Below are 118,046 nucleotides of genomic sequence, written 5' to 3' on the forward strand. Positions count from 1 at the left end.
AGCCACCTACAGTCGACATGCAGAGTTGACTTTTCAGTAGGGTAGCCAACTATGCATTGCAAGACAAGAGGATTTGCATCACCAGAACAGGGTACACTGATCTCCATACGGTGATTTGGATATAATGGCTATAATTTAGATATAAATACAGTACACCTCACCATAATGAAGAAGAGACTTGGTGGCATGTGTGCCTGCTCAGTCTGTTGCCCAGGTGCTGCTAACTGTTGGTAGGCAACTTCATGCCTCTGTAAACCAAACTAGGACTGGACAGCCCTCAAACAGAGGACAGGGCTGTCTTCTGTAAGGGAAGGCACATGATCACCCTATTCATCAGATCCTACTTACACAGCCATTAGGTATTTTGTGGATAAGGAGGAAATGCTGGAGAAGCCTACATATGGTGCCCCTCAGACTATGCCAGGGATGTGGAACCAGGGGCTCTACAGATGTTGATGGACAACAGCTCCCATTAGCTTCAGCCAGCATGGCCAAGGATGATAGGAGTCGTAGTCCATTAACGTCTGGAGGATGGCAAATTCTTTAACCCTGGCATAAATAATTGTTTTCCTGAATAAAACAATGGGTATATGCTTACAGACAACTAGGAGAGGTTTTCTTCCAAGACCACTAGGAGAGACTCCCCCACCCCCCCAGGTGACTCAGAATGCAAAGCAGTAATGAACAGCCATCAACTTGCACAAGGCTTTCAGGAAAGATTGAGATGCTCCAGAAAATGAGACTTCATTAAAAGGTGCATCCTAAAAGCTAGATTCCAGTCATCTTGCTTACTTATTTACCTATAGAGCAATCCAGGCCTTGCTTGTTCCAGGCTGGAGGAGATTGGATTGGGCGGAGCTGTCCCTTGACTTGGCCCTGCCAATGTCCATTGGCCTTGTGCCACCTGTGGAGTGATGTGTGTCACTCTACTAGTGCAGAGCTCCCTCTTTTGACTGCCAACCCTCTGGGAACTCTAAGAGCATTCCAGCCAGAGTTAATGGTCCAGAGTCCACTGGCTGCATTCCACTGAAGCAATAAGGTTAAAGATGATGCAAGTTCCATATGACTATCTCAATGGGAACTTTCTAATGTGCACAGCAGCTCGCTGGCAAAGATTGATATTGTTATTAATCAGTATTATTATTCCATTCTTCTATTAAAATACCCAGAGTAGTGTACAAGTTATAATGAAGCCATATAATATAATAAGTAAAAATGCAAATACAACGGACAATTTCTAAAGCCAGTAGTAACAAGATGCACCCAAGGTTTGGAACAAAGCAAGAGTAAAATGTGCTATATATTAAAACTAGCAACATTCAAAGCCCATTGAAATAAAAACATAATCCGTTTCTTTCAGATTAGGAGGCGGATGTGCTGCCTGCTGCATCAATGAAGCTCCTGTGTGTTCAATTTCTGGCAAGAGAAATCGTCAGAGAACAGGGACAGAAAACCACAACGAGCAAGACGCACAGGTGGATAGTAGGACTTCAGGTTGTACAGCTCTGCCAGAAATGCTTACTCAGAAGTAAGCCTTACTGAGTTCAGTTGGATGTATTCCTTAGTAAGCAGGTTTAGGATGGCAGCCTTAACTGACTCAATTGCTGGATTTGTCAGCTGAAGTTGTGCAGCCTGGTCTTATGCCTTTTCAGCGGAGTTTACTCCTCAGTATATGTGTTTAGGATTGCAGCCATACATAGCCAAGTGGTTAATGAGCACAACTCATTAATCTGCAGGGCTAAGAATTAAGTACACACTTGTTTATTTTTTAAGCCTATTTTAGTTTCTGTAATAAATGAAGATGAAAGCATCAAAAATACAGTTAACATCTAATGCGTGACAGCTTTTCTATTAAATAATGGATTATCTCATACTTCCTTCAGTATCTCAAAAAGGTCTATAGTCTTTATTGAACTGTTGACAAGATGCACATTTATTGAAATGCAAGCAAGCAATTAGTCAATTAAAAGGAAGATAATTAATCAGCTAAAATGTTTTAAGAGCTCCACTGTTCAACAAGACTCATGGGTAGCAGGAAGTCAATATAGATATTTTCCTGTACCTTGTGCTTTTGTCTGCGGCATATGTATGCATATATATATATATATATATATGTATATGCATACATATCCTCCACATTCCGCTTTTGACCCTCATCCTAAAGGAATAATGGCCTCTGCTTTCTCTGGGCTTTGGTGCAAGCATGATGAAAATGCCTAGCCAAAGAGCAGCAAGAAACTGGCCCAGGAAGGCAGGGAGCGCGTGGCCTTGAAATACAGTAAGTTTTTAAAGGAAAGAAAAGGCTCCATTATTCTTGCATTAAAGTGTCTCTCTCCCCCCTTTTCTCCCTCACTCTGTCAGTCTCTCGCTCACTTGCTGACTCCCCCAGCCTCTCCGAAGACAGATCGCTCCCTTAATCACTCTGGAAAAGAACCCCAAGCCGATATAATATTATAATTAATTAATTCACTAAAAAGGTATTAAATTTCTTTTCCCCCCTGTGGATATTATCTGAATTCATTGACCTTTAGAAAAATCACCCTCTAATTGTAACCAGGTTCAAGTGCATTTCCAGCCTGTCCCTTTTACATTAATAATATCTTCCAGGACTCCGCTATGCTACTTAAATATTGTATAAATTTCAGTGCCCCCTTAAAAAGGAGAGAGAGAGAGAGACTTGAAATGAAAACTGTGAGAAATCTGAAATGGCTTATGAATGGGGGGTGGGGAAGAGACCTGGTGGATTCCAGTACAAACTGAGGTGATCTATATAATGAGAGAGTGGAATGAACCCCAAAATGCAGAACCACTGTTCTTCCATACTGTTGTCTAATGTGAATAGTAAGCTCCCAGTATACCTCCATTAATTATCTATTGTCCTCATGATGTTCCCCTCCAAATCACTGCCTTCCCACACTTCCCCCTCCCTCAATTCGGATTTTCTCATACCATCTCCTTTCGGAGTATCCCTGGTATGAAAAAATCCAGATTGAGGAAGGGCAGAGTGTAGGAAGGAAGTGGTTTGAAGGAGAATGTCATGTGGACAACACAGAATTAAAGAAGGTACATGAAGTTTACTATCCACATTAAACAACAGTAAGGAAGAGCCCTTAGATTCCTGGTGCCTATTTCTGGGAAGTTTGGTTTAGTTTTCCAATAACATGATGGAAAGATGGCTGAAAAGATGACACATATCTTGCGACTTCAAGACTTTCTACATGCCATCTATGGCCAAACTATAGGAAGGCATTAAAATGCTGAACATGACAATGGAAACCCTGTGGCTCTCGTGATCCCAGCACTAGAAAAGCCAGTAGATTATCTCTACGAAATCTAGTGCTGCTGGCATAAGAGTAGATCCTGACAATTGTATTGATCTAGCATAATGCAGAGCAGCTCATTCTGAGTTGGAGAGCTGGGCTGGTCCAGCATTTAGGAAACTATCATCTGACCTCACAAATGCACATTTAAGTGCCTGTGGAATACAAGCCAAGACATTTGGAATATCACCAACTTACAACCTTAGAGTTCTCATCAGTGCTAATGTTGAAACAGGCAGGAAGCAACTTCTGGAATATATAGGGAAGTAGGATCATATATTACTGAAACTGTGGCAATAATACTGGTTGCCAGGTAGTTTCAGGACCCAGTCCAAAGAGCTGCTTTTGACTTTTAAAGACCTTTGTGGCTTGGGAACTTGATATAGCAAACAGTCTCTCTTCATAAGAATCGCATCCTAGTATATTCATCAAAATTTCTTCCCCAAGCTGTAGGGAGGAGCAGGATCTCTTCAGTAGTAGCCCCAAGACGATGGAATGAGACAATGAACTGACTCAGGAGGGAGAGTAAAGTCTATCCACTTGGGCAGACTTTGGGAGTAAAAATGCCGTAATAGGGCGATAATATCTGTGGGGATGTAATATGCTGTTTTATTGTAATGTAGCATTTTAAAATAGTTTCAGTGCTTGGTTTTATGATCGTAGTGCTTGCTTTACTTATTTTAATGAGGTTAGAGACACCATGAACAGATGGAGAGGCAGGATAAAACATTTAAGTGAATAATCAACTCAATTTGGGTGGTCTCTAGTGGTTTCGCGTATATTTGAAAAAGCCTGCAAACACCCTGTTCCGCCACCCACCCCTTTTTGTTACTTTTTGTTATGTTTTGGGGTCACTTCTGGGTTCAGTACAATGCATGTATGTGCTGTCGCACACATACATTGCACCGAACCCAGAAGCTGTCGCACACCTATTGAAGGTACGTAAACAGGGGATTGCCTTTAAATATATAATAATGATAATTCCAGTGCTCACAGAGGTCATTGCATGGCCCTTGGGATTATAAGTCTACTTTCTTTCATTTGAGTAACCTCAAGCATTAAAATTAAAAAACCTGACTCCACTGCAACCTGCCAGGAAAGAGTGTACGTGGTGGCCTACGTACTCACACAACTGCTCTGGTGTGTGGTGGACCTTTTTAGTTTCTGAGAATGGGAGTGAGATAAGCAGGTTTCTCCTGAGGAATAATAGGTGCCACCACATTTTTATATATGTAGGCAGGGATTCCTGACTATTACAAACAGGCAAAGAACTGATAAGTATGGCCACCAAGTGATTGAGGATTGGCAGGCAATGTTCATATGAACCTACTTTTGAGCTGACCATCTCTACTCTTATTGACAGCACATCTCCAGACTGCTCCCTTGTTTGCTTTTAAGCAGAGATTATGGGGGGTTGGGACCTTCCGCATGCAAAGCTCATACGCGACATACTCCGTGGTTGAGCTGTGGCCCTCTCCTCTAAGTCTGTAATGACTTAAATGCAAAAGAAGAAATTATTTTAAAGGCAATAGTTATTTAGGGGTGGGAAGAAGGGACATAAATTCAGGCATTCGAGAGAACAAAAAGAAATTGAAAATAGTATTATATTTTCACCAATTCAACTCAGGATGTTTTAAAAAAAGTGGCAGGCAAATTGCTTGAGAATTACTAGAGTCTATTTTACCTGAACTAATGCTGCCAAAAGGAAATATCTGCCTCTGTCTTGAGACTTCTCATCCAGCCACCCTAATTTCTGGCCAAAGAAATCAAGATACACTATACACAACTGTCCTACTGGTAGAAAGAAAATCTTTTTATAGCAAAAAGGCTTCCACTTTCCTTAGGTTTAGAGGATAAACGAGCACACAGTCCATGTTATTTAATGCCAGTTGAAGTTCTCCCCCCTTCCCTTTTTTACATTTAAAAGTTACCTTTTCAGAACAAGTTGCCGAACATGGCATACAGGATAAAAGTGAAAATATCAGTGAAAGTGCTGAAACATCAAGGAGGTGGTCTGCTTTTCTTTTAATCCCACACAGCCCACAGCCATGTTGACACAACTGTCCTCTTCTTTCAGAGAAAGACCATAGCTTAGCATGTTCAGCACGCAAACATTCCCAGGTTCAATTCCCCAGAATCTTTGTATGGGGATGGCAATGTCCCATGTCTGAAATCCTGGAGGGCCACTGTTTGTTGCTGTAGACCAGGGTTACCCAAACTTGGGTCTCCAGCTGCTGTTTGGACTACTACGTCCATCATTAGCTAGCAGGACCAGTGGTCAGGGATGATGGGAATTGTAGTCCAAAAACAACTGAAGAATCTACTTTGGGGAATCCTGTCTGTAGACAATGCTGAGCTAAATGGACCAATGGTCTGACTTAGAATAATGCAGTTTGTTATATATTCCAGGTTGTTACTGTGATATGCTGGATACAGATTACTTTAAACATGAATTCCATGTCCAGGCCAGGATTTTGTACCTACTGTTTAGGAAGCTTTGTGAGGAGGAACTGAATGGGAGATTGAGATGACCCTTTCATCACCAATACAATGCAATTCAGCTGGGGTGAGTGGCCACACACTGTGGATTAGCCATTGGCAAAGGGGTGAAGGATATAAACTGGGAACACCGTCTATTAATTCAAATAATCCAGCCCATCGCAACAGCAAGGAGCACCACTGCCTTCACAGCCATGCTGCAGATACCAACCAAGACAGAAAGTGGCTACTGGTAAAAAATGCATCTACACTTTGACAGCTCCTTGGATTGGGCCTGCAGGGTTGGCTCAGGATCCAGATCTGTTGCCTCCTCCTTTATGATGGCTATCGCCAATAGTGATACATACTGCCAGTGGCCGCTTGTTGCTGACCATGCGTTGGGCAGGTGCATCAAGGCTCTCCTCAGTCTTAGAGCACCCCCAGTGGTGGAGGCCAACAGAGCTAAGGAGGGTACCCTGGTTCATCCAAACCCCCTTCAACATAGCAGACTGGGGGACTGGATTCCTCTGCCAAGTGTATGTTAGCACTGTGGATAGCAGTCATGTTGTCTTTGTGCTCCTGCAGTGACATGCATCCCAAACAAGCATTATATTGCAGCATTTCCCCAGCACTGCATCCCTTCTCCTTGGAATCTGAGATCTGAGCCAGCCAAGTCTTTCCCCAACGACACAATAGATATGTCTGATGAGTCACAACTTTTGGTGTCTCCTGTTCTGATGCTCTTTAATGACTTGTGGCATTGGTCTCTGCTTGGAATCTCTCTCTTTCCAGTTGCATTTAAACTGTCTGAAAGGACCCCATCAGCAAATGCCTTTAAAAGCCAGTGATGGAAAATCAGCATGCCAAATGCACACTTGGCCTTGCTCCCCCAAAGCCAAAGGTTGTCACCTGAGAGAATCCAGCCCTTTTCCTCTTTGGACACAGCTCTGGTTTGGAGAGACATCAGATATTTATGGGTTCTTCACATTTCTCTCTCTTTTATTACCCAATGAGATTTACATGAAAATACCTTTTTTTTCCCCTGTCTTAAAAGCTGATCTGGCCTTACTGCATATCCCCACCTCAAGCTGCAGTCTCCATTGTGTGATCTCAGCTGTTTCCACAACAGTTTTGCAGATGAAACTAACAGAGAATTAGGCATTTCAGGTAGGGCAGGAGGAGGTGGAATAAATAGCGCAAGGACTTTTCCTTACCCAGAAAGAAAAGGAACAACCTAGTAATCTGGAAAAGCACTTTTCACAAGATGTTTGAGCATTTTATAGAGCTGAATCATAAGGAGCAGAACAGGGAATGGGGGGGGGGGACATGGGGTACCACCTGTCCTTTTTGCTCTGCCATCGCCCCCTCTCCCACTTCCATGCCAAAGGCACTGACAGAATCTGAAAAACTAGAGGGGAAACAGAGAGCAAACTCCATCTCCCACCCCCCAGCAATCCTCCACCCACAATCCCTTCTTCAACTGCACCATGACATGAAAGAAGAAACTCTCCACCAATTATTATGAAGCACAAGAAGAATTCTTTAAAATAAGATGAAATCCCCCTCCCCCAGTCCTTTCACCCTTTCCAGCACCTCCCCATCCCACTCACTTTACAAGCCTTCTTTCTCACTTTTGAGTAAATGAGGATTGGCTTCAAATCCAAAACATTAGAATTAACACATAGCTTTTATTTAGCCACATTTGCTCACCAAACTGCAAGATCAATGTTGCACTGGAAACTTTTTTGAAATATTCCTCCTGCAATTTATCTATCTGTCCACTGAAGCAGAAGCCTTTTCTAGCCTTCTTTGCAGGAACCTTGTGCAACAGTTGCTGATTTGCAGTGGGAAATAAAAGGGTTTCATCTAACCTACTCTCTTAGAGGCATAAGTATCTAGAACACTCCTGCTGGCATTACCTTCCTTGAGTAAAACAGGGTTCTTTATCCTACCACACAATTACTGGACATATGTGCATTTCATCAGCATCCCTCAATTCTTTCCCCCTTAAAACAGCTTGTTTCAGGGCTGATCCAATGCATTGTACTATGTGAAGTGGGGCAGGGGTCATGCCAAAGGCCCGCACTAATTTAGAACCCTGATCCATTTAATCCCAGTACAGTGGTACCTCTGGTTACAAACCTAATTTGTTCCAGAGGTCCATTCTTAACCTGAGGTACCACTTTAGCTAATGGGGCCTCCCACTGCCGCCACGTCGCCAGCACACGATTTCTGTTCTCATCCTGGGGCAAAGTTCTTAACCTGAGGTACTACTTCCAGGTTAGCAGAGTCTGTAACCTGAAGTGTTTGTAACTTGAAGTGTTTGTAACCCGAGGTCCCACTGTACTATATTGTATATTCTGGCCAGTACTGTATATTTTTCTATAATAGTGCAAGCCAGTACTTCAACTATCCTTTCCCCATTAGACAAACCATGGACTGAGCTTAGAATACAGGGGCTGGGAAACCAACCCCCCCCCCCAAAAAAAACCCCCAAACAATATGAATCATCTTGTGGCACTATAGCATTAAAGTATTCCTAAAAGAAAAGCAAGTAAGGTGGAAAACTTCACAATAGTGGCATCAATCAGCTCTTTGGAACTGAAGCTGCTTTCTTTTATCTCCCGGGTCAAAACCCACCCAGAAATTCTCCTGTGGAAGCATTCATTCCAGAGGTGTGGGTTTCCAGTAGCCTTTGACCCACATCACTAAATAAGTGAAGGCAAAATTCCCAATTGTTTCGTTCTGACCAGCTTTTGAAAATTATTAGCCGTTCACATTTTGCAATTGAAATTCATATAATTAGGAGTTTCGTGTCCAGATTGTCACTAATGCAAATCCACTAAATCTGTCAGATACAAATGTCTCAACAACCATTCAGTTCAGCTCTAATAGCAGTGGCATAGTTAAAAATCAATCAAGGCACTATGAGTCCTCAGTGAATTATTTCCAGTAACTATCTGGCTCTCTCTTGTGGTCATGTATGTTCCATACAAGCTTCCTCCTTAACACCTGCTTTCCTTGCAAGATGCAAGGAGGAGGATTATTCTCCCAAGAGGAAACAGTCTCGACATCTGTCCCTATCAATTTCCGTATCCTGTTGGAAGTGGCTCCTGCCAAAAAGGAGCAATCCTGTTTGGGACTGTGATGGCAGAGAGGCAACTGGAATTGTTTTCTGTGTTCGCTTATGAGAATAACCATTTCTTCCCTACTTGCAATTTCTGTGGGAAACAATCTGAGCTAAAGTGTCACTCTATCCTCAACAAACTTTGCCTGAGCCAAGCTGATCAGATATTTTATCTTGTTACACTTTGGAACTTACATCACAGGGATTCTACAAATGTAAACAGGTAAATGTGCCATAAGGACCAAACTGCACATCAAATACAAATATGTATAAGAATAGTCCAACAGGGTTTTTTTAAAATCAAAAAAGACATGTTAGGAGGATGTGTTAGAAGGTGGGGAAGGAGCAAGAGGAAAGGAAGCAGTTCATTATCTGCTGCTTCCTGTTCCATATACCCCACATTCGCTCACCCCCTCCATGGCATTTCAGATGTTTTTGTGTGTTATTTTCTTTCTTTTTTGATGGAGCTGATATTGCTGTATTGGTATGCATGTGAGCAACTGAGGACAATTTTCTCATTCAGAAGTAGCATACAAAGTCAATACCAATCGAACCTAATTCTAATTTGGAATACCATAAGGAGAAAAGTTGCTGGACGGGGGAACTGGAGTTGAGAAATGATTGGAGAAAAGAGAGCTAAATGCCCTCCTGGCAGCCACCCACATTCGTCTATTCCTAACTGCCCCCTTTCAAGGCAGCATTTCTGCCATTTTAAAAGGGCCTTTGGGCTACTCTTATACATGGTTGCATGCAGTTAATTTGGCACTCCTGCTTCTTTAAAGTGATGGAATACATATCAAGCAAAACAAAAGCTGTTAGTTACATGAAAGAGGACATGGAACAGGTAAGGGTACCAAAGCATGGAATCTGTCAAAGCAAGGATCCTCCCCCAAAGCCTACATTTTGAAGCCACAAGTATATTAACAAATGAACTTTCAGTCCATGTTACAAGAAGACATTCAGCATTATAAAGATTTGGCTTTGTCCATATACAGACTTAGATACCAGATATTGTGTAAAATGGGAGATTCGGAGCAAGGTATCGATAGAGGAACCTAACATTGCTTGTGATTGTATATCTAATTCACTAAACTATTAAAATCCATCTGTGTAGACTTGAGAGCACAAGCATACAGTATGGTTAGCAGGTGGTATTTGACATCTTGTGAGTTCACCTTGTCTTAAGGCAAGGCTCAGATAAGTGCTGAGAAGAGTGAGAACAGAAGGACATTTATTCCCATCCATAGTGGATGCCATAAACTGCAGAAGTACTGGAGATCTATTTTGGCAAACATCAGGTCCCCAAAGTTTCTTCCTGAATCATTTTGATGATTCACATGTCTTAAGATGCTCCGGAGAGGATATCATCTGCTTATAGTTGGCAGTTATCTATCTGAGTAATGGTTCATTTAACTACTGCACCTCAAGTTCCAAAGACCAGCTAAAATATAGGACCGGATCTTTACAGAAAGACACATTGACAAAATAGGAAATAGGGCCTTAAGACTTAGAAAAGCCCATCAAGCATATGTGGCAAAGGCTGTTGTTTCAAGAGGAAGGAGGGAGGGAGGGGAAACACATGCAGTATGTTGGAGAGAGAGGTTTGGGAGAGAGATTCCTACTCTCCGGTTAAGCACAATGGCAATCGCTCCAAGCACATTAAAACTTAGTTAGATTTTACATCTGCCCTCAACCACCTTTAAACAAATGTTTCCACAAAAAATACTTAGGCAAGAATAAATCACAGACACTTAGCTTTGCAAATATGTGAATACTTTACGCATAGAGTTTCTAGAAGTTACAGCAAACAAATCTCCATCCACTGGCAGTGAAGTGAAGATGAAAACAGGTTCCAAACAACTTAAAAAGGGATCATGTAATCTTTGGATTGGCAAAGATGCAGGCTTAAAAATCTCCTTTTAGAAAGATTCAATTCACTTGCAGGGAGCCATGACCTCCTGGCTTCTTACTTGTTCAAGGAAGCACAAAGCAAAAGTAAAAGAGAATGAGAATGAGGAAACAAAAGGCTATAGGGAACCTACTAGGTTCCACCTGCACTGCCAACCTGAGCTAAGGTTAACCCTTTCATGCGCATCAGTAACTGTATATTACAGCAAAGTGAACCCACTAAGCCTGCATATTACTATGCTACAGAAACACAAAAGTTGCGGCTTTGCATATGTAATATGCAAACACAAAAGTTGCGGCTTTGCATATGTAATATAGGGGAATTTCATGGAAGCCTTTATAGAAAAAGATGCTTTTGCTTCATGAGTGTAGCACAGTGTATGCACAGTCATCTATTGCTTGCTCCATTTTGCTGCTTTGATGGGTCTTTGGATTGGGTCCAGTCGCCCTGGTACAGTGTAGGGTAGCATGTGCAGCAGTAGATTTTCACACTCTAGTTAGAGGAGGAAGCAGAAGCTGGAATACTGCCATCATCACCTGTTAGTCTGGGCTATGCACCATTCCTATTACTGTACTGGGAACCATATGGCTGGAACCACCAACTTTGATAGCACTGGTCATCTTTTGAAGGGGATCATATTGGCAGTACCACAGTTGATATCACTGGCCACCTGACCAGTAGGTACACTCAAGGAGATACAGAGCAGTGCATGGGCACTTCGAAGCTATGTACACATATCTCAGAGTCATCTCAGAGAAACTATTAGCAATAACAAATTATTTCATTATCTGTGTTATTTAACAGGGGGAAACATTATTGCTAATAAATAGCTCAGACACCACACACACGACAACATTTAATTGAATAATCAATCAATGATGGAACTACTGAGATAGTTAATAGGTTACAAATATTCAATAGATTGAAAAATAGTTAATAAATGGTTAAAATGAACTGAGTTCCAGTTATAAAGGTCCACTGGAATAAGTTTAACATGATGGCTAGAATCCCTACCCCTTTGAATGTAGGAATTTCAGGGATGGCAGGTAAAGTGTCTGTCTAACATTCATGCTTCAGAAACCAATGTGGAAATTGAAAACACAACTATCCTTCAAAGATCCCCACTTGTCTGAGTTTTGTGGTTGTTTTTCAACCCCCAAAATGTATACAAAAATGTAAGGGAAGGTTTACACAAAAACACTTCTATTAAGTGAAAACAATGTACAAAAATGCATTGTCTTAAAGGAAAGTGCTTGCAAAAATGTGTATTATCAAGCTAAATTGCTTACAAAAATGTATTGATCTTTCTGTATAGTGCACTGTCAACAGTCATATATGGCAACATATCAACTGCTGCATATCAAATACTGAATCAAGTAAGATTGTTGGCAGAAATAGATATACTGTAAAATAGTAATTAAATATTTCAAAAATATTTGAGCACAGAGAATTAACTGGGAGACTGCCCCTACATTCTCATTTGCAAAGGAGATTCTGAGATTTTTCTATTTTTTATTTTTTTTAAGGAATCACAGTTTTAGCTCTAACACAAAACCATCCTCAACAAAGGATGTGTCGTGGCTTTAAACAAAATAACTAATTCTTCTCAGCATGTGAGTTTTCACAAAACCTAAAAAAACACCCATATATGGCTCAAAGGTAATTATTTTAATAGCACGAACAAGTCTTTTCACAAAGCAACAGTGTAAAGAGGAGGAAACTCGTGGAAGGAAATCTACGTCGCATCCAAGCTAAATTCTTTTTAAAATGGGGAAACAACCTTATTTTCAGTTTGGCCACTACCTAGCATAACAGGGCAGAGAGTTTCAGAACATTCTATAAAAAGCAAGTAATAATGATCTAAATGTTAACTTCACTGTTCTCTCTCTGGGGGATAAGGACACTGTGTTGGGGATCTTAATGTGCCGTATATGTGTGACAGACTCTGCAGGGAAGTTATTAAGAATTTCAACCCCAAGCAACCCCTTTTTGGCTTTTTATATCCCACTTAGGGCCTTGACACAAATTTCCTCCCTTCGGGTGGCTTGTATTCTGTAATCAACAGCCCTTTCCAAGCCCTGCCTTTTGTGGCAGCTGTTTAACGGAAGGAAACCCCTTTCGTTCTCTCTTTCTCCCTTCTGATCGCAAAGGGAAGTCTGCGCTGTTAGATTGGTCTTTTGCATTTCTGAGTTGGTTCTATTAATTGGAAGGAGGGTTAAGAATTTGCAAGGTCGTTTCAATCTACATCTGACCTTCAGAGTAATCCTCTATACCAACACCAGAGCATGTCATTAAAATGAGGCCCTCTACCATCTCCCAGCATTCTTTTATTCTCTCCTTGTGCACATTAATTGCTCATAAGTTGATTTGATCTCCCTATTCTGCAAGAAGTAAATTGGCCTCTTATTTCACCATTTTCATCCTGTTTTCTTAATTAGGCCCTTAAAAATCTCTAGGGCCTCAGCCAGGCCGCAGGCCTCATCCTGGGAATAAATTTTGATCTCCGCCTGATAAAGAGTGAGCAAACCCTGAGATTGAACAATGTCATTCTTCCCCTCCTCCCCTCCTTGCTATTCTCCTGACATGAAAAGGCTATCAGTTTTTCCTCTGTGTTAATATAGGAAATAATTCACACTTCAGGCGTTGTTCTCTATTTAGTGTTCACACTCCCCAGATAAATCAGGATGAGGGGTTTTTTTTCCTTAAGTGTCTGAACTCTCTCTTTTCACTCTCCTTTTCTTTTTAATAAAGTTTCCAAGATTAGTCTTGGTAATTTTTTACCCACATCCTGATGAGTCTATTTTAGGGGCTTTGTTGCAGCTGAACAATCTGAGATGTAGCTGCATCTTTTCATAGGAAACTGACACAGTTCCCTGGACATGGTTCGCCTCAGCACATGTGTGAAAGGGGCATTTCTAGAAACGAATGCCATCACTTTAAACTTTAGAACTGTGCTGAGTGTGGAGGAGCATGCAGATCAGCACACTGCTGGCATTACAATAGTGTTTAAACAACCCAAACCACCTTTTGAATAAAACAAAAATGCACACGGAAATAAAGAAGTTTTAATATGTTCCACAAATCCCAACAGATCTTCAGTGTGTTGCCATGAAACCAGAAAGATGGAAAATGTTCTTCCATTTCTGATATTTAACCTGGTCCTCACTAATTTAGTATAGCACATATATGAAGTTTGTCAGGGAATCCTTTGCAGAGCAGAGAATCTAACTCAGCTGTTTCCAAATTCCATGGGAGGCCAACTAGCCAATAACAGAACAGAATTCCAGGGACAGTCCTGGAATTACAAAAGCTATCCCGGCTTCTGATTTGAGCCAAGAATGTCCCTGTTTCCCTTGCCAGTGCCTCTGCTGCTGAGCTTGGGCAGGAGGAGCCAGTGCTTATTCTGAATGACGACAGTGGCGGCTGCGAAGGAGCATCCCGTTGCCTCTCCACAGCCACCCCTGCTTTACTCAAACTTTACTCAAACTTTTGCCAAGGTTTAAAACAGCCACCTTTCCCCTTCCAGTGCCTTTCTCGTCTCACTGTCCTGAAATTTCTCCCTCTTTATTTATCTCATGTAAAAGAGATAAAGAATGAGGAGCTCTCAAATATCGCATAGCACCTTCACACAATTCCCAGAGTGGCTTAACAACCAAGGTCTCTTCTCAGGGAATGCTGGGAGCCGTAGGCTCTGTACTGGGAATAGATGTTTCCTAACAACTCTCGGCAACCTTAACAAACCACAGTTCCCAGGATTCTTTGTCAGAAACCATGGATGTTTGAAGTGGTACAATGCTACTTTAAACATCTACTGCAGATGGGGGCCCAAAGCAATGACTTACGTACTTTACTTTTAAACTTCCCATGTCCTCAGTTCACCGTCCCCATTTGTGCCCTTCCAACACGATGCTATGAGTCAGAGGACTTGTGAGTGAGCCTAGGTAGCCTGTAACCATGACGACACCTTTTCAGCTGCAGACCTCTGATTAGCTGCCTGGCTCAGTAATTAAACCCTCAGGGAAGGTGGTAGGTACATTTCTGACACAAACAATTCAGATAGGAAACTACCTGAGGAGCCATGCATGTGTCGCATACCCTTCAGAGTGTGTGGGTCTTTGCTGAGGAGAGGGGTGAAGAGAAGGAGAAGATCAGTTTGGTTCAACAGCTGTACTTTTCTAGAAAAAATAGCTGTTGGTACTCACCATGAAGTTGTTAGAGTAAGTGCCACACTTTTTAACAACAACAGAAAAGAGGTGCAGATACTGTGTACCCCCTATAAGAAGAAGAAGGAAAGCACTGGCTGTGCTCTTACACCCCTTGGAATAACAGCCATTCTATAAAGGTATTAAAATAAACGGTTGAGCCCACTTTTTACATAATTTTGCAGCAGAACGGAGGTAGGTAACTTGTGGGCCTCCAGTTGTTGCTAGACTCCATCCCAGCATGGGAAGTTGTTGTGGGGGACAATACCCCATTGCAACCTCTCCACATTGCTTCTACCACAGACTACCCTCCACTGCAACTTCACCCCACCATTCCGCACACACACACACATTGCAAACCTACACAAAGAGGCAGGAAGATTTCTCTAGCAATACAGTAAGGAATGAACTTTCATAAGGCAATAAAGGGCAACGTGGGGTTGTCTGCTGTTCTCATCCTCCGCAAATTGAGACTGAAAAGGAAAGTGTACAGTGGTACCTCAGGTTAAGTACTTAATTCGTTCTGGAGGTCCGTTCTTAACCTGAAACTGTTCTTAACCTGAAGCACCACTTTAGCTAATGGGGCCTCCTGCTGCCGCCGCGCCGCCAGAGCACGATTTCTGTTCTCATCCTGAAGCAAAGTTCTTGACCTGAAGCACTATTTCTGGGTTAGCGGAGTGTGTAACCTGAAGCGTATGTAACCTGAAGCGTATGTAACCTGAGGTACCACTGTAACCACATGGAGGGTCTTCTGTAAGCAAGCATTTGTGACATTGCACAACATCACTATTACTTGCAGGTCACAATTGTTGCAATTAAGGCATTAGTGTCAGAATCAAGACTCTTGCTGTCATATTCCAGAACTAAATGAAGAGCCAATGCATATAGCATCCACTAGGTGGCTCCCTCTGCAAACACCGAAATCCTGGTAAAAGTTCGCTTCAAAATTTAAAACACATACATATTTACATACAACATTTTTTTCCAATTATTCCAGCTTTCCACCTCAGATGTGGGGCAGGTAAAGCTGTGACTGCAAAGGAGCAATCAGGAGTCTTGAAGTGCACTCTCACTTGTTCTTTGGCAAGTGGGGGCTTAAATTTGGCACCTTTTAATTCTGGTGCCAATCACAAGACTTGTGTGGATTGGTTAGGAAAACAGGCAATAGTGGTTAAAACTTCTAAAGTAGCTGCTGCCAAGACCCCACCCTGCACAGCCAAATCAATTACAAAGAGGATAATGAAGGAGTCTTTAGCCAGATCAGCCCTGCACTGAGAAGGGTCCTCAGTCAACTCTTTACTCAACAGCCACTTGAGCTGCCATCTCTGAGGCACGTGGAGTGATGTGATTAGCTTATGTTCTGACAAGACTGGCGATGAGACAGAGCACATCACATTAAGGGCAGTAGTAGCAAATGCCATGTGAGCAGAAGGCAGCTTATGAGGGGCCTCAGAAGAACTGCAGTGGAAGAGTCTGATGTTAAATCGACGTGTCTTTGGGACCTCATATGTTAAACTCAAGCTGGAAACACTGAGGATGTAGCTCTATGCTCAACTTACTGAACCTGTGACCATTTTCTTTTGCCAGGTTTGCACTTAGGGGGTGGGAGACTAATCATGAATTGCGCTTGTGAGTTTGCATCAACAGTTTGGCTGAGGACTTTTTTAAAGCAAGATTTTCCTGCCCTCCTATCCGAAGAGACCTCCCACCCCCTACATTGCTATGTTGGTTCCCTGCATATCAGCATGGAGGACCCCTACTTTACTAATAGGGGGAGTAACGGAGATATTCATTCCATCGCAGCAGAAATCTGTTTGATTAAAATGGCTCTCTACCCTTTTATACTAAAGGGAATACCCAGAGATGCCATTTAGAGAGTGGAAGGCTTCTCTTGCACTTCAAGCTAAGTGAGATTATTCCCCGGGGGAGCTATAGCTCTGATCATTAGAAGGGGGCAATTAATGCTCTTAAAACACACTTGGGTTGTTTGTTTACTTGCAATTTAATTGTCGGTATATCCTTAAGTGCACACTGAATGTTTCATCTCTCTCACTCACGCTGAAACCTTCTCCCCCCCCCCCCAAGGAAAACCTGATGAAAATGATGCCTTCTAGAATATCTATCACCCAAAACACATAGGAAATATAGTTGGCCAACTGCAATATTATGAGCTGGTGAGCTGGAAGGATGTATGTACTAGGTTAGGGGAATGATATCAAAAAAGAGACCTTCTGGTAAGTGAATGAGAAACGTCAACATTTATGTATTGTGGGCTTTGGTAGGAGTGGCACCTCAAACTCCACCTCCTCCATGCCCCACAGATGCAGGAGAAAATCATGTATTGATCTCCAGTGCCCAGTATTGCTGTTTCCTTACCCCACAGGGAAAGAGAGAAAGTATATAGATTTCTTCTGTACCTCAATGATCAGGGTTTTTCCAAGCGTTACTAGTTCCATAACCACTGAATGAACTGCCATTTCAACCACATTAAACAGGTGGCTCCGGTCTTTCGTTCCACTGTTTGGGGATGTATGTTGGGCTTCCCATTCGCCCCAGCAGAGCATGGTCAATGGCAATGGGTGATCAGAGTTGTAGTTCAGCAACTTCCGGAGGGCCAAAGGTTCCCTGCACCTGCACTTTATCATCACTGATGACAAGTGAATCCACTACTACTTCTGCAGGTCCCATTGGGTATGGTGTAATGGAAGCAGCCAATTGAGCCTTAGGACAGCCTGGATAAGTAGCTACCTTCCAGAGATACGGAGAAAAGCCACAAGGTCACCGGCAGAAGCAAGCAGAAGAATTTCATAGCATAGGTCCGAGATGAGATTCAGACTGGGACTTCCTGATCATAGCTCAGTCTCTTCACTATACTAGTTTTATGTCACCCTCCCTGTCTCCCTTTAGACAGTAAAGCTGCAGATAGCATGATTTTATTAAAGTCCAGAACATTTAGGTGCCTTACATCACAATCTTACATCAAATTTAAGTGCCTTACATCGCAATCTTTAGAAATGAAAGTCAGGAAGCCAACTGGTACTGCCAGATCTCAAACAGCGAGGTATTAACAAATATTGTCTTTTTCTTCCCCATTCTGACCCTTAAAACTACACATATTTAATGGGATTTGGGCTCAAATATTAAAATTGAATGGGGGGTGGGAAGCAATAGGAAATGTAGCACATAACCAGTTGGACTAACTGTACACAAAACAAATTTAAATCCCTCTTTCCACACTGCTTGCTATTCATGGGCGTGCATAGATAACTTGTCAGTTTCGCAGGCCATAAAGAAAGTATGACAAAGTTATGCTCATTTGTGCATGAAAGGTAAGCCAGAGATCTGTGCCAGACGGGAGTTTCAAAGCTCTGGGTCAGCCATGCCAACAGCACCACCTTGTGCTCTTAATCCTCAAGCACAATTTGTTTAAAGAGCATAAATCCATGTAAGTTTCCAGATTTGCAAGGGAAATGGTTTACCTGTAGCATCAAAGGTAGCATCACCTTGCAAATTGCTGTATATTGCAATTTTGTCCCACTCCGCCCTGAAAAGGCTTGAAGTTTTCCTCTCTGAAAGCTACATCTGGTGAAGTGGATGGAAAGTAGATCCCCGCGTCCCCAGTTTTTGTAATTAGTTTGTCTTTCCCGTTGTTTCTTCTGCGCTATTTTGAAGACAGTCTTTCTCAAAAGTCTTCACCCTCCCTAAACTACTGTACATTGAATGTGTCACTTCTATAATCACTATAGCGTGACTGTTCCTTCTGAAGTGCTTTAGTGTGCTCCCTTGTATCCCAAAAGAATCAGATGTCTCAATCAATTGTAAATAAATAAATTTTAATGATTTTTTTCCTCTGTTCCAGTCCATTATTTTATACATTTATTTATAAAACAGTAGTAACATTTCAGAATCAGAGCGTGGTGCATTTTTCTTTTTCTTTGTTTTATTAAAAACAACATTCTTTTAAAAATTTGTGACTACTTCTCAAAAAAGGCCAGCCCCTCACTTCTCACACTGGAAGAGATTTTGGTAAAGTACCTTTTATCTGTTCCAGTGGGGAGCCATATATAATATATACTTCATAGTTTATAATTAATCCTTGCTGTGTATACAATATACACAACTTCACCATATAAGTCAACAAAGCATGCTGTGCTATGGCATATACTAGCATGTAGAAACGAAGGTAAAGAGAACATATAAAAATCTTTGCCCCCAAAGTTTAAAGAAATGTGACCACTGATTTCAAGTACCTAGCATGAGACATCTCAATAGTCTAATATTTGAAAGAAAGGAACTTATGAGTACAATACTTTGTGAAAATCAGGTCCCTTTCAGTTGCTTGAGACTGATCTTATTTGCAAGCTGAGGCATCAAAAAAACTGCTAGATTATATTTTTTTTTGGGGGGGGGGGAGAAAACATTCTGACTTTTATCTCCAAATTCACATGTTTTTCAAAGCCTACTGGATCATGTTGAGTTGAAGATTACAAACAGATCAGACATTAAAGCTACAATCCTGTGCACACATACCTAGGAGCAAGCCTCAATGAGCTCAGTGGGATTTATCAATAAACAGGCATAGGGTTGCACTGTTAGATTGTGCAAGCCTATGCATACTTACTTGGAAGTATGTCCCATTGGACTTAAGGGGACTTACATCTGAGTAAACGGGCTCAGGATTGTGCTGTTAGACTGGGTTTGGGGTTTTTTTAAGCTCTAGTTTTGCAGATAACATGATTTTTCTGTCCCAGATAAGGAAGAAATACAAATATGCCATAGTTTAAAATCCTGAGAAGAAAAGAGGCTGAAAACCACAGGCTTTTTGAACAAATATTACATTCACATCCTATACCTATATCTTGTAAATCAAGCACACTGCATAATGCATGTAATAACCGCATTCTGTCTCTGCAGAAGCACTTCATGAACATGAGAGTTCTAACATGTAATATAATGAATTGAGAAAGAACCTTCCAATAAGTCATTTTCTCTATTCCTCCCCCACTCAGTCTTTTCCAGGTATCTGCACTATAACTGCTGCAGATCCTTCCAATATAGTCTTTGTACAAATGGAAGCTTTTTCTTAATACATATTATTACATGCTTAATACATTTACAATTGATTGTAAAGCACCAACCCAACCTTATGCTCTCCTTTTGCCTCCAGGGTTTCTAATATCACCTGCATTTTCAAAATTCCCCCTCAAACTCACAACATGCACTGAATGCTTGCATTCAAGTTGCCATACATTTTACTGCCGATAACACAGCTTGCATACCCATTGGCCTTTGGCAGGAGTTCACAATACTTCCTAGTCCAACAGTGTACAAACTGTGTCTCAAAGGGCCTACGTCTAATGCCCGCTATCCTTCCACAGACACTTGAAATAAACCAAGAGTTATGGAACCACCGTACATATGTTAGCAAAGAATGGAAAGTCTAGGCCAGTCTTCCCTAACCTGGTGTTTTGGACTACAACTCCCAGCAGCCCCAACTAGCACAGCCATGCTGGCTGGCTGGGAACTGGGATCCAAAACATCTGGAGAGCACCAGGTTAATGAAGGCTGCCCTAGGTTGTCATCCAGACCATCCTTGGTTCTACCAAATTCCTCTTTAGGAAATCTGCCGAATATATATATTATGATAAAAAATATTCCAACTTTGCAAAATGCACTATGGTGCAAAATCAAGTCCGATTGGTTTTGGTCTCACATGGCTGCATTTCTAGGTATGTTCTTCTGGATGACTAAATCAGTACTTGCTACATTAATTACCAAAGCAGCACAAGCCCTAGTCCAGCACCACTAGGCATTATCATCCATATCCCCCTTTATGGGCAAAGCAGGAGAAGTTGCCTTACTGTGGGGAATGATGTTTTTTTAAAAAATAGTGGGGTGGGGGTAGGGAAATGTGCTTGTTCCACTGCTAGACCTTTGAAGAAAAATACATTTAAACGGAGGAAAATAAAATAGCATTGCATTTGTAGGAAGAAGACAGAATTGTGTTGGTTGCAATTATGTCACAAAGTATCTTCCAAGATGTGTACCATGATACTAATGTAACCTTGTAAGGCTGTGGTTGCTGTGGGCAGAGGAAAGTGCATCTCCTACATCAGTGGTTGCCAATTGGTGGTCCACAGACCCCAGGGAGTCCACATAACCCATGCAGGGGTCTGTAGCACCATCCACATAACAAAAACTACCACAGAGATATTAAAAATTTCAAAGTAGGGGATCCATAGTATTTGGGTAATTGGGAACCACTGTCCTACATGATCTGTTGATGAAAATCTGCTCAGTTCTGATTCGCTGTTTTCTTGCCCAGATGTTCACATAGCCTTAAATCTTCTGTTCTTCTGACTGAGAAGCAACAGAAGTGAATTGGAAAACAATCAGATCAGTTTTAAATGGGTAACTGTGGCACTGCATGCGTTTACAGAAGGCGCTTTGTCACAAAAGGATTGCAATGTTTTCAGAATACAGATACCTCAGTGATACAAATGCTCATTGCTGTGGCACTGAAAACACTAAAACAAGCCCTGGGTGAACTTGGATCTGAGTTGTCTAAGTGGTTTTACCAAATTCCTCATTTTTGAAATATTCCAGTCTGCTGGAGGCAGATTCACATACTCCCCACCTGAATTTTGCTGCAGATAAAATTCAGCAGGTAGCTTGGAGAAAGAAGTACCACCTTCCCTCAACAGCGCATCTGCTGATTATGTGACTGCTGCATGGAATTTGCTTGCAAGCATGTCACATGCTTCTACTGGATAAGTGATGACTGACTAGTGATTTACTCTCCCTCCAAGCAGATACCAATTTGTGAATTTTTGGGTTTATTATTTTCACTCTTTGAAGGCTGTACAATCCCTTGCTGTACAGCTCCAGCAATTGAGTAGTCATCTAGCCATTTTTTTAAAAAGTAGCAAATCCCAGAAAGGCTACACACCATTATTTTGTTTAGCTGAGTTTTTAAAAAAATAATCTTTGGATGTTGTGTCCTTTCCCTCTCCTACATACGTCCCTCATTTCTAGAGTGTGCAGATGGAACATTGTAAGAAGGTGAGTGGGGAGGACTTGCAAGAGCATCATAAATAGCTAAATATACAGCTAGGACTTTGTTTGACCGATTGTGCAGAAAGACCCTACAAAACTACAGAAGCACAGGAGACTGAAGGCACTGCTTTGTCTGAAAGGAATCTGCTGATGGCTCTTTGGCAGATGGCTCATGGTTATGGAATTGAAATCTCTACCCAAAAAAAATTGGGTAGAGGGAGAAGCTGTTACCTGAAATGCTAAAGTTAGTTCCCTTTCGTTCGGGTTTTTCCTCAGTTGTTTAATAGAGGAAGTTGTCATATAACCAGGTCAGATACTTGGGTCCATCTAGCTCAAGTCTTGTCTGCTCTGACTAGCAGGAGGCTCTTCAAGTTCTCAAGCAGAGGTCTCTTGCATCACCTCCTACTTGACCCTTTTGGGATCTTTTGCATGTAGAGCACAAGCTCTTCCACTGAACCATGGGCTCTCTAAATATGTCAATAAGCATTCTGAGAAGTCAGAGCTTCCTTTCTCCATACATCCAAAATGAGAAGCAGATTCTAGATACCGTTAAGGCATGCACACTGCAAGTCCAAAAAGACTAGAGCAGACTTAAGAAGCTAAATGTAATAATCCGAACAGTATCACTTGACCCTTCTCCAGGCTCACAAACACAACATGTCCCTGTCCCCATGTGACTAGATTTTTCCACTTGCTTCTCCAAAATATCTCTATCACACACAGAGCAACTTAACCAAGGAAGTGAAATTCAGTTGGAGCCAAAGTCTCCTAACTTCACAGGCTTGGTGACACTAGAAGCTCATCCATGACTCCTTTTTCCCTGCCACTTTCCCCCAGGGAAAACCCATGATTTAGCACAGAATCAGAACAAACAGCAACCAGGACTTCCACAGATTGCTATTTGTTCCAATTTAGTGTTAAAGAGTGGGTTTTCCGAGGGAAAGGGATGAAGGCAAAAGTGCTCAGACCCATGCTTACAAGCCCTGTGGCAGCAATCTACCCTAAGGCCACTGAACATTGATCCATCTGTGATTACTTACATTCAAGCACCACCAAACATATTGCTCTTGCCAAAAACATCAGACCAAGTCTCTGTGCAACGTACACGTGAAGCAGCTCGCAGTGCAATAGAGGATTTTCATATGATGCAACATACAAGGTGCGAAGCAGTCAGAAAGGAGGTCTATGCTTCTTTTGAACTTCCTGAGTTACCAGTGGGGCTGAAGAAATGTAGAGCAGACAATTCAGCCACAGCTACCAGGGGCTGGTCAAGGACAGGTAATGTCAGGCACTAATGGGCTGGACCTGCAAAGCACCACAATTCCTAAGTGACTGGAAGGATTATTGAGCCCTGACCAAAATGCCCTGAGACATTGAAGCACTGATGGTAGGCATAAAATGTAGTTACTCTGAGACTTGCCCAAGACTGAGTGGAAGAGTGAGGTGCAGAGAACTTAGGCTGCAAAAAGAAACAGCTGGTGATCTTATCAGTCCTAGGAGATAGCAGTTGCCAAAAACTCAAATAAAGCTGTCAAGTAAACCAAGGCACACACCTTCAGAACTGATAGAATTTCTCATTCATACATTGTTTGACAATGGGGGGGGGGGAGAAGATTCCTTGCTGCAATGTCTCCATCTTAATTTGAATTGTATAAGAGGGTGTCCAGGATAGGAAATGCAAGGTCAGGAGAGTTGTGTATGCTTGGGGTGTTCCCCACCACGAATATAAGTCCATGTGCAAACTACCAACTTGTGTTAACCACTTAAAAGTAGCAGGCCACAAATAATAGCAGCTTTTCATGGAATTTTGATTTGCAGTTGTTACTGGAAATAGGCGCACCAAACATTTGCACATGTAGCGGGAGAGTGACACATACATTCCAAAATAAAGAGGCATAAGTGAATGTATGTATGTATTGTTATTATTATGATTAATTTGATTTCTTACTCGCCCTTTGCCATAAGGTCCCAGGGCAGGTTACAGCAATTTAAAAATACAATATTAAAATCAGTTTAAAACAAATGCGCTCAGAACCACACTAGAGTTTGCACTAGCTTAGCTGAAGAAGCTTAATCAAACTGGTGCAAAGGAAGATTCTTTGAGCTCCTTTCAGGGACAAGGAAGGCTTAGGGACACTGGATGGAATTTGAAAGGTTCTAAAAAAATGTATTCATTTGTAGCAAAGTTACTGATGTATGGCATCCAGCACGAAGGGGCCACAGATTGAGCTGCTGCCAGTTGATTGATGGGCTGTGGCCTCAGTCCTCAACTACCATACACATGGGTGGTGGTGGGAAAGCAAACATGCAGCTGGAGATACTTTGCAAGATTTTTTTGCTGCAGCTAGCAGTGGTTTTAAATGGAAAGACAGCTTACCCATTTTGCTAGGTGAATGATGGAAATAGTTTGAAATATATTGAGGTGCACACATGCACTCCATGTGGCTACCCAGGATGACAGTCAAAAAGATTAAAAATGGAGGATGGACACAAGCCAAAATTAGCCATCAACAGGCCGAGCTTTGGACAACTCAGACTAAAGGTCTAATCGAAATCTAATGGAGTGTGCATTTTGAAAGCCGTCAAAAAGTTAATTAAGGCTGCCATTATCCCACTTGGGCTTCTGACTTTAGCAAAAGCTCTGCAAGAGCAATCACATTATCCTTCCATCTCTCCAAAGAATTGATACAAAATCACTACCCATCACACCACACTGAGAAGTGGTAGCACCTCACTATCTTGCAGGGTCTACTGGATATCCCTGCCCTGTACAGTGGTACCTCTGGTTACGAACGGAATCCGTTCCGGAGGTCCGTTCACAACCGGAAACAGTTTTCAACCTGAGGCGTGCTTTCACTAATGGCGCCCCGGCAGGCGATTTCAGCTCGCATCCTGGGGCAAAGTTAGCAACCAGGAGCGGCTACTTCTGGACCTCATAACCAGAAGCGTTTGTGACCAGAGGTACCACTGTATAAGGAAAGGAGCCCCAATATGGGAGTCAGCATGACGACAGGAGTTTTATTTATTTAGCGAACTTATATCCCGCCTTCAAGAAAAAACAGTTTCTCATAAGGCGGTCGGTGGTTAAAAAGGAACGGGGGGCACAGTGAGGCTTAAGGGATGTGCTAGTCCTCAAGAAGAAAAAGAGATTAGCACCAAGCCTTGGTTAAAGCTGCTTCTCAAACAGGACAAGCTGCCACCCAGCCGTCAACACTAAAATCACATTGTTGCATAAATGCTCAAACTGGATCTGCAGGACACGTAGCATTAAAGGCACATGGCCCTGAGATACACCTGCAGGGATCTGAAAGGCCATAAAGGGGCCATAAGAAATCCATGATCATCCCGTGGTCACGGCAGAGGAGGCAAGGCTGCTTGGGGGTGGGGTGGGGTGTTTGGCAAATCAAGGCAGAAGAGAAACTTGGGGGTAACATTCCAAGAGCTGGGGTGAGCTTTGTGCGGAGCATTTCCTACCCCATGCGCGCACACAAACAGAATCTCTGTTCAGTCTCATATGCCCTTTGAGTAAGCCTGCAGGGATAAGGCAGAGGGACGAATCTTCAGAAAACAAACAATATTTTGACTCCAAGTCTTTTCTGCCTTAGAAGCTTCTCATCACAGCATATCTGTGTCCTCCATGCTGAAGCTGCTTCTGCGACTGCTAGCCTTTGAAGCCTCCGGGGACACGGCAGAGAACAAGGGGTCAGACGCCATGGGCAGCATGGTATCCTCCATCAGCATCAGGTCCAGCTCCTTCTTGGACAGGGAAGGGAAGGAGACATTTTGGCTGGGGTCCAGAGGGTCGTGGAAGCCTCTCGAGTTGTCGTCAAAGCTCAGGCCGTGAGTGAAGTCCAGCTGGTGGTAAGGGGACTGAGGAGGAGCAAAGTGAGGCTGGTGCTGCTGAGCCTCCTGCTCAGGATGGAGTGGCGGCTGCGGTGGCGGCTGGATCTCTGTTGTGTCCTCTTCTCCAGGGGTTTCTTGCTTCACAACTTGCTGAGCGAGTTCAGCCATGTTCAAGCCAGAAGGTGAAGCAGTTGGAAGGCCATGGACTCGGGCCTGCATCTCCAGCTCCTTTAGGACAAGGCACACAAACATGACAACAGTCCAACAGGTGAGCAAGCAACATGATCTCCACCCACCCACCCAAAGTTCCAATAGGCATTACTAATGGCAGTAATGCTTTCACGTGGGTGAAGGCCACAGTAAGAATCAGCTTTGCGGCCAAGGTTGAGAAGCTCTTTCATCTATTCCCTGAGCACAAGATTATGAGACCAGGCTACCAACTGGAACGGGGGTAGGGATGAGGAAAATGGTGGTTGCAGGAATGAATGGGTAAAAGGAAGGCAGTTGCTATATGCACGTAAGAGATTTAGGAGGTGTGAGCACAAGACACAAAGATGGGGACTCACCTGTATGCGGAGCCAGAGCTGCTTGTTTGCCATTTCCAGGTGCCGAGAATGATTCTCGAGATCTCGTGACCTTTGCAAGTCTTTCTGCATCCTCCTGATGTAATCAACAGAGGCTTTCAGGATTGTCCCTTTGTTCCAGCGCACATCCCTGGAAAAAGACATAGGAGCAGAATGTTAAGAGAATAAAAGGATGACTTCAGATTCAGGAAAGTTCTGGAGGCAATTATGCTCAGAGCATAATTAGTGTTGAAACACAAATGAAGGGGGGAAAGCTCAAACATTTGTGCCATTATACTAAGTTTTATCTGCCTTTAACAAATCTTTTCTTTAAGGCTTAAAGAAGTTTGGAATTTTAGCTGAGACAAAAGGTGTGTTGTGAATATTTGGGAGGCAGAAGTGAAAGTAGTGTTTTCAATGATTTCCCAGAAGGCTTTATTCCCGTTGCCTGTTTCAGAGCATAAGGTCCTTCGTGGCTCTTCAGGAGGCATTAGGATAATTGAACATTTGAGCACAACTTACAGGTCTCCAGCTTTGGGGATCAGCATTCCTAGTTCCTTAATGCGATCATTGATGTTGAACCTTCGTCTTCTTTCAACTAAGAGAAAAAGAAAAATAGTGGGAAAATGGAATATTTATTAAAGTATACAATAAAAAATGAACACAAAGGTGCCAAAATAAATGAATAAATATCATCTGATGAAAGAAATTATGAATCAATTAAGAACTGTATCTAATGTTGCCGTTCTACTCACTCAAGGGAGTTCAACTTATGCAGCAGAACTCCTCTCCCTTGTAGCACCCCCACACCCTCAGAATCTTTTCAACAGGTTTGGGGGACCCTCTGGAGTAGTTTTGGGAGGTATGTGGGGGAGAGGAGAAGGAAGTCTCATTGTGCAAGTGTAACACTGCCTGTGCAGCCTTGGATACAATCCTAAAGCTGCATATATTTGCATCCAAAAACACACACACTGTGACTGTGTGCATACACATTTGCAAGTATATGCAGTGTGCATAACAAAAAAAGCAGTTTTGGTGTAGCTGAAAGAAGGACATAATTAGAGACAGAGTTAGCCAATAGGATAGAAATAACTTGCAGTTCAGAATGCCTTTTTCTGGCTGGCTGTTTTAGCTAATGGATCCTCTGTATGTTTGGAGTTAATATGCTAAATGTTTTCATTTATACTCTGCTTGCATATTTTTAAATAAACCAATACAAATATTATTGTATTGGACACTGAGATCCAGCGCCGAGGGCCTTCTGGCGGTTCCCTCATTGCGAGAAGTAAGGTTACAGGGAACCAGGCAGAGGGCCTTCTCGGTAGTGGCTCCTGCCCTGTGGAACGCCCTCCCAGCAGATGTCAAAGCAATAAACAACTATTTTACTTTTAGAAGTCATCTGAAGGCAGCCCTCTTTAGGGAAGTTTTTAATGTTTGATGCTGTACTGTTTTTAATATTCAGTTGGAAGCCGCCCAGAGTGGCTGGGGAAACCCAGCCAGATGGGCGGGGTATAAATAATAAATTATTATTATTATTATTATTATTATTATACTACATATGTCCAGCAATTTCTCCTCCAAAAAAATCCAGGTAACACCATGACTAAAATGGTTATTCCCCAGATTGACTACATGGCTTTCTTTCTTTATCCCAAGAGCAGCAGCACCGAACTGATTATCTTCCATTCTTATAGCTAATTATATTAAAACAGGTGTCTGCTTTTGAAATGAAATGTAAGAAGAAATGCAAAGTTGCAGTTGCTGATTTCCTCCAGATCAAGGCAGCACAATTACATGAATCCATGCTTTAGCAGTGTTGGAAATAGCTGCCCACCTCCAAACCCCATGCCTTCTATGAACCACTCAGGTGATAAAAAAGGCTTGCTGGATACATGAACACCCTTTTGTTCCAAGTTGAATGGCTGACGGTGGAAGACTAAAACACAAAAAGTCCACATGAAGACAGACCCAGCTCTGTGCATATGCAACAGGTACAGAGTGTTCCTAACACCTCCACGTTCTGGAGTCCTTCTCTGCACCAAGACAGTCAGATACTTGCATTAACAAAGAAGTGAAATTTAAAGACTCCTGCAAGACAGTATTGCTTCTGAAAGAAGCCAGTACACACTGGGTTGCCACACTGCCCATGAAAGAGAGAGATTTATCATATCTTCTCTAGAAGGAATAAGGAGGAACAGAGCAGGGATCACTGAAGACAATTTGGGAAGACGTTCAGGCCACATGGTTTTAACCAAGCACCACTCACTCAGATTGTGATTGTCCTTCTTCTGGCGTTCCTTAGCCAATGCACGGTTCTCTGCATCTAGAGACAAAAGACCAAGCTGTCAAGCAAAGCAGTGGGTCAAGAGAAACAAGAGTGCTGTTGCACATGTGCATGCGCATATATGCTCACATGCGCACATGAAAAAAGACTTCCCAGTGACCTACACCCTGAGTCAAAGCTGGGGCTGGATATGGCCCCAACAAATCAATTCAGGCATGGATCCACGGATCATAAGCCCTGCCAAGTTACCCGTGAGCTCTCTCTTCTGCGTCAGATCTGCCGGGCAGGAGCTGCTGGTCATGCCCACCACAGATGGTGTCATCTGAAGATCGCTGCTATACACATTCATGTGGCTGCTGGACAATGGCAGCTGGAAAACAAAGGAAAGGAACAAAACACTTTTTAAAAAATTGCATAGGAATAACATACAACAGAATGGAAGGAGCAGAGAAATAGGATTCCAGCCAGATGCAAAGTATCATAGTAAAATCACAGTACTGTAGATTTGGGAAAAACCATGAGGGTCATCTAGTCCAACCCCCTGCAGTGGAGGAATAATTTGCCCAACGTGGGGCTCAAACCCATGACCTTGAGATCAAGAGTTTCATGCTCTACTGACTGAGCTCCTGGTTACAAAGTGGGGGGTGCCCTCCAGATGTTGTCAGACCACAGCTCCATGACCACTTTGGGATTTCTTGAAATATAAAGTGGTATACAGGTTAAATAAATAAATAAATTGGCCACGCTGGCTGGGACCTGGGAGTCCAACAACTTCTAGAGGGCATTGTTCTGGCGCCTTCTGATTTAGAGACAGCCAGTTTCATCCCAGTGATGTGCATCCAAGAAAACTATATTGACTGCCAGGGTTTAAAAAACATTTGAGACTCCACAGCCGCTAATGTTGTAGCAGGGTATGTTGCTGTCCAAACTAGCATCCCAATAGGCCCACAGCATGGACATAGTGCAGCTTATTTTCCCCCATTAGGATAGTTTTCATAGTTTGACCACCATTCATCCAGGAGATGATGATCTTGTAGCTTTCCTTCCTCCATCATTCCCTCCCTTTCTGACAACAAGAAGCAAAAAACCAGAGATACTCACAGTATTTGGCATATGAATTTCTGGATTAATGCACCCCACAGTAGTTGTCAGCTGCATTATGTCTTCAATGACGTCATCTATCTGGAAAGAAAAGTAGCCTTTGAGATATAAGAACCATTTCCTCTATCCTGTCAATACTGACTTTTTCACTAAAAATCCATGTACACAGACATGAGAAACACAACTGCAGATTTAATTGAGTCTTATAAAGGTTTGCTTCTTTCATGTGTTACTACAGCATCTCCTACCAAAAAAGAATGGAGATGAAAGTTCCCCCACAGTCAACATATTCCTTTATTACAGTTCCTACAGTGATAGAAAAACCTGACTTCCGTTTTGTCCCTTTTCTAAAACTTGAAGCTGCAAAACTAGGAGAATCATGTGGTGCAACTATATAGTGGAACCTTCTCAATTCAGTTTGCAGAAAGGGGAGGTGGTTGCAGGCTTGAATTCTCCCCCCACAACAAATGCTCCTACTTCCTATAATACTTCCTACTGTACAGTCCCAGGAAAAGTGCAACTGGATTCAGAATTATCTCCCAACCCTCCCAAAAGATCCGCCGTTCCCCAGGAATAGAAGACACTCACTCACCTCCCTTTCTGGGTTGGAGCCAATGTTGAGCATTGCCATTGGGCTGTTGGGGGTGCTGTTGCCGGCAGAGGAGGGCATGACATGGCTTGGCCTCACGCCAGGCGAGACAGAAGGAGGAGGCTTAGGAGACGGAGCGCTGAGCAGTGGAGCAAACTTGTTCCCATAGGTTTCAGACAGGAATTCTTGGACCTTCTTGTCTCGTGACCGTTGCAGGTGGTATGTGGTAGGGTTCTCCAGGAAGGACTGAACCTGAAAGCGTCCAGGAAAAAGGAGAGGAAAGAGGCAGAAGCAGAGGGCTGTCATATAAAAAGTAGCAGGAGATTTCAACTGAGCAGCTCTTCGGGAACAAAAATGCTTTATTTTCTTATATAGTATTGACTCCACATGACTATGGCTTGCCTGAACCCCTCCGCCCTCATTTTGAATCGTAACCATACTCAAAACTGTGTGTAATTGCAATTGTTCACATTTTCCTCTACCTCTGTCTATCCTTTTTGGAACCCCTCACAATCTCTTTCTCTCTTTTTAACCACACTGAACAATTTGGCATCGTCAGCAAACTTTACCTCACTGCTGAGCCCTAACTCTCTAGATCATCAGTGAACAAGTTCAACAGCACAGGTCCCATAATACTGATTCTTCTGGGACTCACTTTCTACAACCCTCCATTGGGAGATGTATTTCCACAGGCTGTGGCTCAACCAGGAGGAGCTCATCCTAAGATTTAAGCAGACAGGCTGGTCTGCATAGATTCAGGTCTTCTCGAGTTGTTCAGGGCTTTATACGCCAACAAAAGGATCTTAAAACTGGCCCAGTAGCAAATGGGCAGCCAGTGTCAATCTTTCAGCAGAGGTTTTGCAGGACTGCAATAGGCTGCTCCCATTAGCAGCCTAACAACCGCATTTTCTACAAGCTGCCCAACATAGAGCACACTACAAGAGCCCCGTTATCTGCACGTGGATCACTATGGCCGAGCTATCCCTGTCCATTACTTGTTGATTTGCAAACACAAGACATCCATCTATGCAATTTCCATAGCATAAATAGTGGCTTCCCCGCTAGGCATTGCCAAGGCTTTTATTTACTTGAGCTGTACCTTTAAGACTTCTCCCGGCACAGACGGTGGTGACTGGAAATGAACTGGTGTGTTGATGGCAGGGGTTGGAGCCATTGGCATCTGCTGCTGTTGCTGCATGTAATGCATCATTGCCTGCTGCTGCATGCGCTCCCGCTGCTCCTCTTGCTGGACTTGCTCTCGCATGAGCTGCATCCGCAAGCCAATTCGCGACGCCATGGCGGGTATTTTGGATCTATCAGCGTTTCCCACGGGACACTTAAAATCCTGAGAAGGAAAGTGGAAGGATTTAGGCACAAGCATTCAGCATCAAAAGAAGGCTATAAAATGTGGCCTTTGCCCTTATAGCAGAAATATGGCCATGGACAGCAAAAAATGCATCTGAATTTTACCAAGACTGAAAGTTGCTTAGCATAAGTGATTCTAATAGGTACAGCAGCAGCAAAATTCTTGGCTTGACTGTGTTAATGGACTTGAGCTTAGTGTGGACACTCTATGATCCCACGGTTGCTTTATGTATCTTTTCTAACATCTTTGGTCATCAATGCGAAGCTGACCAGAGCCAAATACGTAATTCTTTTTTCACTGAACTTCCTCAAATATCAAGTATAATGGCAATTAAAAGCTAGGCAATATAAGTGTGAGCTGAACTGCTATGTCAATTAAGAGTTTCTTGCAGAAGCTCAGATCATTCCAATATGTTTTTCTAGATCCTAGTTGCACATGAACTACAATCAAAAACTACAAAACGAGAGCAGAACAATAACATATTTTAAGTATAACAACATGAAGCACATTACTGTTTGTTTTGGGGTTTTGTTTTGCTTTTTACATGCACATTTGAATGAATGCTTGTATTCTATTACGTATTCAAATTTTATGGATTTTAGATGTTCGGGGTGGGGGGTGGGGAATACAGCCCTTGGCTGACATTCATGTGACTCTTGGTCTAATTTCACAAGGGTAGGACAAGCACATATGGACAGAAAGACACATTTAGGCTCTATATCAGACATAATTGCAAACAGTGACTATAATGTTTTTGTTCCATTAGGTGAAGTGAACTTGCAAAGAGGAGCAGGTGGTCATGTTTCTTTGGCTGTACTGGTCTCTCTCCTCCCCTCAATTTATATGATTCTTGGTGCCCCCCCCAAAAAAAAAACACACACCCCACAAATATTTCTTATTTTCACAATAGTTCCTTTTGTTACAGTTGCATTTTTATGGATCTTCTCAGTAGGCACCCACTGCATGTCTATTCAGGAGGCTTGTCCACACTTCCACTTGCCCTAACCCCTTCCTCCTGGGGAAATCCACTCTTTACTGCTGAATCAGAGCAAGCTGTGGGGCAAACAGAAAACTATTGGACCTGTGCTTTCCAGGCATGGGACAAGCGAAGTGTGTCGAGCCCAGAGTTAAGTCCAGCTGATTTCAATGGGACCTTCGCCTAGCAAAAAGAATACAGGTTTGCAGTGCCGCTTCAATAACAGCCACACAATTGCTCTTTCAAGATGTGTGTTAACAACCTAAACAAGAAATCACAGGCACTCCTGAAGTCAGGAACAAACTTTCCAGATCACCAGTGCTTTTCAAAGACTGGACTTGGTTCTTTGATGGCAAGTTAAATGGTTTACTTTAATTTCTTCTTCTTCTTCTTAAATTTATATAGCCATCTATCAATAAATAGCTTACAAGCAAAACAATGCTAAAAACAAAACACCATATCATAATTAAAATCAACAACAAGAAAAACAGCAGCTTCCCCACCAAAAAATTCTCATTAAAGCAGAGACAACGTAACACAGCCCTCATTTAAAATGTCTGAATGAGCTATAGCTATCTTTCATGAATTCTTGCTCTCCTTTCAAAAAACACAACCACAAAAACTGCTAACAAAATGGTGTTCCCAGTGTTGGCCTCCTCATTCACTCACTTAAAAAATAATAAGTTTAACATCAAAGTGAGTTAATGATCCCCTTTCCTTCTACATTAATCTTTGCCCTGTAATGGCCCGGAAAATGGAAACCCACTGCCCTCATTCAGATTTCTTATCATCTCCGGTCAGGTGACAAGAAGTGTATATTAAACTTTGCTGAATGAAGGCAGAGGTGGTTCCCCGAGTCCCTGGACTCCAAACATGAGAGACGGATGGAATTCAAGAGAGATAAGGGCCTTGTTTGCTCTGGCATGAGGATGAAATATGGTTCAGAGTATCACTACTTAGAGAACTGCAGTCCTGCCACTTCTTCCCATGTTAGGGATAATAGCGCCCAGCCTATGCCAGGATCACGAAAAGATGCTCAAGCTGCAAATAAAGAAAAACACCATAGATAAAACTGTACTGATCAGATGCAACCAATTTGCTGGAATATTTTGCTAGAGAAGTAAGGGATTAAGCACATTTTGATCAGCTAATAAGAATAATAATACAAGCACTTAGGAGAGGGCACATACTTGTTTGCTACTACCCAGGAGTGAGGACTAGATCTAAGGGGCTTAAGTTTATTGAGGATAGAGTTCAGTTGAGCAGTAAGGGAATTTCAACAATGGAACCAATTACCTAGAGGGGTGGTGGCCTCTCTGTTGTCCACTGCCCCCCACCTGCCAAAAATTCCATCAATCTCCCATCCAGCAAACTTGTCTCTCATATTCCAGTGGTCTCCAATATAGGTAGTAATTTTGACTGTCAAACCAGGACCATTTCAGGGGCAAATCAATTCTATCGAACAAAGCCCAGTGCGATGAATTTCATAGTACAGGTAGGAAGCAGAGGCAGGGAATCAGTGGCTTGGCCAAGGTCCACAGCAAATTGATGACTGGGGTGACATTTGAATATCCTTCTTAAATGGTGGCACCTAGAACTGGACACTATAATCCAGGTGTGGTCTGACCAATGCTACACTGGAAAAAATTGTATCTGAGATTATTTCCTGGAATAAGCAGCTGGTGTATCAGGCATGCAGGGCGCTTTTGATGGTTAAAAAAATAAATAAATTCATTTAGGTTTAACCCACCCTATGCCTTACTTAGGCTTAGGGAAGCTAGCAACCATATGTAAGCTCTTATAGCGAATATGCTTTCAGAGCAATTTTGCATGGCCTCCTCAGCACTTCAGAGGAAGAATCCAGCTGCCTTTTCAGATTCCTAAATATGTAAGCAGGAGTTTACACCCTGCTGGTTAAGCTTTTGTCCTCAAAGCGCCTCAGCTCTTTTACTAGCTGCCTTCTTCAGTCAGGGAGTGTGAAGAGCTTACAGGCCCTATCTGGGCATAGATAAAGTGATCATATTCCTTCTTGCTGTCATAACACAGGCAGTACATAACAACTGGCCCACGATGGTTAGCTTATTCATAGACTACAGGCACTCTGGCTCAGAAATCAGCTTAACCTCAAACAAACTGAAACAAGAACATTCCTTACACCGTAGGAATATATGTTCCAACTTGTGTGATAAGTCTCCCAAATTCATACTTGGGAAACTCTCCCAGGATCCTCCTTATGACCTCTCTAGCTTTTTCATTCTCTTCAGTATAGCACCCAGTATCTCTCGAAACACAGTGGGCGCTCAGGTTGCGAAAGTGATCCGTGTGGGGTGCATGTTCGCAACCCGCGTCTGCGCACGCACGGGTTGTGATTCTGCGCATGCCAAAAGCCGGAAGTAACCCGTTCTGGTACTTCCGGGTTTCGGCAGTCCGCAACCCAAAAAAACGCAACCTGAAGAAGCTGTAACCCGAGGTATGACTGTAATTGGGACAGACAAATGAGCCAAACACCATCTGAAAGAGAACATCTCAACACATCTCAGCCTTAAAATTAATACAGAATGCACTGATTCACTTAGGTTGAACCTATCCTATGTTCTAGGCTTGGGGAAGGTAACAACCATTTGCGTGTGTAAGATCTCAAGGTAAATATGCTTTCATCGCCAGCTTCAAGTCAATGCACAATGCATACAATTTTCTATGGTGCCACTTTTATGCATAAAACATGTAGATGACACATTATGCACATTCTGGTGCATAATCCCTGATCCCTCATACCCCTGCTTGACCACCAAGGCCATTGGGAGAGTCACTGTTTGTGGTCCTCCATGGCTTGGCTCATAGCCACAAGCAGCTGTGTGTTCAGTATTGTGGGCACCATGTTGTGCAACTCCTTTCCAGTTGAAGTAAGAGAGGCACTTAAAGGTAAAGGGACCCCTGACCATTAGGTCCAGTCGTGACTGACTCTGGGGTTGCGGCGCTCATCTCCCTTTATTGGCCGAGGGAGCCGGTGTACATCTTCTGGGTCATGTGGCCAGCATGACTAAGCCGCTTCTGGTGAACCAGAGCAGCGCACGGAAATGCCGTTTACCTTCCTGCAGGAGCGGTACCTATTTATCTACTTGCACTTTGACGTGCTTTTGAACTGCTAGGTTGGCAGGAACAGGGACCGAGCAACGGGAGCTCACTCCGTCATGGGGATTCGAACCCCCGACTTTCTGATCAGCAAGTCCTAGGCTCTGTGGTTTAACTCACAGTGCCACCTGCGTCCCGTAAGAAAGGCACTTACTGAAGACTTAAAATAAAATTTTAAAACCCTGCAAACTTTTTAATGGAATTAAAAACTTCCTGACATTACTGCATGGGTGGACTAGATTACCCTTGGGGTCCCTTCCAACTCTTTCATTTACAGGTTTAACTCATTTTTAATCCTATACACTTTTAATCCTATACATTTTTAATCTCCTGTACACTGAATAGAGACAGCTATGATGAAGCAGTATACAATGGCTAAAATGAATTGCTTTCAATAAATTAATAAACGCAAAACAAAGTGTTGTTTCTCCTTAGAACTCCATCAGCGGATTCTAAGCACACAGGACCTGCGGTCAGAGAAATGCAACCCTGTTCCACACTCCCTGTCAGAGTTATGTGAGGTTGGTGTGTTGTGATAGGATGCTGAGATTATGGTATAGATTGCTGTACTTCAGGCACTCTCCTGGTGAAGTGGCCTGAGAGATTATTGCTACAGGGGGAGGTGCCAGGTACTTGCAGGTCTTCAAGGAGTGTGTGGCAAAGGCAGGGCAGTGATGATACAGGCAAAGGGGGGCAGTGATTTATGGGGTTCTGTGCCACCCATGAGGCAGCAGCCAGGGCTGGAGGAAGGGAGAGAGTTTTAGTAGTTGGAGATGGGGGAGGAGGTGCAGGAAGTGGCAGAAGAAGAGGAAGAGACTGATCTTGAGAGAGGCCGGCTGGTAGAATCCCCTCTATCCCCTTCATCGCTGTCTCTAAGGTCCAGGAGAAAAACCCCTTTCTAACACTCAAGGCCTACCCAGAAAATAAAAGATACGCATGCTTCTTGCTTCAAAATAATTGCTTTCATCCAAATGCAAATCAACCAAAAGTCATATGACTGGTTGACTAAGATTTCTTCAAGCAGGTGACACGGGGCATTCTTTTGTTTTGAATATGATGCATCAGAACCGGCACTATCTTATAAGTGAAATTCCCTTTTGTGTAGGAAGTGAATGAAGAATGAATTCCTGTTCTCAGTTGCTATTGCCTATGGTCATTTTAAGTGCTCATATAAAAAGTAAATATTCCTTTTTTAAAATCGTTGCCCGTTGAATTGGGGGAAGCTTTTTAAATGCATCAAAAGATTATTAAAACTGATAAGTTTAATGGTTCATTAAATGTTAGAGCCCTAAGTGTTTCTTTCAGTTTCGAAATTCTTAACAATGTACAGCCTTCTAGTGTGTGTGTGTGTGTGTGTGTGTGTGTGTGTGTGTGTGTGTGTTTTAAGGAGTGTATTTTTATTTGTTTCAAGAAGTTCTAACCTGCTTTTCCTTATAAAGCACTTTCAAAGCAACTTGCAAAAAAGGACATGTGTGCATTACATTTTACGTATACTGCATGCAATTTCTATACAGGGCTAGTGCTCTATTGCAGGTGCATCAATACAGATCTATTGATGCTGTAATAGTGCATTAGTGGTGGATTTATTCTGCTTTAGATCCTTCTGCAAAGATTCTTCCATGCCACCACATTACTGTATTCCTATCTGGATGGGCTGTAGCACAATGAAAATGGGACAAGAAAGGCCCAGAACATGGGATGTCAGCAGAAAGCTATGGGATATGAAGCATCTCGTCCTCTGTCGTCCCCTTCTCCTTGTCCCCCTCCTCCTTGTGCCTACTTTTTCAATAAATATTATTGAAAGCGGGATCACATGTGAAGGCTCCAGTAGCATCATGACCAAAAATCATCATGTGTGCAATAAGAAGGACTGATGGACTTTGATGGACTTATTAACATTTAGTTTGCCAATTAATCTAAAATTGCATACTTTGTGATCCTGCTTTTCTGACTTGTTTGTAAGAGAGAGATGGGGGGAGCAGGCTTACCTGGCAATGGCAGCAGGAATGATAATTTGAGCACTGCTGGGCAGCTTAGTCTGCCCACCATTTTAATTTCTCACAGCGTCCTGGAGAAATGCCCAGCCTAGCACTGCTCAGAGTACCAGGGTTGTTTTTTACTGTTGTGTTAAACAGGTGTCAGCAAACCTTTTCAGCCGTGGGCCAGTCCACCGTCCCTCAGACCACGTGGTGGGCCGGACTATATTTTGAAAGAAAAAAATGAACAAATTCCTATGCCCCACAAATAACCCAGAGATGCATTTTAAATAGAAGCACACATTCTACTCATGTAAAAACATGCTGATTCCCGTACTGTCCGCAGGCTGGATTGGGAAGGCGACTGGGCCACAACGGACCCCTGGGCCTTAGGTTGCCTACCCCTGTGTTAAAGAGTGGTCTGCACCAAGTGTCAGTGGGTTCTGCTGGAGTACTGGGCCCCTAGCAGTTGCCCAAAGGTGCTGTAGGACACAGCCTGAAAGGCTTCCAGAATTTGAACCCATTCTTTACTCTGGTGTAGCTATACTGTGCATTCCAAACAAAACAACGACTGTATGGAGAAAGGATTACAAAATAGTAGACAGACATAGTTACAAACCTCTATATGCAGCTATGACATGTACTAGTAATATACCACTATGCAGATCCAATTCTTAAATCTGCCCTCAATAATAATCCCTTGACCAGCAAACACCTCAAAGACATGGAGTATGAATCAATCTGTTGCCTAGGTAAACTTTTCCCTTTACCCAGGATGCATACTAAGTCAGACCACTGCTCCATATACATCAATATAGTCTACACTAACTACATTGCAGCTGTCCAGGTTTTAAAGTGTTTCCCAGCCCTACGCATCCAGCTGGGCTTGAGTGCAGATGGAAGGAAGCTTTAACTGTGTCCATCACTTTGCTTAGGGCATTGGTGGCCATACTTGGCCCTCCAGCTGTTTTGGGACTACAATTCCCATCACCCCTGGCCACTGGCCCTGTTAGCTAGGGCCAGATGATTGGAGTTGTAGTCCAAAAACAGCTGGAAGGCCAAGTTTGGCCACCACTGGCTTAGGGAAATACCTTAATTTGCTTTATTTTTGAGGTAGCACATAAGGTTTCATGTACTACAGCTCAATTCATTAGGCACAAGAAGTATTATTCTCACCTGGGAGGAGGAGAAATGCATGCGCACACAAAGTTTAGAGGGGAAAGAAAATGCAAACAGAGCAGCCAAAAGGCCATGGAATGCAGAGGTACAGTCTGAGATTTCTATGCAAAACAACAGTGTATACAAGATAAGGGCGGGATATCTTGTGTACATTTCAGTTTTGCATGGAGATGTGAGAGCCTGTCTTTTGACATCTCAGTCTTTTGACCTCGACCTCTCTCTCAGTGTGTGTGTGTGTGTGTGTGTGTGTGTGTGTGTGTGTGTGCCAACTCAGTATAACATTTCATGTACTGGATGATAAAGTGGACTCTAGCTGGCCCATGGAAGTTTATGGCACAATCTTTCAAGCCACCACAAGCCCTTTTGTGCATACGACTTGTATGTTTATTCTTCTGGAATTAAATTATTGTTATATTCTCATGGACCACCTGAAAACATATCAGAAATTACACATGTAATAACCAGGTACAAGTAGAAAGGCAAGTCCCATGAACATTGCCTCCCTCAAATCCCTAAATCCAGAGATCAGCTGAAGCCCCGTTACCTCCTCCAAATTTGGATGAATTAGCAATTTAGAAGATATTCTTGGCTTCTTCAACCTTTCACTGGTTCTCAGCAATTTCTCTGCTTCCACTACTATGGGTCTCTTCCCCACTCTTTTTATCATAAAAGAAGACTCACCAAGGTCACAAAGCAGAGAATTCTATGCAGGTTTTCCCCCAAGGAAATTCCAGCACTCATCACCTCAGAATGAGAACTTCATCTAGAGCAATAGGGCAAGGCAAGCCTAAGCCCTGCATAAAAGACAGGGAGAATTGGAAACCAATAGGGTTTTAAAATAGCCCTGCTGGCTCTGCTTGGCTTCACCCTATGTAACGTTCATCAGCTTCTGCTTTCACTCTGACTCATTCACAGGATGGGCGGGGAAAGAGAGCAGGACGTCTGAAGGAAGGAGAATGTAAACCAGCAGTGAAGCCACATGGAACAGAAACACCTTATGCATGTCTGCTTGGAAGAAAGTCTCGCTCAGACTTCAATGCTAGTAGGCATGTTTAGACTTTTAGCCTAAGTCTGCAGTCTTATGCTCTTAATGAATTGAGGAGGATTTACTTTCTGTACTGCACAAGAATTGGGGATCACAGTGCACAACAGTTCACAGGGTTAGCCACTAGCCGAAGGGACATTTTGTAATGTATTCCACTTATAGAAGCAGGGCACAAGATTCTCAGAAATACCACTGGAGGAAATGTGCAGTCAGAATTATCCTACCCTTGAATTTAGATGGGCACAGAAGGGCAATCTTTCATTTAAGAAATTAAATAATTAAATGATTTTTTCTCCCTCTGCCGTCTTTAGATCGGGGGGGGGGGGGCAATTTCATACCATCAAAACAAATTTACACAGTCCACCTAGAGTTACCTGCAGATCATACAGAAACTTAGATGGATGTAGAGGGAAGGACAGTTACAGTGGTACCTCCGGTTACAAACTTAATTTGTTCTGGAGGTACGTTCTTAAGCCGAAACCGTTCTTAACATGAGGTGCACTTTCGCTAATGGTGCCTCCTGCTGCTGCCGCGCTCCAGCGCATGACTTCTGCTTGCATCCCGGGGCAAAGTTTGCAACCAGGAGCATCTACTTCCGGGATAGTGGAGCTCGTTACCAGAAGCATTCATAAGGAGGACGGTACGTGACACGAGGTTCCACTGTATTGTCAAAGAGTTACTTCAATAAAATTGTATGTATTTGTGCAACATTTCTCCAATGAAAATAGGGACATCCTACCATACCCTCCAACATTTCTCCTTTGAAAGTAGGGACATCTTAAGCAAAACCAGGACATTCCAGGATCAAATCAGAAACCAGGATGGCTTCTTTAATTCAGGGACGTCCCTGGAAAATAGGGAAATTGGAGGGTCTGCAGTGGGTTTTCCCGGAGAAAACAGTGGAACAAAAGAAAAACCTACCAGACCCATGCCTGAAAACCAAGAGACAAACAGAAGTGAGGATGAGCCCTCAGAGTTTGCTCTCCAAACCACATCTGGGCCTTGTGATTACTCACACAATTTACCAGGCCACAACAGTGTGCCATGAAAGAACCTAAAGTGTGCCTTGAAAAATTAAGCTTCACAAAAAGAAAGGAATGGGTTAAAGTGACACCTAAACATACACCCACACACAAGGGAAGAAGGAGTGGGCATTCGCTAACAGAATGACAAACCTTCACATCCTGATGTGAATCACCACAGAAACAGTTAGTGAAATGCCAGAGTACCAAGTTATAAGTACAAGGCCAGGGCTATGAGGCCTGTGGCCCTGCGCCCGCAGTCTCGGGGGACCCACTAGCATTATAGACCAACTTCCAAAATGTCATGTCCATGGCTGTTCTTACAGCAGTGTATTTGTTTCTGCTGTACAGTGGTACCTCAGGTTAAGAACTTAATTCGTTCCGGAGGCCCGTTCTTAACCTGAAACTGTTCTTAACCTGAGACACCACTTTAGCTAATGGGGCCTCCCGCTGCCGCCGTGCGATTTCTGTTCTCATCCTGAAGCAAAGTTCTTAACCTGAGGTACTATTTCTGGGGTTAGTGGAGTCTGTAACCTGAAGCGTCTGTAAGGTACCACTGTACCTTAATACATGCTCTCCTTTCTCATCACTGAGTGTCCAAATGCACAAAACGTTTGAGAGAGAGAAAATGTCAGCATTTTCCACTCAGAGCCCACTGAGTAGCTGAGTAGCATTCAAGACTCTTTTAAATAAATTATTTTATATTTAGTTTATAAAATATTTTGGGTTATGCACACACACACATGTAGGCCTCCCCTATGCAGATGTCCCAAGTATGGACACCTGAGGGACCAGTTAATTGTGTGACAATGGGTGGGCCAGCAGTGTGACTCCATAGCCTCTTGTACTATCCTGAGGAGACCCCTCCATGTAATAAACAGGTGAAGGGGGATTAAGAGTAATTTGCTTCAAGTGCAGAATATGATGATCCACTAATACTTGTAGCATTTCCCCACGTTTGTGTATAACATAATTTGCTTTACTGTGCATATGTGCACATATCATGTGTTTTTGAGTTCAGAATAGGCCCAGCTTTCACGTTACGGTAATCCATGGTAAGCAATAAACCATGGCTTACTGTGAACAAGCAGCATGTTAGTGCATAGTGCTCAATTGCTCCTGCTTTGAACGACCCTGCCTGGGCCTGGAACTAGAAGAAACAAACCATGAGGTTTGGGCTTATTGTTACTTGCATGTGAACCAATGCTAGTGATTTCTTTGTTCCAAGCAAAATACGAGCAGTAAGGCAACAGCAAACCTTAGCTTCTCACTCATGGTTTGTTGGGGAAGCAGCAAACCACAAGCACTGATTTGCGTGTAATGCCAAGCTTCATGGTTTGTTTCTTCCAGCTCCAGGAACAGTGGAGCAAATTGGTCGGCATGCACTAGTAAGTACTGCAGCTCATCATGGTAAGATACAAACCATGGTTTCCTCTAGAATGAAAACTAAGCCAAATGCTAAATGTATTTTTTCGCTCTATAAGATGCACTTTTCCCCTCCTAAAAAGTAAGGGGAAATGTGTGTGCATCTTATGAAGCGAATGCAGGCTGCGCAGCTATCACTGAAGCCAGAACAGCAAGAGGGAGAGCTGCGCAGCAATCCCTCTTGCTGTTCTGGCTTCAGGGATAGCCGTGCAACGGCTCTTCCACATTTGATTTAGAATATTTTTTTTCTTGTTTTCCTCCTCTAAAAACTAGTTGCATCTTATGGTTGGGTGAGTCTTATAGAGCGAAAAATACAGTAACTAGTGTGTTGTTGAAATTGATATTGTACTACTACTTACATCTCAGGAAGTGGAGCAGACTGACGATGCAAGTTCAAAACAAATAAATACTGTTTTTAGACTATCATTGATTTAAATTGCTTTTTGAATGTTTTAAATAGCAGTTTTGATTGCTACTTTTATCCGTGTATTCTTTTGTAAACTACTTTGTAGTTTGTTTGTTACAAATAAGTGGTACATAAATTTTATGAAATGAAATCAAAGGTTTGCATTCAAAAGAGGATGTGAAGTTTGCAAACTCCGATATTCTTCAGTAGACTCTAGCTTTTCCAGTTGGTGAGAGCCTCTTTAGTATCATGCAGAATTCAGTGCCTCAGCGCAATGCCTTGGAAAGTTTCAAAACAATTAGAAATGCCTGATGGGATGCCAGTCAACTATCCTGTTTAACATACCATTATTCATGAGCACGCAAAAATCAATACGACACCACAGAAGGTACTTTGATGAAGCAGCATAATAATCCTTAAATCGCTCACTGGCTTCCTTAGAATACTTATACAGGCATAACAGAAGTATGTGACTTAACTAACTGTGACATTTAATTGACTATTTATTTAGTGATTTGCATTCGAATATGAAGCTTTAAGCAATTACGACATTTTACTAGCAACTGCTCCCTCTTTCCCCCCTCATATATATCAAAAAACTAAACTGCTGGTAGTGGACTTGCCAGGATATTAAAAGGGTTTTACAGCCTATATTCCCACGCTTTCCCTGCTGGTTGCTTTTGTGACTTTTAAATTCTGCTGGGGGGATCTCTCTTGCTAGATAGTGTGTTTAGCCCTGAACTTTGGATCTAGGGATCCAGCCAATTATTTTGTTAATTTTGTTTATTTTTGCTAATTTCCTCCCACAAGTGATCTACAGTTGTACCTTAGAAGTCAAACGGAATCCATTCCGAAAGTCTGTTCGACTTCCAAAACATTCGGAAACCAAAGTGCGGCTTCTGATTGGTTGCAGGAAGCTCTTGCAGCCAATCGGAAGCCGTGGAAGCCCTGTTGGACGTTCTGCTTCCAAAGAACGTTTGCAAACCAGAACACTCACTTCCGGGCTTGCAGTGTTTGGGAGCCAAAATGTCAAAGTACCAAGGCATTCGGGATCCAAGGTACGACTGTATATCTTTATCTATATCATCTATAGATATAGACATAGACATATTTATAGCTATATATATTTTCTCCCTGCAACTGCATGGATGGATGCACCATTCTATGACTACTGGAGCTGGAAGAACCTATGCAGCACTAATCTCCGCCTCAATTTCTGTGCCAATATCTGGCCACTGGCATCATATAGGGAGGTAGTAAGGATGTACTGTCCTGGGTCCTGTGCAAGTCTGGGAAATACACATCATCTGAATGGCCTGAACTTCCCCACTGATAGCCACTTCAAAGTCCAATTCCATCAACAACAACAGAATTGGCATTGACTGGGATAACCACACTAATCATGGGTAAAGCTCTACTCATTTCCTAGATCTAACTAAGTTTGTGAATAGGTTGCCTGAATCTCATTGTAATCTGTGTTGGGGTCACAGAGGACCAGACAACAGAATCTAATACACCTGTCCTTGCCCATTCAGTCTCAGACCCTCTTGTGCTGAGCAGAAAACGACAGAAGGAGGCTTTTACCCACACTGAACACACTAGAAGCCACTGCAGAATCAGGAGTCCTGGCAGAAGCCACCTTCAGACCTTCCTATGCTCAACACAAGAAGGTCTGGAATACAGAAAGCAGTGCTGAGGTAGATGAGGACATTTGGCATGCACAGCCCTGTGTCCCCAACAGAGGTGGATATTTCCTGTTCGGACATAACACCTGAGCAGTGGTGCACAAAACATTCAGCTTGTGGCAAATGAAATAGAGCAGCCAAGTAGATATCAGTAAATGTGAAGATACCCAACCAATAGCTGGGCTGGGAACCAGAGGTGAATTTGCCCCAGGGACTTCAAGGTGAGAGAAACATGCCTTGCTTGTTCTGAACCCTTTGGCTCCAAACTGCCTCATGTGATCCACATGCCTCATAGAATATTTACCATATTTAAAATACCAGTAGCAAAGGGGACAAAATGATTGCTGTCTGTTTTACTATAGGCACAAGCCACCTCACAAAAGGATGCTAACAATTTGCCAAAGGCAACATCAGAAAGGCATAGAGAATACCATGGATGGTGGAGGAGGAACTGTCCTATTGACCAACCTTCCTTCTTCCAGAGCTGCTGCTCTTTTTGTATGCTTTTCAGGTGCCTGATGCTACCCCACTAAGATAGCATTGCACTGTAATGGGCTCAATTAATGATTCAGGCTCCAGTCCTTTTCAGCAAAAACTACCGAGAAGGAAGAAAAAGAGGAGGAGGTATGATATACTTGGGATGCTGTCCTTGGAGTCTGACTCAGATGTTTGAAATTCAAATGTTGAATGGAGGCCCAAATACTTTTCTGGGTGAAAATCCTCCTATCTATAAAGTGGTCAGTATGCAACCATGCAGCAGGAGCAGAATTCTACCCTCTTCCACTTTCTCATATTTCTTACTGAGCAGGAAGGAAACTTCTACTCACAATCACGGCTAGCAATTACCCACTCCCTACATGTCCACTGCTATAAGTTACTGCTTGACAAATGGTCACCAAATATTCACCCAATATGTATTGACTTCATAACCCCTTTCTTGCCATTCCGTAATACAGGCTAACATCTCCTCTCCCCCCAACACCTCCCATCCCAAATAGAAAGGTATGGCTTATTGAATGATGATCACAGAAAGACTTGTGGCAAAAGCAGAGGCTAAAGCACAGCTGCCCCAAATGCCAACCCACTACTCAAATCACTCTCATCTTTCCTTCCTTCCTGAGAACCTCATGTCCCAGAGCTATAGAAACTTTTGCAAACTCTTCTTGCTGTGGCTTAGACAGCACACCTGGTTTGGAGGAAACTGAGGCTGGGCCTCAACCCTCCTCCTAGCAAGAAAGGCTGTGATTACAATCAGGGCTTTATGACACCATGACCTCCAATGTTTGCCAGGCAAAAATTGGGTACACTTTATTTTAAGCTGGCTAAAAAAGTGGCTCATTTTTTTTTAAAATCTATCTACACCAGAACCCTCTTCTGTTGTAATTAAAGTCTTTAAAAGTAATAATAATAAAAGCTTAGTTTTTATTTGTCCCCCATGCTGCCCAATCAAGTCAGAAAAGAAGATAGCAGGAAGTTGGTACCATTGGCACTCCTTGAGGACGGCACAGAATACAAAACACAGATCTGCCCTTGATGAGTTGCTGAGCATCCTAGCCTTAGTAACTGGAGCTTCTGGCTAACAAAGAACTAGTGTGTGCCACACTGAGCTGCATACAAAAGGCAGCTTTGCAGAACTAGGCAAGGGTTAAGGCCAGGAATTTTGACAGCAGGGAAACCATTGCCCCTCCTCAGCTTTTAGCCAGTGTCAGCTATGCCAGAATGGGGATAAGCCAATTTGCATTGCCTTGGCCACTCCGACTAGTGTTGCAGTACAAGCCTCTGGCTTATTAGGCTTGTTTCATACCAAATGCCAAACTAGTCAAGAGTTACAATCCAGGCTCTCTTCTTTCCTAAATGCTGAGGATTTGGATCAGTTACATCAAATGTAGGAAAACTGTAGCACAACCCACAAACATTTCCATTCTCCTTTTGAGCACCTGTTACCAGCCTTCATAAATTCATTTGCCACACACATCCTTCCACAGGAATCATTCCGAAAGTATTCCTGTGGAGGCAGACAGTATACGAAAACCAGCCCTAAAGTTATGGACACCTGATACTTTGCTTTTGATCCTCCATAGGCCGGAGAGATGATACTAAAAAGGGACCCGCCCACCCTGCTTTGTGTTTTCTGAAGGAACTATACCTCTGGCTCCCTAGTCTGGTTTTTTGAGGAGCTTTTGATTGCAAACACTTGTAGTGCTAGTGAATTGGCCTTTATGTAGTGCCAAGTGGCTACTATGCAAATCCTGTCAGTTTCAGCTCTACGATGTAAAAAGTTTCATCTGCCAACTTTCTCTCCTTTACACAAGAGAGCCAGTGTAGTGTAGTAGTATCAAATCCCCACTCCACCCATGAGGCTCACTAGGTGACCTTTGGCCAGTCACTGGCTCTGAGTCTGACCTACCTCACAGGTTGTTGTGTAGATAAAATAGGCAGGAACCATGTGTGCTGTTTTGAGATGCCTGGGGGAAAGGTGGGGTGGGCAGGGTATGAGTAAAATAAAGTAAAGTAAAGTAAAATAATGTTGTTTATTATTTATTATATTTATGTGCCATCTTTCTTCTTAAAAGTACAATCAGATAAATAGGCACCGCTCCGGCGGGAAGGTAAATGGCGTTTCCGTGCACTGCTCTGGTTTGCCAGAAGCGACTTAGTCATGCTGGTCACATGACCCGGAAGCTGTACGCCGGCTCCCTTGGCCAGTAAAGTGAGATGAGTGCCGCAACCCCAGAGTCGGTCACGACTGGACCTAATGATCAGGGGTCCCTTTACCTTTACCTTCTTCTTAAAGGAGCCCAGGACAGTACACAATGTATTGAAAATATTACAACAATAAGAAAACATATAAAAAGATTCAAAACAGAAACAATACAAACACAGCAGCACAAACCTAGCACTGCTATATTGGAATTATTGAATTTATAGGCTTTGGACAAAATACGATGCCACAGTTAATCAAAAACAGAAGCAAACCCTTCTCAACGCCTCATGGCTGTGTCGATGGAAGAGAGGGGAGCACATGAGCCTGGGGAGATGCTGGTTTCATTTTAAGCACACTAAACCATGACCTATCATGACATCTGAATATAAACAGCATTGGTCTAAAAAAAAAAAAAAAGGCTTTCGATAAAAGGACGTTCTTGTCCCTTGCCTCAAAGAACCTGGAAGACAAAACGCACTCATTGGGCATGCCACAAAATATAAAGCTGGTTGTTACTCACCCAACTGTTAGATGGACGGGGCACCCACAATAGGGCCTCTTCCAATGACCTCAAGGATTGGGAAGGCACATATGGGATGGGAGGAAGCGTTTGTTCAGATGTCCCTTTGGTATGACTTTCTAGAATTCAAAAAAGGGAGAAAAGCATGGGAAAAACCAAGATCAGTAACTGGCAGGAAATTGTAGCATGTCTTCTTCTTTTTTTAAAAAAAAGCATCTATCCCAGTCATGAAAGCCTAGGTAATGTAGAAGAGAAGCTATAGCATTGCAAATTCATCCCAGCACATTCATTCCTAATCCCACCTATTATCCAAACCATTGTAATTTTTCAGGATTCATATCACTGGTCTTAGATACAAGGTTTTAAAAAGTCAAGATCAATTGTTATAATATAATGCCAGGCACAAAGCTGCTTGTCCCCATATGGCACTTAGCTTTGCAACCATCACTGAGAATGAATTTGTTGGATAGGTAGTAAACACAAGCATGGTACGCTAGAGGAGATTTTGTGGTTAGGGGAAATCCAGCAAGAGCAAGCCATGTATTAAAAACCCACAAATGCCACCATAACATTCTGCTGAGATTCAAGAAGTCATGAGTTTGTGATACCTGACTTGAAAGTTCACTTCCCACACTGTCACCAGAGGGAGTGGCTTCAGATGGCCAAATAAGGGAGCTGGCCTTTGGTAAAAAATGTCAGAAACATAGGAATTTGAGGTACATCAAGTCAGACCATTGGGTCCATCTGGTTCAGATCTGTCCATGCTAACTGGCAGCAAATCTCCAGGGTTCTAGGAAGGAGTCTTTCCCAGCCCTAGCTAGAGACACCAGGGACATTCTGAACGTAAAGAAAATGCTCTGCCCCTGACCTATTGCTCCTTCCCCTATCAGCTGTTTACCCATCTGCAGTTTCTCCTGTCTCTAAATTTCAGATGAGGGCATTTTAAAGCTGAACAAAAAGCTGCAATCATAGCCCAAGGAGAAACAGGATTGTTTCACAGTGCCACCCACAAGGAGGCTGAAACACCCAAACAGTTTTGCACACTGAAGAGTCCTTCACAGCTGTTCAAAGAGGGCACAAAGCGCAAGTGGGTGAACATCACTGTAGGTGTAAGCAGAGAATTCATGCTGGGCAGCATGTTGCACCAGAGCAGATGACACCGCCAGTTGCAAAGTGAGGAAGATTCAACCTGCCAGTCCAGGCAGTGCCTTAGATATGAGGAGTCGTTTTCATTCACAGTTCATAAATCTAGCAGCAGACTGTACCTCCCATTACTTTAGCTCAGTTGTACGCTCAGGTTAACGGTTGTGCTTGCTCAGGGGAGTTAATGATTAATGCAGTCAAGAGCCATCCCTCCTCAATATTTAGTAAAAAGTAAAGGGGGGGGGGTCCTTTAGTCATTTATACAGGATAACAAGGTACACATGTTCCTTTTTCCTATAGAGCATAGACTGCTAATTCCATCAGTTACTCCTATTTTGAACCTTTGGTGGGGGTGGGGGAAGGGGTGTCTGATGGCTGCAAAAAATATATTTACCAAGAGGGATAAAAACAAACTTCCAAGAGGCCAGCTACTATATATAGCACAGGCAAAACATCCAGGGGTAGGTTGGGTTACAGGTCCCTCACCCTACTCAAGAAGGAGGTGTTGCCAGTCTCCTAAAATCATTCTTCCTTGGGAGGTGATAGGAGACGGATTCTATTTCTAGTTATTGGCATGCCAGAATATATATATATATATAAAAACACAACATAACATCTACCTAAAATAAGGATTTGTACTTTAACTCTTCAAGAGACCTCAAAGAAATCCCCTCACCTCACATTATATACATTATGCCTATAAACACGCACAGAGAGACATCTTCAGGCCCAGCACTTTTTTTGTTATGACACAGGGCACCATGATATCTCGGATTATGCCGCCCATGACACCCATTTTATGCTGGTGCCCACAACACTTTTAACAAAATGCGAGTGTCAGCACCTCCTCATGTTTTTTTAAAAAAAACGAAAACCCACCACTGCTCAGGACTGGTGTGCAGACACTGTGGGGCCCTGCAAGGCGGAGAAGTTCTCTGTGCATATTATAGCCCTAACCCTGCAGAACGTAGTGCAGGCCAGGTAAGAACGTAGACCCTGCAGAATGACCTTCACAGCTCACAAAACTTTACAAGCCATGGCCCTGCACTTCCCACCAGCTGCTGGGGGTGTTAGTAGTATGGGGCAACAGGCAAAGTTAACTTAAGATTGTCAATCTCTTCCGCAACCGCAAGGTCCTACCAGCTGAGCCAAGTAAAGGGGAATGCAGCTGTGCATTCTGCCCTACCTTCAAGCTGGCAACACTGCTTGGCTCAGAGTTGGGGCTTAGCTCAGTGCTCAGCCAAGCTCCAAGTCAATCTGCAGAAGACAAACCTGCCTAGGATGCCATTGGGGGGCTGCCACAGCATCCCAAACAAGTGCTGTCCATATAAGCTGCACTCCATTGGGACCAACAGATGCTACCTGGTCACCATTGACCCATGACAGGACCTTCCCAGTGGCAGTTCCCCCATTGCTTGAATGTCCTCCCTGGTGAGGTACACCTGTCTTCCTCATTCACAATATCAAGGAGGAAGTGAAAAACATCATTCACCCAGGCATATGATGGCTGAAAAATACTTTTCCAGAAAACCATGAAATTAGATGTGGTGGTGTGTGTATGTTTTTAATTTCCTGTAAGATGCTCTTAATTGCTTTCCATTTTTTTAATAGGTTTTTGTTTCTAACTGTATCGCTTTACTACTGTGTATTGCTTTTCTACTTTCTTTGGGAAGAAGGGCAGGACAGATATTTAATAAATAAGAATAAGCAGCAGCAGCAACTGCAGGAAAACAAATCTCTGGGAAGGATTGCCCCAGAATGAGATACTAACCTGCCCCAAGTTCTCTTGTTTGCTAGTTCCATGGGGGCACCAGGAAAAGGGAAATAGTACAGTGGAATATGCAGTGTGAGCAGAGATCCCATGTGTGTGGTTCCCTCTACCAGCCTCTTTCTGCCCTTACATTTCTAGGCAAAATAAATTGTCATCTACTGAGCTTCCAGACAGGGACAGGTCAATTCCCAGGAAGGAAGGAGCATTACTAGCCTTATTAATCCAGTTAAGTGTTTCACAATGGCCAAAATGAGAGCTTGTGGTTTTTTTCAGCAGTGCAATAGGCATGTTGATTAAAAAAAAATTGATAAAGTAATTTAAGGCCTTGAGCAAGAGTGATAAAAGAAGTCTAGCGCAAAACCTCTGTATTAACTTAAAACAACTCCATGATGTACATGCTGTGATTTCTGTCCTGGGATACACTCAGCATTTACTGTGTGGATATCTTGAGAGAATGGGTGCTCTCATTGGTCAGAAAGAGCCTCAAAGCTGAGGTGCTATTGTCCCCTCCCACCACCACCACGGGATCCATACCCATCTTCCAGACCACTGGGAAGCTGACCATCCCCAGCGCCTGCTCCCAGGTAGACTGCTTTGGTTTTCACCCTGTTGGAGGTCTAGGATCAAAGTTGGTCAAGGTCAGGAATTTGCTATATTGGGGGGAGGGGCAGCAGATTGCAAGGGGTTGGCTGGGGTGCAAGGAACACTGGTCTGGGATCCCCAAGTCTAACAGTTAATTGGACACCCCAGTTTCCCCCTTTTCTGAGGCTGTAAGTGACCTATAAAAAGTGGGTGGTGGCAGGAACTACCAGATAGGAAAGCAGTGCTGTGGGGCCAGCTGTAGGGCCAGGAAAGGGACAAGAGAGACTTTCTTGAGCATCCCAGCTTTTCTGTACCCATCTCCTCCAAAGTCTGCAGCAATAAATGGAAATAGGTTCCTTTCCTTTGGGCAAGCTGTGCCCAGGTGAGGAGCAAATGGAAGTAGAGGTGTGGCAATAAGAGGCCACGCACTGAAATATAACAACATGCATGACAGACCACACACACACAATGTGGCTACAGATGCATAATAGGTTTTGGTTTTTTTACTTATCAGATTTTAGGTGGTATGGAAAAATACAGATTAAATGTAAAAAATAAAAAGGGAGTGAATTCTGAGGAGGACATTGTGTGGAAAAACAGCAACTTGTGGCCGTGAGCAGCATTAACTCTGCAATGAACTCCTGTCTGGAAGAACCCGTGGGTCAATAAGAAACAGTCAAACTTTTGCGCCTCCACCCAAGCCCCAAAACAAAAGAAACTCTGCAGAGCAATTGCTTCATCTCAGAGCCATGTCCCTGCTCCCTCCAGTTCCTGTGCTTAACATTTGACAGTGATGTTTTATGAATGGAAAAATCAATTTCACCGTCGAGTCCATTTCAAAAAGAAAAAGAAAAAAATTGCCAGCGCAAATGTCCCAGGAGGGGCCCAGTAATTATTGAATGCTCCAGGAGAAGGGAGGTAGAGGGGAAAGTTTCACCTTTGCCCTTTGTTTTGTGAAACATCTTCAACACATACACAAGTCTTCAGAAAAGGAAATAGAGGACAAAGAAGTATAAACAACGGAGTGTAGCTCCCCCCGCAGCCCTCTCAACAAGTCTTTCTTCTTGGGTTTTCTTTTCTAAGTGCCACTAAGAAGCAAGTGGAGAGCACTGCATCCTGGAAGGCAGCGTTCCCAAACTTCTGCCAAGACCAACACACACAGAGAGTGAGGCTAGCTGTGGTACTTTCAAAGGCAGCCTGCGCAAGCCCCACCAATCCTGCTGCACAGACTCAATCAAAAAGTGTAAATACTCCAGCTTTCCAAAGCAAGAAGGATGCCCAGGCAGAGGCTTGTGTGAAAAAATACTAGGCATGCCAGCCAGGTTCACGAGTGCCTTTGGCAAAAGGATGGGCTTTTTTTTCTTCTCGGGGCTTCCTCTGAGGTTGGCTTGGGATGCAGAAGTATATATAACTGGGAAAGTTTGCACTTTCTTGCAATAATGGCTTCCAGGCAATGAGGTATATGCACTCGGTTGTAGGATTACTTGTGCAGTACAAAAGTTTATATTTTGCGTAAAAAGAGGCAGGTGTGTTGTTTTTTTAAATGGAACAGTTCTCTTTTCTTTTACATGTGAAACTGTGGGCAGTCAAATGTTCAACTGTGACCTTGACTAAACTCAGTTGGGCTGCCAAACAACACCCTAATACTTGATATGCTGTGGACTTTATGGGTTACAGTTAAGAGTGAGGGAAAGTCTGATACAGTTAGGAGAACTGTGAGGCAAGGTCTTTCGACCAATCCCTCTCACTTTTATAACACCAGCCATTAACATCTGTTTAGTAGTTTATGCTCAGCAGGTTCTTAGTCATTCTGAGGCATGTAGCTGGCAAACAGGAGTAAGTAGAGAGGATATTTTAGCAGTGGATTTTTAATATTTTTTGTTTTTATGACACAGTAAAAATAAACCCTGAAGCTTTGTAACAGTGCACGGCATAAAGTTTAAGTGACAACAATACTGCTTGATGAATGGTTATTCCATTCTCTAGCAGCAATACTTCAGGGTAAAATGGAGCTATAAACACCATGGGAAACACAGCTAGCATATAAGCCAAGTCTGTGCCTCTCACATCTGGCCCGGCCAGGATACAGTTCCAAGTCAATGGCTTTCCCAACTGTTGACTATCACAATCCAAGACTCTTCTTACAGTTGCAAGTTTGAAGTACTCTTTTTCTTATTTGCACAAACACTCATGGGCATATGAATTCAGCACTGGGCAGTTCATGTGTAGAAGGTCATTGGACAACTCTAATGTGGCATAGTTTGTGGAAACAAAGAGCTTGCTTTGATCAGTTTGAAGAGCCAGACAAAACTACTCAAGCTTGCAATTTGAATTTAAGAATTTATTGAATTAAAATTAACACTCAAAATTTGAAATATAGCTTAGGTGAGGCATGCCTATCATACTTGCAAGCATGCCTGAAGTGCAGCAATCAGTGCACTTGACTAACTTGTTTTCTCACATCAACTGTGGCAGGATCTCAACTCTCATATTCTACTGTTCTCCTGAGTACATCGGACTAAACTAATTTAGGGCATTTTTAATTGGCACACATTCTCAACTTTCAAAAACAAGAGATTTAGCATCTTCCACACAGTCCAGAAAACAGTACACGCACTCCCATCTCTCCTGCAAAGAAGAGGAGAACTTCATGGAAGCTCCTTGAGAGCCATCACACAACTAACTCATGCACCATCAAGCTTATCAACAGCAAATATGGAAGGGTGCCGCCTTCCAATCTGATCTCTAATTCCAAATGCAGATGCACAGCACATTTGTTAATCCCAAAAGTTTTTACCTTAGTGATCAGTGCGCCAGGAAGAAGAGAGAAAGAAGGAGAGAATGTCACATTTCCCAAAGAAAGAAGGTGACCGGCTGCATCGCCTCGTAACCAAACAAGCTCTTTCTCTCCAGTTCTCACACAGCACCCGGCATTTCCTCATTTTTCAGGGTCTCGCTTTTAATTTAGTGCTCAGCAGCCGTAGGAAGAGGAAGTTGCAAAACTGCAAGGCTGCTTAGCTCATTCTTTTAAATATGACCAAGACATCACTGGTGGGGCTAAACAAACAACCTAAACACCACGAGTTGGGAGCTGCCAGTGCCAGCAAGTCTACGCTGCAACTCCCACAGAGTCTCAGCTCGGGGCACTCAATGAAAAGAGCCACATTTTCTCCTTCCCGTACTTGCGCCTACAACTTCAGCTGGGTTTGACATGCCTCCAGGAATAAGTAGGAGAACTTAAAAACTTTGCCATCACTCCCAAATGCTGCCAGTGCAGAGATGTGTGGGTGATTCTCCAGCAAACAGGAGGAGGAGCAGGAGGAGGTCTTCCTGTTCCACTTCAATCACTCAAAGCATCTGGGGCAGCGGAAACTAATTGCCTGGTTTCTTTGCCCCAGATCAGAGGCACCTCCCATACCTTCAAACCTTGCACTGATTTGTCCAGGTGTTAATATCAGCAGGGAAGGTTTTGCTGGCAGTGCCACCCTTTTCTGTGGTTTAAGGGTTGGCAGCATGTGAGAAGGTCTTTGTCGTGGCCCCCACATTATGGAATGACTTTCCCTCTGAGGTGTACTTTGTACCGTGTTTTTGATTATTGATCAAGACTAGGGATATAGTTTGCTGTTCCCTACCTGTTCATCTTTTGATCACATTATCATTACTCAAGCTTGGTCCACTGCAATTTGCGGTTTGTTAAATTTGTATAATCTCAACTCAGTATTGCGATTTGTGAAAATAATGTCATTGTTATAGAGGCATAACCACCTCTTATATAACGGATATCATGACGACAGGCCTGCCACCTTATTTACTTAAGGTGGGAAATAAAACAAAAGATTTTAAATTCAGGTAGGTAGAAGTGTGCATGCACACGAAAGCTTATACCAAGAACAAACTTAGTTTCCAAGTCTAAGTCTCTTAGTCTCTAAGTCTGGTCTCTAAGGTGCTACTGGACAATTTTTTAATTTATTTCAAAAGATTTGAAGTCATTATCCTTGTGTGAATGACACAGATCATAAGCAAGACATCCCCAATGGAGAAACAACCATTGTAATTCCACAACAAATCCAATAATCTCCCTCACTTTCCCTTTCTACTTGCAAAGCTGTGAACAGCCACATGCAGAAGAAAACGTGGTAATCTGCAAAATGCAAAAGAGACAGCAACAGTATTTTTAAAAAACTGACCAATATTTTGCATTATGGCAGAGAGACTGGAGGATACCACACACACACACACACACACACACACACACAGAGAGAGAGAGAGAGAGAGAGAGAGAGAGAGAGAGAGAGTTTGCAAAGCTTGCTTTATTTACTTTTCCCTGGGGAAAATAATTTACTTTGGCTATTACTGTATAAAAAGGTAAAGGACCCCTGACAGTTAACTCCAGTTGCAAACGACTCTGGGGTTGTGGCGCTCATCTCGCTTTACTGGCCGAGGGAGCTGGCGTTCAGCTTCCGGGTCATGTGGCCAGCATGACTAAGCCACTTCTGGTGAACCAGAGTAGCACACAGAAACCATTTACCTTCCTGCCGGAGCGGTACCTATTTATCTACTTGCACTTGACGAGCTTTCGAACTGCTAGGTTGGCAGGAGCTGGGACCGAACAACGGGAGCTCACCCCATCGCAGGGATTTGAACCACAGACCTTCTGATCGGCAAGCCCTAGGCTCTGTGGTTTAACCCACAGCACCACCCGCTAACAAGTTCAATTACTGCAAAGTTCTCCAACATCCCTAGTCAAGTCACACTCTTTATGCCCAGGCCTTTTGCTGAGTGGATATGTTCCTTCCTCCTGCATTTCTGTACATTGCTGTTTTGTGCTGCTGCTTCCTTATTCTGATATCGGTTGTTTTTTGTGTGGTTTCATTTTATTATTTTACACAGTATTTCTTTTAATTGTGGCATTTTTTGTAACCCGCCCTGGGACAATTTGGTGAAGGGAGAGATGTTAGTACACACAAAAAACCCAGCTGTGACTGAGAAACAGTCAGGATACATATGGAAATAACATTTTAAATCCACCACTACACATACAACTTTCCATTTTAGGATGTAAGCTGAGATTCTCACAGTTCAGTCAAAATTTCCCCTCACAACACTCCCCCAGAGATGGTAGATCCAGAGGTTTGAGCCAGGTATGCAGCTACACTCAAACTAACCCCCTCTTACACAAGAAACTCCAACTTTTCTGTGTTAACAATTACAGCACTAGATTTCCAGAGTTCCTAATGAGTTTGCATATAGCAAAGGCACAGCCATCTATGAAAACATCCCTTGGAATGGAAATAGAACTTGGATTTTTTAAAAAAGAACCTCTGGTCTTTGGTACCTGCCAAGTTCATTTGTACAAATGAGGGCTACTTCATAGGATATTTTTGTGCGCGCGCTCCTGAGACAAACTACAAAATGCACGTGTTGTGTATCAGTTCAAAGTATAGGGCACAAAAATTATTAAAACAGGAATATTGTCACCCCTTAAAATACACAGGAACCAGAATCTGACAATTTCCCTTTCACAGTTCATGTGCAGAATAAATGAAACAAGCAGTTTAATATGAATGAATGAATGGGGGGACTCAGGGGTACGCATATCCCTAAACATTTTGTGAATCTAAGTTTGGCCTTGTTGAGGGGCAGTATTTCAATATGAGTAGGAAAATGAGAGTACCCCTAAACATTTTTGGGGGGTTTCTTATGGGCCATCATGACTGATGAACAACACTAATAGTACAATCCTAAGCATGTATATAGTACGCAAAAAAACCCCTCAATTTCTCTTTAATTTTGCACTGTTATATACATATTGTTATAAAAGCCCATTGCCCACCCCTCTCTCTGCTAAGCAGTGGCAGGAGCGCGTGGGACCACAGGCACACACACAGGGTCTATGTCCCTTTGGAGAATGGAAGACATGGCGGAGACTGTCAAGCTTTAAGAAATATGGGCTTATTCACATAATTACACCTTCAGTCTGCATGGAGGGGGTCCAGATCTTACAGAATGGCCCAAAGCACTGCAGGCAGTCCTTCTTTCTCCCCCTTTCTTCTTCCCAGAAGCCCCTTGCCCTCCCCCAAAGCAGTTACCCTGGCAACCTTCCAGATCTCCAGTCTCTAGTCACACCTGGGGCTAGAAGTGCCATTGTCTTGTTCAGGACTCACAATGGCTCTCTTAAAGGCCCTAGTTTGGCTACCCAGGAATTCATTTGCATCTTACATTCTCCCTTTATATCACAAATAACCCCAAATCCTAGCATTTATTAATTGTAGTATTTAGGGGGATTCCCCCCCCCACAAGTTCTATAACAATATTTTACTGCTAGTTGGGCTCCTAATGGTTTTGAGGCAAATATTGCCCCAGACACTCACATTTGCAAAATCACCACTGTCTGCTACAGTGCTCATAAACATACTGACTCACTTATACCCAGAAGTCTCACATTCGGGCATGGTGTGGGAGGGAGGCGACATTCTGGGGAGGCAAGAGACAGGGGACTCCTGGCACTAACAGCTTATAAGTGCCAGGAGCCTTCGTGCTCACAACCAGAAATTCTAGGAAGCCCTGCTGCAAGAAGATAAGGCTCTTGTGTGAGAAGGCTTGCCCAGCTGGCTTCCAATGCCAGGGAGAAGCTCAGCACACTCCCTCTCTTGTAAGCTGTGAGCCACATCTTCCTCTTTGTGTTTGGGATTCAGAGAGAACCCCCAAGGCAGGCCTCCCACTGTGACATGTTCCTAGGGCCAGCTGAGGAGCCTATCTTTAGCTCCTCACTTATCAGAGGCTTTAAATAACCATGAAAAACATAGAAGGCTTCAGTTACTAAACACAGAACACAGTTCTGTGCAAGGAGGCTTCCCTGAAACCACTGAATTTGAACAGACTGGAGTAGGCCACGGCTCCTATTGGTTTTTACCAGTGCCAGACAGACCATAGGTATCTTGCACAGCCAATTATGTACCTGCTTATTTTAAAGAAAGGGTTTTTTATGTTGAAAGCGCAAGAGATACTGGCTATGAATCTACCAAGCCACACCTATACAGTGAGCCATGGGCTTTGCATATAATCTGCTCAATCAAGTTCTGCAAGATCCTCCAGGATCTGCCAGCCTGTGGTCAGGGTGCTGGCATTTCTTCAACCTGCTTTGACCCTAATGCATCCTAGAAGTGAGACGTCCTCAGGCTAATACTGTACTAACTCTAATGAAAGGCCAGGCAAGCACTCTCTTTCCATTCTCAAGTATGGCTATGACCCAAAGGCCTGGAACACCCAATTTTTGCATGGTGGTCCCTAAGGAAACAAACACAAACAATACCCCCCCCCGAGCCCTTGCTGAAAGGCAAAGCACCAAGTGGATTGCTAGTGACACTCAGGCTTTTCCCAGCCCTTGACAGGACTTGCTGAAAACTTCATCACAAGAAAGGAATCCCTCCATTTAGGATTTAGTCACAGCGGGCTGGTGCGCTCCTACGTGCTTAGCCAGACTAAATAGGCAGGGCAAGGAAAGAGGTGGGGACCAGCTCTGAGCAGCCTATTCCCTCCGTTCCAATCTATGGCTGTGACAGGTGCACACTTATGCAAAGAGCTATATTAGGTAAGGACTCTATGAGGCCAGGAAAGCTCTTGCAGAGAACATCGGGAAGAAAAACTGTGCAAATTGTACAGCACAAGTGTGAGACGTTGTACGCCCACAAACTCGTTACCAAGGAACTGTCAAAAGTAAGGTCACCATGAAACCCCATTAATTTCATTTTTAAAATTGCTCTGTCAGGGCACACAAACACCCCACGAACAAATGGTACTTACCACAACACTATGCTACCTCAAAACAAAAAAAAATTCCTTCCAGTAGCACCTTAAAGACCAACTAAGTTAGTTCTTGGTATGAGCTTTCGTGTGCATGCACACTTCTTCAGATACACTGAAACAGAAGTTGCCAGATCCTTCTATATAGTGAGAAGGTGGGGTATTACTCAGAAGGGTGGTGGGAATGGGTGATTGGCAGATAGCTGTGATGAGCCTGTTGACGACTCTTAACGACTGCAATAGGTCTTACAGGAAAAAGCAAGGGGTGAGAAAGTGAAAAATGGCTTTGTCATGTATAATGAGATAAGAATCCAATGTCTTTGTTCAGACCAGGTCTCTCCATGGTTTTAAGTTTGGTAATGAGTTGCAATTCAGCAGCTTCTCTTTCCAGTCTATTTCTGAAATTCCTTTGTAGTAAAACAGCTACTTTGAGATCTTGTATAGAATGTCCTGGGAGATTGAAGTGTTCTCCTACTGGTTTCTCTGTCTTGTGATTCTTGATGTCAGATTTATGTCCGTTTATTCTTTGGCGTAAGGTTTGGCCTGTTTGTACCTGTCGAAGCCCACACCTGAACAAGGAACCTGTTGCCACCCACCGTCCTCGCTGTTGTTGCCTGTTCAATTTCCCCCTCTAAGTGAACAATCAGTGTCAGAAGCAAGGAGGAGGAGAAACATCGCCGGCTTGCTTAAGCCCTTCCCTCTGGGTGGCTGGACAGTGTATGGATAGTGTAATGATGTAGTTCTGTCACCAGGTGGCACTGGACTTAGCTATATTTGGGTTTAGTTAGGCACCTTCTGTTGCTCTTCTGCCTTGGAGCCAAAAGAGAGACAATTAAATTATTGTCTCAGTTCCTGGCTGGGGTGTCTTCTTAAGCTTTCATTGATATGGTGTCAGAAGTCAACTTTTAAATTCACAAACTTCTAACAACACAAAGAAAATGGCACAGTTCCCTGCACCAGTGTGAACTTCAGCTTAATAATCCTGAAGGGAAAGAAAGATCTGCTTGCTTTCGCCTAAACACAAAGCACCACATGGAGGAAGTTAAAGCTTACATTAATGCTTTGCACACTTCTCTACCGGGATCTGAAGAGACTTCTTCAAATGCAGCTGCTCATGGAAATCCAGAACATCAAAAAGTCTTAAATTAAATCAGATCTGGATGGCCTAAGCATCTCAGCAATGCTTCTAAGTCGACTAGAAAGTACTTTGCTGCCTGTGCACAACTGAGTGAATTGGAAGGCCTCATAACAAAACAGAACTGTAACACTGAACCGCAATCTAGGAGGAAATAAATCTTCTTTATCACCGGGGAAATCAATATCTAACCAAATGCGACAAGCAAATCAAGCACACAGTATTGTGGCTGGTATTGGAAATGATAGAAAAAACAAAACCTTATCCTGTTAGTACTCCAGAAGAAATAAATCAAAACAATGGGAGGAACTTTTATCACACCCTTATCCGAAAGGCCTTGGAAAACTAGCAGTCAACCTGTGTGAACGGGAAGGTTGACACTATAGTGGTACCTCGGGCTAAGTACTTAATTCGTTCCAGAGGTCCGTTCTTAACCTGAAACTGTTCTTAACCTGAAGCACCACTTTAGCTAATGGGGCCTCCTGCTACCACCGGAGCACAATTTCTGTTCTCATCCTGAAGCAAAGTTCTTAACCCGAGGTACTATTTCTGGGTTAGCAGAGTCTGTAACCTGAAGCGTATGTAACCTGAAGCATATGTAACCTGAGGTACCACTGTATTTGGTTGTTGTAGACTACTATTCAAGGTGCATTGAGGTACGCTCTTTGCCTTGCAGTAACTGCCACAGCATTAGTGCACAACGGAAGAAAGACTTTTGTTCATTTTGGCATTCCAGATGAACTTGCATTTGAAACTCCAGTTTGTAGTAACAGAATTCCAGTCATTCCGGACGCCTTACAGCTTTTGCAGCATTGCCACTAGCCATCACTATCCTCAAGGAAACAGTGAGCAGAGACAGCAGTACAGATGGGAAAGAAAATCTTGAGACAGAATGACCTACATGTTGCTCTTTTAAGCTGCAGGTCAACACCACCACCAACAGCTTCTGGATGTAGCCCAGCAGAGCTGCTAATAGGAAAGCAGGACGCCCATTCGAACCCTAGATAAGAATCTTATTCCCAAGTGACCTGACCTGGAAAAAGTTGCTTCTTCATATTACAAAGCTATGAGAGGTTATGAGCCTTTATATAACCAGAGCAACTCCGTATGAGAGCTACTTCATTTGGAGCCTGGAGAGAAAGTTTATATACAAACTGATGAAGAAGAGACCAGCTCCTATGCAAGGGAGGTGGGATGAAACACCCAAATTATATTCTCCTGAGACTGAGCATGAATTACTTAATGGAAACAAACACCTTCTTCCTAACTCTGAGAGGTACAGTCACCAAATGCAGGGGTAGTCTGTCCCATTTCGCCATCTGAGGTGAAATGGGAAGTTGATGGACCCCACCCAAAGGTGACGCCCCCCCTCCCTGCTGAAGCCTCACTTCCTGGGTTCATGCAGCAGTGGCTTCCAGCAAGATGTTGCCAGAACTCAAGAGAAGAAACTGCTGCCACTGCCATTGCTACACAACCCCAGCAGCTGCTTCAGACTGCCTCCTGTGTGGGCAAGTGCTGACCAAATGCCACAAGCAGCACCTCAAAACCCAAGTTCACCTCCTGAGATTCTCCATCAAACACCTGGTACAACAGATAGCAATATTGTGTCTCGGATCATCACTCGCTCTACTTGTGTCATTCAGAATGCTTCTCAAGATTTAGAAATGAGCGGCTGAATATTTCAACTAACCGAAGTTTCACCTGTGGCTTTTTAATTGTTTCTTTAAACAAAAATCAGCATTGTTACATAGTTATATCACTAGGTAGCACTGAACTTAGTTGCATCTGGACAAAGTCAGGACTTTTGGGTGGTTGTTTTTCCCCCTGTTTTGCATCATTTAAGAGAGAGAATAAAGTTCTTGTCTAGCTTTCTGGTGGAGCGTCCTCCCAGCTTTCCATGACTAGCTGACTGGACTCAAAGGAAGACAGCATGCGGACAGATAGCAGCAACAGCACTGTGGAGGGTAAGTTCACTGAAAGCATCTTGCCGAAAACGAGGAGCCAATACTGCTTTAGGTCTGACTAATGTAGTTTAAAATACAAAACAAAAACCACCTTTATGCAACTTCAGAAACTCTTCTCCACATTTACTTGCCTGCTGAGGATAAGGGAGAGTGTTAAATTCATGTAAGACACTGGCTAGGCCTGTTGAGTCTCATAGTTGTATCACATGAACTGTGATCTGTGTGAAAGTGTGCCCTAGACCACACTCAGTGTTCTCTTGTGACTACACATTGCACAAGAAGATTGGCAGCAACAGGCAAACTGTCTATCACGGACATTTGCCTGATGCTGCTGATCTTCTCATTGAAGTTTCCTCCCAGCGCAACAGGGTCAGGTAGCTCCTAATTTTTAAACATTTGTGAGCACAACAGCAAGCTGTGAAGTTCTGCCCTTTCTGTTTTGACCAAGCTAATGGAGAGAAGACAGAGGCCCTTAGTCTCTGTGACAAGGACACACAGGCTCAAAAAGGAGAAGCGGCCCATTAATAGGCACTGCAGCAGCTCCACAGCCTCTGCAGATTGGAGAAGCGTTGCAAATAAGGGCAGGAGTTTGAATGGTAAGGCCAATGAGCAACTGAATCACCAGGACTGTTTTAGCTGCGGCATTTCAGCAACGTAGGCTGCTGTGTTGTTAACAAGCAGTTGGGTCAGAGGCCAAATGTTTTCCTTTCCATGCTTGAAATACCATAGTCAGAAGCAGCTCAGATATTCAGTACAGTGAAAACATTACCGCTCTGGGTGGGCGGCAGATCCTGAAAGATAAAGCCCCCAAAATGAAGTAGGAAGACCTATATGAGCAGCAGACCTCATTTTCCACCGTTGCATCTCCTAATGCTATGAAGTCAATAAAATCCCTGGCTACCTGAGACACAGACTCCTTGAAGCTTCTTCACCCCTTCCACACACAAACCTGTGATGTTTCAGGAGAATAAATGGTAAAAAAATAATAATACACCAAGTACATTGAGCATGGCTTTTGTCTAGAAAACTGCTGTGCAGGTACCATCTAAGCCAGGGGGTTTCAATTCTTTATGGAATCCGTTCCACATCGCCTTGTGCACTGAAGAACCTTGGCACATTATAGAGAATTCTAGTGCCTATTTTTGGCTTAGGATTGCCGACAGACAGGATTGCCTACCCAGTCCAGCTGAGCCACTTGCCAGATTTGTGTGCAAAAAAAGTCAGCCCTGTTTCCACTTAGCAGTCATGCTAAAAACTAATGCACATTAACATCTGTTCCACTGTCCCCAATTTGCCCAGGGTATCCAAGATTGCCCAAGTCCTGTAACATATTAATCACTCACTGTCCCCTCCCCCGAAAGCCCAAATTTTTGATCATGCTTAAAAACCAACAACAACTATATGCATGCACAGCCAAGCCAAAATCTAAGTAAACAAACTATTTCTCCTCTGCCCTCCTGCTGCAATAAAATCCCTGTGACACAAGGATGCACATGTGAAGGGGTGCATCACTTATAACCCAAGAAGGGGGAGTTACTCAGTGCTGCCACCAGCCAGGGAGAATTGGAGCAGTCGTGTGAGAGCAAGTGGTTTTCATTTCATTTTTTGCTGCAAGCAGATGAGCATATCTCAGCTAAACATCTTTCCCTGTTTCTCCTGCAGCCATGCCTCCTCCTCTGTGCAGGAAGAGACTGTTGACTGCCAGAAAAGGAAAACCAAGAAAGGCAGACTGAGGCTGAAAGCCCCTGAATGGAGGTAACGCAGCATGAGTGAGTGACAAGGAAGAGGTGGATTTGGGGAATCATAACCGGTTTGGTCGCACTGGGTGCAGAGCCTCGAGGGCGCTGCAGGAGAAGCCACAACAATGATGTAGAATGGAAGGTGAGAGGTGAGAGGCGACATTTGAGACCCCAAGGTTCACCGCTGGACAAGGTTGCTGCTTCTAGTTCCGTTTGGTATAGGATGGCCATGGGCAGTCTCCAAGTAATTCTTTCAGTCAGCACAAGGATTTCTGCTTGTACAGCGGAAGTCCCCACTCCACCCACCTGCCCCACTAAATTTGGGGTTATTCTCAACCCCCCAGAGCAGATTTAGGGAGGACAGAGAGTAAAAAGAGGGGGTAAAAAGACGTTCCATTGCACATGCAGAAATCCTTATGCTGATGGAACAAGTTAGTTGGATTTGTCCTGCCTTACAGAGGCAAAAGGCTGTCGAAGCCTAGTTTCAAGATAAAGAACCATGAGAAGAAAGTTCAGGGGCCATCAACAGTTAGTACCTGGACAGAAGACTGAGCAGGCACACTATGATGAGATGCACAGTATTTCTATTTAAATTATACCAATTATTTCTAAATTTGCATCTATTCATCTAAAATTAGCATATGTAAATTCTGTGCAAATCTATGTCCTCTTGAGACAAAGCAAACTCAGCAAATTCTATCCTGTATCCGTATCCCATTCCCTTAGATTGGGAGATGCCGGCTACTGGAATACAAGGATGTGGTTGGCTGCTTGCCTTCTGCATTAGCAGTTTCATCTGAAATTGTCATTCCTTGCTCACTCACTGTTTATAAGCAACAACAAAAACACAAATGGCATAATTATTGAGCAGTGGCATTCCATTGTTTTCTGTGGTATTGTTGTCCTGTCCCCCTGGTGATTTCCCCCCTATTATTCACAGCACAATTGTAGTGCAAGCCTTTTCAGTATGAGCAGGCAAAACACTATACAGGGCTTTCAGGGTTATTGTGCCTTTAAGTAGTAGCTTCCTCTTTGCAGCTTCTGACTCTTTCATGGCTTCCTGTTCATCATGGCAGCATGTACAGATCCAGTTGTATCCTCCATGACAGAAGGCTCTTTGAACCAGCAGAGACTTCTGTTGCCTGAAGCTAGGTTGGGGAGATGTTTATAAATTCTCCTATAGTGTCTCATACTACCTTCCACACTGTTTCTAGGTGTCCCCTCCACAGATATTCTGGAGCAGATGGCAGCAAGGGCATCAGTTAAAAATTACCTCACACACCCCTTTCTGCTAACAGAAGCTTCTCCTGGATTAAAGAGTCTTTTGTCAATGACAGAAATAATCGAACAACTCGATATTTTTTTTTTTTAAGAAATCACTGTTAGCTGTCTGAGGAAAGTCAAACATCAGTTTTTTCAAACTACCATGCAAGTACCGTTGGAAGGCCCAACATCTCTTTGGTTTGCACTATCAACAGTTGAAAATACTGCTAGAACTATCAAACATCTAGGGGTACTGTGGCATACCAGCACAAACTCTAATTCAGGCGATTCTGATTCAAACAACAGCCATGGCAGGTGGGCAACGCACAACAGAATGGCACTTTGGAAATTGTTAACCGTCTTTCTAGAGATAGGAGCAAATGAATTTAATTATCCTATTTGTACAAATTAACACACTGTATAGAACTTTGGGTGCAGAAGTATCTATGTTAACAGCCACCTCAGCAAATTGTTCAACAGCATCCTCAGCAAATACTTATCTGGTACTGAACAAAGCACACAATCGTGAAAACTGTATTACGAAGTTCCTCTCTGGCAGAGAGATGGGCATAGGTGGCAAAAAGCCTCCCATTCACACTACTGCAGCCACATAAATAAACTGAAGATGTGAAATGAGCTCTAGGCACAGTTATTTTATCTTCATTTATCTGCTGAAGCAACTTGCAGGCCACAAAAGCTTATGTCATCACAAATTTGTTAAGTCTTTAAGGTGCTGCAATACTCTCCTTTTTTCTTTACTTGGAAGTTCCATTGAATCGCACAAGATGGACACATACTCCAAGCCCTGCCTCCTATAACAGTGCCACAATGCCCTTTCTGTCTTTGTGGAACACTAAGAACTAAAGATTTTCTATATGTAGATGCAGTAGGCCAAAAAAAACCCCAAGCCAGTCTCAGTTTGGTTTCTGGGTTTAACAGCAACCACCCATGTGGCTGCTAACTAGACCATAGTGTTTGCACCAGCAGCATGTGCCATTTAACATATGCTAGTTTGCCAATGCACGTATTGTACCAGTACATTTTGGGCTTCCAAAATATTTTTTGCAGATGTCAGGATCTGTTCTGCTTTCATGAATGCTAACCGCAGGACAGCCACTTCAAAAAAAGCTTATGGTGTATGGCAGTTCTAATTGCCTAGTTGCTAATTGCTATGCCTGATCATAGCCTCCATTTAGGTGGTTATTCAGCCTTAGCATGCTCTCCCCTCTGGTCCAGATTTTCAAGTGGCTGCTGGGTTTTTGTCTTGCAGCTAGGGATGGTAGAAGCCATCATTTTCAAATTCTCTGATTTTCTCATTTTTCTTAACTTTGGCTCTCCACATTTCCAGGTCAGTTTCCAACTATTATTTTTAAAGTCTTCAAAAGATGCACCAGAATTTTAGTGTAGACAATTTCCCCTAATATACACCATTTTGCAATTTTTTCCCCCTAATATAACATATTTTTGCATGTTATTTTCACTAACGTGTGCATTTTAAGCACACGTAACCCTTGTGTATGCTTTTTGATATATGCAGGTTTTGGTGTCCTCGGGTATCTTCCCGTGTAAAAGTTGGGGTGTCTAGGCGACGTTTCGACGAGGTCTCACTCGTCATCTTCAGGCTGGTGCTTTCGGCTTCTTGTTACTGGAACAGAGCAGGATCTCAGTGTTTGAGTTCCTATAAATACTGTAGAGGAGGTATGGTGTATAGCCTCCAATGTTCTGGGCAGAGAGGAAGTTCCCAGGCTAGTGTGCCTTTTCTTCTTTTGTTCCTTAATTGCTTGAGGGATATCTTGAGTGATTTCTTGAGTGATATCTCAAGTGATTTTTGATATATGTATATATTTGATATAATTTATTTTAAAGTTATTGTGATTTTAATATTGGATCAGATTGTTACTATTAATGTTTCATGTTTTATTATGTTTTTGTGTTGGAAGCTGCCCAGAGTGGCTGGGACAACCCAGCCAGATGCGCAAGGTATAAATAAATAAAAATGTTGTTGTTGTTGTTGCTCCTGTTGTTGTTATACATTACTTGGCTGGGGAACAGAATTTCCAAATTCAGAGAAGTGCAAATTTTGCAGGAGCGTTGTGTTTCAATTCGTGTATTGTTTTGGAAAACTCAGCTTAGATAGATTTGCCTTTAAATGTGAACTGAAGCAAATTTCTCTACTTGCAACTACAGACCACCAAGTTTCCAAGAAATTAGAACACTGGGCCTTTCCCTGAGCCCAGATTTCAAAACCCAATCAGCTTTTGGAAGGAAGAGCAGGGATAAACTCAGGGCAGAAAGTTAAATGATCAACCAGGCTTCAAAGTAGCTCATTATCAGGCAGTGGAGAAGGTTGCAGCATGTAGTGGAGCGGAGAAATTGTTGATTTTATCCCATCCCCGATCTTGGCTTCCTTGACCTTGATGGCACTGGAAAAAACAGATACTGTTGGAGTGCTAATGCTGTGTGAGGCCCTCCATCTTATGTTCAGGTTGCATATATGTGTAAATAAAACCGCATATCATAGAGACATCACTGTCTCCGCTGACCTTCATTCCAAGGTAACAGAATCTGGGTAAATGTGTGGAACCCCTGGATATTCTCACCACTCTGAGATTGGGTTGGCATGTAACAATATTTTTCACTGTGGGAGGCGAAAGAAATTTTCCTTTCTTCCCACTACTGAATTCTCATCCCAGCTATCCTAAAATTAATCATCAGAATTATATCACCACTGAAATTGACAGGACGACAGTAAAAATAAGGATACAAAGGCAATTCAAAGTCAGAAAGATTGGAGGAACTGGATTTTGCACTTCTCCGTTTTCCTTTTGCACTATCTTGGGACTGCTTCAAATGTAATCAATCCCTTCAAAGAGAGCATTTCTGTAAAAGCCGAAGGATTTTATATAATTTGAAGGAAAACCAGAGTTTCAGATAAATTGAGTTTCACTATTTATTGGAATGATAAAGGGCAAGACTTGATCAATCTATATGTATCATTAGAGATATATGATATATACAGTAGCTGATTGCCTGGATATGAAGAAAATAAATTATATTGAAAGAAGGGAAATGAGGTAGGGAGGGACGAATGATGATATATTCATATATAAAATATTTTCAATAGTATTTTAAATTTCACATTTATTCTTTATCATCTATATGATATTTTGTATACAAGTACATAATATCTGTAATATTCTATATTAATAAAAACAGTTCTGTAAAAGGAAACAATATGCACAAGTCACACTTGTGCATTTTGTTGCATGTACAGTACACACACTAGGCTGCTGCAACAGAAAATAGCTTCTTCACACATGTGCATACCATGAAAGGCTTGTGAATGCACATCTGATATGATAGAGTGAATGCTATTTTGTACAAAGAACATAAGGAGCCATGATCCCAACTGGACATGAAATTTAAGACTAAGGACCGCAAACTTCAAGTTCATCTCAAGCCAGAAAGACAAACAAAAGAAATCAGCTTCTGAAATAATCTAGGTTAACCAATATTCAGTGGTACCTCAGGTTAAGTAGTTAATTCGTTCCAGAGGTCCGTACTTAACCTGAAACTGTTCTTAACCTGAAGTGCCGCCAGAGCCCGATTTCTGTTCTCATCCTGAAGCAAAGTTCTTAACCTGAAGCACTATTTCTGGGTTAGCAGAGTCTGTAACCTGAAGCGTATGTAACCTGAGGTACCACTGTATTAAATTGGGCTAACACAATGGCAAAATGAAAGTGCAGCTTAACCTTCATTGGCAGACAAAAAACTGATGTATGCAACCTCTTCAAAACACATCCATGGTGGCTTCCGGAGCAAAACTGTGATGGTTAGCTATATGAACACTGTGTGTGTGTGTGTGTGTGTGTGTGTGTGTGTGTGTGTGTGTGTACCTCACTTAGGTAAAACCAGTCCTCCTGAAATTATAGCCTGCCTCTTTGCTTTCCCTTGGTTATTTAGAAAGCAAACCACAGTCTTAGGCAGCAGAATATTTATAAATGCGCAGTTCCCAGCTGGGAGGGCTACCAACATGTAATTATATAATGGTTGTATTACCCTCTCTTGTGTACAGGGGCTGCAGCTGTCCTTCATTCCCAATAATAAACAAGTGAAAAGGACAGACTGTGACTTCTTGAAAGACCTCTACTGTTGCTCTAATCCAGGGGTCAGCAAACTTTTTCAGCAGGGGCCGGTCCACTGTCCCTCAGACCTTGTGGGGGGCCGGACTAGATTTTTTTTTGGGGGGGGGATGAACAAATTCCTATGCCCCACAAATAACCCAGAGAGGCATTTTAAATACATAAAAGCACACATTCTACTCATGTAAAAACATCAGGCAGGCCCCACAAATAACCCAGAGATCCATTTTAAATAAAAGGACACATTCTACTCAGGTAAAAACACGCTGATTCCCAGACCATCCGTGGGCCGGATTTAGAAGGCAATTGGGCCAGATCCGGCCCCTTGTTTGCCTACCCATGCTCTAATCAAACTCACCTTAAGCCTGACACCCTCCTCTCACAGCTATACATTTACAAATGTCAGTTAGGCACGGGTTGCCGAAAAACAAGGTAGCAAGAACTCTGTAGAATATTTTGGTACCGTTAGCTCTTCTGGGACAACCTTTTACATTTTAGGAATACCTCACCATCATGCATCCAAAGTTCCCCCACCATTGCCTCCTTCTCAGGTTTCATTTCAGATATATTTACACCCAAATTCTTGTTAGGGAACAGGGACAGGAAGTGGGTCAAACATTGCGATAGGGGCTTGTTCATCTTGCCAAATCAATTCAGGTCAATAACCCCATTACTTTACATAGCAGTTTGGGTGAAAGGCACAGGGAGCTTCCAGACAGGATGTTTGTTGATCATTCAGATGGATATGTTTACACAAAACTCTCACAGAGGTTATATGACATCACCTGCTAATTGAGCACTTGTCCCAACATGTTTGCATGAAGGTTGCATGACATCGCCTGCTATTACAGTGGTACCTCGCAAGACAAATGCCTCGCAAGACAAAAAACTCGCAAGACGAAAGGGTTTTTGGTTTTTTGAGTTGCTTCGCAAGACGATTTTCCCTATGGGCTTGGTTCGCAAGACGGAAACGTCTTGCAAGTTTGTTTCCTTTTTCTTAACACCGTTAATACAGTTGCGACTTGACTTCGAGGAGCAACTCATAGCACGCGGTGTGGTAGCCTTTTTTGAGGTTTTTGAAGACTTTGGTGATTTTTGAAGCTTTTCCAAAACTTTTCCGAAACTGTGCTTCACAAGACGAAAAAAATTGCAAGACGAAAAAACTCGCGGAACGAATTAATTTCGTCTTGCGAGGCACCACTGTATTATTATTAGTAGTAGTATTAGCAGTGGTTTTTTTCTTTTAAACAAATGTTTAGGGGTACTCTAATTATCCTACTCATATTGAAATACTGTCCCTCAATGAGGTCAAACTTAAGATTCACAAAATGTTTAGGTATGCGTACCCCTGCGTACCCCTGGAAAAAAAGCACTGGTTATTAGTATTATTAGTATTCGCATTAATTACACACCCTTCACCCTCAGGGCAGGTTACAACATTAAAACACCATGTTAAAAATAGTTTCAAACAACTTACGATCACAAAAATAAGGTTGGTCCTAAAAATATACAGCTCGTGTGAAAATCCATGATAAAGAGGTATATCTTTAGCATTCACCAGAAGCTATATGATGAAGCTACCAGGCGTACTTCTATGGGCAGGGAGTCCCACAACTTAGGGGCTGCCACAGCAAATGCCCTGTTCTGGGCAACTGCCTCTAAAGACAGAAGAATAACCAAGAGGGCCCCCTTTGCCATGCCTAGCACCCAAGAAGGTCTGTAGGGAAGGAAGAAGCCTTTCAGGTATTGGGTACTTCATAAGTTATTTAAGGCTTTACTTTGACCTGATGTCCTCTTTTTGTGGCTAGTAGTTGTTACCCAGCACTTTCCAGTGCAATTTTCTATCACTTTTCCTATTTGACTTTCTGCAGTTAAAAAAAGAATTGGGATAATTGCACTAGAAAGTGTGGAATAGTTTTGTGCAAACAAGTATCCTTTCTGCAACACTAGCCTGGAGCTAGTTAGGCACAATTTGTGTCCATTATGGTGGCAGACCTGACCTCAGTTGTATCTTTTTAGCAGGGCCAAACAACATTTTACCATGGTAGTTTCATTTATGCTGCAACCCACAAAAATCTTCAGGCATTAAGAATTAAGCTGTCTGCTTTTGTTCCTGCATTTTCCTAAATAATACCCATACAGAAAAAGAAAGACCCACAAAAAGAAAGGGGAATCTCTTTCTTGTGACGTAAGAGCTCAGTGCCACAAAAAAGGTGTTTTGTACCAAGTTCAGGACCACGTTCACAAAAATGGGAAAGCTGTCTTGTGGAATTCCCTTCCACAACATGTGGCAATGCCTTTGTAAACTAGAGCCCTTTTTAAAATGCTTAACAAAATGAACTTCTGCCTAAAGGCATCAGGTTGGAACTCAGAACAGAAAGCCGGACAAGAGGGAACTGGGTCTGACTCCACAAGGCAATTTTAAATGTGGACTCGTGTTAAAACACTGTCAGGTCATGAACAGAAAAACCAGGGCCTGCCAGAGGTCCTGTAATCAGCTTCAAAAAAAGAAGTAGGAAAGCTCTATTTTAAGCATTGGCAATTCATAGCAGTAACAGCAAAAAACACCTCAGAAAGAAGCTGTCCCAAAGGGAGCTCATACTACCCCCAAACAACACTTGACTTCTTCCTTCATGTACAAAAAAATCATTATCTTTTTTTTTCATAACCCCACTGTTCATAGGAGACAGTATTTAAACAGCCATTCCTATTTGCATTGGAAAACTAGCATCAGCTATGGGGAACAACAGGGATGGGCTTCCTTTCAGCACCCACAATGCCAAAAAAACAGTTTCACCCATCCTGTGTCATATGGCTTCCTGAAGCAAACATTTAAGCCACTAAGGTTTTTGTCATGGGAGGAAAGCCTAACGCTGGCGAGAGTTGTGTTGATTTAGGAAGCTGGACAATTTTCTCACCCAATAAAATGAACTTGATCACTAAATCTATTTTCCCCCCATGGCCCGGCTGTGCTAGTCCCAGAAAATCAAACAAACCACAGTAGATTGAGAGTGACCTTTGACTGCATGCTTATCACGCTTTTGCTGATAAGAGTAACAAGCTTTTGATCATCACAAAACCCACCTTTAGGCAGGAAGACTATGGATATGCCTTGAAGACCCACCTGTGGGCCTCAAGCATCTAAATCTCACTACAACTCTGAGCCTAGATTTAGTTACAGAAGGGGTAAAGAACCACAGGCCCAGAGGGCCAAATGCAGCCCTACGTGCCTCTGTTTGGCCCTTGAGACTCTGTCCTGGCCACACCTCCTACTGGGCCCCTCCTCTACACCCTTGTGCGATTTCACCTGGCTGGAATGTGTCCTTGAACTCTGATAAATCATCTTGCTTATCTGAATGGAAAGTTTTGAGGATGGAGAGGAGGGTCTGCATGGAATCTCTCACTTTTGTGTGATTGAAATGTAACCTACTGTACGAAGGTAAGATTCATATCCCCCCTCCCACTTTTGCTTCTGACTCCGCCCACCACTGGAATGCGGCCCCCATAAAATTGTCCATGAGAAATGTGGCCCTTAGCCTTTAAAAATGTCCCCAGCCCTGAGTTACAGCACCTCTTTGCCCTTGGACCCTAAAAGCATCCATTGAGGCCACCAGGACCAACCAGTGGCACAAACCCATGACTGGGCCTTTTCAGTGGTGGCTCCTCAGTTATGGAATGCCCTCCCTAGTGAGGTGTGCCTGTCTCCATCATTATTAACATTCAGGAGGAATTTGATTTGAAAACATTCCTGTTTACCGAGGCATCTGGTGACGGAAGACTACTGCCCCTTGCAACCCCGATTATTATTGGATGACTAACATTTTAACTCAAAAGTATTTTGATCTGCAATGTGTACTTAAGCAGTTTCTCGTTGCACAATTATTAAAATGTGTATTTTCCCCTATGCATTGCTTTTAGAATATTTTAGAAGTTTTAAATTGTAATTATTTTTAGAATGCTTTGACTGTTTTACAATGTTCTGCTTTGTTTTTAAATTGTGTATCTGTTTGCTGCCCCGGTCTCCTTAGGTGGAATGGAGGGGTATAAATTCAGCAAATTAATTATAATGATTAAGGTTTTGATGAATGCATGATGCACACAACTGTATTCTTATTTCTACCCTAGGTCGTATGGTTTCTGCATCAATAAATTAGCTTGTTGTCCCAAAGGTACACATTTTTACTTCTCTCTCAGGATATCATGAGAATATTGACTAATATTCAATAGTGAATATTCAATAAAATGAAAAATAAATAAAACATTATTAGAAAGAGGTTACTTGGGGCTGGCATTTGTATCACAATATTAGCAATGGCAATTAGCTAGTTCAGATCCCCTGCATTCTGCAGAATAGTGGAGGAAACGCACACGAAATAATGATTCTGCAATTCTAACTATCATGAGATACTGCAATTGCAACTTAATGTTGAGTCTCAATTTTATTTTTAAAATCAGGAAATAAAACTAGTTTTATTCACAGTTCTTTTAAAAACAACAGCCCTTTCCTTTTTGAGCTATTTGCAACCGTTCAAATATGGAAGTTCTACTCTTGTGAAATTCTACTCTTTGTAAACCAGAACGACTCCCATGGTCTTTCTACTGCAGGAGATAATGGAGGAATGAATTTTAACGCAGCATTCAATGAAAACCTTTCAAACGTTTTGGATTTCTATGACCCACTACTGTGAAATCCGGGCCAGTGACCTCAAATTCCACAAGGAATGAGGGAATGGGCTTGCCTCAGTACTCTGCAGGTTATGTTTCTGGTTTCTGTCTCTGGTAGGGCTTAGCCTCATAGCAAAGAGGTACAGTTAAAACACCATTCAGTGCCAAGGGGAATATAGATGGTGTGATTAATAGGGATGGATGAATATGTCAGTTTCAGATGTCTCATTTATCCAATGCTAAATTCAGTTCAGCACATTTCCACATCAGTTTGCTATGAAAATAACAATAAAATGTTCTCTTGAAAATTCATCAGCATTTTAGTTCATATTTGTCTCAATATATGTATTTTTGCAAGCAATTCGCTCTAATATTTTTTGTATGTTGTTTCCACTAATATACACATTTATGCACAAATTATTCGCTCTGAGAATTGCACTGCAAAATTTCAAAAATTGCAGATTTTGAAGTATAGATGCATTTTAGTCCAAATATAGTTTCAGGGAGCGGTAGGTAGTTCACATTAAAAAGTGAAGTGAACTGAGTTTCTCCTTCATCCCTAGTGGTTAATCCTATATATTCCATCTTCAAAACTGTTTCTCTTTCTAAAAGTTCTAAGGGAAGTTCCTGGTTCAGAGGTCAAGAGAGTAAAGCACCCAGAGTAGTCGTCCTAGCAGTCAATATTATTCACTTCCCTTAAGTTGTGGAATCTTTTGATCAAGAACACTCAGTTCTTTGAAGTAACATATTAATGACCTGTGCATTGTTCCCCAATTAAGAACAGAAGTCACTATGTCCTAGCAAGGAGGGTGTTTTGGTGCTATTACATACAGGGCCAGATTTAGGTTTGATGAGGCCCTAAGCTACTGAAGGTAATATTACCCTTTATACATCCAGCTGTCCTTTGTCAACAACAAATTGTCACTTTTTTTTCTATTGAATATATGCTCTATGGTAATTTGTGGACCTAATGGGTCCATACACAACACAAAACACTGTTGCTGTATGTAGGTGTTATTTTATTTGTTTTTATTTTATATTTTGGAAATATACATCGAGGTTTTTTTCTCTTTAAATTTTTTTGGGGCCCCCAAGAGATTGGGGCCCTAAGCTATAGATTGTTTAGCTTATACATAAATCCGGCACTGATTACATACATTACACACAAGGGTGCAGTGGGCAATTGTTCTGTGACCCCACAAAGCTGTACCCCCAACATATTGGTTCAGCCATTTTATACAAAGAAGTCATTGTGATCCCTTCTGAGTTATTCAGTGGAACATAGCCAACAGATGGACACCATGGAGCAATGTGTGAAGAGATGTGGCTTTTCAATACAAATATTTTTTAAAAGCTCAGGATTGTAAGAAAGCCCTATCGAAAACTCTACACTGATTGCCTGAAAGCCTATTCTGTCAGGGAGGCTGCTGAGCAACAGAATGGATGGTACACCAGCAGCGGTCACAATCTACCTCTTGGGCTGGATATCAGATTCAGGCCCTTAGAGAACGGAGAGGTCTCCTGGCAATGGAATCTTTACAGGCCACAGAAAGCCTGCCCCAACCCTCCAGCCTATGTTGATACTCCATCAAGCACACAGGTTTAGGTCTACCCCAACCAGCACACCCACCCAGGTCTCGGTAACACATTCCAGGTTTTCCTCCTCTCATTCATTATCAAGTTGTAGGTGAGCACAATATTATTGCAAACCAACCTGATTTTAAGTAACAACACAACCAATGGAGGTCTAGAAAAAGTGATGACCTCCAAATATCTATAGCCTCTTCTTCTCACATACATTTATTCTATTGCTATTCTATGTGCTTAAACACGCTATGTATAGTCCCAAGACTATGCAATGGACACTGCAGTTCTGTTAACTTCAATATATTCCATGTGTGCAACAGAACTTCCTATTCTGTCCCCTCCAGTTCCACCCCCCAAAAAAACACCACTGTCAAAATCATCAAAGGAGGAGAGGAAACAGAAGTCCTGTTGCACAAGTGCAACTCTGCTCACAGCATCTTGGCTGCACCCCTGTGTTTTGCCCTGGATTTCATGTCTCCTCTCTGTGGCCTTGATTACATAGCAGCAAAACTAATTCTGCAGTCAAGTATACACAATAAGTTAATAAAGCCTATCCTCAGGAGTGCACCTCTGATAATAAATGTTTTCAAACACCTCTTTATCACATTCACACTTGAGTGAAAAATCTGTATGCCTAAAATATAAAGTGCACACCTTTAGAAGAAAACAAAGGGAAAGGGGGGGCGGGGAACCCTGATATACTGTACGTGATCATGAAACTTCTATGAATGGAACAAACTAATACACTTAGCCGTGGATCTGTTGCATACTTTTTCATGTTGCTGTGCAAATTTTATATTAATTGGATGGAAGTATTTCCGCAGAAGGCATATAAGCCTATATGGAGCATGACCTTTTCATTATGGATGCCGGTTGCCATAGTACAATTCTGGGGTCCTTTGCTTAAATACAGAGCCCACAAGTGTCCTCTCTTCATGCATCCAACTCAAATAACTGAAGGGGAAACAGATGCACCAAAAGGGGAAATCCCTTGTACGCCGGGTCAGCAGGTAATAGAGTCGGGAATAAATTGCCCACCCTTTTGAGTCTACTTTGATGTCACGTCCATGATTCTCTGGTGTCTTGTTTACAGAATGGTCCCTTGGAAAAGTAGGTATTTCAGCATTAAGTATGGGGGGAAATGAGACCCAGGAAAGCTACAACATATGAGGGTACCTGAGTAAACCTGATTCTAAACAGCTGACAAAGGTGAAATGAAACAAGATCACAGAACTGGACACAGCAGAAAGAAAATCTTTAAAGGCTTTCAAAACACTGGGGGAAGGTGCACTACACAGTATGTTAAAACACAGATAAAATGTTTCCCATGTGTACATTGCATAGAGATTTTTCTGCTTAAGCAGTCTATCATTTTTCCTAGATAAATTACTGGAAGCTAGGAAGGGTCTAACAGAAAAAGCACAAAAAAATTATTAGGAATAATGCTAACTGCTGTCCAAATGATGAAAGCAGACAAATGGCATCCTCTGACAACTCCAACAGAAAATGGTTTAATAAAATTTGGTCTTTTGCCACAATGATAAAAATTGACGGAAATGGTCTAGTCAAGGGAAGTTAGACAAAGAAATTAACACTTTGAGAATCTATTGTCTTCTACATACGTGAAACATCAACTAGAATTATTTAAAGCCTTTTCACTGCAGTTATACTCAACCACTTATAGAAATGTAAACAATTTTTAATATAAATCCTTAGAAATTAGTATATTTCCTATTTCTTATTACATTTAAAGTGTATTTTAGAAAGTAATATGGTAATAAAAGACAGAAGCATGTGATCTCCCCAGAGCATGTGGCATGGCTCACTTGCTAGCTACCTGAGTTTTGCCACCGCTTTCCTTGAATTCTAGTGGCACCTCAGGCATGTGGATTGATATAATGAGCCAATGTCTTGCAACAGCCAAGGATTAGCTGAGTGGCTAGGGCAACTCCATGGACAGTCTTCCTCTTTAAAGAATCAAGATGCCTGCTTAAACATTCTCCATCCCTTCCCCGTTGTACTATTAATTAATAATAATAATATTACTACTATTAGTAATAATTATTACTTATTATTACTATTAGTAATAATAGCAGTAATTACCAGGGCAGCAGTTCTACAGCAGTTCAGCTTCTCCTGCTGCATTTCCTCACCCTTAAAACCCTGTAGTGCTGTCTCATTGTGAATCCTGCAGCTTTTGCTGCTGTAAAGTTCCCCGCAAATTTCCCAGCGCAAAACAAAGTACATTTGGAACTTGTATATAAGCAGCCATCATAACCAAATATATGACTCATCCTCAGAAAAGCACCACTCACCCACTTCTGTTGCACTTTCTGTGTTTGGGATTCTTACAAAACCAGAAAAACCCATTCCTGGCCTCGTGCAATGCCAGTATGCGAGGCCAAGAAAATAGTGGGGTGTAGCAAGCCACAAGGCATCACACTGGTGCACACACAGGAAGCTTGTGTTTTCATCCAAGGTCTGTCACTGAGCTGCGGCAGAACTTCAGGCAATCCCCTTAATTTCCTTTATTCTAATTTTAGTTCAAATATTTTGGTGATGTTCCAATATAAAAAAAAACAGCTAATATTGCACTTACTGAAAACAACTCCCGCCAAATGATGTATTCTTTTCCCCCAGTGTTCATCAAATAAGCCTGAATTTTAATAACTTATCTATGGAAAGGATCAGTTTAAATCAAGGGCTTATCTATCATTTAACTGGCATGCCAGGTACTCCCCTTGGTGTTATACTGTCAGCATTCTGTTCTTACATAATGGAATGGGTAGGCTTCTCTGTCCCTCAGCATCTGCTACCTGAGGCAGTGCCTCGCTTTGCTTAATGGTAGGGCTAGCGCAGGGCTACTGCTATGTGAGAAAAGAATGGTATTTCCCAAGTCACACTAGATTGTGGCTTCGAACGCTGGGTATCTCAGAAAGATAATCACATTCTTGAGGGGAAGACATCAAAATATTGTGCAACAGCTATGCTTTTGTGGCTCACGAAACTCATTGCCTGGCAGGCACTAAACTGTATGAAGAGGACACAACTTGAACTTCACAATCTTACAGTAATAATAATATATAAAAAAATTAAAAAATTGTCCAGTAGCACCTAGAGACCAACTAAGTTTGTTCTTGGTAAGTTTGTTCTTGGGGAAACCCAGCCGGATGGGCGGGGTACAAATAATAAATTATTATTATTATTATTATTATTATTATTATTATTATTATTATTATTAGCTTCCATGTGCATGCACACGAAGGCTTATACAAAGAACAAACTTAGTTGGTCTCTAGGTGCTACTGGACAATTATTATTTTATTGTTATTATTTATATATTTCAACTGTGTCAGACCAACATGGCTACTACCTGAATCTAGTAATAATAATAATTAAATGCCAGCCAATTCATTTTTTCCCTTCTCCACCATGTTGAAAAGTCAAACAGATATATTCCTTATTGTCATATGTTCAAATACTTTAGTTCTTTATAGAAGTCACAGTGGGTGCAGCTAACTGGCAGAGTGCATAATTTGCTTGAAAAATGTCCCAGGTTCAAGTTCCCACTTCTCCAACGAAAAGTAGGGCTGAACAAAAATGCTCCCTCACTTGCATGTGCAACCTGCTTTTGGTGACTGATTGAATGCTAGTGAAATTCACCTAAAGATTCAGGGCTCCTTACTCACTGCAGCAGCCTCTTTTAAACTTGTTTGTGTTGTTGCCCCACGCAATGGCAGAACCGGGTGCCTCCAGTCTGTCACAGTTTTGCAGGAGAGATTCAAGCACAGTTAGATTGGTTTCTGCAGTTAGATTAAAAGGATGTTGCCCTAGCACAAAAAATAAATCTGTTTTAAGCAAAAATTAACTCACGTTTTGCAGTTTGGAAAGTGATGGAGAAATACACTAAAAAGTGTGAGATGAACAAATGACTAATGGGAAGCTGTGTGAACACCCCACAAGTGGATCAGGGTGAAAGCTCATTGTTTTATAACAGTTATGCAAATGTGTCATAACACATGCTCAATGAAGACCGGATACACTCTACCTCTATGTATGCTTTGAGCAAGCAAATCAGGATGAATACTCAATAAACAGGTCCTCTGGAAGAGCCCATCATTTCCCCTTCAGCTGTCCCTTCAAATTACACTACAGTGGTACCTCAGGTTACATATGCTTCAGGTTACATACGCTTCAGGTTACAGGCTCCGCTAACCCAGAAATAGTGCTTCAGGTTAAGAACTTTGCTTCAGGATGAGAACAGAAATCGTGCTCCGGCGGCGCGGCAGCAGCAGGAGACCCCATTAGCTAAAGTGGTGCTTCGGGTTAAGAACAGTTTCAGGTTAAGAACGGACCTCTGGAACAAATTAAGTACTTAACCCGAGGTACCACTGTATTATAATGATGTACATAAACACACATTTTCAACTGTCTACTATTTTTCAGGCAGACTTTTATTTTATTTTCTATCTGAAATATTTATCCAGTTAAATATTTATTCAGTTTTGGTTTTTCAAGCCAATCATGTGTGTGTTGGTTTTTTTGGGGGGGCGGGTGTTGGGAGAGTTGCTTTGACTGTCACAAAAGCTAACCAATCAGAATTCACACAACCAACTTCTACTGGAAGTAGGAAGCACCTGCTGCTCCCCAGAATGAACCTTTTAGCAAGGTTGTATATTTGATTGAAAAGAGATGAATGTGAATCATGTTGTATGCATCTGTATGTACCCTTTTTACACATGAGAGGGGTCAATCGGTTTTCAGTCTCACTCCTGCTATTTATGTTAGCAGTTTACCCTTATTCATATGGAGGAGAATCTGGGGACAATTTATTTCTAATGTGAATTAGTCTTTCAGGCAATGAAGGTCACACATTACAAAACTAATTGAAGCGTGAGCCATATTTAGCCTTGTGTGTCAAAACTGAAGCCTGATTGTGTGAGCAAGCTCTTCGGTAGTTTATCTGAGGTAAAGACTGGTGTATCAGATAGCGATTAACAAAGACCACTACAATAATCACACACGGCATTGATAACACGTTTCCTGTGGAACCTCAGCCATCATGTTCATGAACAATTAAATGTCCCTAAGGGAAAGCCTGTCCTGTGACAAATTCTTGAGTTTCTGGTGCCTCTGCTGCAGCTCCTTGCAGCGAGGCTTAGCATGACTTACTCCAAAATGCCATGTTCATGTCTAAGTCAGCAGTTCATAGGCTTCTTGCCAAAAACATACTCTATACAGCGGTAGCTGCTAAGCAACTCTGGAAAACTCAGTTAATGCCATTAAAGCAATGAACAAAAGCTGGGGAAGGCTGAACCAAAGCCCACACAGCACTAGTGATGTAAGTTCCATGCAATGCATACAACTGAAGGAGATCTTCATGCCACACCGCTCATATACTTGCGAAGGGTTCCATGTTGGATTCACTGCAACAGCATTTGCTGCAACCTTAGCACTGCTCCAGCCAGTGGATGAAAACAGTTTTGCGTCTCTCAGTTGTGTGTCACACATTAAAGGCAATTAAGTTAAGCTTTTTTGGCAAAATTGTAAAAAGAAATTGACATTGTTGAGCTATTTTTTAAGGGAAATCAGCAAAAACGACACTGCCAACATGGGTTGCCATGCGTCCGGATTCTCCCGGACATTTTTTTTGGGGGGGGTCGATTTCCTCCTGGACACTGCTTATGACTGCAGTGTTCCAGGTTTGTCCAGGAAATTCTGGACATACGACAGCCTTACATAACAGCATTCCCAGGGCCTGTATTAGTGTGTGTGCACAACTGTCATTCATTTGCTGTCTCTACCTAGACTTCTTCTGTCAAGGTGAAATCCATAAAATATCCCAGAATTCCAAAGCACTTTATAAGCCAGGCCACAACCATACTAGGCCAGATGTCTGAAGAGACTTGCTGGTTATTCTAAACCTTAACAACTACCCCTCGTTTCAGAAGTGAGCCCTAAACTGCATAGGTTCCTGCAGTCCTGAAATTTTAATAAAGGATGGCCACCACCAGAGAGCAGCAGCAGTAATAGCCATGACAGAAGATAGACTTCCTGCAATATGGTTCTTCCCTAGTTTTAAAAAAAAAATACAATGGTGAGAAAAACTGGTGTGTGTGTGTGTGCGGGCGCGCTTAGCCAAGCTCTTTTTGTCCGTTGCATAAATCTTAGGTAAGGAAGGGAAAACCAAGTCCAAATTTCAAGCACGTCACCATGCGCAATGCTGCTATAGAATGAAAACAAAGGCACATGGAAGGGGGGGGAAAGAAATTAGGATTCACACCCTCCTGCAGCTTCCTGCTGATAAGAAGAATCCCTGGACTTTAGCCACCCAATGTCACTTGGAAAGCATCACTAATACATACTATGGAAATTATATTTATGTGCTTACAAGGAATGAATATAAAATTCTCTTTAGTACCTCTTAAATAAGTTATATAGTGAAACCACAGCATCTGTTTCATAGATCACAAAGCAGGGATATCCTGATACCACAGAATAACCAAAGTAACAAAATGTTGCAGCATGGAATGATCCTCTTTAGTGTTCCAGCAAACCATGGCCCTTTCCAGGATATGCCATTCCATATGCTCCCCCGTTTTCTGGTCTCTCTCTCTCTCTCTCTCTCTCTCACACACACACACACACACACACACACACACACACCAGTCAGCCAGCATTCCATGTCCATCCAAGCATGCTCAGTACTCATTTGGCTGTTTTAAAACTTGAGGAGGGCAAGGAAGGTCTCTCTTGGTGATTTTGTTGTTGTTGTTGTTCTTTTACAAATCTTGAGGCTCCTCCCAAACTGCTGATACTGTATGTGGATGGTGCCATTTTGAATTTCTGACTGTATCCACACTCAGCTCCGAACTTTGGAAATAGAGGGAATGATTACTTTAATGTACCGTAAATACATCCCTATGACCATTGCTGGAAAATGATGGCCTCATCCACAATCTGAGGCCATGGTGGAGAACAGTCCAGGCACACTGCAATCCCATGAACCACAAAGTAATATTTGGAAGGTGGTAGTGAGAGTCTCCCTGGCATGACACACACTTTTAACTTATTGTAGCCAGAAAGAAAGGCATATTTTCAGACACTCACAAGCTGCACTTACGAACACTGAATAAATGACTAGTTCAGATATGGTTCAAACATAATGCTTATCCGTGATTTGGCTTTGTTTGAGGGAGCCAGACTGGACCCATCAACTCAATTGTTTCTTCATTCCCCCATCGCTTCTTTGTGCTTGGCCTGCAAACCAGGATCCCATCCCAATTTATAATCCTTTGTGGCAAAACAAGGGCAAGCCATGGCTTGCCAGTTCAGCAAAGTATGGTTTGCCTCAAACCAAGAAAGAAGGGAGGGAATCACCAGGCACAAGGGGATAAGAGAGTGCATGAGCTAATGCCAACCCCTCCATGTGAAATGAGGGGTGGGGAACCTCTTGTTCTATAGATGTGGCTGGATTCAAACTCCCATCATCCCTGACCATTGGCCATACTGGCTGGGGATGATGGGAGCTGGAATCCAACAACGTCCAGAGGACCACAGGTTCCCCAGCCTATTAGCATATGTGTCTACATGTGTAGAAGCAACATATTTATGTGTGTGTTTGTGGATGAGCATGTACACACATACGTTTTGTTATTATTTCCTTATTTTAATGAAGTAATAGTAAGTAGCAGAGCAGTGCAAAGAATAAGGATACAGAGAAGAATAGAGAGGTGGGCACCGTAAACTTTTCCCTGTAGTTGACATGAACCTGGGCATCTGCTGAAAACTTTAATTTCTCTCTTGAGAGAAATTGTCTTGCATAGCGATTACTTCTGGGGTTGAAAATATACTACTAGGTTTCCTATGCACTTGAACTGAAATTCAACTGCAAGTTTTTATGTTATGGTATCAAATCAGGCTCTGCCAACTACGTATCACTGAATGACTCAACATTTACAGTCACCGCTCCTTTTCCCTTGTAGTAGTTTGGAATTTCTCCTTTGATACAGACAGGGAATAAATGGTTGCCTCAGTCACGTGTTTTCTGGCTAATTAATCACCTAGTGCACATGGTGTGCTTTTTCCTAGCTCCTGCCGACAAGAACGAGTGGTGCACCATCTCAGTAAGATGCAATGGCACAGCTGTTTAGAGAGCTTATTATGGGTTCAGGATCTAGCCATCTTTAAAGTGGCACTGGCAGTCTGAGACAAGGGCTCCTTTACCCGTAGTTGCACATGTCACTAAATGGATCTTTGAGCCTCTCTCGCCTGATTTTGTGTGCATGTGAGAATGCTGCTCATGCCAGAATTTTAAAAAAGTGGAAGAGAGGCACTTCTAAATGGCATAGACAGGCTTTTTTTTCTTATTATGTTTTTATTGTAATTTTACTGGTGTTGGCCACCCTGAGCCCGGCTCTGGCCAGGGCGGGTGGAGTATAAATAAAATTTATTATTATTATTATTATTACCAATGTAGGTTTTCTGTTCTCGCTAAAGATGCCAAAAATTCAAAAAGCATGTGTGGACTGAGAGACCGTTCATACCAGCAGCATTTCATCACTATCTGCCTCAAGCCTTTATGCAAGGAATGTGACATTTTAGGGGCAATCTCAGTCTGTGGCTTTTTCTAGCCATTTTGATAGGATAGTTGGGTCATCTTTTATTTTGAAATCAAATGCAGTTTCTCCTACTGCTGTAGCAAGATGATAGCAAACACCTTTCCTCTTCTAGCCAATGCTTAAAAAGATAAAGGTGCCCCGTTAAGAGTTGCCAAATCCAGGTCCTGTCTATAAAAGACCCCAGGTATGAACATTGTCACCTAAAATCCCCCATCTCACTTTTAAGATGAGACAGAGGCCGCAGAGCCTTCCACTTACTTAAAAACTGGTCTATGCTATGGATTCTAACTCCAGAGACGAAACTCAGCTTGAGTTTACATCCAAGGAATAAGAGCTCTGAAGGACGGACTGCTCTCATTATTTGCCAGATCCGCTTGTCTGATACAGAGTCACCTGCATATCTAGCATCTGTAAACAGAAAGAAAAGCAAGGGGCGCAAGAAAAAGCAGGCAAAGACCTGTCTACGCAGCCCCACTCAAACCCCCATGCTGGAGATGGAGGGCAGCCATGCGTGAAGGCAAACAAATATGATAGAGGAAATTAACAGCACAGAGGGGGAGGGAATATCCACACATTGGCCATCTGTTCAGTTTTCTACCACGTGCGTTAAGAAAAAAAAGTCACCAGGTCTCAGAGCACTTGCCCTCAAAGTGTTCAGAAAGTCACTACAAAACTATTCAGGAAAAGAACCAGTTTTCAGAATTCTGAAGTTTTCATGACACAAAGAAATGTGCTGAGAGTACCATATCCCATTCTATATAATACCTATATACTAAACACACTTTTGCTGGTTATCAGATTTGCTGTATTTTATTTGGCTGAACTAAATTTTGAACTAAGCTTTCTTCCACTTTTTAAACTGGGCCTTCTCCACTGCCAGTGAAGAGCAGCCCTATGACTATAAATTAAGCAGGTGAAGCCTATCCTGCGCATAGAAGCCAACTCCTAGGGGCCTGGGTCGTTTCAGCCCCCCTAAAATATTTGAGGGGGCTGGACCCTCCAAAGTTGATGGCCATTGCCATTCAAGTGGTGGGTGTGAACCGCGTCTTGTGATCAGTTACATGTCCGTCCCCCAATATTTTTTTCGATTTGGCACCCCTGCTCCTGAGATTTTATTTCTGTGAGTTGGGCCACAGCTGGAAGCACTGGAGCAGAAGCAGTAAATTTGGCAGCCCTACTCCGGAGGAAGCCACAGGCCTTGATCTCCTCTTGCCTCGGACCAAGGCCTGCAGGGTGAGACACGTAAGGCACCTCTTCCCAACACGGAAACAGCCTGGCTACAAAACAGCGCCGCGGGCGGACTGGGTGGCTGCTCGCAGGACGCGCCCGGTATCCCTTTGCGCCACCGTCTCCTGACAGCGCACGTGGGAGCTTCCCGGGACATGGAAATTAACAACAATGAGCGCTCATTAAACTAATGAGAAGCCTTGCAGCGCTTGTCATCGGGAACTTCCGTCTCGCGCCAAGAACGAGGCGAGCCCGGCTCTCGGAGATCGCCCGCCTCTCGCGCCCAAGCGCAGCGCGCGCCGACGGAGCGCAGCAACCAGCGCAGCCCGACTCCGCCCCCGCGCCGGACTTTGCAAACTCCGCCGCTGCCCCGCTCGGAGCAGCCGGCACTTTCCCGGCTTTCGGCAGCGGCAGTTACGTAAGAGCCCCCCCCCCCCCGGCGGCTCCCCTCTAAGCTGCTGGCGGCGCTGCTGCTGAGAAGGCAGAGAGAGGAGGGCAGAAGAGAGCAGCCCTTCGCCAGCCCCTCTCCGCCTTGGAGCGGGTGGAGTTGAGCGGTTCTCCTCCCTTCCCTCCCCCCCCCCCCAATTGTTTTGCTGCTTGACTTCTCCGGTTCCGCCATCGGCTCTCCCCTCCCCCGCGCTCCTCCCCCCCCCCCACACACATTGACAGTTCCCGGCAATGGGTCATCGGCGTCGTCCCCCCTCCCGTCGGGGTGGCGAGAGTCGACTCGGGACCCAAGCACACTGTGACGGCTCCAAAGCCGGCTTGATCTCTTGCAAAGGAGTAGGGGGGAGGAGAGACGGCGGAGAGAGCGGCTTGCCCTCCACGGTCCACCCGCACCTGCCTCCCCTTCTCCGCGACCCAAGTTACGCATACAAACTTCTGGATCCCACGACGCGTCTCTCCCCCCCCTCCTTCCGGCTAAACACAAACTCGCGACCCCCGCTTCGACACCTTCTCACTCTTCCACCTGCTCCGCTTTAAGGCGACCTCGCGCGCCCCGTCGGTGAAACGGAGCGCTGGGTCCTTTAGGGTTCTCCCGCCTCGCTCCCACCAACCACCTCAACCGGGGGATTTCTGATTATTTTTTATTTTATCCCCCCCCCCCAACGCACACACACAGCGGGTGTTGCTGCCGCCACCTCGGCGGGCAGTTCACACGCCCGTCCGCCCGCCCCAGACGGCGCCTCTGGAGATTGTAGCTTTTTTTGCCTGGAAGTGGCACGCGCGTCCCGAGTCTGCCCGCTCTCGGCGTACTTACCCTCCCGTGAAGGTCAGAGTCGGCTGCGCAGCCACTGGAGGGGAGGGGGAGAAAAACACGCCACTTCCCCAGCCACTTGGCCAACTCGGCTCAACTTGGGTGCCCTCTGCTTGTCCCGCCGCTCTCCTCTGGCTTTTCTCTTGGCACCAGGTAGTTCCAGCTGTTGCAATCCTCTCCTGTGCGCTGCCAGGGGTGCTTTCACCCCCCCAGGACCCCTTACGGACAGCTCTCCCTCCCCCTCATTTACTGTCACCTTCTCGCTCTTCAACTTCCTAGATGTACCCAAGAGAGGGCAGCACTCAACCATGGCTGACCACGCCCCCTTTTGCGTAGCCTGCCGGGAAATGTAGTTCCCGAGAGGTCCTCTCCCAAGCGGAATCGCGCTGGTTCTCAAAACAATTCCTGGGAGCGCCCACGCAGGGTCGGCGGTAGGCAGGCGGCTGCGGTTTTGAATGTTCTTTTACGCGTTCGTTTTCTCTCAATTATCCACCCTGTCGTGAATGAGATGCTGTTAAATGAATGTTACACGACTTGAAAACGGCAGCTTAAGAAACACTGTAACTGTAATGAGTTAACTTTATAAAAACTAACGCTTTAAAAGATAATATGTTGCCATGCCCAAGCAATTTGGAGATGATTGTCAACACAAAAGCTCCCCAAAGCACAGACTACTCTGCTGATCAGAACAGATGCTCCCTAATTTTAAATATGAGATCTGATTGAAGAGAGAAAGGACAAGGTGCCCTAGAGTTTTTATTTATTTGCTTATTTATTGCATTTATATCCCACATCTTTCTCTTAGGAGCGCAATGTGACATACATGGTCCTCATTTGAAACACACAACAACCCTATGAGGTAGGTTACACTGAGACTCAGTGAGTTTCATGGCTGAGTGAGGATTTGAACCCTGGTTTTTCAGGTCCTAGTCCAACACTCTAATCACTATACACCAATAGGGTAGTGGAAAACTTTCCTTTCTCCAAGAAATATCTGCTTATAACCTTGAGGCTGAAATACATGAGTTCAGAATGAGTTGATATAAACTGCACAGGAAAAGGTGAGAATGCAAACTGTTCATATAATATATATTTATAATATTTTCTCTCGAGAAGTTCTTTCAAGAGTTGGGAAGAGATCAAATGTGCCAATCCTATGAGCATTTACAAGTACACTCTATCTGAAATCATGGCCACAGAATGGCAATTGTTTAGATCAAGGGTGGGGGGCTTGATGTGGTTACAGGCCAGATCCTTAACTTTTTTATAGCCCCCAATTTGACAACTGGGCATAGCTACTCACCTGTCATCAGCTGGCCAGCTGGGCGTCACAGCACAGCACAGGTCTCTTGGCATGGCATTTGTACCACTAGAGGAGGTACTGGGAGCAACTAAGAGGGGAAGATTGTTGTGATTTTGCCTTGTTCGTGGGAACCAAAAAAGACAGGAAGATAATTTCCTTAAGACGAGTATCATGAATGAGTAACCACAGCATCAACATTCCAAAATTGTTACTGAGCCGTTGATTATAAGAAGTGGTGCTTCTAATTACAATGATGCACAGTGAATGACAATGTATAACCATTAGGACTGAATTATATAATCTTTCAGTTAGAGTAATCTATCCCAGTATGTTTCCGAGCACAATTCAAAGTGTTGGTGCTGACCTTTAAAGCCCTAAACGACCTCGGTCCAGTATACCTGAAGGAGCGTCTCCACCCCCATCGTTCAGCCCGGACACTGAGATCCAGCGCCGAGGGCCTTCTGGCGGTTCCCTCATTGCGAGAAGTAAGGTTACAGGGAACCAGGCAGAGGGCCTTCTCGGTAGTGGCTCCTGCCCTGTGGAACGCCCTCCCAGCAGATGTCAAAGCAATAAACAACTATTTTACTTTTAAAAGTCATCTGAAGGCAGCCCTCTTTAGGGAAGTTTTTAATGTTTGATGCTGTACTGTTTTTAATATTCTGTTGGAAGCCGCCCAGAGTGGCTGGGGAAACCCAGCCAGATGGGCGGGGTATAAATAATAAATTATTATTATTATTATTATTATTATTATTATTATTATTATTATTTAAAGCATTTTAACTGCTTTAAAAGTGCTATGTATTAATTGGATGGCAAGTTATTTTAAAACTAGATAGATAGATAGACAGACAGACAGACAGACACACACACACACACTCACTCACACACACTGTAGGTTAAAGACACCATAGAAGATGCATTCTGTCTTCTCCATCACACTATATGGAGCATATATTCACATCATCTAAAAACAAAGGAAGTATTCTTCCCCGCCCCCCGGGGAAACACACACCTTCAGAACTACCGTTTTTATTTATATGTGAGATTTAGTCAACTCAAATTCATTCACAGATTAATTTAGCACTCATAACAGTGGTAGACAGCTGTATACAGTGGTACTTCAGGTTACATAAGCTTCAGGTTACATACGCTTCGGGTTACAGACTCCGCTAACCCAGAAATAATACCTCGGGTTGAGAACTTTGCTTCAGGATGAGAACAGAAATTGTGCGGCAGCAGCGGGAGGCCCCATTAGCTAAAGTGGTGCTTCAGGTTAAGAACGGTTTCAGGTTAAGAACGGACCTCCAGAACTAATTAAGTACGTAACCAGAGGTACCACTGTATAGTCCAGCCACAACATCTCAGTAAAAAGACAGAATTATCATTGTGTCCCTATAAGCAAGGATCTCAGATCAGCTAGCAATTCAATGCTAGCAATTAGGTGGATGTATGAAAGCATATCTCATCCCTGTGGTAAATTCCTGTCTTATGGAGCATATCCTCTCCTCTCTAACAGCCCATTTCAACAAATTCTCCTATCATGAGTTACATATGTGTTGCAATAAAGTTGTGGACATCATTCACATGTATGGATGAAGGAAAGGACTAATGAACAGGAGTGGCAACCTCTATAGGCCTGTGATAAATTTCAAAAGCATCAAAGGTACATGAATGCCTACCCGTGCCAGTAACTGAGACACCTGGAGAAGCTTTGAAACCCTGAAGTGTGACTCAGTGTTGTTTAAATCCGTGGCTCTCAAGTGAGGGATGGGGACATTCCAGAGATTTGTGGGAGACCTCACAGTTAAATTGCCAACCAGCTAATAGTTGTTGTTGTTTAGTCGTTTAGTCGTGTCCGACTCTTCGTGACCCCATGGACCAGAGCACGCCAGGCACTCCTGTCTTCCACTGCCTCCCGCAGTTTGGTCAGGCTCATGTTTGTAGCTTCAAGAACACTATCCAACCATCTCATCCTCTGTCGTCCCCTTCTCCTAGTGCCCTCCATCTTTCCCAACATCAGGGTCTTTTCCAGGGAGTCTTCTCTTCTCATGAGGTGGCCAAAGTATTGGAGCCTCAACTTCACGATCTGTCCTTCCAGTGAGCACTCAGGTCTGATTCCCTTAAGAATGGATGCGTTTGATCTTCTTGCAGTCCATGGGACTCTCAAGAGTCTCCTCCAGCACCAAACCAGCTAATAGTAGGAAATAATAATACACCAAAAGTTGAAAGAAAAGAGGTGGTGTGTGCCTAATGGGGTATCAGTTGCTTAAATAATAGCAGTTGTTGTTATCTGTGCTTAATCTAAATCAGGGCTCAATCCTGGTGCCTATTTTGACCTCTAGGATTCAATGGATATGATGCAAGAAGAAGGTGGTCTGGGCTCTCAAAATGTGAATGATGCCTTCCTGCTCACCATCTAGTAGTAACACTAGCCAGTTGCTCCCCTCTTCCCCATAATAACATAAGAAGTGTGCTATTTACTGAGCTGAATCCTAGAACAATAGGATCCAGAATGCAGCAGTCTGATTGGTCTGCAAGAGCCACCCAATCCAGCTCCAGGTGGAAGTGAATCAGCAACCTGATTGGCCTGCAGTGTGATGGCCTGGGACTCAGGCTCGGACTCGGAACCAGAGGAGACTCAGTCTGCATTGGCTCCTTTGCCTCAGGCATCATCTGAACCAAGTCTGGGGCCTGATCCTGAAGAGTCTGCACAGGTTCCCCTGCAACAAACACCAGCTGGGCCGAGTCAGGGGCCTGAGCCTGCCCTGGCTCCAGATGCAGGGATTACCTCATTGCCTTCAGCTGGGCCATCACTTACAGCTGCTCCACTACCGGTCGAGCTGCAGAGACTCAGGTCTGAGAGAAGGAGAGACCTGAGTACTTGCAGGAGGAGTGCTCACCTTCCAGCAAAACAGGGAGTTGAGTCGCCGGGGGATCAGGACCGGCCGCTACCCCAACAAAGATAAAAGGCTGTCAGACCCCACCCCAGGTTACGGGAGCAACATTGCTTATGCTAGATCCCGCCTGACATCCTGTACCTGTCCTTGCCTGGTTTCCTGCCTCGTGTTCTGCCTTTGCCCTGTCGGACTGACTCCCAGCGGAACCTTCAGATTCTGGACTGGTCCTGGACTGCGTTTCACGGGTTACCCCCGGGCCCAGCACATGCAGGAGCAGCCAATCAGACTCCTGGATGAAGTGAATCCGCAACCTGATTGGCCTACAGGAGCAGCCTGGAATTAGCCAGTCATGCGGGGCCCATTGTGTAAATAATGTATATATAGCTAGACGTTTTGGGGAAAGATTCATTCATTGCTACTACGAGCTGAATAAAGAGCATGAAATTCACACTCAACTCCAAGTATATTTCAAAGTGTCTGCTGGATCAGGCCAATGGTCCATTAAGTCTAGCATCCTGTTCTCACAGTAGCCTATCCCCACACCACCACCACTGAGACAGCTATCGCAAGAACCTAAATTAGCTGGTTTTGTGGGATACATGAATATGTATCAGGTTAGCCTATGGTTCCCAAAGAAACAGGTAGGAAATATTAACAATTGGTTGTTGCAGTATCTACTACACCATATTAAAAATATATGCCAAAAAAGGGGTGTAAGATGTAAGAGCTTATTGACACTTAACATTTGGCCCTGCGCTTTCTAGACACAGGTCTACACTTTAAAGTTCAGTGGCTAGGTGCTCTCCTTTTTTTGCCCTGGAGCTTTGCCCACAAAAACCCGCTCTTTAAAGCTACAGCATTTGGGGCTTTTTAGGTTAGGGAAAAGGCATGCAAGATGTGACTTGATAAAAGTTTATAAAATTATGTGTGGTATGAAGAAAGTGGTTAGAGAAAAGTTTAGCTCACTCTCTTGTAACATAAAATGGGACATAAAATGAAGCTGAATGTTGGAAGATTCAGGACAGACAGAATAAAATACTTCTTCATGCAGTGTATTGTTAAACTATGGAACTCCCTCGCACATGAGGTAGTGATGGCCACCAACACGGATGGCTTTAAAAGAGGATTAGACAAATTCATGGAGGATGGGACTAACAATGACTACTAGGCAGGATGGCTCTGCTTTGCTTCTGAATATCCCTGAAAGGGAGAATCGTGTCATGCTCAGGTCCTGTTTGCATCTTCCCATGGGTATCTGGTTGGGCACTGTGAGAACAATACACTGGCTTAGGTGAGCCACTGCCCTTATGTTCTGGTCAACTAGATCAAGGCCCACTAGGTGGCAATATTGCAATGCACCATCACATATCTTTCTGTGTGGGCTGAGTGAGTCTGCAAGTTGCCAATGCAATCCAACAAGGGGGATCTGCTAAGCTAAATACATTTCTGCACACATATTACTTGCTAGAGACCGAGAACACAAGCAATGGGTTGCTGTTCATGACTTTTTAAAGGGTGCAAATTCAGATGTGCATATGAATGGGCATCCCCATCTAATGTAGGAATGGGGAAGTGTGTGCATTGAAAGCAATGTGCTGCAGGGTATTGATTCTCACATGTGTATTTACACCTACAGCTCCCAATCCAGCAATTGCTGTGTGTGTTGAACTTTTTATCTGAAGAGGGGAAACTGAAATTCTTTACCTACTTGGGAAGGAGTCCTGTGGATGGAACTTATTTCAGAGTAAAACATGGGAAGAATCAGGCTATAATCATAAGCTTAGTAGGAAATAATCTCCATTGGGCTCATTAGGAAATATGTGTAGGTAGCATAATTACTACTTAGAAAAACCAGTTATTAAAACATGGCCAGCGCTGGGAGGAAATAGATATTGCTTGAAGCAGGGAACTCACATGTGAGCTATCTGTTAAATAGCTTACAACGATTCATGTTGCTGAAATGCTGCTCTGGTGGGAAAATGCCCTAGGTAGTAATATCATTGTGAATTGATAAATTGTAATGTCTCACGAGCATGGTGGCATTACACCTGAGCCTGTTTATTTATGAGGCAGTGCCAGGGGGCCTTGTCTATGGGTCCCTGGCCTTCTGCCACTTCCCCTCCCACTCTTGGTTAGAAAACTGCATTATGTTCTCTTGCTTCAGAAACACATGTGAACTGCACAGAAGTAAGGCAGGGTAGAGTGTACAGGGTTTGCACACTATTTCAAATCCCCAGAGAGGTTTTGTGCATGAATAAGGAACAGCTTGGCTCAGGGAAAGGAGTCAATATAACAGGACAGGTGTGTTTGTGTGCGTGTGTATGTTCATGCTTGGGTCCTGTGTATGGGTAATCTGAATGCACACTGGTCAGTAAGAATCTCCTGCTGTGTACCTGACTTCTTTTTGGGAAACACTGTGGTCTTGTCTCTCGAGAGCATCTATTTACCTATGGAGGTGGTGTGGATGGATGGCTCTGTCTTTGGTGGAGTGGACTGGATGGCCTTGAGCAATCCCCTGTGTCATTTATCTGTGGATCCAAGAGCAATGCTGCCATAACAAGAGGCTTCCTGAGCAACATTTGCCATTGCTCCCTTCCAAAACATTAACAGTGAGCTGAGGCTGCCAGCATCATTTAAAGGAGCTACCATTATTTAGCCTAAAATTTATTCCAGGTATACAGATTCCAGCTAAGAGTGCTCCTCTTTAATGCCCTCTGTAAATAGCAGAACAGTAGCTTGAGCACGAATATCTCAGGTTTGACCATTTATTATCCAATCTGCCACAAACATCATTATAACAGCAGCCAGTGATTCAAGAAAGAAAAAAAACCCAGGGCCCCAGAGTGCAGATAGTTCAAGGAGAATGGTCCAAGACAAGCTTAAAGGGAAAGAAAGAAATTGTAACAGAGATAAGGGCAAGCATTTAAACTACCCCTTTCATCTCAGTAAGAATCTTAAAAGAAAGGCATTGTAATAGATACAACTCAGGTATAATAGCAAAGAAGCTTAGGCAGCAGCTGCAAAGCCAATCCTGTTGTTGCCCATGTCATAGACGGAATAGTACTTCCTGAGGAAGACATCTCCCAGGATCCAGAGAGGCTGTCCATTTTGGGAAGGCAGATAGGTGGGCTCAATCCCAACTGTGCAGTAGCCATTGTTCTGTAAAGCAATAAATAGAAAGGGGGAAAGGGAAAGTGAGTAGGATCCATAAAGATGCTAGCCCAGTTATTATAAAGACAGATGGCACACAAGAGAAAACCCTATCTTTCTTCTCCTGTCCCGAACCTTAAGATCCAATTCTTTCTATTGGTTCTTATGCTAAAAGAAAACAAATGAGTTAATGATGGCTAGGATCTCTAAAACTTACATTGAGGATGTAGGCACTGGGGGGCAGAGGGAAGGAAACCCCATTGATGTTGAAGGAGATGGTGGGCAAATTCTGAACATTGCTGCAAGCAACCGCATACTGTGAAGGAAGAATGCAATGACTGATTAATCTCCTATAGGAATGGTTCTTGGTGACTTTGAGGCCACCCACACAAATTGTGCATAGGCCAGCTACATCCCACATCACCCTGCTTCCTGTGTTACCCTCCCAGCTCTTCAAAATATGTAATTTCACCTACCTCTCCATACTGATTTTGCTGAGCACCCACAGCCTGTGCAAAACTCGCCATGTACTGCTGAGGAACAGTGAGGAGGGATGTCCCAGTGTCCACAATAGCTTGGCAACCTTGGCTGCACCATCCAGTAGCTCTTCCCCCAATAGAAAACCTAAGAACAGGGAACACATTGAAAATCCCACCATACCTCTCATGTGCAGTCTTGCCTGTGTCCTCTGTAAAAAATGTATGAAGTCCTTTCTTTAAATAGATTTATTACTGTGAAGCTCATGCCTCCCTTTCACTGCCTTCTGTTCTGATGTGGGAGGACCAGGAGGTGCCATGTGCTTCTCTAAGCACCAAAAAGAGTGGATTGATTCGTTGCTGATACTGATACAAACCTCATGCTGACTCTTAACAAGCCAGTCTTACCTGCAGTCTTCGTAGTTTGTCATTTGTGTACCATAGCTTTCTTATAGATTAGTACTCAGTCAGTGCATAACTATACCATAACATGGTGTGGATTGTCCTGAAATCTAATATGATGGAAGTTGCATAACAATGTTTTACTAGGGGCTGTACCCCTACTCACTTCACTTACCAACCTCACCTACATTCACCCAACCTCCACCAACCACCCTTGCCAAAGCCATCCACTGCTTCCCTTTCCACTTCGTGGTGCCAACCAGCCACCTTTCCCCTTCCTGTGCTGCTCATTTTGCCACTCTTCATGAGGATCAGCCATGGCAGCAGCAGATTCCAAGGCCAACCATGAAGCAGGATGGTGGGCAGTAACAGTGCCAGCTGGTCTAGGGATCTGGATGCTGGCAGGCAGAGAAGCCAGAACAGCTGAGGGTCTGCCCTGGCCTGTTTGGGCTGTCCCTCCGTGGCTTGCCTGGGCTGCCCATCCACTGCCTCTCATGATTCTGCAGTTCACAGCACCACCTGCAGCTGAGGGAATTGCAGCGTGATGATAACACTTAGGTTTTTATAATATGGTAAGAGATTTTAAATCCTTGCGAACTGCCCTCTTGATATAGAAGGGGGGATATAAATTATAAATATAAATTCCCACCCAGTGCTATATGTCGTTCACCTCCTTGGTCCTATTAATCCTCCAGCCAACATCTCCATGAGATAAAGAAGCCATGGAGCATGTACTCAGGCTCAGTTCCTAGCCTAAGTTTAAACAATAAGCTTGTGGCATGCAAAACATCTAGCCTTGCAGTCCAATTTTACATATTCAAGAAATAATCTTCCCTAGGGACATCAGTGTACTTTAGATTGTAGCTATGTGTAGCCAGTTCATGCAGAACCCAGAGAGGAAATGCTGAATACACAGATTACATAATAATACATAGCTGTAGACTCATGAGCAAAGCCACATCCTACTTCAATTTTAATCCACTGCAGTTTGAATATTCTTATCCCAGAAATCATGTGAACATAAAGTGACAATGCAATCATTTACTTTGGTGAAATCTCTATGATGCTTTGAGAAAAAGTTTCAGTTTATATCTGCATTCCTTCTAGAAGAGTCTGGCTCAAATCCAAGAAAGTGTCTCCATGAGTTCAAAAGCACAGCACTATATAGATATTTATGGGAATTCTCCAATGCTCTTGAATTATTATTTTTTCACAATTTCAACTCACTCTTGAATTCCAATCTGCCAATAAAGTTCTTGGGTAACTGGAGCCCAATAGATCTCTCCGGAGTACAGTCGAGTGTCTACACCTCCAAAGACAACTTCACCACCATACTGAGAGCTTGGTTGGCTACAAACAAAAAGAAAGGATTAGGCATTCATAATTTGTTCTGGAATGTTTAAAGCAAAGAACATTGTGTAAAGGGGAGGCCCTCATTTGGGTTGTATAAATGCAAAATTCCCTTAAAGGAAAATTAAGGATCTGAGATAAATACGCAGTGAGAGTACAGTACTGTACATTTGAATTTCTTGTGCATTGTTGGGGGGTTTTAATGGCTGACTGTATACAACATTTCATGCAAAATTATACCCCAAAATATGTATATGTGTGAGAGTCAAGTCTATGCAATATGTTGTTTTGCGCTATAATTTTATAAGTATTAATATATATGTATTTTTCTACAGCCATGTACATTGTTGTATGTATGGTTTTTTTGCTGGTTACTTTAGGAAACCTGGAGTGAATATAATCTATGCATAATATTAACATGTATAGTAACACATACAATAATGTGTATAAACATGCATATAACATATGAGAAGTGTTTGTATTTATAGCAGAAGCACACAGGGAAATAATTTACTTCTCATCAAAATCATGGAGTGAGAAGGAAGTTAGAAAAATTATGTGTGGAGAAGCTTAATACTAAGATTTTCAGAAAATTCCATCCCTTCATGACTATCTGAAATCTCATCTATTTCTGTGGCAGTAAAGCATGATTAGTTTATTCTAGATCCAACCCATTTATATTTATGCTGTGATGTATGGAAAGCAAAGGAGTGTGGGACATTAAAGCTAAAGGGAAAATGGCTTCTTTTTCTTACGAGCTCAGATAGAAGCTGAAGATTGGCTGTGAAAGCAAGTTTTGCTGCAACATCCCCTCTAAGGCTGTTGTAGCACCCCCAACTGCAAGAGAAGGATAAGCCATCCCCAAGATGCCATCAAACTGGGCATAAACGAAGTTGGAGCCGGGTTCATTTTCACTCAGGCCGAATTCTTGCTTAGTGACAACAATGTTCTGGAGCTAAAGGAGACAAAGTGAAAGTGTCACTGTAAAATTCATAGATAGGATAGGAATGAAAAGAATTATAAATTGTCAAAAGAGGGCATCCACCATCTTAGTGCCCTGCTTTTGAGCTTCTAGAACAGAGGTAGCCAACATGATGCCCTTCAGATATTGTTGGACCACAATTCCCATCATCCCTGAATCATCCCTTAGCTTATGATTGTCAGGAGTACGTGCAGGAGCCAGGCCCTGTGACCAGTAGGGCTTCGCAGGACTGGGGCCTTCCTAAGTTTGTTCTGGAGAGGCAAGGTGCGGCCACACAGGTGAGGCCACTTGGTAACTAGATGCACCTGGTGGCAAGAGCAGGGAAGGGATATAAGGTCAGCATTTCCCTTTGGCTCTTTACCACAGCGACACATTTCCTGCCTTGGGCTTCTTGCTTTCTGATCCTCGGACCCTTGACTTTGTGACTCCCTGCTTCCTGACCCTCAGACCCCTGGCTTCTGGACTCTCGTTCCTGCTCCCACCCTGCCATCTTGCCCCCGGTCCCGACATCCTCAGCCAGGATTTCAATCACCCATAAACCAGACCGTGACAATGATGGCTAAGAGGGATGGTTCCCCACCCCTGCATTAGCAGATTCACTCGACGGTGATTCATTGGCAGCATTAGACTAGTTCACACACCACCACCCCAAAAAAAGACCAAGTGACACTTACTCTCATGGTGTCAAAGCCAAAAAATCCATCAAGGTTACCGCTACCATACTGCAGGGAGAAAGTCTGTCCATTGGTGGAGTAGGTGGAGGACTGGCTGGGATTGAATCTTGAATGACCGGCTGTGGGGAGAAATATAATAAAAGGCTGAAAGCTTCCTTAGGATATACCCTAAATGTTGCACAGCATCAGCAGAAGTAGTACAGTTAGAAAAGCCTTTGCTTGGCATCATGGATAACAGAAATTCAGTTTCTTGGCAGCGAGGCTCTGTTGAAGCTCTGTCTGTATTCCATCACAAAACAGCTGGCTTAGCTGTAGCTATGAATAAAGCTGGACGTAGGTGGCGCTGTGGTCTAAACCACAGAGCCTAGGGCTTGCCGATCAGAAGGGCAGCCGTTGTTCCATCCTTGCTCCTGCCAACCTAGCAGTTCAAAAGCACATCAAAATGCAAGTAGATAAATAGGTACTGCTCCGGTGGGAAGGTAAACGGTGTTTCTGTGCGCTGCTCTGGTTTGCCAGAAGCAGCTTAGTCATGCTGGCCACATGACCCGGAAGCTGTCTGTGGACAAACGCCAGCTCCTCGGCCTATAGAGTGAGATAAGCACCACAACCCTAGAGTCATCCGTGACTGGACCTAATGGTCAGGGGTACCTTTACCTTTACCTTTTATGAATAAAGCTAGCTTTTGAACAGTTGGGGATTGGTGACTTACTGCACGCCTGGCTGTTGCAGTAGACAGAAGGCACCCACAAGTTTGAAGAACCAGTGTCAAACAGCACCAGGAAATTCTGAGGTGGTGTTCCAATGCTGATTTCTCCATAGTAAGAAGCCTGGGGATAAAATATTTCACAATGTAAATTCCATAAGAATTCTGGCATGAACTTAGCTCTGTGATTTGCATGGAATGAGTGATTCTGTGAATTTTAAAAGCTCCCAACCTGACCGATTTCCCAAGGCTTGGGATTTCTCAAAAGACACACACACATTCATATTTACATATTGGGATGTTGTGATCACTCAAATAGGGGGGTTTGAATGCCCTCAGACAGGATTGAGGCAAGAAGGACACTGCTCATAGCCTACTACATGTAGGGTGAAAGGAGTCTCAGATAGCTTCACCACCATCTCAACCATTTCCCCCTTCTCTAAAGGATTGAGCTTTTGACCATGGATGGAAGAAGATAATCAGCAACGGCAGCAACCAGTGGTTTCTCCATCATGCAGTGGGGATTCTTCCCAGCAGAAATTGTGCACATAGCATCTTTTCTATGCTTAGGTAGTTCTCCAGCCTTATATCATTGTGGAATCTTATGCTGCTGGGTCTCCACAGGGCCCACTGTCAACTCTTCTCCTTCTGCCTTCTTCCCCTGGTCCAAAGGTGAGTTACACACACTGAGGTAGGGGGAGGCAATGGTGCACATTTCAAGTGCTTATAAGTCTTTTGTGAGCACTCAGGTCCAGCACTCACACAAAGGCTTGAACTGTTATGAGGGTTGAGCCTAGAAATACTCATGCATCCTTAAACAGAATGCTACGTTCCATGTGGTTTCTCAGCCTAATAGCATTCTGCTGTAGTGATGAAAAATATAGGCTTGTTAAAGAGAACATGAAAGATACAAAGACAAGTTAACTCAGAAAGGACGGGAGACTCACATCCATGTACGCCATTGGTTCATAAGCAACATTGTACTCATTGAAGATGTACTTTTTGGCCGGGTCAAGTTTGTGGTTCTTCAGGTAATCTTCCAGCACACCCTTCTCCTTCATCACCTCTCGGATAGACTTGCCCTTCTTCAGAAGGACACTATATGGAATTAAAAAGCAGAGCATAAATATATAATTAATAGAGTGAGACTTGCCATTCAATGACCCCACACAACTTGGATGACAAAGAACCATCACCACATTTGTTCCTGTTGCTGCACTGAGACTGCCCCTTGCCCACTTGTTGTTTTTCTATGGCAATTGATGGTAGGATGCACATTCAACAAACTGAAGAAATTAGGTTTACTGAATATGTGAGTATTATTGCATGAAACACCATTTATACATGGTCCTTACCATGTGGAGAAAAATATTCTCACATCTTCACTCATCCCTGTACACTCAGCTAATTCTCTGTGCTATATAATTTTACCTTACTCCTGACCATGAAAGTTCAAAAATTCTAATGCTACCTGATTAGCAAGTGAACAATTTTTGCATCTTATTGGTCTCTGTGCTGTTCTGTTTCATATATAGTATTAAACTGAGTAAGAACACTCACTTGACTAGTCCATCTGACAGCTGGAAGCAAGCCAGAACCAGGAGCACCCACTTCATGATGCTTGGTTTCTCCCACGACAACACCTGATGAGCTTAGTAGACCTCAGAAGAAAGTGGCCTGAAGTCTCACTTTTCAGCCCTTGCTTTTATACCACGGATGAGCCCCTCCCAACCAAAAAAATGAAAACACCTTATTGGCTTGCATTGCCATTCCTTGTAGCCTAGTACCCAACCACTATCAACACAATCAGGTATGCTAAGAAATGTTTTTTTATCCTTTCATTGACTTTCCATTAAAAGTAATAATTGTATATATAAAGCAATTAAGATTAGATAAGAAACAATACATGTGCTGATACAGCAAGAGAAAAATTGGGGTTATCAAGAATGAGAAAGGAACAATCACTGTTCTTCACCTCATTTCACTTCATCTCAATCCCATTGTTTCTTCTAAAAATCAAGGGATTCAATGTTTGTGCATGTGGGGGTATATATGTATACTTGCATATAACGATGATAGATTAGATAGATAGATGATGATAGATAGATAGGTAGATAGATAGATAGATAGATAGATAGATAGATGATAGATGATAGACAGATAGACAGACAGACAGACAGATCCACTGCAATATTTAACAGTTCACCAAATGGGTTATGTCTGCCACAGATTTTTCATGATATTCCTGTTTCCTAGTAACAATTAAAATAATAAACATTTGAATGATTAATCAATGTAGGGATTTATCCAGCCTGACCTTTGAGATCAAGGATTCTAGAAAAAAATATATTCACGATTCAGTTCCTCTTCTGGACTGGTAACTGATTAAAGGCCAGGAAATGTTGCATTCAAATAAATAAATAAACCTTCTCTACAAATGAAGGAAGTAAGAAGTAGGGTCCACCAAGGACTTACACTGAGGCTGATGCTATTTAATGTCTTCATAAATGATCTAGAGTCAAGGGCGAATTGTGGGGTAGCCAAGCTTGTGGATAAACCCAAGTGTTCACAATGCTGACATTCTAAGCAAGCTATGGGGAGCTTCAGAAGGATATTCTAAAAATGACTCAATGCACAACAAATGAGATTCAGTGTAAAGTGGGACAACTCATCTATGTGAAAAAAAATTACAGCTCTCTCTCTCTCTCTCTCTCTCTCTCTCTATATATATATATATATATTAAGATGAGCAAGAGGGGACATGATAGAGGTGTATAAGATTTTGTGTGGTGTAGAGGAAGTAGACAGAGTGATATTTGTTTCTTCCATTTTCCTAATGCTAGAACCCTAGGCCCCCCAATGAAGCTCAATGTTGGAAGATTCAGGACGGACCAAAGAAAGTACTTCACAAAGTGCTCCCATAAGAATTAGTGATTCCACCAACCAGGATGGCTTTAAAAGAGAATTAGGCAAAATCATAAAATATAAGGCTATCAAATGACTGTGCTCTACCTTTAATGTCAGAGGCGTTATAATAATAAAAAATAATAATAAACCTTTATTGTCACCATCTGTGAGCAGTGAAATTAAATGAGCCCCCCCCCCCCATATACTCAGTTATGCTGCTGTCTATCAGTTGCTGGCCATTGCAAGTAGGGACAGCCCTGTGCACACAGGCCCTGCTTACAGGCTGCTCATTGGCTGTACTCGATGGGCCTTTGGTCTGACCCAGCATGGCTCTTTCCATGTTCTTTTAATTCTGTTGTCCTTTCTTCCCACTGATGGAACCATAAAGTGCAGGAATCACTGCTAAAGACCTTCATGGACATTAGATTATCAGGCACCATTTATACCGCTCTATCGTATCAGCATGGAAAACTATCCTTATCAGTCCCAAAGCCAACACAGGGTAAAGTGACATAAAATTTGTCCATCAGAGTGAGCAATGAAAGCTATCGGTCATCAGCTGAATAAACAGCTGAAAGGGCTCGTTGTGGCTTTTCAAAGAAGTAAAGCAGACTCTTAAGGGCAAATGAAGAGAAAAACCCTCCAATTCAGTGGAGTTTTTACCAAGTAGTCAGTCCAAAGTATTGAGACTACACGTCTTTGGGCACAGGAATGAGGCAATGTTTCACTTGTGTATTTTCTGTTCAGTTTCCTTCAAGGTCATCCACTGGCTCCACAGTTGGGGAGGGAGTGAAAAAAACAAAGATACTGAATGGGTATTCAGTATGCTTCTTTATTTCACTCCCCCCCCAACTGTGGAGCCAGTGGACTGTGCTAGTTTTAAATGTGGGAAGCCAAGGTTCGAACCCTTGTGTATAATAGCAATCACTTTGTGCTTTGGACAAGTCACCCATGCAGTTAATATTAATTTGCCTCAATTTCCCAGACTTCTGCATCTTAGTATCTTAGTCCATGTCCTCCAATGATAAACATGTGCCACTTGCATCTCCTCCAGGAAAGCCCGTTTTTCAGCCATATAAAGGTAAACGTACCCCTGCCCGTACGGGCCAGTCTTGCCAGACTCTAGGGTTGTGCGCTCATCTCACTCTATAGGCCAGGAGCCAGCGCTGTCCGCAGACACTTCCGGGTCACGTGGCCAGCGTGACAAGCTGCATCTGGCAAGCCAGCGCAGCACACGGAACGCCGTTTACCTTCCCACTAGTAAGCGGTCCATATTTATCTACTTGCACCCGAGGGTGCTTTCGAACTGCTAGGTTGGCAGGCGCTGGGACCAAGCAACGGGAGCGCACCCCGCCGCGGGGATTCGAACCTCCGACCTTTCGATCGGCAAGTCCTAGGCGCTGAGGCTTTAACCCACAGCACCACCCGTGTCCTATTTTTAGCCATATAGCTGTACTTAATTGGTAAACACATTTAAAAAGAAAGAAAGAAATGATCATTTGTTGTTGTTTAGTCATTTAGTTGTGTCCGATTCTTTGTGACTTCATGGACCAGAGTACGCCAGGCACTCCTGTCTTCCATGGCCTCCCACAGTTTGGTCAAACTCATGCTGGTAGCTTTGAGAACACTGTCCAACCATCTCGTCCTCTGTTGTCCCCTTCTCCTTGTGCCCTCAATCTTTCCCAACATCAGGGTCTTTTCCAGGGAGTCTTCTCTTCTCATGAGGTGGCCAAAGTATTGGAGCCTCAGCTTCAGGATCTGTCTTTCCAGTGAGCACTCAGGGCTGATTTCCTTAAGAATGGATACGTTTGATCTTCTTGCAGTCCATGGGACTCTCAAGAGTCTCCTCCAGCATGTAAAGGATCATTTACATTTACACAAAGTGATCTGGGCAGGAAAGGCCCATTCTGTTTCGCCACCTGAGGTGGAACAGAAATTGTTTCCACCTCACCACTTCTACCGCTGCTGCACCTTGGCTCTCAACAAACTTGGCAGGAGCTGGAGCTCTTTTCCAAGCATTCCCAGTCAGCTTCTCCCTTGTGGGCAATGCCACACATCAAAATGCTTCCCTCTTGACAGTGGCAGAAGTGTTGGGCTGGGCAGAGTGCCACCTCTTGCACTTCCATCACCTAAGGCAGGCACTTCATCCCACCTCATGGATGTGCCAGCTCTGCTGTATCATCTTCAATCTCCTTCTGCAATTCCTTTTCATATAATTTTTTCCCATTTGTTTATATAAGTAGTTTACGAGATCATTCCTCTGTAGACTGAGTTCACCACATTCATATCAACTTACTGGCCTAGTAACTTGTTACCTTTGTAAGTCCTTTTTCTGCACAAGACTTTGAATTGCAAGTATAACAATCAAGTTAGTGGGATTTCTGTTGAAGATTGTTGTAGCCTTTCTGCTTTATGCTGATGTTTGTTATTTGAATGTTCAGAAAACCAGGGAATAAAAATATGTGTTGGTTCTTCTGTGTTTTTTTTAAAGACGGTTGTAATCTGTGCAAACATAGCAAGTTAGGATAATGGTTTAGGTTTATAAAGTTTTTAAAATCTTCCTTAGCCTAGGATGAGGATTGGTTGAAAAAAAAATTCTGCTGAACATCTGAATGCAATAAGAAACAATTTAGTACTGATGTCCCTGAAGAAAGATGCATACATCATGTGTCCCATAGCTTAAATATACTACTGGCTGTAACCAAGTTTTTTATTAAGAATCACTCTTCTACTTTGCTTTGTAGATCCTGCAGTAGCTTCCAGAGAATAAGAAATGGCTGCTTGTTGCTCAGCTTGAAGTCCAGCTTGACATCAAAAAAGCCCTTCCCCATTTTACCATTTGTGCCAATTGTAAAGCAATATAATAGTAGAAGAGATTTGGTACTGCTGCTCCCCAACTTTTTGGTTTTCCTTATAATGTTTGAATTTCTTACATAGTGCCTTTTCCCATGCCAGATAAAGCCTAAAAAATAATTCTGCCGTATTCTCAATTGTTCTTCCATGATGTAAGCTTGGAGTGTTTGAAACAAGCACAGAAAATGTGGTTTGGTGATCATTTGAGCTGGGTGCTCTACCTACTACAAACTATATTACCAACTACAAACCTAACCTTGGTGCTGTCGACGGTGACCCTTTGCTGGCGGAGGAGCTTAACCTCTTCTTTGCTCGCTTCGAGAGGGAGCCACCTGAGACGCCGGTATTACAGCCACCAGCCCATAGGGGCCCCTCATTCACGGTAGAGGAGCATGAGGTGAGACAGGTATTGAGGATGGCGAATCCGAGGAAGGCGGCTGGACCTGATGGCATCACTGGAAAGGTGTTGAAGGGCTGTGCGGATCAGCTGGCGAGGGTCTTTACTAAGATCTTCAATAAGTCCTTACACCAGTCTATTGTCCCACCCTGCCTGAAGTCGTCAACTATTGTCCCTCTGCCTAAAAAATCCACAATCAGTAGTTTGAATGACTACAGACCAGTTGCACTGACTCCAATCATCATGAAGTGTTTTGAGAAACTGGTGCGCCGTCACATTATTTCCTGTCTTCCATCAACTTTTGACAACTACCAGTTTGCATACAGGGCAAATAGATCCACAGAAGACGCTATCACCACCACTCTCCATGCTGCTCTGTCCCATCTGGAGCAGCCGGGGAGTTATGTGAGGCTGCTGTTTGTGGATTTTAGCTCTGCTTTTAACACTATCCTCCCCCATAGACTGGTGTCCAAGCTAGAGGCGATTGGACTCTCCAACTCCACCTGTCTCTGGGTTTTGGATTTTTTGTCAGAACGTTCTCAGAGGGTTAGAGTAGGGTCACATATGTCCACAGCCCTCAGCCTTAACACCGGCTCACCACAGGGTTGTGTGTTGAGTCCCCTGCTCTATGCTCTCTATACGTATGACTGTACAGCCATCTATTCCAGCAACAAAATCATCAAGTTTGCTGATGACACTACGGTGGTAGGGCTCATTTCAGGAGGGGATGGGTCCGCCTATCGGGACGAGGTGGAGCAGCTCTGTGTTTGGTGTGGAGAGAACAATCTGGCTCTTAATACGGCTAAGACCAAGGAATTGGTGGTGGATTACAGGGGGAAAAAGGCGGACATTCAGCCCTTGTATATCAACGGGGAACGGGTGGAGAGGGTGGCGGAATTCAGGTTTTTGGGAGTAACTATCGATCAGGGCATGACTTGGAGCGCAAATACCACTGCTCTGGTGAAGAAGGCCCAGCAGAGAATTTATTTCCTCAGACTTTTGAAGAAGAACAATCTGAGTGAGAGACTGCTGGTGTCCTTCTACCGAGGCTCCATAGAGAGCATTCTTACATACTGTATTTGTGCTTGGTTCTCCAGTTGTACAGCTAGGGAGAGGAAGGTGCTCCAGAAGGTCATAACCACAGCCCAAAGGATTATTGGTCATCCTCTCCCATCTTTGGAAGAACTGTACGGTTCCCGTTGTCTTAGGAAAGCAAACAACATCCTGCAGGATTCATCTCACCCGGGACACAGTCTGTTTGCACTACTGCCTTCTGGCAGGAGATATAGAAACATCAAGTCAAGGACAAATAGACTGAAAAACAGTTTCTATCCAAGAGCTGTGGCCTTTTTGAATGCTGTAACTCGATAGTGTGACCTGGGAGTTTGATGGGTGTTGGTGTGGGTGTGGCTGGAATGTGGTTTGTTTGGTTGTTGTTGTTGTTTTGCTTTTGTTGTTTTTAAGGGATGGCATCCAATTTCGTTGCACTTGTGCAATGTTGCACTTGTGTAATGACAATAAAGAATCTATTCTATTCTATTCTATTCTATTCTATTCTCTCCTTCAAATCTGAACCAGTGAAGGCAGTGAATGTCCTGTGTGAGTCTCTGGAGGTGATTGGAGGATGGATGGTGGCTAATGGATTGAGGTTGAATCCTGACAAGACAGAAGTACTGTTTTGGGGGGACAGGGGGCGAGCGGGTATGCGGGACTCCTTGGTCCTGAACGTGGTAACTGTGCCCCTGAAGGACCAGGTGTGCAGCCTGGGAGTCATTTTGGACTCACAGCTGGGCAGCTGTCTACCAGCTCCATCTGGTATACAGGTTGAGACCCTACCTGCCCGCAGACTGTCTCACCAGAGTGGTGCAGGCTCTGGTTATCTCCCACTTGGACTGCTACGTAGGGCTACCTTTGAAGGTGACTAATCCAGAATGCGGCAGCTAGACCGGTGACTGGGAGTGGCCGCCAAGACCACATGACAGTCTAGGGTTACCACATGTCTGGATTTTTCTGGACATATTCAAGAATGTTGCAAAGATGGTTTGATACAACTATGAAAACTGAGTAGAAATATTTAATCCTAAGTATTTCAGTGAGGAGGTAACCCATTTAAAGGGAAATAATTTCTGCAGGTATTCCACATTTTTGAAAATTTGATTAGACAAACTGACAATGTGGAAGGAATCACCATTGGACAAGAGCCATGTAAGACAGGATTAATTGCCGATGACCTCCTATTTGTGGCAGATCCACCTGTTTTAATACCATGATGCTGCAGGAGTTTGAACCCTCTGGTTTAGCTGCAGGAATTAAAATAAACTTTGCCAGACCAAACTATATTTAAAGGCTTCACAGAAAACTGCAGACTTGTAATTCCTCAGCACATTAATTGAATCTAGTACCTCTGAGCAGGTAATTTCCTTTTCAATGAATTGTGCATGTTCCCCCAATAAGACCTTGCATATATATACATACAAGTTCACAAGTGCACATACTTTATCAGGTGCTGGGCTTTCTGACGTCTATAATTCCAAATATAAACTAGCAGTCACAGGCATCCCAGTTTCTGTGATATATGTGTTTCCTGCATTCTCATGTGCAGATACCAGTTTTCTTAACGAATTTGCTGGCTTACTTGCCTTCCACCCACCTTGTTCAGTTTCAAAAGCAGAAGATCCTTCTTTACCTTGTTTGTCTTAAAGGGCTCTAGCCTACTCCATTCTCTCAATTTCTTGAAAACCTTTTTGCCACTGTGAGCCTTATGACTGAGCTCTTGTGTATTAACTGATTGCAATAATTTATTTCTTCTCCCGTTTTTTCTGATGCTTGGCATATGATAGCTGTACATATACTCCTCAGTACTAAAGCATATACCGCTTCGGGCGTTATCACCATCATCATGCTTGCATATTTCCACACCCACACATGAGCCGAGTAGTGCTTTCAAGTATTAGCTGATTACTTCCAATGCTCAGCATTGGAACTTGTGCAATTGGAAGCACAGATAGCAGTGGTTTAGTATATGCATGCCCTCTCAACTACTTCTACACAAAAGGGGACTGGATGGCAGCTGGGAGGTAAGTAGAGCCCAAGAAAGCCTCATGACAATCCATTGGCAGAAGTATCAGTGCATCAAAAATATCCTAACAAATACACACCATGGACTTAGGTCTTGGAGTCTGTCATCTTTATTAATGATTCTTTTCTGCATTGTGTCAGAAAATAATAGCCTAATATGAAATAGAATTTCCTTAACAGGTTTCTTCTTTTTTAATAGGCAGATAAATACATGTCTTCTTGGGTCAGACCAAAGGTACGTCTAGTCTAGCATACTATCATCTGTAACGGGGCCATGAATGGGGGCATGATGAAGATATTCATCTCCTGTTTGTCCCCCAAATCTGGCAATCAGTGAAATAATGTTTCTGAAAAGAGAAGCTCCATTTAAGCTATCATTGCTAATAACCATTGGCAGATTATCCTTCATTAATATGTCTGTTCCTCTTTAAAATCCATCTAGGGCTAAAGGCTATCAACACTTTTGTGATACTGAATTCCAAAAGTCAATTGCACATTGTGTGCAGAAGTGCTTCTGTTTGGCTGTCCTCAACTTACTGCCAATCAATTTCATTGAATTATATCAATTTCTGGTATTTTGAGATAATAATTAGTAACTCTCTTGACACTGCTCATTATATCATGCCTTCTTTTAGGCTTTTATTTTTCTAGGCTAAATTTATTAGATGATTACCATTATCAACGCTGGCAGTCCTAAAAAGATGAAACATCATGACTGCCAAAGTAATGAAATTTTGGACTATCAATGTGTTTATGTAGATTTATGACACATGTTGTACTTGTTTTTTATGTTTCTCTTGGTAACCTGCAAAATTTAAAGCTGATATTTTATTACTGAAGTTGGTTTTACACCTTGGGAGAAATTGATCCCATCCAGTTTTCCAAAACTGGAATCAATGCCATAGAGGGTACAAATTTGAGTTCCTCAAATTTCATTATAGACTCTTAGTTCATGATTCAGAACTTATGATTTTAAGACCTGAGGAGTCACCGAAGAGACAAGACATGGAAAAAAGGAACAACCTAGATTGTTTCCTAAAATGAACCTCAGATACCCACATATACAATATTGAAACAGACAGCTAGAAATTTGGCATATTGGTATTTATTTCTCCATAGCAGTGGATCTCAAGAGAATTGATAGTATAAAAGCAGTAGCAGATGAATTGTGGAAAGGTAAGAATACTGCAATTTCCTTTACAAACAATGTAGAATGATTCTGTTGAATTCCCAAAGAGTAGCACTATTGATCCAGAAAAGAATTGGGCTTTTTTTCTTTTATCTAGGCTGAAGGTGCAAAGCCCACCCTGTTGTTGGCCATATCAAAGACAGAATAATACTCCTTAAGGAAGACATCACCCAAGATCCACAGTGGCTCCCCAGTTGGAGAAGGCAAGTACGTAGCCTCAATCTCAATTGTACAATATCCATTATTCTGTGGAACAAAAGAAAACAAGTTAAACCTGTGCTGGGGAAATAAATAAGACGGCATTTCAAGGAAGTCTGGAATAAGGACTTGTTTGCAAAGACACACTAGAGATCCACATTTGATATGCTCCAGTATGTCTCTGACCATCTACATGTCCTGATTCAGGGCTGGCCACAATGCAGACAGGGCCAATAGTGAGGCCAGCCCAGTGAGCATCATCTCCACTCTGGGAGAAGTGACAAAATGGAGGGATTCTTTTTCACTATTTTATAGGGGCTAGTACTACTCATACTCTTGCTTTTGGCAATTACAGTCCGAGCAAACACCTCTTTAGGAACAATCTGCAACTATAAATCTAGAAAAGAATTCTAACATCAATGATAGATCCATGTCAGGTCCATTATCTCAAAAAATAAAATTAAAATGACCCCACAAAAAGGGTTAGGAGAAAAAAATATAAGGCACCATTACAACAGTTTTCCTGAGTAAATAAAATGCCACCCCTTAGTATAAAAAACCAGACTTGTAATCTGTTTTTAAAACAGAAATCAGGTAATTATAAGGTTTAATGATAGAATACGATAATGATGGAATAACAACAACAACAACAACAACAACAACTTTATTATTTATAATTGCCTCTTTCAGCAGGTCTGGGAAGCCTCCCTCACAGAGGGAAGCATTCACCACCCCACAGAGCCCATCACCCAGCCCTTCCTGGCTCACTTTTATAAGCCTTGATGGGCAAGGATCAAGGAGACAGGTATTATAAACATAGCATGGTTCAAAACACATACTGTTCTGGGGAATTATGTTAGCAATATGGTATATACATACATTGGTGACATAGGCAGATGGAGGCAGTGGAAACTGGGATCCGTTGATGATAAAGGTGATGGTGGGCATGTTCTGGACATAGTTGCAGTTCACCACAAACTGAAAAAGAACAAATAAAGAAGGAAGGTTAACTATTTGAGTAGGCTAGAACAGAGGTTGGTTGAGTCATGTCCCCTGTAGAAAACAGGCTAAAACAAGCAAAATGTTTTCCTTTCTTTTTGGTGCATATAGCAAAGTTATATGAGCACATTGTGTTTCCTGCAAGCAGCTCACTGTCTCCTGAGGTGTGGCTTTCTGAAATTACCTCATCCACTCACCTCACCATTGTATTCTTGACCACCTACAGCTTGCAAGAAATTCCCCATGTACTGCTGAGGGACAGCAAGTAGATATGTTCCAGTGTCCACGATTGCCTGGCAGCCTTGGCTGCACCAGCCAGTAGCCTGGCTGCCAATAGCAAACCTGCAGAGGAAAGAAGTGATATTAAGGTCCCAAATGGGTTCTCAGAGACTCACCTGTGCATTGTACATTGAGACAAAACGCGCCACCTCCTTCCACATATATTATACAGAAAATTCACTGGTTGAGATTCAGTTCTCCCCACCTACACTTCCTCCCGTTCACAGAGTTTCCCCATAGGATTCATCTTGTCATATATTAATTGGAGTAGATTATGCACTGATCCATCCAATCCATTTTCATGCTAAGATATTAACCTTATTGCTTCTCTTGAGGCTGGCACAAAAGAGTGATCTTTGGCTACAACAGCCTTTCTGGATTTTGCATGCATTCATGTATGTGTGCACAATAAAGATGCAGACATCCTCAAAGCAACATTTTAGTTCTAGAAAATCTACATTTTCTCAGTATTCATACTGCAATATATTGTTACTTGTTTGGATTTTTATTTTTAGTTAAATGCTATACCCAGCTGGAATATCCATTGATGCAATCGTTTCATTCCAGTCCCAAGCCCACAAGACACATATTCTAAAGCAGTAAGCAGAAGGAATAAAAGTACCCCACTCTGCAGAAAGGCGGCCACTCCATAGAGCAGGCAAAGCCTTTTTTGTCATCCGGAAAAGGAACATGCTTAAAGCAGGAAAGCACAGCTAGGTATAGATAAAATGGAAATTATGTGTGCCACTTACTCCTGAATACCAATCTGCCAGTAATATTCACGGGTGACAGGCGTCCAAGTGATTTGCCCAGAGTACAACCGATTGTCTACACCTCCCAAAACCATTTCCCCTCCATACTGAGCAGTTGGTTGGCTGAGAAAACAAAAATGGTTTAAAACAGACAAGGATTAGTTCTACCTATAAATTTGATGGTGCTCTATAAGTCCACAGGTAAATAAGCCTAGAGAAGATAAGAGAAAGCATAAATGGAGAGCAATAAACAGTTGGCAGGTCAAAGGGGGAAAGAACAAATCAGGAACAGTTTGACCCACATTAACAAGGATCAGGATCTCACTCCACTGGTGAAAATCCATCCTTTCATCACTCCAGTGATGGTATTAAAAGGGAAGGTTGATTAAGAAGGGTCAAAGAGCTAACAGAAAACTTAATTTGCATCAATTGCTCATACGCTCATTCTCAACTGTGTTTTGTTACTGTAAGGATGGAACCATGGAGGAGTATTTTATTTATCCTAGATTAATTCCTCTTGCACATGCCCCTGATAAAAAATATCAGGTTTTGGATCTTACCGGGAGAAATAGAAGCTGAAGATGGGTTCAGAAAGCTGCCCTTGTCTTAGCATCTGCTGCATAATGGTGGGACCTGCTACAGCTAAGCCGGGATAGCCCATGCCTAAAATCCCATCAAAACTGGCATAGTAGAAAGGACTGGAAGGCTCATTTTGACTCAAGCCAAACTCCTGGTTTTGAACGACAATGTTCTGGACCTGGGGAGAAGGAATTAATGGGGTTCACTTGCAACGTGAATCGTGGTAACTGACAGGCAATACTCATCAGTTTAGGAATAATGCTACACAGAGAGACAATGAGACCCAGTGGAGTGGATTCTTCAAAATGTGGTCTGGTGTCAATCTCAGCAAAACTGGATCTAAGTGGGTACCACCAGTCACTGCTGTGGCTTAGGAACTTAGTTTTTTGCACTTGTCAAATTCAGATTTTGATGCTGAGTTCAGAACAGGATGCTTCTTATACTGCAAAGGATTCCTGCCATTGTTAACTGGATTCCCAGAATTATTAGCTTTACCTTAGTTTGAATATTCCCAGAATGTGGCACACTTAAGGATGAGTGACTCACAGTGCAAAGTTCACTTACCTGCACTGTATCATAGCCTAGCATGACAGTTAAGCTACCACTCCCATAGGATAGGGTATAGGTCTGTCCATTGTTGGAGTAAGTGGAAGATGCACTGGGGTTGAACCTATGGTGGTTCCCTAGAATAAAAAAGAAACAGAGTACAAATCTATCTCTATGAGGCAGTGAAAGCTGCCCATTAGCATGCAGTGTTCATTCTCCTCAAGATTCAGTTTACAACAGGTCTGACTTTGCTACAGACCCAGACTATCACCCATGAACTCTTATATGCACACATAGTGAAGATGCTAAAAAGGAGGCAACAGGAAAGGGGCACTTTTCACAAAAATATACAAACATTGTTACTGCATTTACCTCAGAAGGTCCCCATTGTTGGTCAAAAGAAGGGCCTGCACCATTTTAACATGGTTTGAGGACAGCTTCATAATGTATCTTCATCATTAGAACATTTGTACATAAAAATGTATGATATGAGTGAAAATAATATACTAAAATGCATTAGAGCCACTGGGTCATGGTAATGGCCCATCTAAGTTAGCATTCTGTTGCCATGATGGTCAATCAGATGCCTATTGGAAGCCAGTAAGCAGGATGTGAGTGCAAACAGTTTTCTCTTCTCACCTGTGATTCCCAGCAGCCAGTATTCTGAGTCATGCTGACTCTGACAGAGAAGGTAGAAAATAACTGTTGTGGCTAGCATATATTAGGGGAAATTGCTTGCAGAAAATGTGTATATTAGACAAAATGGCATACAAAATTGTGTATATTGGGAGAAATGCGCGCTAAAATATACGTGTATTTCTGTGAGGACTTTTTAAAAGAAGATTTGCAAACCGATGCAGTAATATGACAAACTGAACATAAGACTGGGAAAAATGAAAAGCTGAAATTGACAGATTTGTCCATCTTGATTAATGCAATATGCTATTGCTTTCATAAGATCTGCTTGCATTGACTATTCCTATGGCACTTCTTAGCTGGGTAGCACCATGGTATCTGGCCAGCACAACACCATTTGATGTTTCCAACCCATACCGTGCGCACACAATGCTTCAAATGAGCTCTAGTATTATATCTCATGATATGTTGAGAAAAAATAAAGAATTTGATCTCAAAGAAAGACGGGTTCGTGCCCAGAAGCAGGGGAGGGAGGAGAATCTTAGGGTTGTCAGTCAATATATTATAATGATATTCCAAGTTTGGAAGCTGCAAATAAGGTTTGCAGTAAAATTATTTCTAAACAAAATGAAGTGCTTTCTTGAAGACAAACAGCCACTTTCAGCAACTGTGCAGAGTACTCACCACAGGCTGCAGTATTACAATACACAGAAGGTACCCAGAGATTGGAAGAACCTGTGTCCATGAGAACCAGGAAGTTCTGGGGTGGAGTTCCAATACTGATCTCTCCAAAGTAGAAAGACTGCCAAGGGAGAAAACTTGAATAAGGTGGAATAAAGGCAATTCACCACACCTTTTAATGCTTTTATCATTTCAAAGCTTTGCTAGTACTTTGCTACCAATAATCTCAAAGGGGCTATTTAGATCATGAAGACTTCAATTTAGCAATGCATCCCACAGAGAAGGTAAACTACACTACTCTCCAAGAGCATACAGCAAAGCCAACAGGAGAGTTATGCAAGATGCTAGAATCATAATCCCTAATCCTCTTCTCTAACTACCAACATCCAGAGAAGAGATATATGCATCTTTGCTTGCCATGTTCATCCCAACAAAGGCAGTTGCATTTTCGTGTTTTGTATCTTCAGTAGAGGAAAGTGCTGTAGTGAAAACATCCACCTTCAAGTTCTTTCGGGATCAGTTACCCAGGCTCATAATCTTTAGTGTGTCTCATGGAATACTCAGCAAGCAAAGAAGATACCATGAAGCCATAACCCCCAAAATTAAAAGTAGAAGCTGAAATCATTTACTGGACAAACATCTGTGTCTTGCTGTCATAAAACAGAGAGCCCCAATTCACACCTCTGAGCACATACGGTTGAGTGTTCAGTTCATTCTTATTGTAAGGGGAATGGGTTGTTTGATGGCATTATCAACTGCTGAGCGCAATGTGCAAGTTCATGTATTCTCTCTACCACTCTGAGAGGGAGGAGGGGAAAGGTACAGATTCATATTGATGCAATACTCACATTCAAGTTGTTGGTTATTGGTTCGTAAGCAATGTTGTATTCATTCCAGTGGTATTTCAATGCAGGATCAGCATGGTGTTTCTTCAGAAATTCCTCCAGCACTCCTTTCTCCTTCATGTTCTCCCGAATGGATTTCCCTTTCTTCAGAATGACTCTGCAGAAGACACAAAGATCTCAAGAGACTAGAAGCAACATGGGTGGCCTTTCTGTACTTCTGCTATGCACTCTTTCTTCACCTGCTTTCCTATTCTTTGTTATTGGGAGCTACTAATAGCCCATTGTGCTACTTTATTATTCATCCATTCGTTCAATAAAAGCAAGTGAGTGTGAGAGAGACAAACTCTCAAAGCCTGATAAGAGAAGGTTTAATTTTGCTATGGAACATTATAAGAACATTGGCTGAAAATGTATGACTTGATTTAATTTCCAGTCATATATTCAGCTCATTTGTTGCTATTGTTGAGACACTCACCTCTCCATGCCCTCTGACAGGTGGAGAAAAGCCAGTACCAGGATCAGCCACTTCATGGTGCTCAGTGTCTTGACCAATGCAATCTTCTAGAGAATCCACAAATCCTTTCCACAATTACAGCTGCTTTGTCCCTACTTTTATACTCAGAGCATCTGTCCTCTACTGGCTTATCTGTTTACTCTAGATTTCCAATATCATTATGTACACTCAATATCTACACTTTCTGTTTTCTTATGAATGATAGGGAATCAAATTCTTTTGTTTAAAAGGTTTTAAAAAGCAATTTGTGCTTTTGATTGTAAAAAGATTTAGTTATAAGAACTGGATCTGGAGCAAAGCTGTGCTATTGGGACAAATAAAAAAATGGTGATAAGATATCAACAAGATATCTACTGAAATATAATCAGTTTCCTTGAAAAGTTGGTCATATTCTTTTCAGAAATTATAAAGGCCAAGTTAATAATCACAGTTATTCTGACAAGTGCTTACATAATGCTGGATAGGCTCAATATTGATTTAATTGATGCCAACCAATATCAAGAGTAACTCCAGATTTCTCTTCACTAAGGTATTGGCCCATGCTTGACCATATAAAGTTATACTAACACTACTATCAATGAGGTTTTTGAATCAAAACTCTGATCACACAGTATTTAGCTCCCACTGGCTAGAAGTTGCATGAATATCATTTTTTTGTAAAGTTTTTTTATTATTTCATTTTATAATGCATATAAAATGGAGGTAACAATTACAACATTAAAGGTAAAGGTAAAGGTACCCCTGCCCGTACGGGCCAGTCTTGACAGACTCTAGGGTTGTGCGCCCATCTCACTCTATAGGCCGGGGGCCAGCGCTGTCCGCAGACACTTCCGGGTCACGTGGCCAGCGTGACATCGCTGCTCTGGCGAGCCAGAGCCGCACACGGAAACGCCGTTTACCTTCCCGCTAGTAAGCGGTCCCTATTTATCTACTTGCACCCGGGGGGTGCTTTCGAACTGCTAGGTTGGCAGGCGCTGGGACCGAACAACGGGTGCGCACCCCGCCGCGGGGATTCGAACCGCCGACCTTTCGATCGGCAAGCCCTAGGCGCTGAGGCTTTTACGCACAGCGCCACCCGCGTCCCCCAATTACAACATTATTTCCTCCATTATAGCTCTTATTCTAGAGCAAGTGGTACCATGTGTCCAGTGTAAGATTTTGGACTGTTTCCCACTGAGTTGCCATTACAGTTTGTGCTGCTAAGTTCATATATAAGATCCATTCTTTTGACAATATATGTACATTGGTATCGTCACAAATATTGATGCACATTTTGCCAAATGATCATAATGATCTTGCTTCATCCCATGTGCAGTTCGGTGTATAATGTATGTAGCTTTCCTTTTCTTTTTTTAAAGGATATGCTTGGCAGGAGTCACACAAAACTGATCAGGAGGACTTTAAACTGAATCCTGCACAGCAGAGCAATTTAATGCTAGAAAATGGTATAAAATCATGTACAGGTATCAGGTGTGTGAGTTAAGCCAGAGTGGGTAACCACTAATACATAAGGGGGGAGACAGTAAGGGAGTGTTTGGGGAGTGTAATCCATGGTTTTTGATGGCTCTGTACCAGGACTGGGGAGCATATTCCCCCTCAGCAGGCAAGATCTGTTTCTGCCTTAACCCTTGTATGTCATATTTTGCAGGTGGGTGGCATCACTCATCTGTTGTCACAAGGATTTCAGGTAATGAGCCTCTTTGAAGACGTGTTCACAACACACCTTCAGAGAGATTTGCTCCAGGATCAAGAAGGTGTTTGTCCCGAAACGTCTTTTAAGACAGGATTTGCACTGAAACCATTTTAGCAGCAGTTGCAATGCAAGCCCCTTTAGTGAGATATTTAAGGCACAATTGCAATCCACTCAATGGTGAGCAAGGAAACTGGAGACCGCTAAACAAAGCAGGGTGGCTGCATGGGGAACTTTCTGGCGAACACATTTAAAAGAAACATGAATGGGAATTGGAAGGATCTAAGGATCTGTCCTGCCTTCTTCTGGCTTAATGTTCTAGAGGAAGCCAGGTTGATAGGACTAAGGGCACATCTCAAAGAGCAGGGTCCTGGCAAGGCAGGTCTGGTAGTCCAGTCAATTCTGGTAGGCACTGCCAGATCCCAATCAGGGTAGCAGGGTGTAAGGCAGGGTCAAAAGGCAGCTTGTCAGCACCCTGGATAGCTCACAACAGCCTTTGCTTGCTAGGACTCACTCAGGAAGAGCTGTCTTTAAAGGACCATTGCCCTGATCTGTAATCACTGACTCCTACAGCATGGCTGTGCAGCGGTATGAATTGGAGAGGTGTTCCCCAAGCTGGATGACTCTCTTAAAGCCCCATCATCTGGCCTGAGTGGTCTGTAAGGAAGAGGTGATGGCACTCCAGGTATGTTTAGCCCTAAAAAGAGATGATTAAGAGGTATTGTGGCAGTCATCTTCAAATACTTTCTGTGTTCTTCCATAGAGGATGGAGCAAATACATTTGCTTTCTGTTGCCACCAAGGATAGAATCTGGACCAATGGGTTCATACTGCAAGAACAATTATTTACACTAAACATTAGGAAGAGCTTCCCAATGATGCAAACTGTTCAAAGGCTGGTGGACTCTTCTTCATTAGAGATTTGTAAGCAGAGGCTGGATGGTCATCTGTCAGGAATGCTGGAATAGTGATAATGCTTTATCACTTGTGTTTCTCAGTGACCTCAGTTGGCTGGAAAAAATCAAAGGGCATAAATGCTGCTTGTCCTTTAAAAAATACAGTGGTCTGCAATTTGCTTAACAGGTTTCTTTTATTGTTATTATTAACAGATGTATATGAACAGTCTTCTTGGATCTGACCATAGATCCATGTAGGCCAC

General features: G+C 42.9%; 3 protein-coding genes across 4 annotated transcripts; all 3 read right to left on the bottom strand.

Moving 5' to 3' along the window:
* Positions 1–23,992: 23,992 nt before the first annotated feature.
* Positions 23,993–87,083, bottom strand: TFEB (transcription factor EB). Of its 2 annotated transcripts, none has more exons than XM_028734129.2 (10): positions 86,812–87,083; positions 47,909–48,027; positions 31,572–31,817; positions 30,476–30,724; positions 29,884–29,964; positions 29,032–29,152; positions 28,765–28,821; positions 27,021–27,096; positions 26,502–26,649; positions 23,993–26,163 (listed from the first exon to the last, which is right to left on the bottom strand). In XM_028734129.2, the coding sequence occupies exons 3-10, from the start codon at positions 31,767–31,769 to the stop codon at positions 25,708–25,710; spliced, it is 1,386 nt and encodes a 461-aa protein (XP_028589962.2). In that variant the 5' UTR covers positions 31,770–31,817; positions 47,909–48,027; positions 86,812–87,083; the 3' UTR covers positions 23,993–25,707. The 2 variants fall into 2 exon arrangements, with proteins under 2 accessions (XP_028589962.2, XP_028589965.2); XM_028734132.2 differs by lacking the exon at positions 86,812–87,083 and adding an exon at positions 54,202–55,153.
* A 6,740-nt stretch (positions 87,084–93,823) lies between these two features.
* Positions 93,824–100,361, bottom strand: LOC114598354 (gastricsin-like). Its single transcript, XM_028732030.2, has 9 exons — positions 100,306–100,361; positions 99,693–99,843; positions 98,752–98,869; positions 98,043–98,161; positions 97,142–97,341; positions 96,264–96,386; positions 94,635–94,782; positions 94,376–94,474; positions 93,824–94,167 (listed from the first exon to the last, which is right to left on the bottom strand). The coding sequence occupies exons 1-9, from the start codon at positions 100,359–100,361 to the stop codon at positions 94,015–94,017; spliced, it is 1,167 nt and encodes a 388-aa protein (XP_028587863.2). The 3' UTR covers positions 93,824–94,014.
* An 8,794-nt stretch (positions 100,362–109,155) lies between these two features.
* On the bottom strand, positions 109,156–115,215 carry LOC114598355 (pepsin B-like). Its single transcript, XM_028732031.2, has 9 exons — positions 115,160–115,215; positions 114,688–114,841; positions 113,843–113,960; positions 112,541–112,659; positions 111,958–112,154; positions 111,398–111,520; positions 110,564–110,708; positions 110,247–110,345; positions 109,156–109,415 (listed from the first exon to the last, which is right to left on the bottom strand). The coding sequence occupies exons 1-9, from the start codon at positions 115,213–115,215 to the stop codon at positions 109,263–109,265; spliced, it is 1,164 nt and encodes a 387-aa protein (XP_028587864.1). The 3' UTR covers positions 109,156–109,262.
* Positions 115,216–118,046: the final 2,831 nt, after the last annotated feature.

The sequence above is a fragment of the Podarcis muralis genome, chromosome 5 (genome assembly GCF_964188315.1).
Source record: "Podarcis muralis chromosome 5, rPodMur119.hap1.1, whole genome shotgun sequence".
Classification (NCBI taxonomy): Eukaryota; Metazoa; Chordata; class Lepidosauria; order Squamata; family Lacertidae; genus Podarcis; species Podarcis muralis.

What these genes read in the sequence shown, in the direction of transcription:
- LOC114598354 (XM_028732030.2), bottom strand. Translation starts at nt 100,361, where the DNA reads ATGAAGTGGGTGCTCCTGGTTCTGGCTTGCTTCCAGCTGTCAGATGGA. An exon ending in CTGCAACAGCCAGGCGTGCA is followed by an intron (nt 98,162 to 98,751) that starts GTAAGTCACCAA and finishes TTCTCCCCACAG; the next exon opens with CCGGTCATTCAAGATTCAAT. An exon ending in TTGGCTTTGACACCATGAGA is followed by an intron (nt 97,342 to 98,042) that starts GTAAGTGTCACT and finishes TGTCTCCTTTAG; the next exon opens with CTCCAGAACATTGTTGTCAC.
- TFEB (XM_028734129.2), bottom strand. Translation starts at nt 31,769, where the DNA reads ATGGCGTCGCGAATTGGCTTGCGGATGCAGCTCATGCGAGAGCAAGTC. An exon ending in GCTCCAACCCAGAAAGGGAG is followed by an intron (nt 29,965 to 30,475) that starts GTGAGTGAGTGT and finishes TTTTCTTTCCAG; the next exon opens with ATAGATGACGTCATTGAAGA. An exon ending in ATCCCCAAAGCTGGAGACCT is followed by an intron (nt 26,650 to 27,020) that starts GTAAGTTGTGCT and finishes GTCTTTTTCCAG; the next exon opens with GGATGTGCGCTGGAACAAAG.
- LOC114598355 (XM_028732031.2), bottom strand. Translation starts at nt 115,215, where the DNA reads ATGAAGTGGCTGATCCTGGTACTGGCTTTTCTCCACCTGTCAGAGGGC. An exon ending in CTGTCAGAGGGCATGGAGAG is followed by an intron (nt 114,842 to 115,159) that starts GTGAGTGTCTCA and finishes TGTCTTCTGCAG; the next exon opens with AGTCATTCTGAAGAAAGGGA. An exon ending in TTGTAATACTGCAGCCTGTG is followed by an intron (nt 112,660 to 113,842) that starts GTGAGTACTCTG and finishes TTTTTATTCTAG; the next exon opens with GGAACCACCATAGGTTCAAC.